We start from the raw sequence: 144,179 nt of genomic DNA on the forward strand, positions 1-144,179 counted from the left end.
CAGCTTTCCCTTGATTTCATGTCAACTATGAGATGGCCAGATGAAGATAAAAGTTAAGCACGTGGGTTTTGTGATCGTACAGGCCCAAGTTCCAAACTTAATTCCACCACTTACTGGTGGTACGATCATGGAGAGTTACCTAAACTTTCTCTGTATTCCAGTTTCATCATCTGTAAAATAGGTCAGACTTGGTTTGGAAGCCCCGTCCCACCAATTATTAAATGTGTATCTTGGTTTAGGTTAATAATCCCTCTGAGCTTCAGGCTCCATAACTATAAAATAAGGCTAACTATTAAAGGCTAATAGTATCTACCTATCTATCCTCTCTCTCTCTCTCTCTCTGTCTCTCTCTCTCGGTTATTAGGAAGACTAAATGAATATAGTCTTCCTAATAACCATAATATGTATATTATCATCACACATTATATATGTTAAATGAATATATGTATATATTTGCTTATAAACACATGAAAAGGTGTTCAACCCATGTAGAGTAAAACAATAAAAGCAAATTAAAGCAATAGTGTGACGTTATTTTCTACCAGAATATCAAAGACAAAAAATCGACTAATGTACGTTGTTGGTAAAATGTAGAGAAAGAGGTATTGTTATACACTGTTGGTGGGCACACAAAATGGTGAAATATCTTTGACAATATCTAAGAATATTGGAACGCACATACAATTGGACCTAGGAATTCGGCTTCTAGAGTTTTGACCTATAGGTATAATCATACACATTCACAAAGATGTGTGCACAAGGGTAGCGATACAGCATGGTGATAACAAACTGCTGGAAACAAAAAAGTTCAGCAGGAGGACCCATCAAAAAATCGTGAAACTGATAAATATTACATGGTTGTTAAAATGTACTGATAGGGAATTATCTCTCAGATACACTACTTGATGAAAAAGGAATGTAAAAAGCAATATTAATTGTGTAAAAAAAGACCACTTATGCATGTATCCAGTTGTTTGAATGGGCAAAAAATACTTTTGAAAGTTGTGGTTGTTCTTACTCCTATTATTACATCTTAAAGTTGGGTTGCCAGAGAGATCCCTGGGCTCCTCCACCATGGAAAATACAGGAGTTCAGAGTGGCAGGATGGCTACCATGGGATGAGTTCAACAGAGGGAGAGGACATGCTGCCCCACAGGTGGCAGTGGAGAGACAGAGAAGCCCCGAAATTCTGGCAGACAGCCTAATCAAGCAACTGGGCAATGGGTATTAGGGATGGGCAGTGGCATATTGAGTCCTCATAACCACTTCAAAAATAAGTATTACTTCCATTTAATAGATGAGTGTATAGAAGTTGAGTAGCGTGCCCAAGGTCACACACTCACCAGTGTGAAGCCAATATCACACTGTGGGAGTCTCAGTCTAGAGACCACAAGTTTAAGCACACTTACATATATTGTCTCTATATAGTGTTTAGGGATCCTAGTGCTATTTTGATTCAGTCTTAAAGTCCTGATACTTCTGACTGATACCCTTGCTCAAGTAAGCACTCTTTATTAGAAATGCAGGTCTACTCTGTGCCAACGATTGCACTTGAAGCTGTTTTTGGTAATTTTTGGAAGCTCCTTTATTCCACATTTGCAGTCTCCCCAGTTTCAGTTTGCTCTGGAGAAAACACTGCTTGATGGAATCCAGACTTCATGAGCCCTCCTACTGATCTGCAGCCATCAACGTTTTCATTCAGGAAGGTCAGCTCAGAGAAGAAACACATCTCTAGACCTTTTAGTCGTGGAACTACAGAAACAATAAACATTGTTTTACCTTAAGGGGTACTCTTACTTTGCTGATCAGTGTAGTTAGAAAATTACCAAATGCTGTCAGATCTGCCTGTGCCCCCAGTGAATATATTTTGGCAGTTTCTTTGAACTGATGGAGAAAGTAGGGTTAAAGCTGATATTCAATCAAATGTCACCCAGATCCAAGTACTGTATAACCTGGAAAATTTTTGAAGAAACTGCTACCTCCTAGCAATGCTCTCCATTCCAGTATACTCTGAAGTATAAGAACTTTGGAAAAGAGTTTGGTAGTAATTAATTTGTCCAACTGGGGACAATCAGCTGGCAAATTGATATTTTTCTTTTGAAATTATATTTTAATAAAGGTATTTAAAGACTTGAGATTTTTAAAAATCATTCCACTGCAATATAATGGTTAATTCTGGGAACTCTATGAGTTTGATTTGTATTTAAGATTTTTACAATCTATATATAGGTTGGCCTTTAATAACCATTTATACATTGCTTCTTTTTATATAGGTCATGTATTCTCCTGGGAGAGTAACAAGATTAGAAATAACAAATACAGTACAGAATAAATTAAAGTGCTTCAAACTGCATTACATAATTTCAGAAAATTGGTTTCACACTGAAACGTTTAAATAAGAAAACCAAATGATCTCAGTAAAAAAAAAAAACAAAAAAACAAAAAAAAAAACCTCATATATGCATTTGAATTGCTATTGTTTAACAAATTTTATCCTCAACAGTGTGGTACTGGTATCTTTTCACAGTGTTCCAGTAATGTGGCAGTTCGTTTGGGTCAAAATGGATAAAGTTATTATCATCTTTCTTTATTTCTGGTTGTTTAAAAAGTTGGTTTCATTCTCCTTGAAGATGAATAGCATTTATTAGTCAAAACATCAAAGGACTATCATAAAAGTAATTGTATTTTTATATATAATTCTCCAAACTCTTGTATACAAAATGTTCTTATTACACTTGGTGCAATAAATTCAGAGGCTGTTACGGGATGGGAGATAGCAAAATTGGGACCAATACTTTTCTAATTACTTAGGAAAATAAAAAGTGGGGCTTGGTTTTCCTTTCACAACTAAGTGATGGAGACACGGCGCTCCAGAGAGTCTATTATTCTGGCTGGTTTTGTTTGTTTCTGTGAAGTTTAGCATCACTCTTCTTGTACCGAGTCCTCAGGCCTTTTTCAATTTTTCTATTCGTGCATTAAAGGCCTCTTCCTGTATTTGCAGTTTTTCGTTTATCTCGGTCTGTGAAGACAATCATAAAAAATGTGGTTATGATGGAGCTATCTTTTGCTGCACATTGTCTTTGTGGTTTTGACATACTATAGTGCCTAAAGACAGACATTATCCCTCACACACCTTCCTGTTTTGCAGACATAGCTGTGTTTCAGCCTGTAGTGATGTGATAACACTTTATCATATTTCTCTGCACATTTCCAATGTATAGCATGTCTGCTATGAACAGGAAGTGGTATTTGGACAGCCATTTTTCACATAGCCTTGTGTTGGAAGATAGGATAATTTATCTGTATTTTCACACAGACTTTACCAATAAGCACCGAATCAGAATAACTGCTTTGGGCTCAGTTATTGCAGTGTTGTGGGTCCCTCCACCCATCTGCAATGGATGTCTGTGTCTCCTGTGTAATACATTCTAAATGAGATCCCAGGAAGCTTCTGTTGTGAAATAACAGCACAAATAATCTTACAATTAGAACAATTCCCATAATTAAGAGTATTCATCATACATTAGAACTCTTGGAATGATGCCACTTTGTGATATATTTTTGGTAAAAAAAGTAAGCAATTGCTCTCAGGTTTTGTGATTGCTGAGGTGGTGATAGCATTTTGCCTCTGGCAGTGATCTTCTGCGGACTCACATTGCTACCTGCACAATTCCATAAATACGTTCACATTATCTGGACATTAGTAGCCCTGGAAATGTCTTCCCTTTTTCACAAGGGATAATACAATTACCTACAGAAAAACCAGTGGTGGTTGACGTGGCAAAATTGATGTTTTTGTTCTTGTTTAGGTGATGTTTAAAATGTCTACCACTGTATAAGGAGTAGCTTATACACATACGTGTTAATAAATTCAAAGTTTAGATTTCTAATAGCTATAACATTATTTGAGGGCTTCAGGGTAACTGTACTTTGCAAACCTTTTATTATTTTAATTTAGATAGAAGACATTTAAAAAAATCAAATACTGTTTTAAGCCCAGATATAATTTTTCATATTTATTTACGAGAGTGTAACTATAACAGATAGTTGTGACATGTCCATGCTGCCTTATCTGATGAGATTTGATTTCACCTCACAGTAAGATTTGATATTTCTGGAAAGATCGTATGTGTGCCAACAATTCTGGGTTCAGAATTCACATAAGTATCAATCTCTTCTGGTTCAAGCTTTAGTAAACTTTGGGATCAAGCTCTGGCCTCTGGTTTCTTATCTTTTCCTTTCTTGGTGGTTGGGTGGAGGAGGCAAAGAGGGATGGAGCGGTCCTCCAGGTCACAGAGGAACTCTTCCTTTAGGATGCACTGACTCTAAAGAAATCATCATCTATGCATGATTTTAGGTAGGGTCGAAAGGAGCACTGGTCTTGGACTGGGAAGATCTAGGTACTAGTTCAGCTACGTCACCTTAGGTAAGTCATTTCACCACCTGGATTTTAGCTCTTATCTTAAAAATTAAGTGGGGGAATAGGATTATGTTAACATCACACTTTAGTTTTTGAATTCATAATTCAACTTCCAATTTTGTGATATACTTTACCAATGTTATCTTTCATTGTTATGATGTCATGAAATAATTAAAAATCTGTTACTCCTGCCTTATTAAAATAAATTTATGGCATACAACATATTGGACCACATAGGGATTAAAATGGTTTGAAATAATTTTACCACAATTTCAAAGGATTGGGAAGAATTGCTCCACTCAAACAATCAATTCTTCCCACTTTCTATTAATGTCCCTCTATGCCCACCAGTAATCTCATTTCTTTTCAGCTAAGGATTGATGTGCTTATCATCTACCAGTTTCTGTTTCACTACCACATAGGGATTTTACATTCACTTGGAGGCCTTTCTGGTATTTTACTGAGACAGAATTTATCAAAACAAGTGTAGGCCTTGGGAAAAGGTTCATGAAGGTGCACCTAAGAGAGTGGCATACTGACAGAGGTGAGTAATGTCTCAGATCTCCAGGCCTTAGGCTTAGTACTTTAGTTCAGTCACAACCAGCAGAGTTTGGATCTAAAGGCTCCACGTCTAGTCAAGAACAGGCTGTCATTAGCCGTGTTTCCTTGTCATTCTTCAGAACCTTGCTGAACAGACAAGCAATCCTGCAAATACTATGGTTGAGCCTGGTTCTATTTTTCTTTTTTTAAGGAAAAAAAAATAGGTTCAGTAGTCTCTCATTGACCACTTCTTTGAGATGATGTCATGCTCAGCTTTTCTAACCTGGAAAATTCAAGTTGACCTAAAAACATCTAGGGTCCCAAGATGGCAAACTTCCCTCAAAGTTTTTACATTACCCTATTGCTTAGACAGGGCCAACAGCCAACATGTAATGTAAGAATTTAGTGTTAGCATTCGTATTTCTCTGAAATGTAATTCTTTAAATATATTTAAGTTTGCTCCATTGGGTATAATTTTTATTACACAACTCAGGGCCAAAATAATTTCATTTTGAATGTATCTTTAAAATTAAAATGCCTAAACTATACAGGCTTAAAATTTTTGCTCTATTCAGTATAATTTTAATTAACATCTCAGGGCCAAGATAACTTCATTCTTAATAAATCTCTAAAACCATAAAGTGAGTCAATGGGAAAATAAGTGAATTAACATAAAAAACTTATGGATTCACACTACATTTTCAGAAATTTCTGTATTAGAGAAGGTAAAATATGCCTGAGACCACATAGAAAAGGAGTTTTGAAAAAAACTGTACTTAGAACATGAATTATTCACTGCCTTTTTTTTGCAAAAATTGTAATAACAGTATGACTTTTAAACAAAGTAGGAGAAAAAAATCTGTGAGAAAATGTAAAACATCTTACGAGTAGTGATTCATTAAATGTTCCTACAGCAGGTCAGTGTGTTCAAATGGCTTATATACACTGACCACTGACACATAGCTACCTTTGAAAAGGGATATGGCAGTTCTTAGAGCCAGGAACACTGGAAGGCAGGTTTTAGAAGTGGAAAATAACCTACACATCTAAAATAGGAGGAGGAATTTAGGTAAGCAGAGAGTAATTACCCAACTTGGAATTTGACCAAGACACAAGGGTAAACATGGAAAAAGTGCCATACCACGGGAGTATTAAAATCCAAAGTGGTCTGCTTGTGATATTAGAAGTTATGTGGTTTTTGTGGATAACGCTGGAATTAGAACTAGAACCCAGGTCACAGCTCCCATTCAGGGTCTTTTATCAGTTGTCAACCCTGGGAACTCTGGACAAATAACTTAAGTCTTTCTGTGTCCCATTTTTTCAATTTATCAGGGGAAGTGCCTGCCTAACTCACATGGAGTTTACTAGGATTACTGACAGAAAATACATAAAGGGGTTTGCCATCTTGAGCCATTGTATAAATCCACATCATCATTGAATATTTCATTGAAAAATTGGCAGTAATTTGGCCCAGGCTGATGTCTACAAATCCACTTACTGTGGAAATGATTGTGGCACCTAGCGATTCTGCATCCCTGTCCTCTGGTCCACATCCTCTCCATGCCTAATTACATTTAGGTGAGCAAGCTATTGAACTTCCAGGATGGCTTCAGGCCAATGGGAAGATAACATATAGACACACAGCTATCATATAGAATAGCGGTATAAATGCTGCAGACTGTAATTTTAAAATCATTTCAATGAATAGTTAAAATGTACGGTTCACTGCATGGAACACAGCTTTGGTAAAGACGTTTTCAATTTTTTGGGCCTGCAAACAATTCAGTTACTGTCTAGTAGTTCCTCGGCAATAATTTCAGAGCTGTAGGATTGCAAAGGAGCCCAGAGCCATGATTATACATAAACTATATTTAGATGAAATGTTATCAAATCTAAAAAGGAGATATGTTCTGAACTCAGCTTAATTCAACTGCTCTCTGCCCTTCTACACAATAACCAGTTATTACATTCATGGAGTTGTTAACAATAAAGCTTTGTGTAAAACGTGTTCTTCCACTATTTCTGGTAAACACTAAACACCCCTTATTAAGCTGAGGACTTTGGCTGAGTCTGTTGGCACCAAATCATTAAATGTTCGTGTAAATAGTGCAATAACATTTGATGATTAAACAAGTAACAAGGTATGCTTATGCCAAGCTAATCTTTTGCTCTTTTTAAATTAGTTGTTAATACAGTGGGCTTTTAATATATGATCTCATGTTCAGAAGACAACTAAATCTTCTCCTGAGATGCATTAATATTTTAAATATGCACTAGGTTGCCCTCCTGATTTATAGCCATTTCTAAAGAAATTGCAAATGTACTCAAAATATACATTTTACTTATTTAATCATTTGGCCTGAAAAATTATGTGAATTCCTATAAGTCTTTGAGTTGAGGTAGAAATGGCTGTTTGTTTTTTGAACAGAATGAGATGAGAAAGAGTTAAGCATAAACCTAAGCCAGTTAATAAATCATTGGCAGCTGCTATTCATACGGCTGCTGCCATCACCATGTCCATGTAGTTATTGGTGTAAACTGCTTAGCCATTAATGATAGGTCAAAAGGAACAAACTGTCTGAGAGGCAGTTCAAAGATCTGAAAGCCTTTAGAAATTTGGTGAGAAGACTTAGCTGAGGATTAAGGTTTGATCTTCAGTGTTTACCGTTTAGAAATGCATTCCAATTCCTTTTGCATAAGCAACGTTTACAGTTTGACAAGACATGAAGCCTTTACCATGTTATTTTTTGGGTTTTGTTGTTGATTTTTTTAACTGATAACATGCACCACACTAGATGCTGTTGGAAAATCTATTTTGTGATCTTACTGAATCTCTGATGACTCAACTGAGAATTATGTGAAGCTGTTAAATTGAACTTCGTCATAAGCATCACTCATGCTGGCAGTGTGGGGAGTGTTTATAGACATTAAAGTTAAGGTTGGCTAATTAACCAGTAATAAAGTAAGTGAGCATACTATCAATACTGAGTACCTGAATGCCGATTAAAATGTCATCTGTGACTTGATCCAGCACTGATTTTACATCTTCAATGGTGAAACCAACTAAAGGATCCATGTTTGAGGTGTCAGTTTCTGGCTGAGACTCCTCAGGGCCTTGTTCTTGATCCAACCTCTAGAATATTGAAAGTAAATAGCACTCAGGTGATTTCTAGAGCATTCGGTGATTTATATGGAACCTAAAACTTCTTGTTTTAAATTTATTTCATTTTACTTTAAGTTCCAGGATACAAGTGCAAAATGTGTAGGTTTGTTACATAGGTATACATGTGCCATGGTGGCTTTCTGCACCTATCAACCTGTCATCTAGGTTTTAAGGCCCGCAATTAGCTATTTGTGCTGATGTTCTCCCTTCTCTTCCTTGCCCACCCTCCAAACGGCCCAGATGTGTGTTGCTCTCCTCCCTGTGTCCATGTGTTCTCATTGGAACCTCAAATTTCTATTGGATACTTTTCTAGCAGAAACAATATCAATCTGGGGGGAGATTTTGATTTGATGTTACTCTGTATTTATATACCTATTCATGAGGGTTATGACAGATCAAGTCATGGTACCAATGTGGTGCCCAGGGGAAAGTGAAGGTGGAGATTAGGGAGGGTAGGGTGGAAAAGATTAAAATTGCTGAACTACCATCAGCGGACTCATCTTTGAATCGACAGTTAGAGAAATATTTGTATTTGGTTGGGAAAAATTAGAGGCAAAGAAAATGAAGAAAACATTTAGTTCGTTTCCTCCCACCCCAAGAGAATATAATGATGAGGTAGGGTGAATGAAAAGACAAAAAGAAATATACCTTCATTTCTGTATCCAATATTGTGGGGGGCTCTATGAATGTTGAATATATATCAAATGAGATTCCTTCTTCCAGAGGATTTGGGAAAGGGCCATATGCAGACTTCACAACCTCTATCACTTGCTGATGGGAAGAAAAAAGTTGAATTATGACAGAGCCTTTGGTGAGCAACCACAGTTTCAGTCAGTTCCGTTATATATGTACCATAGTTCCAAGTCTGTTATCTTTCAAGTGCCACATCCTTTGAATTTTTGATGCCATTGCCCTTTTTGTCCTCTAGTGCTTTTTGAGCTCAATTTCTCAAAATTAACACTTTGTTTTCCCACTGTCTCATTTCCTTTCTATACTCTGTGGTTTAGGATTTCATGTAGTATCTCCTCCTTCTTAACTGTTTTGTGCTTCAGTATTCCCTTTCTCCTGACTACAAGCCCTCTGTAGGTGGAGAACCAAGTTTTAGATGCTCTATGTATCTTCTCTAGTTCTGGCAGAGGATTAGGTGTTTAATACACTTAATGTCATCCTGATGGGGACTGCTATTACTCGGCAGAATGTAGCTGTTTAAGTGGCCATCAAGAACTTGGTGATGAAGACAATAAGGGCTGCAAAGATTAATATATGAAGGCAGTAGATCAGGAAGGAGATTTGTCAAAAACACAGAGGGCAAGGGAAGACTTCACTATGAGTATTTAACAATTCTTTAGCAACAGCGTGCCACTCAGAAGGAGGCTGATGGTTGGTTACCACTGGAAATGAAGGAAAAGGAGAGTCAAGGAAGCCAACTTTGGCAGTGCTCATCTCACTCTGACTCAGGGGAGGGAAAGGGGAGATGAGGGTATTAATAACATTAAACATTTGATTCATTTAATTAGCTGTTCTAATTCCATGTCTAATAAGCAACATTTGATTATAATTTGAATTCCCATCCCAATTGATCTGTAGAGACGTGCCCACTTGAGGGTTCTCGTTTTCATGCCTACTACATGCCTCATTGTAAACTGATAAATTGTTTTGCTTTATAGGAGCTTGTTATTGTGGCCCAGAGATGAAGCCACCCACAGTATGCTGACAAAGTCAGGCCCTGAGATTAGAGCTTCAAACATAAGTTTGAAGACAAAATTTTGAAAATGCATAAATTCACGAAATAATTATCATACTGTGAAGCCTGAAAAAACACCCAATAAAATAATAATGCATTCATTTTTAATGTCTCCACAATATTTCAAATAAATATTTATGTTACATGTCATCATTTAAATATTAATGTTTTTGATTTAGATAGGTTTTGAAATGCACTGGAAGCTAAGTTTTGTTTTTGGTCTTACAAATGCTTACGTGTTTTGCATTGAATTAATATTATTAATTTTAACTTGATTTTATACAAAGTTGTTGCTTAGTGTAACTATATAGAAGCCCCAACGTGTCCTAACTTTATAGGCAAAAAGATTTGGAAACCAAGAGGTTAAATGATTGGCCTAAGGTCAAATAATTACTTCTTGACAGGGCTGGGAGTTAAAGCCTGGTGTGCTGACTTCTTGTCCTTTGTGGTTTTCAGTAAACTGTAATACGTCATTAAGTTGCCATATTTGGAAATTATTGCTATTATCAAGCACTTAATTTTTATTCTGTTAGGTGACATCATTCCAGATTGTTTATCTTAAGTCAACTAAATGTTAATCAAAATAGAATATTGAGAAAACGTATCAGAACAGTTCTTTTCTCTTATGCACTTCCACGAGCCATTGCATTTTTCCTAAATGAGGCATACAATAATTTCATCTTCTCACGAAATGATTTGTACCTTTTTTTCAGCACTCTTGTTTTTCATCCTTCCCTTACCTTCTATTGCTCTTTATTTTACCAACCTAGGAAAAGGAGACGGCTAAACATATTTAGTGGCCTCTGAAACATTATAGGTAAAATAAGTAAGCTGCACATGGGAATCAGAGACAAGGGAAGATGATGAAGTATTTACTTAGTGGTATAGACTTTAATATACACTGAGGAACAGGAAGTTTGGAGTGGGGGTGGTGGGGATGAGTGAGACGTTGAAAAGAAGAGAGAAAGGAATTGAATGGAGTTTACTGAATTTACTGCAGGCACTGAGATAATCTGCAAGGTAAAAGTGCTGTTTTTAATGCAGTAGAATTTTTTCTGGTCTACTGTCACCATATTTGTCTTGTTGCTGAGCTTGGCCATACACAGGTTAGGTCTTCCTGCTCACTTGCCCTCACCCACTGCGGAAGTTCTCAACAGGTTGCCTCTCTAGCCTGGTAGTAGCAGATTCTACCACTGGCCCTTTTCTACTTGTACCCATTTCCCATCACATCATACACTTAAATGTAAGCAGGTATTTGTGTCCAATTCTTTCATTTCTTTCCCTCACATCCCTGTCCTCTGGATTTCTTTATAAGACTCATCTGAATGACTCAACAACTACCCAGTTTCCTGGTCTTTGGCACTGTGTGTGTGTGTGTGTGTGTGTGTGTGTGTGTACTGGGCACACACTTGGAAACTTGGAACTTCCCAGCTTCCACATCATCATTTCTTTGGTGGAGTGAAACTCCCAAGAACCCGAAGTTCTGACTGAGAGCTGAGCTTTTCTTTGCCTTGATTTTTATGAGTGTAGCCCATATAACTATTAATTTGATTTAATTGGTGCACAAAAACTGGGGGGTGAGAATTTCTTTTCTTCAGGGTGTTTTGCATACTATTAGTGAACCAAACCCTAGCTCTGTTTTTCTCTTTTATGAAGAATTACGTTTAGCTGTGTTAGTGAGATACTGCAAGGGAAAGAAATGTCCCAATTTCAGATGAGGGTAAATATAAAGTCTTTTCATTAATAATAATAAAGTACATTATCAAATATATGGTTTGAAATAAACTTAATGCCCAGAAGCATCGCAGTGATTTTTTTCACATTAAAAATGGTAGCCTTTCTAAAAAGCAAGTTTAAGGAAAATTAGAATCAATAATTGTGGTGAGAGCCCAGAGCCAGAAAATATGTTTAAATGAAACCGTCTGATGCAATAGTTTCTTTAAAAAATACAATTAGGCCTTTGTATTTTTTTTTTTAACAAAACCTCATGTTTTACAACATCGCTGGTTCTGTAATAAAATCTATTTAAAAACAGAGAGACATGGTCAGCTTTATTAAGTTAGATTTTCTGAAAGAACTTTATAATTTCCTCAAGTCTATGAATAGTTGAAGCAAATTAAATAAAGCTAGTTTTATAACTATTTTTATACATTCCTGTAGAATTGTAATTGTCTCATTTTTTTCCCTCAAAAGTCTAATATGTTACCTCTTAAATCTGGAAAAATAAAAACAGAAAAGGATCAAGAATGTTTATTAAAAAAACACTCCTATTTGGTACCCTGATTTAGCAACCTCCCTTTTTCTATATGAGAATAGCACCCATAATCTTCAGTTCAGGAAACAAAGGGAAGGCCTTTAAGTGAGTTGCCTGAGGCCTAATGCTGAGATTAAAAATCAGGAGTTTCTGATTATACACATACATCCATTTGGCCAAATGATTGGTTTTGCTTGACTTTCAAATACCCCCTAAATATTACTTTGAATGTAAAGCAATAAATGTGTTTCTCTTGCCATTTTTGAATGCTTGAACACAAATGGATATAATAAAAACAATCATGTTGTTCCATGTGAATGCCATTTATATTTTTTCTGATAATGAGCAGACCATTTGAACTAAGGTGAGTACATTAAAAGCTCTAATAAAGAAGAGAATAGATTTCTAAACAGAATAATGGACTGTTAAGTGAACATACAATAAATAACATCTACAGATGTGATTGCTAGAAAATTAGTTTTGCATAACTTGCCAATATACATTTCCCCCAGATGTTATCTGTTACATGAAAATTAAGTTAGTTATATTGTTCATTATGTGCACATTGCATTAGTGTTATTTAAGATGGTTTACATCTTTACTTGACTTGTGCTACAGTATTTAAAGTTGAATTGTGCTTAAAGTTGAATTGTGCTTTAAGTTGAATTGTGCTATGGCATTTGAAGAATATCAAGTAAATGGCTTTTTGGCATAATTTAATACTCGTAAGTATAAAATTTCATTGCTAAACATTATGTATCTTAAAAAATCAAGGTCGTTATTTACATGGCAAATAAAATCGTAAGAAATCTTTTAAAAATTTGCATATTCAAGATGAAATGGACATCTGCCATGGGAATAAATACTAAGAATTTTGAACTCTCTTGGAACCAAGTACAGAGTCAGTATGGATCTAAAAACATGCTTATAGGAATTAGACTCTGCTTCTAGATCTTACTATGTCTGAGAAGTGGTATAAAGATTTTATCTGAAAATTTTATCACTTCATGCTTTCTTTTTTCTATTTTCCATGTGAACATTATCAATAGTATGAGCTCTGATGTATTGTTTTACTTTAGTAATGCTTGTTTGGAGAAAGTATAGTGATTTGTGTGTAGTGTTTGTGCCACTAAAATCTATGACTAAGGGAATCATTATTAAATTATTAAAATCTATTATTAAATTTTTTGAGATATTAAATATGCAGTTGAGATTACAACTTTCCAATATTTTGAATAGCAGAAAGCAAGATAAATCTGCTCAAGCTTTTCTGAGCCACAGGCACATAGACGAAGTACTGGTTTGCTTTGTAAAGACATTTGTTTGGAATTGTCAGATGATGACTTCATATGTAAATCAGAACTTACTATAAAATGTCAAAGTTTCAAAAAGTAAACTTTATTGCAAACTTTCCTGACTATTAACTAAGGGAAAAAAGGCGCAGAAATTCCTGTAATGTTTTAACTATTTTCCCCCCTTGAAGAAAGGAATTACTCATTTGCAAGTCTAATTAAGAAGTACTTGTGTGGTTCTGGAAATTTTTAACAAAAACTTGCAACCCATTGCCCACAATATACGGCACATAAAGTAACAACATATGAATGCCACCTGCGAAATGCAATAAACTCTAGTAATGTCATACTGAGGCCATAAATTTTAAATGAAAAGAGGAAATTCAAAAGCCAACATTATCAGAGAAACTAATTAATCCATTTTTAAAGTATTTTTCTTTTGTGATAGGGCCATTATAAACTTCTTAATATACTCTGTAAATGTAGAATATCAATTCTGCTAACAACAGTCCTCCTCCTCCTTTGCATTTTTGACTTGGAAATAAATTTGCAAATGCAGCACATTAATTTTCTTTCCTATGCTTAATATGCAGTATTTACATTTTGAAAAGGTTCAAAATGTTGCCAGGCTTCTGCAGAGTATGAATAGACATCTAATAGCAAGTTCTATTTTTATCCACAGTATACTGGTAGTTTGAACATTTATAACTTAATAGAGCTTTGAGACCATCAGATCCACACATGCTAATCACCTAAACAGTGAACGGTAACACAGTACAACAAGTTAGGTCAGGAAATGAAGATTACCCATTCCAGCTGAAGCTGCAAGGAGAAATTTAAGTTGGCAGGCCACGGTCAACCAATTTGCAATCTGGCTAGGACACTCCAGTTAACACCTTGTGCCCATTTTTATTTATCTCTTTATTTGATCTTGTTTCGCTTGGGTTTCAAATAATCATTTTTTAAAAAGTTAGATGATTAAAGTAACTGATTCCAGAGTATTTTAGATGTCTTTTGACTTTTTAAGTGTACTCCTGCTTAAGGCCAATACTACAATTTGGAAAGAAATCTAAGTATTCCTATTTTAATACCTCAGACAATAAAATCCTCTCTAATGAATCAGAAAAGGAGCACCTTCTTGTAGTGTAAATGCAATTTAAAAGGAAAAGATGTTTTGATCTGGCCGTGGTGCAAACATTTCCTGAGGGATAGAGCAGTCCTTCAGATACCCAGATATTTTCTAAAGATGCAATAATCTGGAAGATATATCACTGAATTATAGGCTTTAGACTTGGCTCTATTCCTAACTGTGGGATGCTAAGAAAATCCCTAGGCCTCAGTTTATTTATCTGTAAAAGGAAGATAATGATAATTGCTACCTGGCTACTTCATCGAATTGTTTCAAGCACAAACTAGATAATGTGGATGAAAATGCTGGGAGTTCTTCAAAGGGAAAGTATTATTAAACCTCAAGGTGTATTATTATTATTACTTATAATTACTGTTATTATTGAAAGGATCATCTTTCTAATGCCATCATTGAAAGACAGACTAGAGTAGCCATATTGAGGATGCTGGTCCATGCTATTTTTATATGTAATTGTTAACATTGCTCAAGCAGCCCAATTAACTGGGAAGAATTTGTTAATGAGGACATGCCATCACTCTGTTTCCATATAGTGACAGTCTTTAAAATATCAAACATATATTCAGTATCACGTTATTTGAAGAGTTCCTTGGTCCCAAACAACTTCTCTTTTGAGACCTAGATAGAATGACATAATGAGGTAGATATGTAGCATAATCAGGATTAGGGCAAGCCACCTATATAGAAAAGGAGAGTGTTTACACCTAACTTTCCAATTAGAAAATCTGCCTCTCCCCTTCCCCCACCCAATTTATCACTCTCTTTATCTTTTGTTTTTCAGCTTCAAATATGGCCTGCGGTTGCCCTGATTGCATTCATTTTTAAAAGATTCCCTTAACAAATTTTGTCAAAAGTAGAGTCAGGGCTTACAGGGCAAACTTTCAACATGTCTCTCTTGTGAAAATGAAATACCGGAGCTCTTCAACTACTAAATTCAGCATTGTACTTTTGATTCTTAAATTGACCTTACCTTGCAACTTCCTCAGGGTGAGAGATGGAAAAGTATGGTTCCATTATAAATAGTTAAAAAAACTGAATGCTTTTCAAAATATTTTTTACAAGCCACTCAGAGTATATTTGTTTAGCTTACTAGGTTATACTCTAAACAGCATACCCTTGAACTCAGTATAAAATATTTCAAACAATTCTAATCATAGATTTTTGGTTGGTTTCTTCTAGAGCATTCTATTTAAAATTGAGGTTTTTAATATTTAAAAATTTTATTTTATGGACATTGCATTTTCATTACATATTATGACAGCTTATATGAAGATGAAGCTATTTCATGGGTCTCATATTAGAGAATACTCTTTTTGAATAAGTACCTATAATTTGCAGAAATCATATGAGATAATAAATTATAATGGTTAGAACAGAAAGAAACTGCAATGGAAGAACTCTAGGTCCTTGGTTCAAGTCTTTCTTTTTTTCATGCACTTCCTGTTGACAGTTGAAACTACCTGAATAGGAGGAGGCTGAAACTATTTGGATAAAGCTATCATGTAATTTACTTAACTTCAAAGCATACTGATTGAACTGCACTTCAGTCCCGAAGTCCACAATTGAAAGGTGGGGGTGAAACTTCTTAAAACCATATTCGTTTAGAAATAAAAAGCTTTTGGTGCTAAATTAGAATGCTTGTAAAGTGCTATGAAATCTTTAGAGAAGTCAACCTAATATTATTATTTCTGACCTCTTAGAGCCAAGATGTCTATTTTAAGTAATCTGACATTAAAAATGTGCTGACAAATATAGATTTAAAAAACAACACAGGAAGTTGTAAATCAGTTGGTAACCCTTAGCATCGAGGAAATAAGAGACCATGAAAATGTAGTCATTTACTTTAGTCAACCTCAGCCTTAATTTTTAACTAAAGAAAATTTGCAGAAAGCATGATGTTTACGTTTAGATATTTTATTCATAGTTTGTGTGTTTCCCTTTTCTCCAGTAGGCTCATAAATTATTACCAGGAAACATGTTGTTACAGTTATAAATATTTCCCTGTCTGCTTAGCTCTCCCTAGCCCCTACCCTTTTTTTTTCCTTTTTTATAAAAAAGTCTCACTTACTGATTCTTTAACCGTATTAGGCACTTTTCTCTGGTCAGCAGGCAGGATTTTCTTGCTTTGGAGGAAACTACTGCCAATTAGTCATATGTGCTTGGCATTCCAGAAACAGGACACTTTCAGTGAGCACCCAAGCCCTTCCACCTAGGCAAGGCAGCCTTTTATTCCATATATGGCAGATGTCATTATTTCAATGACCTAAAGAAGCATGTCTTCCCTTATACAGAATGGGTCTAGGTACTCTAAGTTTCCCTGGCTTTTCTTGAAATCTGAAATCTTAGAAATTAACTACAAAACTGATTTTGTGGACAAAGGTGTACATAGCAATACATGTTCTCAAAAGAGACCTTTCACCTACAGTCTCCGAATCACGCTAGTTTAGTTAAAAATAAACAAACTGAAATAGCAGCAGCTCTGAAAAATCTAGGTGGTATCTTGATTCCAGATTTGAATGTTCTAAAAATGTAGATTTTTTTCCCCCTTAAATGTGTAGTCAGAGTTCTGGATTGGCTCTGCTGCTCAGTTGAGAGTAGGTCTGAGATGTGGTTTCTTTGTTTGTAAAATTAGGGAGTTGGACTAGGTCATCTCTAGTCCAGCTACAGATGTTATATCTTATGTTACTAAATTTCAAGTGGCTTTTTCTCTATTTATACAAAACTCAAAGTTGCTTGCCTGTGTAGATCCCCAGATTCAGTATTTTTCTGTCATGATGTAGAAGAACATTTGGATTACACATTTAGTGCTTACTGGAATCATTGACAGGCTGAAGCTTGTCCATTTATTTTTCCTTAATTACCTTCTCCAAACCTGCTCCTCCTCCAATTCCTTTGTCTTTTGGTGGCATCACCAGCTTCTCAGTTACTGGACTCAAAGCCTTGCAGCTGTCTTCAGTTATTCCCTCTCCCTTGTCCCTAACATTAAGTCAGCCATAAAACTCATTGGGGGCACCTACTGATGCCTGTCCCACCTGTGCTCTTCTATTTTTTGAAGGATTCAACTCCATGTTCTTGCCTTCACAAATTTCGAGCTCCAGCTGTACTAGACTACTCACTCTTTCCCTGCTTGCCCAGTGCCTGCAGCAGAGTGGGTGCTCCATAATTGTTATATGGAAAAAAAAAAAAAAAAAAAAGAGAGAGCAAGGCAAAGCAAAGCAGAGCGAAGCAAAGCAAGGGGTGGAGGAAGCTGTGGTCTCAGCCCTGTCTTGCCTGTGCTGCTCCCTCTGCTGGGGGCGCTTTTCCCTGCATCCTGCCAGCCCATCTCATCCACCTGGACTTTCCACCCAGCTCAATCAACTCTGCGAAGTTTCTCCTCATCGCCCTTGTGCTCCCAGAGTATCTTGCTTATTCAACTTCATAGTATTTGTCACATTGGCCTTGAGTGACAGCCAGGTAGAGTGATCTCTCGCCATTGTGTGGAAACAACTTGAGGACATGGGGCACGTCATATTCATCTTAAGGACCCCTAGCTCAGGCCTTTATACACGGGGGGCATTCATTGGATGTTGAGTATTTCATCAGAGTATCTATCCATTCATTTAAAAATCTTCAGGGCTGCCTAGTTTGTTAGACCAGCTACAAGTCAGTTTAAATATTTTTCTTGAAAAATGGTAACACTTGGAGAAGCAAACCTAGTCATTGTATTGTTGCATCAGTGCAACTATCTGTATTTCGTATCAATGGAGCCCTAGAGTATTTGTTTGATTAGCAGAATGCCAAACAACCAGAGAGATTCTCACTTATTTGACTTCATTGATAGTTACTATTTTTTTGTGAGACATAGTCTTGCTCTGTTGCCCAGGCTGGAGTCCAGTGGCACGATCTCGGCTCACTGCAACCTCTGCCTCCCAGGTTCAAGCAATTCTCCTGCCTCAGCCTCCCAAATAGCTGGGATTACAGGCACCCGCCACCACGCTAGGCTAATTTTTGTATTTTTAGTAGAGACAGTGCTTCACCATGTTGGCCAGGCTGGTCTTGAACTCCTGACCTCAGGTGATCACCTGCCTCGGCATCCAAAGTGCTAGGATAACAGGCATGAGCCAATGCACCTGGCCCAATAGTTATTTTTAACTGACTTATCATTAAACTCTTTTATAGACACAGTGTAGTTTAAAACCATAAAGAGTTCCTCAGAGATACCACACCCCTCACCTAGCTCCTGATGAAAGTAACATCAAGAAGCAAATTTCTAGGAGGGCTGATAAGTTGCCTGACTCTAGGGGCCATGATTCACATTGCTTTCCATGAGCCTCCTCTGGTCCCCCACTCACAGTACAATGTGAAAGGTACCCACTGGAGTTGTTCAATGGGGAGGCCCTAAGGTCAGTGCTGGCCACCATTTGGGAATATAAACTGTGATGATGAAAAAAAAAAAGCAGCTCTCATTTATTGAGAACTTACTCTGTGTTTGGCATTGGGCTAGTTAGAAAGCACGTTATAAATAGTAGGTCCTTCAAGTCATACTGCACTGGGAGGAAAGGTTTTATTGACTCCATTTTTTGAGAAAGAGCCAAAAGCTCAAAGAGATTAAATAACTCAGCCAATGCCCCACAACTAGAAAATGGAGAATTCTATCAGAAATAGAACCCGGATCTATCTGACTCTGAAACCCATGCACCTAACTTTAGGGGAAGGTGCACTGTCACTAGTAGTTCATTATGGATTCCAAAAAATGTTTATCTCTAGTTTATATGTGAGGAAATACAGGTTCAGAAAAGTAAAATGACATGTGTATACTAGAGTTGTGAAAGCAGGCATTCTCTGATAAATTCAGAAAGAGAATTTGTTCACTGGTTCTACATCGTGTTGGCACTAACTACAGTGCATTGTTCCAAAATAAGTCAATGAAAGTCAGGAATGAAAGGTTGAATAGTTTTTAAAGATGGTAAGATATAAAAAGCATTGCGTGCATAAAGAAATCTGAGAACATGCTTAATTCATTTGTGTAAACAGGAAAGGGTAGGGGCATCAGTTTGCTTTTGGCCACTAAAACTGCATGTTCCTGCTCAAACAGCAATTTGTCCTATTTGTTATAATTGTAATTACTGTTTTCATTGGAATCATAGTTTTCTCTAGGAACAGGCATGAAGAAAAACAACCAATAACCTAGACAGTTAAAAAATACATAGAGGAATGAGGATGGTCGTGTGACCAAAGCTCCTGTGATTATTCTTCCACTGTGGGCTGTAATGTGCTTTAAATCCATTTCCATATTTTTAATTAACACTTACTTCCAAAAAACTTTCTGGAGGCCATTTAAATCACAAATGGGGAAAAAATAAATTTACTTTTATCAGAAAATTGACTATAGACTATTTTGGTGGCTTTTATTATTTTTACATATTAATGATTAAAATTAAATATAGCCCGATTGTTCACCACAGAAGGCAGTGAAATAATTTTCATGGCTGATATAATTTTAAAGTCAAACCTGGGTGAATAAGATATTAGTTCTGTTGTGGATGAGTCTCATTGTCCATCCCATGGCTCTGATTCCTGATCAGACCCATCTGTTTCATAAAAGGAATTACACAGCTGTATCAAGTTACTCTTCTAACAGAGACCCAGGGTTGCATTGGCTTTTTCTCAACAGTGGTCCCACAGGGCCTAGAGTGCTGCTTCTGCCCTGTGGATTTTAGGCACCTATTTTCATGGTTTGAATAATTTATTTTTTTGAGTGGGAAACAGAGAATGCGATCTTACTGCACGAATACTATTTTAAAACTCTAACACCAAAAAAGCTGTATCATCTGCTAGGTAAAAACACTGTCATTGTCACTAGTCAAAGGCATAACTGCAGCTCTCTGAGGATTCATGTTCATTCACAGTTCTGCAGCAAGGGTCACAGTTTCCTTGTCTAGAAAATGGCCATAACAGTGGTTATCCACTGCGTGTTTTCTTCAGAGGACTAAATCAGTATGTGGAAGGTACTCACACAGTGCCTGGCATGTAGAAAAAGCTTAAAAGTGTGAGGCTTTTTGTTTTTTAAATTTCCATGTCACATATTTATGTCTACAACAATGCTAAACAAAGCTCTCTGAGGGTAAGGACTTGGTCTGTTTTGTTCCCAACTTCACTGCCTGGCAGGTAGCTAAGATATAGTGGGAAAATAATAAATATTTACTACAGAATTAAATGCAGGAAATAATTGTAGTTTTATATGGTCAGTAAGTCACTATATATTGCTATTTTCCCCTGTTATATAGTCTCTTGATTAATAGTGCCAAATTTTAGGGTTTTTTTTTCCTGTATCTCCCCCTCTTCATCTCCCCAGTACAACCTATACATCAGGCTGCTCCTCATCTGGGTGTCCAATCCTGCTCCTTGGCTTTTCCATATTCCTCCTATGCTAATGGTCTTCCAAAAAGTGTCCATGCTAGATGAAGTTATGTAGAATGAATTGATTGTGGTGGTAAAACTGGAATATTAGGATGAGTATAGCCTATTATCTGATGAGAGAATTATTCTGGCCAAGAAAACTTTTGAAGGGTCGTTCTGGTTTTCACACTTGTATGAAGACAGCCTTGATATGAGGGTTTGCTAATGAAGCTAGTGAATCTGGCCCAGTATGTTAATTTACTTGATTCAGGGAACTTCCCAGTATTTATAAATTAACTCTGTACATTAGGCAACTAATATTTAGATAAGAAAATCAGAAAACAGCACATTCTGCAACATAGAACTTCAGCAGATTGAAGTATCAATCGACTCTAGCAAAGCTAACATGGTTTAAGTAATCAAAACCAAGCAAGGACAATGAGCTACTGTTGGGAAATTCTGCTAGAAACAAGAAACCAGGGCTAAAAACATTCAAATAATAAAGGAACATTGCAAAACCAAACCATAGCATTAATTGGCTTAATCTAATTATACAATCTACAATTAAGCCTTAACATATTTCAGATTGCTAGTATCATTGGAAATACCAACCAACTGATTATCGTCATTGCCCCAGGAAAAGATGAAGGTTGTATCTTTGAAAGATCTGGTGTGCAAGGTATGTTTTGAAGAACAGATAGACTATCAAAATGTTATGAAATGACACATTCTATTTCTTTAGCTTCTGTTTGTGTTAGAAGCTTTTTATTCTCATTCTGCTCAACAATGCTGCGTAAATGCTATGAAATGACTGGGAAGGTAATATTACCACACCAATTCTTTATCTAAAAAATACCAGTTTCCTTGCAGTGTATTTTGTTATAATTGGTATATTTATCTACTTATTGGTGAATAATTTCAGTTTGGTTTTAGACACAGAAATACAACATTATAACTAATTTATTCTTTTGTCAGATCGATTTTCTATTGGTAGAGCATAAGACATTTTATTATTTTAACAAGATTTTTTAAAAGTGTTTGCTGTTATATCTCTGAACTTCACCATCTTACTAGCATCTGTCAGATTTAATCACCTACAGAACTACCTTATAAAGATTACCTTATGAGAAAAAGTGTCATCTTGTGAGCTTAGGTGTGAGAATTGCAAAATAAAGCTGAGCTACACTAACAACTGCTGTGCTAATTTATTGTAAATTATGTTTTTTTTGTTTGCAGAGATAAGACATGAGAAGTGTTTCTATTTAAATTCATTTCCTATTATTCCAACATATACAAAACAGCTTTGCAAAAAACAGTGAGAACATAGAATATTCCTTAAATAGGCTCTAGTGACAGTGAAATTTATTTTCTAAGCTATTAGTACCAGTCATGTCACACCATTCTAGGTGCAGAATCAGACAGAGCCATTAAGACAAAACATGGATGCTTAGAACACAAGATGGAAATTACTGATTGTTGTGTGAAGAGTGATGATTTATATGATATGAACTGGAAATAATTGTGTAGCAAGCTGATATGCAACAAAGCTTTAATTCACTGGGCTGACACTGTAAACTCATAATCTGCACACCAAGCACCAGCCATGATAGGTTACAGCCATTCAGAATATATAAGAATGTTTTTTTCATAAACATTCTGGGAATCATAGTTCAGATGACCCCAGTAAAAACAACTGCAGTTTTTTACCAAGCTGGTTCTCTAAGAAATGTAAAAATCATAATGAGTCATTATATTATTAAAGTTCAGAACTAGGTGGCAATGAATCACATGAAGTTATCACCTTTAAATCACCAAGGAGAGCATAAATTGTGTCCTATAAAGCACTATGATTCTCAGTGCATTTTAAACAAGATGAACCTCTTATATAAACATGATTTTATTAATATATTTATTGTGATTGTTATTAAAACTAGAGTAAAATTAGTGCATATAAAAGTGAAGGGCTAATGTTGCCAGCCAGAGCCAGAAAGAGCATAGGCCTATATTTTGTAGACTCCTTTGTGTAACTCAGCCAATATATGTTGACCTATTCTGGTTCTTATGAGTACATGACAAACATGGGAATTTGTGTGATCCTTAAAAAAATGCATTAGCAGATAGGGTTTGTGGTAAGAGTCCCTCAAATCCATCTTGGTTTTTAATTCAAACTAAGATTTGAACTCTAGTCTCAGAGAACCAGTTGTAGGTCAACCCAACTATTTCATCTCCTCCTTTTTAAAGAACACTTTGGGTCTTTCAAAGAAAATGGAGTTGAAATACATCTGAGAAAAAAGTGAAAAGCCATCTTGCTGGATTTGCTGTGACCCTCTGCCAGTAAGCTTTATGCTGCAGCACATCACACGTTTAAAAGAAGAGTCTCTTGTGTTTTGCGTAAGATTCAGATTTTGGTTCAATTCAACTGATCTGTGTGCGTTCCATGTGCAAAACATGGCATAGGCAGGATTTCTGCCTCAAAAGAGTTACAGTCTGAAGGTGGAGTAAGAAGGCAGGGATACAAATGCCTGTACAGTTCATTTGTAACACTACATAAAAACGGCTACAGTTGGGCCATAGGGGTAGAGAACTGTTGGGTGAGTCCCTGATTTTAGCTGACAACAAAACAATGTACCTGTTAGGCATAGGCCAGACAAAGAGAAGAGCAAGGACAGGGAGGGCATAGTGGGGTTTGTAGGTGGACCTTGTCAGCTAGCTATGCCTCATAATAGTTACCCAAAGCCAGAGGAATAAGTGGCATTAAGTGACCTGGAATATAAAAATATGTCAAAATAAACTTGGCTCTGGAAGAATTTGAGCATAATTGTTAACTTCTGATAAATATTACTTTGATTATAAAGAAGAACAGAAGAAATACTGTTGTTGGTCAATGGTTATTTTTACTTAAAACGTTTATAGTTAGATGGATACAAATAGACCTCTGGTCATAGACTATGAAAAACACATTTGATAGCTAGATATAAAAATCCCAGTATTAATAACTACTGACATTTATGTAGTCCTTTCCTCCCAAAGCTCTTGACAAACATTACTGACTGTATACACAGAGGAATAGCACTGAAATGCTGCTACCCTTTCAAAAGACTAGACATTAATTCAACAAAAAAGTAGCAAATGGAAATATAGGTCTGCAGAATACAGTGTGCATTTGGAAACGAACTCATACATTTCACCTTGCTTGCAAAGTGTTTGCCATATTTTATTTTAATTTTATTGAATTGCTGGTGTTATTTAACTTAATTCTCTTACTAAGACCTCTATGGTGTTTGCCATTTTTCTTAGGTAGCACCTAAGCTGATTTATGATACAGTAGGGCAGTAAGTACCAGGGCTGATGTTGTCTCTTTTCTGAGGACAATAGGTCTGACTCTCTAGCACCTCCTAGTGTGAGAAGGGCTGATATGCCAGCACAACATAGGAGTGCCATGTACTGGAAGACTAGTTTTATTTCATCACAAACTGAGATGGTATGTGGTTATTTGAGAACTACCACCTGGCTCAAACAAGTTTAATGATATATTAGGTCAAATGGGTTGCTGCTGAGCTGCTTGATGACCCTGATTAAAATGATGCTATGTTTGTTCATTTGCTTGAACAAAGTGTAAATTACATGGTAGTAATCATTTTTAAAAGCCAGGAAACACAAAATGTTTAATGTACATGTTTAGAGCCCTCACTATAAAATATGAACAATTTTACTGCATCCTCAAAGTATAACTGAAATGATAGAAATATAAATTAAGATTATCTACATTTCCTGTAATAATGTTATACTTTGGAAATTTCAATTCAATTCAAGGTTTATTTCAAATCACTTGTTTTAGATTTTAACATTCCTCCTGCCCTCCTCTATAAATCCTGTGTATCGTCAAAAGTTAAGTTAAACTCTTAGCAATTACTTAAAGCTTTCATATTTTTTCAGAAAACAAGGAACTTTATATTTTATAAACTCTCATTTATATGATCATTTTCACCTTCACTGAACATGCACTCCAAGCCAAGTACTGTACTAGGTCATGGGGATTCAGAGACAAACAACACAAAGGCTCCGACTTTTAAGGAGGTCTCAGTCTATTGTGTGGGTGGTGGGGGCACTTGGTAGGAATAACAATTTGAAGAATGAAACAATTATTAGAAGTATATGTAGAATGTTCTAGAAACATAGAAGAAGGATTGCCAATTGATTTTTGGTGGGAGGGAAGAGAAGAAGGGATTCAGAGAAAGCTTAAAAAGGGAGATGGTGCTTGGGTTGAATCTCAAAGGAGAAATAGGAGTTAGCATGCAGATGGGGTTGGATAGGGAGGGAAAATACCAGATAGACAGACAGAGGAAGTGGCATGTACAAATGAATAGATACATAAGGAGAACATTCTAGAACAAAAGATGTGTGTGACACTGGTGAAAAGCTAGGGTCAAACAGGCCTGGGTTTAGCCCCAGCTTTGGTATTTTGTAACTACAAGACCTCTGGGCAAATCATCTCATCTCCTACAAGCCTTGGGTTTTCCATCCGTTAAATGGGACAAATGACCTGCTGATTGATAGTAAAAAATTGGTAGAGTCAATTTTCTTAGACACATATATAAAAATGCAAAAATTAGAAAAATGGAAAGGGAAATTAAAGTGAAATTTAGTCGAGTGCTAATGTTTTAAATATTGAAATGTAAACGTTTTAAATTTAAAATGTGATTTACAATCTTTCACAGAGTAAGTCATGTCTAGAAGTAAGTATATGTTTGTCTTTTGCTATGGCTACATTGAAAGATGGAGAAAAAAATAAAAAAGAAATCAAGGGATTTATTTTCCGTATGTCCAAGTAATATCCAGCAATTTAAAAAACAAGTTTAGCAAAAGTTAGGACAACATATTTCCCTCATCATTTGTTGAGAGGAAGCCTGCTTGATTAATATAATTAAAGGGTTGCTTGTAACTCAAGACTCAATTAAAAAAATAAATTTGGCCTTATTACTTTACTTCCAACTGGTGGTTTTCCTAGTGTGATTTTTGAGCTAAAATCTGCGGCTGCTTTGTTCATGACACATGAATTGTTTTAGCACATCCTTTCCCCTGCTGTGCATATGATTAAGAAAGCAGAGGTTAAATAGTGCAGTAAAGAATTGGGTAAATTCATTCTATTTTTGCTCACAGTGCCTTTTAGTCCCCCACCTTTTCAGGACTAGAAGAGTACAGAAACCTATTATCTTCTCCTGAAATTATTTAAGATATGTTCTTATGCTGAAAAAAAAACTTCTCTCTCAACATTTTCTAGTACACTGATTTTGTGATGTCTGTGCTATAGATATTGTCTATATTGGCAGGAAAACCAAATGCAAGTACATCCCACCATTTATTGAGTGCTAATGTATGCTGGGCACTGTAATAAGCATTTTGCACACATTGTTTTATTTTTACTTTGTGATAATCCTATAAGACAGGGATAATCATTCTCATTTTTAGACGAGGAACAAGAAGCTCTGAGAGGTGATGTTACTGTTCCAAGGCCCCACAATTAGCAGGTGACAGAACTAAGGTGCTAAGTCTGGTCTATCTCATTCCAAATCTGGGCTCTTATCCACTTGCCTTTTTTTTTCTTTGTAGTTTGAGTTTGAGTCAAAGGATTTGAATCTAGTTTCTGGTGGAGCATCTTGCATATAGTTCGTGCAACACATGTTAAATTCAATTGAATAGAAATCTTATGTCATGAGAGTAAAAAGCAGTCAGTTCTTGCCCTCTTTGAGTTTATAGTCTAATGTGGGTGGCACTATAAAGTACAATACAATAGGCAGCATGGTGAAAACATGACAAACTTAATGTCCCTGGCAAAGAAGCTTTTTTTCTTCACTTAGCCCTGTCTCCCCCCAAGTCTTGCAGCTACTCAAACTAAATCCTGGAAGGCATTCTTAATTCCTCCCTTTCGCTCATTCTTTGCACCCAATTTTTCAGCAAGTCCTGTTATATATGCTCTGAAATAAAATTGAAATCGACTTCTCTCTACCTTCCATGCCACTATCCTGTTCCATGTGACTCAGACCACAGCCATTACCTTCTATTTGGTCTCCCTGCTTCCCCACATTTGGTAAGAACCATGTACAAACAGCAGCCAGAGAAGATTTTGTGAAGCCTGAAGCTAAATCAGGACACAAAATTAGGTACAGAAGTGAATCTATAGAATTCACAAATGTAGGTATACAGAATAATAAAAGAACAACAAATTACTTTTATTAAAAAGCTAACAAATTCCAAAAATAGCACAAAATTAAAAATTAAATTTAAAAATTAAGTGCTTAACCTATCTCAACAATACACTTAACCCTACTTTTTTGGGCTTCATATTCTAATCAGCCCTTCAGGTACAACAACATTAGAATATTATTTTCCATAGAAAAAATAGAAAAATTAGTCAGTCTTTTTTCTAGCTTGGTTAATGGATGTGTTTTTAAATTATTAATAGTTTAGGAAAGCTTCAGCCTCACAACTTATTATTGGTAACATCATGTAGATTTTAGCATTAATGTCCAATTTCAGAAAACATTTAGCAAGTTTTCTTCATACATTAGCTACAAGATTTAAGCTTCTTTTCAGGTTATTTTATGCAGGAAACAATTTAAAATACTCTTTACTCCTTAAATAGGTGGCACTCATTCACCAAGTTGTGTTGATGCCCTCCTTGGAAAGGCATATTATACAATTTATGCCACCTTCATCAATATTAGTTTTTTTTTGTAAAAATGCAAGAAGCTTAAATCTATTTTTAATGTTGTCATATGATTCACTTCTATTAATTGGGTTGGCAATTAATAATAAGCAATGTAGAAACGTATTCATTGCTTCCATTTAAAATGTATTTCTTCCTCTTATTGGATTTTAAAATTTATTTATTTATTTTTATTATTTTATTTTTCTTCTTTGAGATGGAGTCTCACTCCTGTCATCCAGGCTGGAGCACAATGGTGCGATCTTGGCTCATTGCAACCTCTGCCTCCTGGGTTCAAGCGATTCTCCTGCCTCAGCCTCCCGAGTAGCTGGGATTACAGGTGCACACCACACTCAGCTAATTTTTGTATTTTTAGTAGAGATGGGGTTTCATCATGTTGGTCAGGCTGGTCTCGAACTCCTGACCTCAAATGATCCTCCCACCTCAGCCTCCCAAAGTGTTGGGATTACAGCATGAGCCACTGCGCCTGACCCTCTTATTGGATTCCTACTTTAGTTATGACCTCAATTTTGGGGGGTTATGGTTTACTTCTTCATGTTAAATTAATTTCTATTGATTTTATTGCTCATTTATATTGTTCGTTTCACATTCCACTATATTTTAAATTTTTTTCTCAGTTCTCAGTAAATAAGTCAATGTAAAGATGACAAAAGAAGGTACACTGCATATAATTCCAAATCAGAAGTTGTAATTTCTCACTTGTTGAACTAAAACATTCCAAAAGTCTGCCCAAATTGCAGTTAAAATGGTATATTCAAAATTTACTGAATAAAATGTTTGCATTTCATTTGCACTTTGGTTTTTATTCCAAGTCTTCAAAAATATATTTTAGAGTTCTTAAAATGTCACTTAAATCATGGCAAGACTTGAATAGCTTTTTACACAGCTGATGTTTAGATGAATATCCCGTAGACTTGCTGCTAGCTCCATACATTTCAAACCTGGTTTCTCCTCCATTACTCACACATGTCCAGAGCCTGCCCACAAAGGACACACAGACAGGACCTATCATCCTTCTATCATGATGTCACAGTGGATGGTACAGGAAGCTGTATCTATACAAAGATGGCTATAGATTATTATACAAGAGTTCCCTCCCCCAGTTGAGGCAATGACCTTTTCTAATGTACATATCCAGTCCTATCTGTTTGTTGGAAGTTTATGTTTTGTCATTCCAATATCACATTAAACTTAATGTATTTAAAACTAAATTTATATTCACATCTCTTATTATTATTATGAAACATTGGCTTTGAATTATGTTAATGGCACAACTTCTCTTTTAGATCCTCTTGTTCAAATGTGTGCAAATTTTGGTTTGTCTTAACTTCTCAGGTCTTTTATATCCAAGTAGTTACCAACTTCTATGTTAAATTTCCTTTATAATTTTTTTTGAGACGGAGTCTCCCTCTGTTGCCCAGGCTGGAGTGCAGTGGCGTGATCTCTGCTCACTGCAACCTCTGGCTTCTGGGTTCAAGTGATTCTCCTGCCTCAGCCTCCTGAGTAGCTGGAACTACAGGCACGTGCCATCATGCCTGGCTAAAGTTTTGTATTTTTAGTAGAGACAGGGTTTCACCGTGTTAGCCAAGATGGTCTCGATCTCCTGACCTCATGCTTCAGCCTCCCAAGGTGCTGGGATTACAGGCATGAGCCACCGCACCCAGCCAATATTTTTTACATAAGTCCATTCCTTTCCATTACCGTTGCTATATGCTAGCACTAAAAAAAAACTTAGCAATTTCCTAATTTTCCAATTAATCTCTCTGTCCCTAATCACTTTTCATTTCAAAATGTTGTTATAACATTGCCAAGTTACTTTGCTCAAAATACTGCTGTTATCATACCAGTCTCATGCTTAAAACTTGCAATCTAAATTGCTGTTTATAACATTTACATGAGAACTTTTACCAAAGATAGAATTTAAAAAATGAACTCAAATTTCTGAAGAATTAAAGCTACTTCCATATCTAGTAAATACTTTTAATTTGGATGAATTCGGGGGAAAGCTAGTCTAAATTTGAGAGCAGTCTGAATTATAGAATATTTCTAAATAAAACTTCACTGTCAAGTGGTAGTAATTCTCAACCTCTCAAGCAAGATTCCTAGAGAATTTATCCCTCATGGCCAAGGCATCCACTTTTGTAATGAGTTAATTTCTCTCCTATGCATCTAGAATCTTACTAGCTATGCAACTATCCTTGAGAAAATTCAGAAAATAGTCATTTAATTGTTTTCTGTAGAATGTAGTTCTCTTGCAGATCCCTATTAAAAAAGACTGGTATAGTAACTGACAGTGCTAATAAAAGGTTACAAGTTGAGATTCTGGATATACCTTAATGACTTAAGAAAAAAAAACTCACTTATAATTAGCAATGTCCATTTGCATATAAACAACAAATGCTGCCAAATTCAAACTGTTCTGCTTAAGAGAGCAAGAGCTGGTTTATAAACAGCCTCTATGTAATATTCTCTAAATTATGAGTGTCTTTGTTTTTTTATAGACCAAAATTTACTATTAGTGCAGGCCAAGTTGATACATTTGAAATTCAAAGTTATTTGGGCTTGATTTAATATAGTTTTTACTGTGCATAATTTGCAAGAAGGTTCAAGCCACTACAACATTTATTATACAATTTTTAAGACATAATGTAGACTACAATAATATTTAGTTACAATTATAAGACAACTTTTTTTTGAGAAGACAAAATATGTTATAATAGAGGTGATTCTGGACTTATCATTAAGAAGTTTTGAATTTAAATATTTAAAAATTAAAGGTGGCTAATTTTTGTTTACTAGCAATATAATATTTGTTTACTAGCAAAAATATATTTGTTTACCAGCAATATAAAGTAGTGATATTGGTATATTTAGATGGTATTATATGTAGCTGTTAAAGTGACAGAAAATCCAAAATTCCAGCAGCTTTGACATGAGAATATTTTATCTTGCCTTCACATAAAAATCCAGAAATAGGCAGTACCAAGCTGTATGGTGGCTCTGCTTTTCACAAAATCTTATGGGATCTAGGCTCCTGCTACCTTTCTGCTCCTGTAACTGGCCTCCATTCCTGTCTCTTTGGGGGAGTAGATGGTAGATGAACGTATGCTGGCAAATTATACACAGTCGCAGCAAAATTTAATTTGCTGGTTTTCAGCCACTGGTTGTGCGTCAGAATCACCATGTGGCGTTTAAAAACTAGAGATGCCAAGCCCTACCCCAGACCTATTGAATTAGAATAGTGGTGGGGGAGGTGTCTTTTTTTTTTTTTTTTAAGGAAGACATTTATTTTTTTTTGTATACTCTTTAATTGGTAAGCAAAGATATTTTCCACATTTTCCCCGGATATCATTTAAAAAAAATTTTTATTTTAGGTTTGGGGGTACATGTGGAGGTTTGTTACATAGGTAAACATGTGTCACAGGGGTTTGTTGTACATATTATTACATCACCCAGGTACTTAACTCAGTACCCAATAGTTATCTTTTCTGTTCCTCTCCCTCCTCCCACCCTGCCCCTTCAAGTAGACTCCAGTGTCTGTTGTTTCCTTCTTCGTGTTCATAAATTCTTACCATTTAGCTCTCACTTATAAGTGAGAACATGTGGTATTTGGTTTTCTGTTCCTGTGTTAGTTTGCTAAAGATCATAGCCTTTGGCTCCGACCACATTCCTGCAAAAGGCATGATCTTGTGCTTTTTTATGGCTGCATAATATTCCATGGTGTATATGTACCACATTTCCTTTATCCAGTCTGTCATTGATGAGCATTTAGGTTGATTCCATGTCTTTGCTATTGTGAATAGTGCTGCAACGAAAATTTGCGTGAATGTGTCTTTATGGTAGAATGCTTTATATTCCTCTGGGTATATACCCAGTAATGGGATTGCTGGGTCAAATGGTTACCAGTTCTGCTTTTAGCTTTTTGGGAAATCACCACACTGCTTTCCACAGTGATTGAACTAATTTACACTCCCACCAACAGTGTAGAGGGGGTTCCCTTTTCTTTGCAACCTCACTAGCATCTGTTATTTTTTGACTTTTTAATAATAGCCATTCTGACTGGTGTGAGACGCTATCTCATTGTGGTTTTGATTTGCATTTCTCTAATAATCAGTGATATTGAGCTTTTTTTCATATGCTTGTTGGTCGCATGTATGTCTTCTTTGGAGCAATCAGGCAAGAGAAAGAAATTAAGGGCATCCAAATAGGAAGAGAGGAAGCCAAATTATCTCTGTTTGCATATGACATGATAATTCTCTATCTATAAAACCCCATAGTCTTGGTGCAAAAGCTCCTTCAGCTGATAATCAACTTCAGCAAAGTTGCAGAATACAAAATCAGTGTACAAAACACTAGTATTCCTACACACCAGCAACAACCAAACTGAGAGGCAAATCAGAAAGGCAATCCCATTCACAACAGCCATAAAAAAAAAAAATACCTAGGTAAACAGCTAATGAGGGAGGTGAAAGATCTCTGCAATGAGAATTACAAAACACTGCTCAAAGAAATCAAAGAAGACACAAATAAATGGAAAAACATCCCATGCTCATGGATAAGAAGAATCAATATCATTAAAATGGCTATATTGCCCAAAGTAATGTACAGATTTAATTCTATTCCTATCAAACTACCAATGACATTCTTCACAGAACTAGAAAAAATTATTTTGAAATTTACATGGACCCATGAAAGAGCCCAAATAGCCAAGGCAATCCTAAGCAAAAAGAACAAATCTGGAGGAATCATGTTACCCAACTTGAAACTATACTACATAGCTACAGCAACCAAAACAGCATGGTATTGATACAAAAGCAGGCACGTAGATCAAAGGAACAGAATAGAGAGCCCAGAAATAAGGCTGCACATCTATGACCATCTGATCTTTCATGAAGCTGACAAAAACAGCAATGAGGAAAAGATTCCCTATTAAATAAATGGTGCTGGGATAACTGGCTAGCCATATGCAGAAGATTGAGGCTGGAACCCTTTCTTACACCATATATAAAAGTCAACTCAAGATGGATTAAAGACTTAAATGTAAAACCCAAAACTATAGGAATCCTGGAAGACAATCTAGGCAATACCATCCTGGACCTAGGAATGACAAAGACACCACAAACAATCTCAACAAAAGCAACAATTGAAAATGGGATATAATTAAACTTAAGAGCTTCTGCACAGCAAAAGAAACTATCAGAGTAAACATACGATCTACAGAATGTGAGAAAATATTTGCAAACTATACATCTGACAAATGTCTAATATTCAGCATCTATAAGGAACTTAGATTTCCAAGAGAAAAATAAATAACCCCATTAACAAGTGGGCAAAGGACATGAACAGATACCTCTCAAAAGAAGGCATACTTTCGGCCAACAAGCATGTGAAAAAAAGCTCAATATCACTGATAATTGAGAAGCGTAGTTTGTTTTTAAAGCTCTGCAAGTGATTCAGCTACATGGTTGGGGTTCTGAACCACATTACTTCAAAACTGCTATGGGAAGGAATTATAGGAAAGATTGAGTGAGAATTGTGAGCACCTCTTCAAACCTCCCTTTCTTTCCCTCACTCATCTGACTTGGTTACATATTCTTCTCTTCTCCAACTCTCATCAAGCCTTTGGAGCAATTTTTGCCATGGCTCATGTGACAGAAGACATACAGAGAGAAATGTAATTTAGGATTAAAACAAAAACATTTCTAAAATAAACTTAGGTGATAGATAAAATCTAACATTCACATCTGTAAGGTGAACTCCTTGAAGGCAAGGCCCTCATCTTTTTCAGCAAGACCTCCATAGGACAACAGAAGCTCCAGAGGGGTTGGTGGGGGAATAAGCTATATTGGTACCAGACTGTAGCTCTCCGTCTAACTGTGGTTGCTCCAGGGTGGGAAACTAGGACTGAAGATTTAAGGGTTATAGCTACCTCGTCTTAGATGATTTCACCTCAATGACTTTATCTGATTTTATTGATAGAAAACTGCTCTCAGACTTGTGTGGAGTCTAGGAAACCAAGTACTTGATGATACTAAATTAGATTTCTGGAGAGGATGTGTTCTGAGCCCCACACGTTCTCTTTTGACTTTGAGCCCTGTGATGCTTACTTACTTTATAAATGGCTTTTGGGGGTTCATCCTGGATCATTTTGAGGGAAATTTTCTAGCTGGCTCCCAATTTTATTCTCTTGAGACTATTCTAAAGAGGCATCTTAGATATCACCTTCGCTCATTAATGGAACTTTATGTATTCCTGGCCTTGGAAAAATCTCATTCTTCTAAATTCTCTTTTGAACACAGGACAACAAGAATGCGCAGTACTAAGCATATTTTATTTAACATTTTAAGGTTACTTTTAGGTTAGGCTGAATTTCTCAGTTATGTTTCTTATCTAATCTGGTCTCACAAATTAAGCCATTTTTTACTAAAGGAAATGAACACCATCTTCCACCCTGTTCTGCATTTTCTCATCCTATTTTTGTTCTTGTTTTAAAATTTTATCCAACACTTCTAGTTTGGATGAGCTCACTCACAATCTCTTTGATCATGGCCATTCCTACAGAAAGCGCTCCACTTACTTCTTTAGTTATGAACGTTGCCAGTTAGCTAATGGTCTGTAATTACAGACATTTAAACTTTGAAAAACCAATGTTTTCTCCTTCCCATTTTCAGGAGACAGATTTAAAAAGATTTATGTGAAGAGACAAAAATCCATTGTGTTTCTTGTTGACATAAAATGCTGCATATAACTTTCTGGTTTTTTCTCTTAAGTCTTTTTAGTGTTTTTTTTTTTCCCCTTCCTACTTCTTGAATAAAGTCTTAATTAGGTTCTATGATTCTTAACACCTGTTTAATATCCCATTGAAGAGTGAAGGTGGGCTTCAGGTTTTCAGTAGTTAACAGGCACCCCTGGCAGTCGCAAATTAGAAAAGCTTGGGTGGTGGAGCATTGGGCTGGGGAGGAAAAGAGGAAATGCAAAAGGAAATACTTAATCCATCGATCTGAGAATTTTGTAGACACTGAAACTTGATTTTAAAGGTGTACAAATGACAAATGTGTAAAGAAGTCTCAGGGCATATATGAGGGTGCACGTGCCACATACGATAAAATTCACATTTTCATACCCTTGAAACTAAGGGTAAAAAGAGGTTTAGGGTGGAGAGAAAAAACAAATGAACCAAATTATTTTGAAATAAATACCTAATAAGTAGCACTAATTTATCTTCAGAAAAAAGGTTAACTCTTCAACTAGGGGTAAGCTGCGGGAAGCATAACAGTTTGAAAAAGAATCACTGCACATTTTTTGATGAATATAAATGAGTGTATAGTCTAAACTTTTGCTGTTATTTTTTCTTTTGCAATTCTACAATATTATATTCTTTATGCTTTTAACAAGAAAACTCTTTTTATTACAGAAATCTGTAAATATCTTAGCTGAAGAATTTATCTTCCTAGTTCAGGAACTGATTATGCTCTCTCCTCTTTAATATTCAACTATTTAAGTAAAAATTGAGGTAAAATCCACTAAAATAAAATAAGAAACGTAGATAAAATGCTGACAAGTCTCAGTTTGTATTTTGAACTGCAAATCTTCTGAACTGTGAATGTTTCTCATATTTTAAAAGTAATTTAATGTCTAGTTGCAAAGGAAAAAAATGACAAAACTATATTGAACTTTGGCAATTTTGAATGTGATGACTTTGTCACTTAGTTTGAAAATCATTCTCATGGGCACAAAAATGAAGTTTTAACCAAACCTCCACAGGAGGGCACTATAGTGTGACTCTGGTGTAAGTTGCAGCCATAGCAATTCATTCTGTCCTTCTCCAGCTCTTGATTAAACACCTTAAATAGTGAGTCCTGCTCCTGGATTAGAAAATTCTGGATTTCAAAACTCAAGCTAGGTAGACTTCATAAATGGTAAATATTTTTTCTTTGCTAAATTAGGTAGGTAATTTAATCTTTCTTTTGAGGCATGTATTTAACATAAAATCTTATCTCAAAATACAGCAAAAAACGGCAGGATACATGTTCTGAATGAAATAAACTATAAATAGGTTAAAATTATATAATGCTTTAAAATAACAGAGATAGTTTAGAACATTTGGTTAAGCAATCAAAACCAAAAGACATTACAACAGATAAATGCATGTATTACATATAAATGATACTATTTATAAAAAGCACATATAAATGGTATCAGTTAAACATGGTATATACTACTTGCAATGGTACATCTAGCTAAGTAGATGGTAGATAGTTACATAAATCTTAGTAAATGTAGAAACAGAATCCAAACATAAATATCAAAGCATTTCCAAACTGGTTCACTTGATCCCAATAAAAGCTCTAAAAACATTCACTGTAATGATAAAGATGGAGATTTGGCCAAGATTAAGATTTAATAAGTGTTTCTCATCCTAACTTTCAATTTCACTAGTTTATTTTCAAGTTGTTCTCCAGGAGATAACATATTTTGATATTTTACTAGAGTTTTTAAAATCAATATAAAAGTAATTGTAATCTTGGCAATTGCCATCTGTCTTTGTGAGCCTTGCCTTATTATTTTGAGGACTAACAGAGCCTTGCAAATCCAAGAAAGCTGTATGGAATAGACAGTTTTATTAAATTTGAAAAGTTGCAGGAGCAGTAGGTATAGATACAGATTATATGGTTCTAATAACTGTTTACATAGCAAATCTATTTCCAGTAAGGAAACTTTTCATTTTTCAGTTTTGCCAAAAGGATTTAGATAAATCCAAGGCTGGTAAAAAGTTAAAGTGGGCTGTATCAGCAGGGCTTAACTTTTGGGTGGTAGTTGTTGTCTTTACAGTCGACTATTGATAGATTTAATGTTCTGGGAATTTACAATTGAAACAAAATAATGTAACCACAGTACAAATCTGACAGCTTTTTGAACCTGCATTCTAGATTAGACATTGATGGCATCATATTTTCCTAGAAATGAAAAGTACTTGCTTAAAGCAAAGGAGTTCTCTAAATTTTTGATGGTTCGCACCTGGATTGAATAATTAAATTTGTTAGTAATTAAAATGCTAGTTCATCACTCCCCTGGGGAATCCAGGCAGACTGTATTAATTTAAATATCTTTTCTTTCAGCTCATACAGATCTTTATGCCAATAAAGAATTCAAAAAGTAGATTTAAAGAAAGACTTGGGTAATCTGCTTTCACATAATAAAATTACGTTTAAATATTGTTATATAAAACTGGCAAATTTTATACAGTCAAACAAACAATAGAACCATATATATTCAAAATTTTCTTTTGCTTTAAAATCTGGAATCTAGTTAATCAGAACATTTTAATTATGAGATTCTTCATTGTTTAGAAATTTTAGAACAGGTAAATTGTAGTCAAATGGCTTGATATCAATCACTCAAAATAATGCAACTTCTGGCAACTATATTAAGGGTGAAGCAATTTCTCCTGGATTTTATATGACTTTGAGGTACTAAAAGATCACCCTTTAAAAAACAAACTTTCCCCTCCATCCTTCCCTCCCTCCCTCTCTCCTCCCTCCCTTCCTCCCTCCCTTCCATTTTTAATGTTTTTCCAGTTAGAAAACTGTGCCAACAGATTTTTCATAAAATATCACGTCAAAAGCAAATTTTAGTTAAGCAAAATGCTCCATTAAGCACTAATCAAAATTTTGCTGCAAAAGTGTTTAATTTCCAAGTTTGACTCCTTAGAAGTATTTTGAGAGGCAACTGTTACATTTATCTTAATACAAAAAAAATGAGAAGGTGAAATATGAGATTTGGTAAATACTGAAAACCTCTACAGTGCAAGGGAGATAAGAGGAAGATCCTGGATTTTATGTGGGTTTCATCTTCAGGTGAAGGACTGAAAGAACCATGCCTCCTCGGAGGATTAGGTAACAAAACCCAACGAAAACAAGAGCCAGTATGTGTGGAAGCAGCTTCTCCTGATAGCTCAGATGACCATTCCTAGAATTCCCATGACCTCGGGAATTCTGTTTGTTTTACTTTTTTTTGGGAAATAACTTCAAATTTACATATAGTTAGAGAAATAATACATAGTGCTCCCATATAACTATTGAACATAAATTGCAGCCTAATGCTGCATCCCTTGTCATACTTCAATGTGCATTTCTTAAGTACAATGACACTCTCCTACATAACCAGAAAACAGCTATTAAAATTAACTTTGATCTAATATTGCCATATGATCCCTCTACTCCAATAAAATTTACCAGTTATCCCAAGAATGTTGTTTATAAGTCCAATATCCAATTTAGGAGCATATGTTGTATTTAAATATTCCTTTAGTCTCTTTCGATTTACAAGAGTTCCTCAGCCTTTCCTTATTTTTCTTGACCTTGACATTTTTAAAGAGCCTACAACAGTTACTTTTTAGAATCTCCCTCTTTGGGGAGATTGATGTTTCTTCATGATTTATGCATTTTTGACAGGAATATCACAGAATTCATGTTGTTTTTCTCAATGCAGTATATGAGGAAGAAACAATAATAATTTGCACTATTACTTGTATTATGAATGTTTATTACTTAGATCAAATGATATCTGCCAAGTTTCTCAACTGTGAAATTAATTATTCAGTACATTATATTTATTACTTAATAAACAATTAATAATAATTTTATGGGAAGATACATTGGCACTCTTTAAATATTTCTTTACCAAACTTACACCTACCAAGTTCAGCACTCTTTGATCATTCATTCCTAAATCAATTATTGGGATGGTTAGTAAATGACAATATTCGAACTCTATTGTTTCTTGTGGATTTATTAGTTGTCATTCTACTGATGTTCTTCCTTCCTCTTCATGTATCTATTTTTTTCATTCACCTGTTTGTAACTGTAGTGCTTCATGGATATGTATTTTGCTCAAATAGTTACAATCTGTTCCTATCATAATTTACTTGGATGTTTACATTGGCTATTAGGAGACCCTTCAAGCTGGATCCTGTGTCTTTTGAGCAAGATCCCATCATTCTTTTTTAATTTTTGTGATGATAACATATTCCAGACCATCTAATTTTTTCCTTTCCCAAACCCAAAGTCAGGCATTTCTTAAGAAGCCCTAGTTTTTTTTTTATTGGACAATGGTATTTAGAAACCAAGAGCTGGGTGCTAAGAGTGCTCATTGTTTGTTTTGGGTGGCATATTTTACTTTTAGTGGTGAGAACGCAACATGAGATCTATCTTCTTAACAAATTTTTAAGTCTAAAATACATCATTATTGACTATAGGTACAATGTTGCACAGGAGATCTCTAGAGCTTATTCATTTTACTTGACTGAAACCTTATGTCCATTGATCAGTAACTCCCCATATTCCTCTCCCTGCTGGCCTCTATTTTAGATAACTGATATAAGTGAAATCATACAGAATTTGCCTTTCTGTAACTGACTTATTTCACTTAGCACGATGTCCTCAAGGTTTATCCATGCTGTCCATATTGCAGAATTGCCTTCTTTTTAAAGGCTGAGTAATATTCCATTGTATGTATACACCACATTCTAAAATCCATTATCTGTTGATGGGCATTTAGGGTTTTCCACATCTTGGCTATTGGGAATAGTGCTGTGGTGAACATAGGAGTGCTAAAATCTCTTTGGGATCTTGATTTAAATTCTTTTTGATAAATACTAAGAAGTGGGATTGCTGGATCATATATGGCAGTTATATTTTTAATTTCTGAGGAACCTCCATACTGTTTTCCACAGTGGCTGGAAATTTTGCATGCCCACCAACAGTGTAGCAGGGTACCAATTTCTCCACATCTTCACCTTGTCTTTTGTTTGTTTTTGATAATAGCCATCCTGACGAGTGTGAGGTGATTATCTCATTGTGGTTTTAATTTGCATTTCCCTGATGATTGGTGACATTGAGCATTTTTTTCCTCATATACCTATTGGCTATTTGTCTGTCTTCATTGTAGAAATGTCTTAAACTGGATTTATGATTCAATGAAAGCACAACAACAATTACTAGAAAATGAAATAGTTCATCATATACAACCATAGATTATAGTAATCAGAATCTCAAAGTGAATCATAATCCTTAAGTTTGCTCATTGTTAATGAGGTATTGTTCCGGCCCTCTTAGAAGTCAAAGTTAGAAAAAATATTATATTATGTCTTATTATACTTATCTATTTGTCTTAAAACTCTTAGTTCACACTGATACGTGTAACCACATGGTTTATTCTAGTCTTCCCCCTTACCACAGATATAACTCCCTTCTACAGTCACAAAGCTCATTTTTTTGATATATTTACTTTTTTGCCCAGTTCCCCCCACATGTAACCACATTTCAAAGCTGTGCTATGAAAATCTTGACTGTAGACATGCGCTGGCATTCCCCTCTCTCCAGTGCCCCAGCCATGACTTCAAGAAGGAGAATGGAAATGGGATGAAGAAAGGAGGAAGAAGGAAAGGCTTAGGAATCTTGGCTCTGGCTATAGTAGTCCCCTACACTGCTGCCAGTTGTGTTGACTCAAAGGTGGCTCGTGGATGGATAAGCTCCATCTTGCTAGCCTCCTTCTGGTTGTGCTGGCAGAAGCTTAGCTTGGTCAAAATTTCTGAAAATTCAAATTCTGAAGTAATCTTTTGGGATCTATTTAATATTAATTGAAACAAATTGCTTATGTATGTGTATTTTAAAAACTAGTAATTCCTCTTAATCTCAAGGGTTCAATACATTTTTCACCTTTAAGGAAGATATAAATGTGAAGAGATAATACAAATTATTATTTCTTTGTAATTGTCAAGAAGAATTCTATTGAATTCACTTATGAGGATTGATATGTTTTTGCCCAGAGATCTGCAGGGGCTGGGTGATATTTGGTGCTGCTTTGCAAAGACTGACAGGCCAATTGTAATGCTGGCAGCTCTGTCTCCACAATTCCATACTTCAGGAAAGGTATTTTATTACCAAATATTGCAGAACTGACATGTCAAGTGTTAAAGGCCTTGTACATAAACATAGGTAAGAACTGACTTTATACATTTAAGGGAAAACAAACAAAAAAATAGAGAAACCAACAATACACAAGAAGACTTACAGATCTAAAAGAAGCTAAAGAAATCAGAAAGAAAGATACAAAAAACCAGAAAGATAAAATACCCATGTCTTTATATGCTTTCAAAAGCATGTGGAAACAAAGGTTCAAAAATGGGTTTAGTCCTTTGAAATTATATCTAAAAATACTGATGTGTGTAACCCACAGGTTTTAAGGGTCTAGAAATAAAATTTAAAACCAATTCTGTAACAGATGCTAATGTAAATGATGCTTACAGGCATTGATAAAACACTTTGCCTTCCTTCTACTAACATATTCCATAATTATACTGTGACTTAAATAGTTTATATATAGAGGGATGAATGTGGAACAGGAGAAAAGTATTCATACATTAGCATTCAGAGTAAGTAATTCAAATATCTAATTGTTCCAGCTCAAGGAATATTTAAAAATATTACCAGTTAGGTGTTCAAAATTATTTTGATTTATTTTTTATTGAGTCATGCTGATAATTTGCAAAATTATAAAATGTTCCCAATCAACATAAATACACACTACAGAAAATACAGAAAAGGAATAGAATGACAATTATCAGGAAAATATTTCTGCTTTTCTTTTATCCCTGAAACATGCAAAAATCTTTTTTTAATTTTTTTCTTAACCAAGCTTCTGCTATTTGAAGAGAGTTATGGACGAAAACAGACATTTCTAGTTTTTTCTTCTTTTACAGGAGAGAAATTCTGTGTATAAAGGGTTTGATTATACATTCTTTGAACTCCAGAGCTCTTTCAGATGTGTTTTAATTAACTTAAAACAATTCAAATCTTTCTTCAATATTCTGAGAATATCAGTGAAAATCTTATTAATGTAAAACTATTCTTGAGATTTATGAAATGAACAATTTATACATCTTTCTCTTTGTAACTAGATAAATTTGAAATTTTAAGATAATTGAAAATTCCAGTTTTATTAGTGTAGGTATAGAGATTATGATTTTTTTTTTGTTGGTTGTAGAAGTGTAATTGGTTCAATTCAATAAATATTTACTGAGTACTTCCCCGTGTTAAGATCTATGGGAGTCTAAAAAATAAGAAATAATCCTACCTTCAAGAAGTTTATAATCTAATAGAAGGTTATAGCTCTAAGATCACATTTTATCTCTTATTATTATAACTTTTTTTGTGTGTGTGGCAGGGTCTCACTGTGTCGCCCAGGCTGGAGTGCAGTGGCACAGTCTTGGCTCACCGCAACGTATGACTCTCAGGCTCAAGCAATTCTTGTGTCTCAGTCTCCCTAGAGCTGGAATTACAGGTGTGCGCCACTATACTTGGTACTTTTTTTTTTTTTTTTTTTTTGGAGAGACGGGGTTTTGCCATGTTGGCCAGGCTGGTCTCGAACTCCTGACCTCAGGTGATCCACCCCCTTCGCCTCCCAAAGTGCTGGGATTACAGAAGTGAGCCACTGTGCCTGGCCTTATTATTATAATTTATACAAGTGCCATAAATGAAGGCTGTAGGAGTAAAAAGGAGGTCATCCAGTTCTGGGCCATCATATATGATTCCATGAATAATAATATTTTCTAACTATTATGAATGCACAAAGTAACCCCTCTTACAATATTTTCCCCACCAGATAAAGGGGCTTTATTGCTTTTTATTCATAAAAATAAACAGAATCATTGTAAAAGAGTTCAAGCAATACAAGTAGTAAAAATATTTTAAAAAAACTAAAAATCACTCCAAATCTCATTGTAAATAATTGGATAAACATTTTTTCCAGATATTTTGCTCTGTAATCAAGTAAAAATATAGCCCACATTTTTATATTGTGACACTTAATATTATATATATATTTATTTTAATAAATAAGGTAGTATGACACAGGTATTTTGTAATTTTGTTATGTCAATCTCCTGTGAATATGCACAAGTTTATAATTTTTAATTGGTATGTAGCCTTATATTGGATGCATGTACAAATGTGTGCTTAATCGATTTCTTATTGAGAAACGCTATTTTCCAAATTTTCATGATTGTAATAAATAACACTAGAACAGAAATCTTCATGGACATATTGTTACACATATTGAATTAACTTCTTGGAACAAAGCTTTGAAATTAAAATTGCTATGTCAAGGGGTATGCCTGCCTAAAATTTTGATAGATTTTAAAAAATCGCACTGTAGTGGAATCCCAATTTAAGATTCCACAAACAGTATGAGAGTTTCTCTCACACAAGGATCACATACAAAGTTGCCTATCTGATAAAGGGGGAACAGTGTCATATTATCTTGTTCATATCCCTTTTATTATTAGCAAGCCTGAATAACTTTTTCTTTCTTTTTTTTTCTTGGTATAAGTGTTTATTTTTATAAAAATTAACCACATTATACATAGTGTTTCATGACTCACTTCATCCACTCGACATTGTAGATATCTATCCATGTCAATACATGCAGAGATATATTTTTATTATTTATTTATTTTATTTTATTTTTTGTTATACTTTAAGTTCTAGGGTACATGTTCACAATGTGCAGGTTTGTTACATATGTATACATGTGCCATGTTGGTGTGCTGCACCCATTAACTCATCATTTACATTAGGTATATCTCCTAATGCTATCCCCCCCACCTCCCCCTACCCCACAACAGGTCCCATTGTGTGATGTTCCCCATCCTGTGTTCAAGTGTTCTCATTGTTCAATTCACACATGAGAACATGCGGTGTTTGGTTTTCTGTCCTTCTGATAGTTTGCTCAGAATGATGGTTTCTAGCTTCATCCATGTTCCTGAAAAAGACAAGAACTCATACTTTTTTATGGCTGCATAGTATTCCTTGGTGTGTATGTGCCACATTTTCTTAACCCAGTCTATCATTGGCGGACATTTGGGTTGGTTCCAAGTTTTTGCTACTGTGAATAGTGCTGCAGTAAACATATGTGTGCATGTGTCTTTATAGCAGCATGATTTATAATCCTTTGAGTATGTACCCAGTAATGGGATGGCTGGGTCAAATCGTATTTCTGGTTCTAGATCTTTGAGGAATTGCCACACTGTCTTCCACAATGGTTGAACTAGTTTACAGTCCCACCAACAGTGTAAAAGTGTTCCTATTTCTCCACATCCTCTCCAGCACCTGTTGTTTCCTGACTTTTTAATGACCGCCAATAAGAGAAAGGAAAACACTACAACAGTAAAATAAACAACATGAACAGGCATTTCCTAAAAGAAGAAAGAAAATGTCCACTAATATAAGAAAAAGATATTCGGTAAGATGAACTGTTTTATTATACTTTAAGTTCTAGGGTATATGTGCACAACATGCAGGTTTGTTACATATGTATACATGTGCCATGTTGGTGTGCTGCACCTGTTAACTCGTCATTTACATTAGGTATATCTCCTAATGCTATCCCTCCCCCCTACTGTTGTGGTGTTTTCCTTTCTCTTATTGATGTATGAGATGCTGAAGATATTAACCCTTTAACATGTGTTACAAATAATATTTCTTTTTTAAAAAAGTTCAAGCTTGTTTTTGGTGCCTGATTCAATTAAAAATATAATTTTGATGTTTTACAATTATCCATCTTTTCCTTTGTGGCTGATGAGACATTTTCAAAGGCCTTCCCATCTAAAACTATAAACAAATTATGAATGTTCACTCATATAAAATCTACTTCTGGTATCTAAGTTTTAGATATGGGAGTGTTTTCCCATTTTCCATATTTCAATCATTAATTTGAATGCCATGTTTATCAGATATTAAGATAAAGAAAAGGCTCACAGCTATTTCTAAACTCTTTATTGTGCTACAAAGATCTGTTGGTCTTTTCCATATCTTGTATCATTGTATATGGTATAGTCAGTTTTTCTTTACATCATATGTTTATTTCTCCAGATGAAAGAATAATTTTGCAATATTCTCTATTCTCAGTCTACATATCCTGAATGGGGATACTCCAGTCACAAATTTTGTTAGGGTTTTGATTGGCATCACATTGGATTTAAACATTAAGAAAGGGCTTGAATTTGTACAATATTGAGTATTTCTATCAATGAAGAAAGTATGCTTCTTTTGTTAAAGTCTTCCTTTATTTTCAGGAAACTTTATAGTTTGATCATTTGGGTCACTCTTTTGGGATTTTCATAGCTATCTAAAACTTTTCTTACTTTTGTGAATGGACTTTTTATTCTGCTATATTTTGTAATTATATTGCTTAAACATAAAAATGCTACTGACTTTTGTGTTTTGGTTTTTAAAGCCAGCATACTGAATGCTACTTTTTTTTGCTCAGAATTTTCAATTGATTCTCTGGGCTATTTCAGATAAATAGTTATACAGTTTAAAGATCATCATAATTTTACCTTCTTTCCAGTATTAATACTTTTTGCCATGATCAGTTGTGTTCCCTCCAGCCTCAATTTATATGTTGAAGCCTTAACCTCCAACGTTACTGCATTTAGTGTAAGGAAGTAATCAAGATTAAATGAGTCCTAAGGGTGGGGTCCTGATCTGATAGAATTAGTGTCCTTATTAAAAGAGACACTAGAGAGCTAGCTCTTCCTCTTTGCCCTGTGAGGACCCAGTGAGAAGGTGGCCATCTGCAAACCTCAAACAGACCCCTTACCAAAAGCTAAGCATGCTGGCCCCTGGTCTTGGGCTTCCAGACTCCACAAATGTGAGGAAACAAATTTCTATTGTTTCCATCATCTAGCCTGTGGTGCTTGGCTACGGCAATCTGAGCACACTAATACACTGCCTGTTTCATTCTCTTATTACATTGACTAGTAAAAGCCAGTCATGTAAATGTTAAATAATGTAGGACCTTGTCTTAGCATCATTCTTACTGGGAATGCTTCTAGTATTTCATATTTTCACTTTTGATTTGGGTAATGTATACTATAAAAATGTTAAATATTCTTATATTCTTTAGTAAAAGCCCCTATCAGCAATGTGTGAGAATATTAAATTGTATCAAGCCTTTTTTAGTGTTTATCAAGAAGATATCAAAATTGTAACAGTTTTTTCTTCTTGTCTACTAAGTGGTGACTTATGTCAATGAGCCATCCTTGCCGTCCTGCAATAACTCCACTTGATCATGGCGTGTTATTCTTTTAAAGTGTTGCTGAATTCTACTTGCCAACATTTTATTTAGGTCATTTGTACCAATATTCAGAAGTGAATTGCTTGTAATTTTCCTTTTAGCATACTTTTGACAGAATTTGAGTCATTATTTTTCATTTATAAAAAATGTGAGCAGCTTTTCTACTTTCTCTAGCCTTGTTAAATACGTGTCAATTATCAATTATTTGAAGCTTTAAAAATTCCCCTCTGAAGACTTCTTTGTTTTCAGTTTTTCTCCCATAGGTATTGGTTGATTTAGGCTTTCAATATAATCTAGTGTCTATTTTGATAATTTTTACTTCTCCTTCAACCACATTACTCTGCGGTGATCTATGGCCATTGCTGCTTTCTAATTTACGTATTTTTTTTGTATTGGTGCTTATCCTTTAATTTTCTTTTTAAAATTTAGGCGAGCTAGTATTTTACCTAGTTTTTTTTTTTTTTTAGAAGAAGCAATTCTTGAATTTATGAGTTCTACCACTTTTCTTTAAAAAATTCATTTATTTAAAAAAATTCATTTATTTCTGCTGTGATCGTTAATGACTTTCTTCTGATTTCTTTGCTGTTAACTTTTTAAATAAACTCTTGAGTAAATGCTTTATTCTTTTTTTTATTGTTTCACATTAAAACAATTTTAAGGACCTGAGTACAGCTCTGGTTACGTGTCATAGGTTTGGCAATTAATTTGTAGATTATTATTTTTCTAGCAATTTTCATTAGATTTACTTTTTGGCTAAAGAGTTGTTCCAGTAAATTTAAAAATTTGCAACATCTGTTGTATTGTTTCTTTATACATATGTTTTGCATTCCTAACTTTAATGCATCATTGTCAGACAGTTTATTATGTACTATTTCTAATATAGGAATTTATTGAGGTTTACTTTGTGGACAAAATATTACATTTAAAAATTTGTGATGGCTGCTTAAAATAATGTTTTCTCTGTAGGTAAAAAAAGGAAATATAGATATAGTTTGTGTGTATGTATGTGTCACATGTTAATGCCCACCAGAGACCATTCACCACGGAAGAACTAAACAAACAAGTAGACAAAGAGACTCATCCAATTGACAACAAATATCTTTGGCCATCAGCCTTTTTCAGGGTTGTCATGATGGACACATGGCTGAGCATTTTGGCCCTCTGCGGAAGATTTTTATTGATAATCCTTACGTCAGAGCTCCCCTGTGGACTGGCTGAGGTTCTGTAGTTCATTGTCTGCATAATTACGTTCAGCAGCTTTCTCTGTCCAATCCTGCTTCTTCCCCCTTCTCTTCACAGGTGTTGATTCCTAATAAAGATTTTGCACCCAAAATCTGTCGTAGCATTTGATAATGGGAAACCTGGCTTGTGACACTGAATTCTATGGAATGCATCACTCCTCAGTCTTCTGCTTCCAGCCGGATTTGGTGAAAGGGAACCACAAGCAGGAAGTAAAATGGTGGGAGGAAAGAGAACTTAGGGTATTATGGCTCCACGTCCGACTGCTTCATCATGGCTGTGGCCTGTGCTGTACTCTGTGACTTCAGTTCCTCTTTTGTGGCTCCTCTTCCATGATCCCATCCCTTATTAGACTCTACTAATACTTTGCCCTTCCCTTTCCTCTTCAGGCTTAGGAGTAGTATACTAGTGAGGAAAGGTTAGATTTGCTACTATAAAATTACTCCCAAATATCAATGACTTACAACTATTGTTCGTGGTACATATCCATCACGGGTTGGTTGTGGTGCTTCTTCCTGATGTCTAGCTGGGGATTCACGTGACGGAGAAGCACAAACCGGCTTCAGAAGCTTCTTCCCATCTGTTTCATGACATTTCAGCTCACATGTTATTCAGGTAAATGGGCAAGTCTAACTTTAAGTGGGGCAGGGAAGTATAAGACTCCACTAGAAAAAGCAGAGGTGGGGCCGGGCACAGTGGCTCACGCCTGTAATCCCAGCACTTTGGGAGGCCGAGGCGGGCGGATCACGAGGTTAGGAGATCGAGACCATCCTGGCTAACACAGTGAAACTCCGTCTCTACTAAAAATACAGAAAATTAGCCGGGCGTGGTGGCGGGCGCCTGTAGTCCCAGCTACTCGGGAGGCTGAGGCAGGAGAATGACGTGAACCTGGGAGGCGGAGTTTGCAGTGAACCGAGATCGCGCCACCGCACTCCAGCCTGGGTGACACAGTGAGACTCTGTCTCAAAAAAAAAAAAAAAAAAAAAAAAAAGAAAAAGCAGAGATGGGTGACCAGCAATACAATCTAACAAGAATATTATGCTTTCCTACTACTGTTTGTACATGGGTGCTTACCAGCCCATGGAGGTTCACCGCTATATAGACTGTTCTTTAAGTCTTTTTGAAGATGCTATTTCATGCCCAGAATCCTGATAGATACTGTGGTATTCTCTGAAGGTTTTCTCCTCATTACCTGCCCCCTCCACCACATGATGTAGTGTTTCTTTCAAGAATTAGAAACATTATACTGTTTTACACTAATTAGTTGTTTGGCCTTAATTTTATGTTCAACTGAATTCAATAATCCCCTACCATTTCTCATCCTGTGACTTTCCCATTCCTGTCGTTTTTATTTGGATTAATCTGTATATTGGCTAGATTGTGACAAGTAGATTTTTTAAAAACATTACCTGGATATGTGGGAGATATACTTCCTCAGACTTTGTACATTTGAGATAATTTCCTATCATCTGGACATTTAAATGCCAGTTTGACTGAGTATATAATTCAAATCTCTTTTCTTCCAAAATCCTGTTGACAATGTTCCACAGTTTTTTTGCATGTAAAGCTGCTAACATGAATTTGTAAGTCAGTGTTTTTTTATTTTTATTTTTTATTTTTTACCTCTTCCTTTGTTGGTGACACATTTTTATTGCTTGCATACTTAAAAAAAATTGAAGTTCAATAACTTCGTGAGACCACATCTCAGTGTGTCATTCTTTATCTTTGTCTTTTAGAACAGTGGTTCCTGTTGTTCTTCAGATCCTGTGTTTCTTCCTTGCCCAAATGTTATTTCAATGATGTCTTTGAATGATTTTTTATTCCATTTGTTCTACTGTTTCCTTCAGAGACGGCAGTCCTATGCATGTTGAATCTTTCTTGGCTCTCTGGCAATCCTTGTTTCTATGTCCATTCCCTCACAGTTTTTGTGTGATTTTCTTTTCTTTTTTCTTTGTCTTTTTTTTTTTTTTTTGAGATGGAGTCTCACTCTGCTGCCCAGGGTGGAGTGCAGTGGTGCAATCTCAGCTCATTGAAACCTCTGACTCCTGAGTTCAAGTGATTCTCCTACCTCAGCCTCCAGAGTAGCTTGGATTACAGATGCCCGCCACCACACCCAGCTAATTTTTTGTATTTCTGTTAGAAACGGGGTTTCACCATGTTGGCCAGGTTGGTCTCGAACTCCTGACCTCAGGTGATCCACACACCTCAGCCTCCCAAAGTGGTGGGATTACAGGCATGAGCCACTGCACTTGCCTGATGACACCACTCTTAATGAAAAGAACAGGTCAAACATAACAAGATGCTGTTTTGAAAAGTCATTTCCCATCTTGCTCATCAGCAGTGCAAGTGTAGACCCTATGCTGAGTATTTTCTGTGTTTTTCAAAGCTAACCAAAAAAATGTGTGTGTGTGGAGGGTGTGGGGGTGAGAATCTAGATTTTTTTTTTTAATCATGTGTAACCTGTAACTATATTGTGTTCATTAACTGGAGAGATTAGGTTAAACTAGCAACTCAATGTGTACTCTCAATATTGTCTAAATAAATTGCACCTAATAATTGCTCTTTGGAGTTTATAAAGTAGGCCTAGCCTTTCTTAGTTTAAGTTGGAAATCAAACAAAACAGTTTTGTAACCATGCCCTTATGTCATTACCTTTCCAAGAAGTCCATCATAACTTTCATAATTTGTTTTTCTAAGACTCAAGAAAGCAATGATCAAACTAAATGTTTGGTTTAAGATACAGGAAGCAGGGCCTTATTAATACCTTCCTGAAACTCTGAGGCATTCAGAAGCAAATGATATATTGGAATTATTTTATTCCATTAGTAAATGTACCCAAAAAGTGATTTATGCAATCTAATGACTTTCTGTAAAATTAACAAGGTGTTTTCAAAGCACGTTTATAAAATGAAAAGTAATTGATGAAAGCTTTTCATTTGACATTTTTACTGGACTTTTTATTATGAATTGGAAATCAATTTCTAAGCACCTAGAAGATATAGGTATTGGGTAGAAATGAACACCTTTTTGTGAGAAATATGTCCCCTCAGTTTAATCAAATTTATTTATATAATAGAGTGACAAGCTGTTAGATGTGGTAAAATAATAGATATATTAATACCTTTCATTAGATAAACTTAAGGTGACTTCTCATAATGAATTGGTAAATATTTTATTTTAAACTTAATTGCTTGAACTTTTTCCAGTGAACTGTCTACTTTGTAGACAAGGACAAAGACCAAAATGACAACTTGATTGGTTGCCTTGGCCCCTTGCAGTCCTAATCTGCCTCCTAACCCCCATTTAGGAAATTAAAACACAAATACACATGCATATAAACACACTCAAATTCTGACCTTTGCTTCATGTTTAAAGAATAATACCTTTAGGGAAAATTATGCATATGCAAAATTATTCATACCTTTTTAAAACAAACTGTGGTTGCTTTTTACAAACAATTCATAACTATTTTAATTTACACTTAGTTGATTGAGCATTTTCCAGTGAATTGACTACTTTTTGGACTGAAACAAACAACTTGATTGGTTGTCATGACATCGTAGCCCTAATCTGCCTCCTGACCCTGACTTTGGAAATTAAAACACCTACACACATCATAATGTTCACGGACACAAATACACACCCAAACTCTGACCTTTGCTTCATGTCAAAAATAATAATCTCTTTATGGAAAATCATACCGATTTTATGGAAAACAAGTAGGAAGATTTCATTCCAACTACGCTTTGGGAGGAACTTTCCTATGTCAAAACACAGTAAAGGTTCCGTTAGTATATTAAATACTCTCGCAGACAGGGATGAAAACGGCCTCAGGTTGTTTTTATTGTATCAAGCCTGAACCACGCGGACCAGCATCCATTCAGAGCTTGTCATAATCTACCTTACCCATTAGATTCTATTTTCCAGTAATCTCAAATACATAACCCTGCTCAAGATGAGTTGTCTCTTCCCTGCTATTGGGTTAAAATATTACAATCATTCTTGTCTCTATGCCCTTGCTTGTGCAGTTACTAATTTTCACCTTCTCAAATCTGGAATATTCTTTGCTAACCTTTCTAAATTCTGCCCTTCTCTGAAGGCCCACCTCAATTCCCAACACTTCCAACAAAACTTTATTTTGCTGTTATATTCCGAAGTGATTCCTCCCTTTCTTGACCTCTATCTTGTTTTTTAAACTAAAGCTTTCCTGTTAATTTCCTAAATATTTAATTTTATCTTTTCAAATAGATTGCATAATTCTCTGATGTCTGGTACCGTATTACCCTCCTTTTTTGTTTTTCCACCATTATAAAGCATAGTACTGAACATGCAATACTTTTTGGTTGTTAAATAAAAGTATCAGAAATTTGTTTAATTTTGTCTCATTGTAGTTGTGGATCTCTAGGTACAGCACACTTTTTAAAAATTAAGTCATCATTAGGCTTTTCTTTTCCTGGTGGTTAAAGATGTTAACATTATATTAAAAATGAAGGTAATTTAAAGACCTTAAAGTTCCAATCACCAGAAAATTGATGTATTTATTTTCAAAAATAAGAATTCATAAAATAGTACTCCATTAAATATGAAAAGAATAGATTAAGTCAGAGGAAAAGTGCCCTTTATTCCAAAGTTCTTTCCTGTGTATGTTCTTAGAAGCCGGCTTCCCTCACCGTGTAGCCAACTTACGTCAGAATTTCAGATGTTTTGGAGCTCTTCAGGTCTATAGGATAATTTTTTTTGCCTCTTTTGTTTCCTTTGTTTTGCATTCCTTGGTAATTTTTTCCTTTTCTTCAAAACCTTGCAGGATGTTAGGAGGATGAAGTTTTTAGAATTGTGCCTGACACATAGTTAAGAATTCAGTAGTGTTCGCCATTACACTATTTTCTTTTTCTTTTCTTTTTTTCTCCCCAACTTGAGTCTGGTAAAATACACACAACTATTATTTAGTTTCATTTTTGCCTATCTGTATTTAAATATATATGATTGGTATACAGAAGAAAGCCGCAAGCCAAACAATCTCAGAAATACCTAGTATTGACCTATTAGAAAGTTTGGATTTTATTACAATCTTCACTTATTAAATGTTTATCAAGCATCTCATATTTGCAAAGCAGTTTGAGAGAGGTATTATTCAGAAATGAATCTTGACAATTTTCTACAATATGAATTTCTTATTTCAGTAACTAGAAATAAATGTTATTTAAAATGTAGAGGATATAAGACTTACATAAATAATTCAAGATTGAAAGTTAAAAGTGCCCCAAGAAAGGTAGAGATAAAAATGAGAGTTCACAGGGGAAAATGGAAGAGCTATTTTCAGTTTAGGGGTTAATAATTCATACGAGAGAGGATTTGAAATGAACTTTGGTGATAGAGCTGGTTTTGGACAAGCATAAATTTGAGAGAGGTGGGAAGATGTGATGAATTGTGGGTGCCTGCAAATTCCCTGTCACTCCCCCCATTGAAAGGTGGGGTTTATTTCTGCTCCCCTTGCGTCCTAGCTGACTCTGTGACTGCTTTAACCAATGCAACAAGACTGAAGTGTCTAAGAGGACTGGCAGCTTCTGCTTCCTCCCTGTTGCAACCCTCACCTTTAGGATATCCTAAAACTTACTTTGTGTGTCAATAATGAAGATATGTCAGTAATTTTCTTTTCTTACAATGAATGTCCTTGTCATGTTTTGGCATTATAGGAAATATAGAAAAAAATATATTGAATATTAAAAAATTATACGAAAACCTCTTATAATTTTATATCATCTTAAATATGAAGCAATTTAGGCTGGGAAATTTGCTTGTGGAAAATATTTTTAAATATTACAATTTGATTCCATTTATTTTAATTCCACAAAGATACTCCTCAAGAAAAGCAACCCCAAGAAACATAATTGTCAGATTCACCAAGGTTGAAATGAAGGAAAAAATGTTAAGGGCAGCCAGAGAGAAGGGTCGAGTTACCCACAAAGGCAAGTCCATCAGACTAACAGCGGATCTCTTGGCAGAAACCCTACAAGCCAGAAGAGAGTGGGGGCCAATATTCAACATTCTTAAAGAAAAGAATTTTCAACCCAGAATTTCATATCCAGCCAAACTAAGCTTCATAAAGTGAAGGAGAAATAAAATCCTTTACAGAGAAGAAAATGCTGAGAGATTTTGTCACCACCAGGCCTGCCTTACAAGAGCTCCTGAAGGAAGCACTAAACATGGAAAGAAACAACTGGTACCAGCCACTGCAAAAACATGCCAAATTGTAAAGACCATCGATGCTATGAAGAAACTGCATCAATTAACGGGCAAAATAACCAACTAATATCATAATGACAGGATCAAATTCACACATAACAATACTAACCTTAAATGTAAATGGGCTAAATGCCCCAATTAAAAGACACAGACTGGCAAATTGGATAAAGAGTCAAGACCCATCAGTGTGCTGTATTCAGGAGATGCATCTCACGTGCAAAGATGCACATAGGCTCAAAATAAAGAGATGGAGGAAGATCTACCAAGCAAATGGGAAGCAAAAAAAGCAGGGTTGCAAGCCTAATCTCTGATAAAACAGATTTTAAACCAACAAAGATTAAAAGAGACAAAGAAGGCCATTACCTAATGGTAAAGGGATCAATTCAACAAGGAGAGCTAACTATCCTAAATATATATGCACCCAATACAGGAGCACCCAGATTCATAAAGCAAGTCCTTAGAGACCTACAAAGAGACTTGGACTCCCACACAATAATAATGGGACACTTTAACACCCCACTGTCAATATTAGACAGATCAATGAGGCAGAAGGTTTACAAGGATATCCAGGACTTCAACTCAGCTCTGCACCAAGCAGACCTAATAGACATCTACAGAACTCTCCACCCCAAATCAACAGAATATACATTCTTCTCAGCACCATATCACACTTATTCTAAAATTGACCACATAATTGGAAGTAAAGCACTCCTCAGCAAATGTAAAAGAACAGAAATCACAACAAACTGTCTCTCAGACCACAGTGCAATCAAATTAGAACTTAGGATTAGGAAACTCACTCAAAAGCACACAACTACATGGAAACTGAACAACTTGCTCCTGAATGACTACAGGGTAAATAACGAAATGAAGGCAGAAATAAAGATGTTCTTTGAAACCAATGAGAACAAAGACACAACATACCAGAATCTCTAGGACACATTTAAAGCAGTATATAGAGGGAAATTTATAGCACTAAACGCCCAGAAGAGAAAGCAGGAAAGATCTAAAATCGACACCCTAACATCACAATTGAAATAACTGGAGAAGCAAGAACAAACAAATTCAAAAGCTAGCAGAAGGCAAGAAATAACTAAGATCGGAGCAGGACTGAAAGAAATAGAGACACAAAAAAACCCTTCAAAAAATCAACGAATCCAGGAGCTGGTTTTTTGAAAAGATCAACAAAATTGACAGACCACTAGCAAGACTAATAAAGAATAAAAGAGAGAAGAATCAAATAGACACAATAAAAAATGATGAAGGGGATATCACTACCAATCCCACAGAAATACAAACTACCATCAGAGAATACTATAAACACCTCTATGCAAATAAACTAGAAAATCTACAAGAAATGGATAAATTCCTGGACAAATAGACCCTCCCAAGACTAAACCAGGAAGAAGTTGAATCTCTGAATAGACCAATAATAGGCTCTGAAATTGAGGCAATAATTAGTAGCCTACCAATAAAAAAAAGTCCAGGACAAGATGGATTCACAGCCAAATTCTAACAAAGGTACTAAGAGGAGCTGGTACTATTCCTTCTGAAACTATTCCAATCAATAGAAAAAGAGGGAATCCTCCCTAACTCATTTTATGAGGCCAATATCATCGTGATACCAAAGCCTGTCAGAGACACAACAAAAAAAGAGAATTGTAGACCAATATCCCTGATGAACAATGATGCAAAAATCCTCTTATATAAAATACTGGCAAACCGAGTCCAGCAGCACATCAAAAAGCTTATCCACCATGATCAGGTTGGCTTCATCCCTGGGATGCAAGGCTGGTTCCACATATGCAAATCAATAAATGTAATCCATCACATAAACAGAACCAAAGACAAAAACCACATGGTTATCTCAATAGATGCAGAAAAGGCCTTCGACAAAATTCAACAGCCCTCATGCTAAAAACTCTTAATAAACTAGGTATTGATGGAAAGTATCTCAAAATAATAAGAGCTATTTATGACAAACCCACAGCCAATATCATACTGAATGGGCAACAACTGGAAGCATTCCCTTTGAAAACCAGCACAAGACAAGGATGCCCTCTCTCACCATTCCTATTCAACGTAGTGTTGGAAATTCTGGCCAGGGCAATCAGGCAAGAGAAAGAAATAAAGGGTATTCAATTAGGAAAAGAGGAAGTCAAATTGTCCCTGTTTGCAGTTGACATGATTGTTATTTAGAGAACCCCATTGTCTCAGCCCAAAATCTACCTAAGGTGATAAGCAACTTCAGCAAAGTCTCAGGATACAAAATCAATGTGCAAAAATCAATCACAAGCATTCTTATACACGAATAACAGACAGAGAGCCAAATCATGAGTGAACTCCCATTCGCAATTGCTACAAAGAGAATAAAATACCTAGGAATCCAACTTACAAGGGATGTGAAGGACCTCTTCAAGGAGAACTACAAACCACTGCTCAACGAAATAAAAGAGGATACCAACAAATGGAAGAACATTCCATGCTCATGGATAGGAGGAATCAATATCGTGAAAATGGCCATACTGCCCAAGGTAATTTATAGATTCAATGCCATCCCCATCAAGCTACCAATGACTTTCTTCACAGAATTGGAAAAAGCTACTTTAAAGTTCATATGGAACCAAAAAAGAGCCCGCATTGCCAAGGCAATCCTAAGCAAAAAGAACAAAGCTGAAGGCATCATGCTACCTGACTTCAAACTATACTACAAGGCTACAGTAACCAAAACAGCATGGTACTGTTACGAAAACAGAGATATAGATCAATGGAACAGAACAGAGGCCTCAGAAATAACACCACACATCGACAACCGTCGGATCTTTGACAAACCTGACAAAAACAAGAAATGGGGAAAGAATTCCCTATTTAATAAATGGTGCTGGGAAAACTGGCTAGCCATAAGTAGAAAGCTGAAACTCAATCCCTTAATTACACCTTATACAAAAATTAATTCAAGATGGATTAAAAACTTAAATGTTAGATCTAAAACCATAAAAACCTTAGACGAAAACCTAGGCAATACCATTCAGGACATAGGCATGGGCAAGGACTTCATGACTAAAACACCAAAAGCAATGGCAACAAAAGACAAAATAGACAAATGGGATCTAATTAAACTAAAGAGCTACTGCATGGCAAAAGAAACTACTGTCAGAGTGAACAGGCAACCTACAGAATGGGAGAAAATTTTTGTAATCTACCCATCTGCCAAAGGGCTAATATCCAGAATCTACAAAGAACTCAAACAAATTTACAAGAAAAAAACAACCCCATCAAAAACTGGGCAAAGGATATGAACAGACACTTCTCAAAAGAAGACATCTATGCAGCCAACAGATACGTGAAAAAATGCTCATCGTCACTGGTCATCAGAGAAATGCAAATCAAAACCACGATGAGAAACCATCTCACGCCAGTTAGAATGGTAATCATTAAAAAGTCAGGAAACAACAGATGCTGTGGAGGATGTGGAGAAATAGGAATGCTTTTACACTGTTGGTGGGAGTGTAAATTAGTTCAACCATTGTGGAAGACAGTGTGGCGATTCCTCAAGGATCTAGAACCAGAAATATCATTTGACCCAGCAATCCCATTACTAGGTATATAACCAAAGGATTATAGATCATGCATACATATGTTTATTGCAGCACTATTCACAATAGCACAAATTTTGATATTTTGTGCTTTCATTTTCACCCCATTCAAAATGCTTTTTAAATTCCTTTTTTATTTCTTCTTTTATCCATGGGTTATGGAGAACTGTGTATTTAGTCTGTACATATCTGGGAGTTTCTGTTACTGACTTCTAAAATTCAATTTTGATCAGAAAGCATACTTTGTATGATTTGAATCTTTTGAAATTAATTTAGACTTGTTTTATGGTCTAGAATATGAACTAACTTGTAAATATTTTTTGTGCAATTAAAATGAATGTTTTCTGTTGTTCTCCTTATATAAATGTCAATGATGTCAAACTATTTGATAGTCTTGTTCAAATTGTCTATATTTTTACTAACTTTGTCTTTATCAATTGCTAAAAGAGTGTTGACATTTACCATTATAAGAGTAAATATTTCTACTTTCCTTGTAGGTTTATTGGCCTTTGCTTCATATATTTTCAATCTCTGTTAAGTATATAAACATTTAAGATTGTTATGTCCTCTTGATGATTTGATGCCCTTTTTATTAGGAAATCACCTTCTTTCTCACTGGTCATATTCTTTGCTCTGACAGCTATTGAGTCTGATACTTATAAAACCAATCCTGCTTTTTATGATTGCTGTTAACATGGTATACATATTTTCCATAATTTCCCCACTTGCAAACTGTTTATGTCCTTATTCTTGTAGGGATTATATAGTGGGTGATATAGTTGGCAATCTGATCATCTTTACCTTTTTTCTTTTCACAAGAGGTGTTATGTTTAATGTGATAATTTATATGGTTAGGTATATATTTCTTTTTAGTGTGATAACTGATTTAGTTTGGTTTAAATCTACCATCTTGACTATTTGTTTCTATTTATCCCATAACGCCTTTGTTCTCTTTTTCTGCCTTCTTTTGTATTCAGTACTTTTGTATTTAATGTTATCCCTTCTGCTTGATTTTTAGCTACAAGTTTTTGTTTGTTTTTGGTGATTGATTTGGGGTTTGTAGTATACATTTGGGTCATTTGACCACCATGGCTTAAGAATCAGCAAATCCCTGGAGTGAAAAGCTGTCACACAGTATCAGGTTCACTTCTGTGTACCCATCTTCTTCCTGTAATCTTGTCCTCTTGATCCTGGCCACCTTGACATGCTCATATTCAGAGTTTTGATTCCCCTAGAGGAAGAGCAACACAAATATTGGGTTCACTTCAAAAATCTTTGCTTCTCTCTAGGATTGTGGCCTCTTAAATCCGGACTACCTTGGAAAACCTCCAATGCCTTCAAACTTACTTTTAAAAAAAGTATCCATTTTTCTATGTATTCTTGATTAGAGCATGGTTTCTTACAAGATAGTCCATCAGAGCTGAAACCAGGTGGACCAGCATCATTAGTTTTTGGATGAAGCGTTTTTCATATTTGAAAGATAAAATTATTTGTAAATTTTATGCCTTATTGTTAACATATTTCCACTTTTTTAAAAAGTGGAATATTTTTGTGTTTACAGAATATTTGGAGAATATAAATAGCATCACAACTACTTTAGGATTCAAACTGTGTTCAATGAAACTTAGGGTTCCTCCAGTTAACTCTAAGAGCTCCCTAAAGAAGCTATTATAATGATGTCTCCATCATTATCTCTATATTTATATCTCTCCCCCCCCTCCCCCCCCCACACAACATTAATTCAGCATGTCAAGTCTTCGGTCACAAAACTGTATGTGGAAATGAGAATCTGTGGCACAGAATAAAAATTTTCCATCAGTGATATACTCACAAAAAACTCACTGGAAAAATAATTTAAAATAATTTTTATCAGTAATCAGGCAAATTTCTTCTTGTTTTTGGCAAATAAATGCATTATGTTTATAAATCATTCTGCCTACATTTTGAGGTAACAAAAATTTAAATTTACAAATTATGTAAAGTGTTTATTTTTATGAAGTCACTCATGCTTTAATTCAAGTCGTTCCCCCTCTTAATTCATTTTATAGTTTTCGAATGGCAAGTAGAGCTAATGTTACCACAAACATTTCCATTAATCTGAAAAATGTGTTTTTTGAAAAGCTGCTCAGCACAAATAAGGCTATAAATAGAGCTTCTTTTGCTAAATAAGTTTAAATTAGTTACATTTCAAATAGTGATACAGTGTTGGAACCCTACGAAAAATGAGAGAAATGAGGGGAAGCAGGATTGAGTTGCTGTTGATATATATACATTTTTTTTTTTAATTTGAAGGGGACAAGTAAGTCAGGCCAATAGCGATTTAAATGACTTTAAAAAAATTTCCACTTTTTTGCCTTTTAGTTTTAGTGATTTAGTGGTTATTGGCATTTCCTTTAGTATGAAAAACGAATTTGTTTAAAGGCACTGATTTTGTGAATTTGTGTGAAGGCACTAGGCACTAACTGAAATTTTAACAGAGTTTTTATGGCTATGGCATAAAGCTAATAAAACAATCCAAACATGGTAGCCATAATTTAATGAAAGGTGACTCTCTTAAACTGACTTAGTTCCAAATGTCTGGTCTTATTTTAATTTAATGGCTCTGTTTCTAAGCAATAATCTAATTTTAAGCTTTTTGTTTATTCCAAGCAAAGTCAAACAATATGTACATTTGTTAGGAATAATCTTTGGGTGACACTTGAGTTGATGTATCCCATTAAAAAGGATTTGGGGAGCCTCTTTTGAGGAACCTGTCCAAACTGTTTCTTCTTATGGTTTGTAGAAATAGAAGGGATAAAATCAACTACATATCTCTCTTATTCAAAATTAACTGTTGAATGTTAAATATTTTCCACATCTATTCATTTTGGATTTATTGAAATAACTTTCAGAAGTAGGACTTCTTCCAAATTCTTACAGCATTTTAACCATAAAAGGCATAAAAATATTTTGCAATCCCATGGGCAGTAATCTGATATTTGGGAGGTTTTTTTAAAGAAATGAACAGTGTATAAACTTTCCAAATTAGAAGTTTATGCGTGGTCCATCATGTACAACATTTATTTCAGTGTCTATAATGTGCTGAGTCCTTGAAATACAAATTGGACAAAAGAAAGGAAAATAAAATTTATGGAGTACGCCCTATTTTGTAGGTATTTAAACTGTTATTTAATTTATTTCACAGCACTCCTACTAGGGTAGTAGATTGCTATGGTTTGAATGTTCCCATCTCCCCAACATTGATATGTTGAAACTTAGTCCCCAACGTATGGTGTTAAGAGGGGTGGCCTTTGGGAGGCAATTAGGTCATGATGGCTCCACCCTCATAAAGGGGATTAATGCCCTATGAAAGAAGCCAAAGGGAGTTTGTTCACCCTGTCCACCAAGTGAGGACACAGTAAGAGGGCACTCCTTATAAAGCAGAGAGCAAGTCTTCTCTAGACACTAGGAATCTGCTGGTGCCTTATCTTGGATTTACCAGTCTCTAGAACTGTAAGAAATAAATTCTTGTTGCTTATGAGCCATCCAGTTTATGTTATTTTTGTTATAGCAGCCTGAATGGACAAAAGAGAGATGTCATCTTAATTTTAATGAGGAGGAACCTACCATAAACCTGCAGTTAAGTAAATTGTCCTTGACTATAAAGGCAACAAATGAAGAGGTGAAATGTAAACACCAATAGAGGGAAGGAAAGAAAGGTACACCTTAAAGTAACCACTTCCATTGCATCCTCACAACAACACATTCATGAATTCATTCAATCACTCTCACTAGTTAGGATCTGGTATGTGTCTGTCTATGTGCTGGGCATGAGGGATGTAAAATAAGTAGTTGTGGAGCCTGACCTCAAGGTTACAGTATAAGATGTAGTAATAGATTGCAAATGCCAATGAGAGAGGAATGCCCAAGGCAAACTTACTTTGCCCTGTTAGTTAAGATGCTGTCCTATGCCAGGCCCTGTCTTGTTTATCTGCACAACAATGGGAGACAGCTATTAGTCCCCTTATTTTGTAGATGAAGAATCGAACTTCATAGAGATTAAGAAAATCGTTAATGGTAATCCAACTACTTGTGGTGGGGGGCTTACTTTTGAACCAAGCTCATGTATCAGCTTCTGTTTTTACCTTGTGCAAAACTTGAAATAATTCTCCACACTTTTTTGTGTTAATTATACAGAGTACATTCATTCAAGGTTAGTGAGCAGTGTATATTTTCAGGAGATTTCTTTAAAAAAAGTTCCATTGCAACACGTTTTTCTCACTAATACTGAAGATTCATTTAGTGATTAAAAACACATAAGCTTGTCATTAGAATGGTGAGTGTGGACTGTTCCCTTTAGCACGCTCTTCATCCCAAACATTGTTCAAAGCATCTCATGCCTCTGATTAGAAGTCAGCCTACTGAGAATAGCCACTACTGGGGTGGTCAGTGATGATGAAAACCTCCCCAATAAGGGATTCTCGAATGCCCAGATAAGAGGAGTGTACCCTCTGGACATTCACAGGTGATAAGTAGAAAAAGGCTAAACAGATAGTACATTATTTCATCTCCCTGAACTATCAGAATCCTTTCTTTTCTTTGCATCCTGCCAGGGAAGTTCTGCCACAACAACCTAATTGACTGTATGGCAAGCCTAGCAGCCTAGCAGACTCTTAGTGCCACTCCTGGGTGCTGGACCCCCATTCTCAAATCCCAAATCCTGAGTGCATACACATCAGCACATTCGCCTGCCTAACTTGCTATTTAATTATCTTCTGTTGGCTATCCTTATAGTCAATGCTCAGTCATGTTCCTCAGTGTTGCATCCCAATTTCTCCCTACACCTACTCCTGCCCAGTAAGTTTTCTGGACACCACGCACATACGTGAACAACCCAATTGGAATCTCATTTGAGGGTCAGTTTCCTGAGGCCACTCCTGGTATCAATTACTATAGAGTTAGGGTTCTAAGAGAAAATAGTGCACTGAAAATGGGTCATTGAGGAGGGTTTAATAAAAGGACTTCATACAAAGGTGCAGGCTGGTTTGAGGGAAAGTAACGGGGATGGCATAGCACCCTATCTCCGTTATTATCCCTTGGATGATTGGGAAAGAGGAAGGAACAGTTTCCAGAATACAGGGAGAAGAGCTGCATAGACAGGACAGAAACTATAACCTGTGAAGGATGCACCCAACATGTAGTGATTCAATGGGGAGGGAGCTGGGAATGAAACCACCCCAGCCTCACGCTTTCTCCCACCCAGGCACCCTGCCAGCATAGGTAGAAGCCCAGGAAGCAAGGGAGCCTCTGGATGGTTTCCATAACATTAGCATTCTGAGGCACAATGTAGGGTAGAAAAAGGGGTCTGGAGAGGCAAATACAAGATATCCAAGCAGCGGGCCAAATATTTAACATAGGACTGTTTATGTTATTTAAAATGCATTTGGGAAGCAGCTATGTTCAATTATAATTGTTTTTCCCTAGATAGCTAATTATGTTGAATAGGTGACTGCATTCATTTTGTGAAAGCGGAACAATTAAATATTCAGAATTCAGCCAAAGAGTTTATCTTAAGGAACATTTCAAGTTTTGAAAAATTTACATTTATATCAGAGTTATGCTCATTTGCATTTAATGATCATATTATTTCAAAAACATTCATTATTTAACAAAGAATAATGAACTGCGTTCCCCTCTCTTTTCTCAATTTTGGCTGTAATTTAATACATGGTACAGTGTTCGTTTTCATAAACTGCACATAAACTGAAACATATATATTTGGTTAGCAGTATTTATTACATAAAAAGAACACCATGGGGTTCTTGGGTAGAAAGTATAAAGAAATGGAAAGGGTTGTAAAAGAATAATTTAAAATAACTTCGTTACACTACTATTTATATCATCCTTTATTCTTTTGGAGTGTATGTTTAGAAGGTAATAATTCAAACTATGTTCTATTTTGTTTGGGTTTTAACTGTTGAAACTTCTATAGGTAATCAATATCACATGGTGCTTAACTGAAAAATGATCTAAACAGTCTCTTTCATTCATGGTTGTCTTTGATACTTTTAAGGATTAACTGAAGTCTTTGCAGAGGAAGCTTCAGACAGTAGTTAAGCTTGTGGACGTTAGTCATAGATTTCATGTTTTAAAAATATGGTTGAAGAGGTGTTCACCCTCTACGGTTGTTGTGAAGATTATGTGTGTGTAATATTTAAAGTGCTTAGTGCCTAGCATACAGTAAATGCTCAACTAACTCCACTTCCCTTTGCCCTACACGTTTGCCTAGTTAACATGTTATGCCTAGATCTCTTCACAAAGATAACTAACTCAGAGGAGCCTTCCTTGATCCACTGATTATAAGAAGTTCTCTAATATACCTCTTTAGAGTAACCTCTATTTTTCCTTTACAGTACTTGGTTTGTAATTATATGCCTGCGGGTTTACTAAATTAATGTCTGTTTCTCTTGCTAGGCTCTGAGCATTTTGAAACTGTGTTTGTTTTGCTAGCCAGTGTCACACGATAGCAGTAAAAGTAATATTTGTACAGAAACTTACTGACTGACAGAAAGTCTCCAGAGTACTGGGAATGCTGGTAGGCATACTGCATTTGTTCAATAAATACCTTGATAATCAGGTGGCAACAGACACTGACCTGGAAATGCATTTAGAAGACAATGATCTTCAACCCAGAATTGTTCCTGAGTGGAAAGTACTTGCTGAGCTTTAACTGTACAGCAGCTTTGATCATGTGAAATTAAAATGTATGCTTCTTCCTGTTCCAGAAGCCAAAGAGTACAGGGAGTCCAGTGTCTGTCTGGCTGAAGTACCAGATAAGGTTTTAGAGTTACCAGTAGCAAGTCTTGCTCACAAAAGACTTAGCTTCAAACACTGAAGCACCTCTCTCCATAACTTTAGTCTCAATTGTTAAGAAAATATTTTTCAAATGAATAAATTTCGTTTGCACAAATCAAAAGAATTTGAAGTTTGCTTATACTATGAACAGATATTTATTAAGCACCTATTATGTACAATGGTTTGGGAGACAAGCCATTCATGGAGGAGAACTGTTTTTTTTTTTTTAACCAGAAATCCAAGGGGGCTCTTCTGAGATTGAAGAGCAATAACAGGAGGCTAGAGTGGGTTGTGCAAGAAGCAGCCAGACACAGTGGGGGAGAAAATTAAAAAAAAAAAAAAAGGAGTAAGCATTTTGGGGATGATTGAAATATGGGGCAAAAGAGAGAGATTTCAGCTGCTGTTATGAATGGGAAATGTATTAGTTATCTATTGCTATGTAACAAATTACCCCAAGCCTGGGCGCTTAAAACAGCAAATATTTAGAAATACATAATTCTGTGGGTCAGGGATCTGAGCACAGTTTAGCTATGTGGTACTTGCTCAGGGTCTTTCATGATATTTCACTGAAGCTGTCAATCAGGCCTGCATTCATCTCAGGGATCAATTAGAGGAGGATCTACTTCCAAGCTCACTTAGGCATCTGTAGGTGGGCCTCAGTCTCTGGCCTGGTGGGCCGCTCCAGATGCTGCCAAGTGTCCTTATAGCATAGCAATCGGCATCACCAGTGCAAGATTGAGATCAAGAAAGGAATCGAGATGGAAGCCACAGGTTTTTTATAGCCTCATCTTAGAAGTGGTATTCCGCCATTTCTGCCATATTGTATTCACCAGAAGAAAGGCACTAAGCCCAGCCCACTTTCAAGGGGAAAGAAATTAAGTTCTAGAATATTTGGAAGAATTTGGGCATATATATATATATATTTTTAGATAGGGTTTCACTCTGTCACCCAGGCTGGAAGGCAGTGGCACTATCTCGGCTCCCTGCAACCTCCACCTCCCAGGTTCAAGCGATTCTCCTGACTCAGCCTCCTGAGTAGCTGGGATTGCAGGTGCCTGCCACCAAGCCCAGCTAATTTTTTTTTTTTTTTTTGTATTTTTAATAGAGACGGGAGTTTCACCATGTCGGCCAGGCTGGTCTCGAACTACTGGCCTCAAGTGTTCTATCTGCCCACCTCGGCCTCCCAAAGTGCTGGGATTACAGGCGTGAGCCACTGCGCCTGACCCTTGCACATATTTTTAAAACCCACAGAAAACTTAGGAGACTCTCCAGGTCTCTGTGTGATGCCCTATGTATCATCTTTGGGCTGAGCTTTTAAAGAAAGCTAAAGATATATAGTAAGAAGTCACCATTTCCCTGAAGCTCCTAGGAATCAACTGTGTGTAGGGGGCAGCAGGAGTTTATGTGCATGCATGTGTGTGTGTGTGTGTGTGTGTGTGTGTGTGAGAGAGAGAGAGAGAGAGAGAGAGAAAGAGAAAGTAGAGGCAGGCTTGAAGGCAGCCCAGCTGAAGTCAGATTACATATAAACTGATACCAAAAAGCACAGTGCCTTAGTTCAAATCAATGGTGGTCTACAGGAGGGAGGATTCAGCATGGTCTACAGAAGTCAGAAAAGTCTTCATAGAAGAAACATGAGTTGCTCCAGGTCATGAATATTAGTATGTTATATTTATTTAATGTATTTTGCTTATTATTGAGGAAAAGATCATTCAAGTCAGATTTCCGCTCTTTAAATGAAGCAAAATAACTGGGTTCATTTGTTAGCTTATATTATGTCTTTTTTTCCCATCTAAAATACTTTATCTTTTTATATGAAAGTCCCTTATTATTTAAGTTACTGTGTATTGAATAGGGGCGAAAAAAATTCCTTGAATAATGGATGATCTACCTCTTTGGTGCTCCTGCTGTTTAGAGTGTGCGTGTGTGTGTGTGTGTGTGTGTGTGTGTCTCCTCACAAGCCTTGTACATTTATATGATACTGTAGGTACCAGGCATGCAAATCTTGAAATAAGGGAAAGTAGGTTGCATCTCCCATCTAAATTCTTGTTAGTCCAAAGTCAGTGCTCTGGGAGCTATGAAACTCCATATTCATCAGTTAAACTTGCTACTTCTGCTGTAGTCATTAGTGGTTCAGGCAAATAGAAGAAAAAGTAACTTCTTTCTACCACATCTCCCTTTATATTATTTCCTTGATCGAGTACAGAACTATTTTGCCACAGAGAACTTTGTTGTTTTTTTTTTCCTGTTTTTTTTTCTTCTCCTCTTCACTCCTATAATGTCAATGGTGCTGATGCAGCTGCATAATTTGCATAGAAAGTTTCTCAATTCTGTAGTCAGAATACCAATCAGGTGGCCTCTTTCTAAGCATGTTTATTCTTTCTTAATTGACTCTTCACTTGCGTGCTTTCATGCACAATGCATATCTGCTTGTATATTCTCAGCCATCTGTCAAACACTCACCAAGCCTAAAGAGTGGCCTCATAAGCCAACTTGAACACTATGAAAACATTGGTATGTGGCCCAATATTATAGAAATGTGATCAAAATCTTCTTTTTTAAAAAAAGCGATCAATAAAAATATATAACCCTAGAGTCTTGGTTGACTTACATTGATTATATTTATTAACATGTAAGTCTGCACTCACCAAGATAAAGCCAGCTATATATTTATGTTAAGTGACCTTTTAGTTATAAACAACTGCATTTATCCACTCCAACTGTAAGCAATCCTACATGATTTCCAGCCCATAGAAAGGAATCCACTTTGTCATTCTATTAGTAATTGCTACCCAGAGTAAGACTGGCTGATCATAAATTTTGGACTTTACTAATGAGAAGAACATTTGGAAATACACCCATGGGAAGAATAGGACAAAATAGTTTTAATTGAAAGTCCTAAAAAATCCTAGAAAAATCTGGGTTTGATGGTCACATACTCATAGATCATCTAGTTCAATTTCCCTTCTAGTGCTTTAAACAACTTCAGAAAATATCACTCAACAAAAGCCATATTGCTAAACTTGAAATATATTCAATGAAGATGTAACCTATTATCTCTCAATTCGTTCCATAAAACTTAAAGTGCCATCTGTCTGCCAGGACCTGTGCTGAGAGTTGGTAGTATAAAACTGAGGAAGGCCTGAGCCTCTGCCCTCCCACATCTCATCCCTTCCATTTCTAGCTACTTCTATATTTAGAAAGTGATTGCATTTATCTAGTAAAAATCCTCCCTAGAAGATCCAACGATCTTTGGTTTGCCATCTGGGAGTTATGCAGACAAGACAAATCTCTTCTTTATCTTGCTAGTCCTTTAGATTTGAAGACAGTTATATCCACTCTGAATCTTTTCTTTTTCAGAGGCCTCTGGTCTTGGAAAATCCAGGTTATTTTTCTTTGAAAACATTTTGATTTGAAAATGTCCACTTTCAAATGTGGGTTGCTGAACCTCATACAGTTTACTTTAGGCATGCATATCTGGACATTCTAGAAAAGACTGAAAAGAACACTTTAAGCCAGAAGTGTGGATTATTAATGGATTCTGCGGGTTTGTAATCATAGAATGGAAACATGATGATTTTTCTTAGCCTGCATTCATTCCCCCAAGTCCTGCCATCTATTGGCCAGATAGTATCATAAATAGCAGAGTAAATCCCCTTAGCTAAAGCCCTTGTTTTCTAGGTCATATTGTTATCACCCTGGACATTTTTTATGACTTATATAACTCATGAATAATAACATACTCATCCTCAAGTAATAATTAAATCTTCATTTGCAATAGAACCTTTTGCTTTAGGGAAAAAGAACACTGCCTAATCACATAAACATGAAATGCATCTGTTCAAAATAAAACAGACATTTTTATAATGTTATGCATTTTTTAAAAGTTAAATAAGCAAGGAAAAAAGAAATAATGCTGAGTAAGGAAAATAAAAGGGAACAGAGTAAAACTTTGGTAGTTTAAACTGTTACTTTTTAAAAATGAGAACATGTATATATGCTATAATACATGCTGATTGCAAAAAATAATTTCAGAAAAATAATTTCATAAAGACAAGTATAAAGGAAAGAGAAAGCGAAGATTATCTGGTATACCATTAACATCAAATGATTTTCATCATTTTCTTGACAACCCAGGACTACTGCTAACAATTTGATGTATGTCCTTCAGGACCCGTTCTCTCTCTCTCTGTGTATGTATATGTATACATGTATCTATACGTATACATATACATACACAGATGTGGATGTAAAACTATAAACTGCAGTCACAATGGACACATTTAGTAGCTTGTTATCAAATAATTAACAGTGTGAATAACTTTCCATCGTAAGTACAACACTATATGAATACTCTTAATGATGATAGAATTATATAGAGGCATCAGAAGAATTTTAAACTTCTTCTAATAACAGACATTTGGCTACTCTACAGTTTTTCCCATTATAATCAAATATATGCACCCATATTTCTGCCCATTGTCTGATTATCTACTTGGGATAAACCAGTGAAGGAAAATCCTTGGCTCAAAAGGTAAATACAGATAAAAAATTTGATGTATCTTGCCAAACCACTCTCTGGAAAGTTTAACAATCTACATTCTTCCCAGCGGTATATGAGAATGCCATTCATCACATTCTCACAAGCCAATGGTTTCATTTTAATTTTTGAGAATTTGATTTTTGTTGAATCTACATTGCTTTGAGTACTGTAAAGGGTGAAAATCTTTGCATAAGTTTATTGGCTATTTATATTTTCTCTTGTAAATATGCTTTGTTAATTTTCCCATTAGTGTGGTAACCTTTTTCTTATTGATTATATAGAATATTAAGACTATTATGCCTTTTCTGTCATTTATACTGGAAATTTTATTTTTAGAGTTTGATTTTTAAATTTGTTTATGATGTTTCCCTCCCCTAGAATAGAAATTTTTAAATTTTGATATAGTCAATAATATTAGTGGCCTCTGGTATCTTACAGTCTTGACAACAGTTAGCCATTTCCCAAGGTGGTCCATATAAGGCAGTTTCTCTATAACAGAAAACATGACTAATATAAACATGTGTTATTCTATTACCAGCTTTTAATTTCCTGGTCATGGGCTTAAAGATTAATAATTTAAGAGATTGATTTAGGTTTTTCAGTCTACATACCAAAATAATATTTTCCAAATGTAACTTTGTGTAATTAATCAATAAAATAAAACTTTCCTCCTTTACATTAATTGATTTAGTAAACAATTATTGAACACTAGGTGAATGTATGTAACTCCTATACTCAGAAAAACAGGAGAAACAATAATGTCAGTTACCCAGATCTCATGGAATTATAGATAGTAATAGGTTGCTTGAGATATCACTTTATAATTAGAAGTCAATTTCTAGGACAGTGGATGCTGACAGTATTTTTGAACAAGACATTTAATGTTGGGGAAATAACAAGTAAAAGGTAATGTAAGAGAAAGTACTTTTTATTCCTTCCTTCTTCTCTCACTTTTTTTTTTTTTCTGTAAGAAAAGTGTCTCTCAGACGAAGCTATGAGGGGATAGTAGGCATGGGTTGGTAGCAAAATGTTAGAGAACTTTTCAGGCAGTAAGAACAGCCTCATACTGCAAGGCAGAGGGAAATGAGAAAGCTGTAATCACGAAAAGGCCAACCTAGCTCAATCAGAGAACTGGTCACAGAGGAGCTGAGATTGATGCTCGTGGGGCAACAGATGGAAAGACTTGGGTGACAGACTCAAGAGTTGAGACATCATGTGATCTGTGATGGAAATCATCTTTAAATTATGCTTCTGCCATTTATCAATTATTTTGCTGGAGACAGATTCCTTGAATTTCTCTTAAAAGATTTATATTTAGAGAGGGATGATTATTTTTCTGTGCTTCAGAGAAAAAGGACTGGAGTGAAGTTTGATAAATTGTATATCCAAGCATCAACCATTTTCTTTAAATGATAGATTCTAAAGTCAGTTAGTCACACATGCCAGGTAGAGCAGATAGAGTTATTTTAACACAACAATTTCTGATTGATTTTCTTTAGCAACACCCAATGTGAGTAGGTCAAACTACAAATTATGCCCTGTATGATTTTCCCTTCCAGCAGTTTGCTAATAGGATCATCCAACAAGAAAAAAGCCTTTTTCAAGATTAAAAACATCATCTGGATAAGTTTAGATTATTTTGATAGGTACATCTCAAGGGTAAACTGAAGAGGAAAAAAGATAGCTTTATAGCTATGCTTCAGTTGCCTTCCTCCTTTCCAAAATATGATCTAATGTGCAATGCTGTTTTGGTCTTTTTTTTTCTTAAAAGGGTGGATGTTTACATAAGTCTCATATTTTGTTTATTCAGGACACTATAACTTTATAGTTTAAAGAAAGAAAATAAAATTTATGTTTTTATATGGTTATTTTCTTCCACAAAGCTAACAATGTTTAAGTATAGTGTCATTAACACCCACAATCTGTGTGGGTTTTGAAATAAGGAAGGGAAAAGTGTTTTATTTTGTTTTTGCTATAGGAATAAGTGCTCAGAACATGAAATTATATACAGTTGATGTTCACTGACTTTAGAGAGGTCCTGCATTTATTGACCTTAAGTGGTATTATTTTGGGTTATGAAAGGCTGCCAAAATGTGACTCTAGTCAAGGTAACCACTTAGGCATGTTTATGATTTTCTTTAAATATCTTTCTAAGTATATCATATTTATTATAATCAGATTCTGCTACAGAACCGCTTTCAAAAACAGGGCCTCCACCAATGGCTGCACGATCTGTACAATGCACAACTCCATTAAACACATGGACTGCAATGTGAATGGTGCCCCTGGAGTTGTGCAATGGGGCTTATGTGAAAATGCCCATGCTGCAAAATAAAATCTTGAAACAGATTGAATTGGCTTAAATGATTACAAATAAAGCTATACCTATCTATCACATTTTGTGAGTTAGAGAAATTATTAAAGCAGACTTAATCTTATGTTTTTATATCCAAACACAAATGTGTATATATGTGTGTGTATGTTGAAATGCATACATAGGATATAACCTTTGAAAATACAAATGATCTAAGATTTGATGTGTTACCACTTTGGTGAAATTAAGCTGAATAAATATTTTTACAATATGAGAAATATGCATAATTCATGATAGAAATTTTATTTTCTTGGGGAAAATTTGGGATGTTATAGCACCACACCAGATTTTTACTCTATAAATGACTTTTTAGTAAACCTAGTTTATATTGAAATTTTAAATATAGTAGCAACACACTTGTAAAGCACTTAATTTTATGGATTGAGAGTTCAAGTATTTTTTCCTATGCAGCCTTTCATCTTGTAAAAACCCAGATGAAGTCACTCTGTCTATCAATATGTTAGTATACAAGCTTGTTTATATGCTGCACTTAATTTACGAAATGTGCCTTAGTATTATACTTCTTGGGAATGAACTAGGGAACAATTTTATTATTGTACAAAAATATGTGAAGACATTCACATTGTAAAAGACTAACATTAAATCTGAAATACACAGAATAAAATGTCCCTTTTCACATCCTATTCCATTCCTATTTCCACCCAACTACCCAAAAGTAAGCCATATTAATTGTTAGTATAAATTCTTTTGGTTTTTATACAATCACTTACATGCATATACATGTCTACATATTTTCATGTTTATTTGCTTTTAAAAATAAATGGGAACACTATTCATATTGTTCTACTTCTACACTTTTTAAATTAAGAATGTATTTTAGAGATATTAACATAACCATACATAGGAATCTACTACATTCATTCTAAAGACTTGATAGTTTTTTATAGTGTGACTATACTTCATTTTATTTAAATGAATGTACACAAGAAGTATTTATTGAGTACTTCATTTAAATAAAGTATTTCCCTTCCGATTTACCTTCTGCAATTTTTAGCTGTAATAAACCATGCTTTGATGAATATTCAGGTATGAAAAGCTTTATATAATATGAGTACATATGTCTACAGAGAAGATATTTAGGGAAGAAAGATATTCACATTCACAAGAACTTTATAGATTTTGCCAATCTGCTCTCCACAGTGGCTTTACAAATTTAACCTTGCACCAACTAAATACAGCTATGTTTTCTTGCATCCTCATTAACAAGCTATTAATCCATCTTTTTACTATTAGCTAATCTTATATTTAAGAAATACATATTTTTTGCAGGTCCTTGATAACTATTAAGGTTGGATATCTTTATATCTGTTTATTGGTAAAGTATGTTATCTGTTCATATTCTTTGCCCATTTTTCCGTTGCCTTGTTTGCCTTTTTCTTATTTTATCAAAGATAAAATATTTGTGTATAAAATATTTTTATAAAATTTGTGTATAAAATATTTTTGGGCTGGAATCGGTGGCTCACACCTGTAATCCCAGCACTTCAGGGGGCTGAAGCTGAAGGATCACTTGAGGACAGGACTTCAAGATCAGCCTGGGCAACAAAGTGAGACCCCCATCTCAACCAAAAAAACAAAAATAAAAAATTAGCGGGGTATGAGGGTGTGTGTCTGTAGTGCCAGCTACATGGGAGGCTGAGGTCGAAGGATCACTTGAACCCAGGAGTTCAAAGCTGCAGTGAGCTATAATCACATGACTGCATTCCGGCCTGAGCAACAGAATGAGACCCTATCTCTAAAATGATAAAAAAAAGAATTGACCTTCATATGTTAATTTGCAAATGTTTTCTCCCAGTGACTTAAAAAATTTTATTCACAGTATTTTTTATCACATCTTAAAAAAATGTATATGGCCAATTCCACAATTAAAAATATTTTCCTTCATATTTTTCTCATATTTATTACTATAGTTTTGCATTTTAAATTTAGTACTTCAGCTGATTTTATTGTTCCATCTTCCTCCTCTCTTAGCTTAGCATTATCATTTATTCAATGCTTCCCCCAAGGATATAATATGCATCCTTGACTTATTAAATATTTATAAGTGAGTACTTTTACTTTCCTCAAACAATGGGAAGGGCTTAGAAAACTAACCCACTTACCTTGCTGTGAACTTATATGCTATTGTCATTGTGTATTTTAAACCTCACAAAACATTTTGTATAACACATTTTATATTTATTTAGATTCATCGATGGATTTATCCACCCATCCATCCATCCTAATCTGTCCCATTTCACTTGCTCTTCATTCCTTTCTATTTCTCTCACTTTCTGTTTGGAATCATTTTCTTTATGCCCAGAGAGCACCTGTTAGTACTTCCTTTAGTGTGTTTCTGTTTGTAATAATTGTTCTTTTTTTAATCTAAAAATCTATTAAAATCCTCATATTGTCTGTTCATATTCTTTGCCCATGTTTCTGTTGCCTTCTTTGCCTTTTTCTTATTTTATCACAGAAAGTGTTTTTTCTCGGAATGAAGTTCTAGATTGACAGTTATTTTCTTAGGACAATTTGAAATTACTTCATGGTCTTCTGGCTCTCGTTATTACTATTGAGAAGTTGGCTGTCAGTCTTATTGTTACTTCTTTGAAGGACATACGTCTTTTGTTTTCTATGGCTGGGTTTCAGATTGTCTTCATCTTTCATTTTTAGAAATTTTACTATAATATGCTTAGGTATGGATTTACATGTATTTGGGGTTCAAGTAATATGCTTTGGTGTAGATTTACATGTATTTGGGGTTCTAGTAAATCCTAAATCTATGTCCTAATGGTGTTGGTTAGTTCTGGAAAATTAACGCTTCACATGTGACTTCTATCTTCTCATTCTAGAATTGACTTTTGTACTCTCGTTATACCTTTTACTATATCCATACTCTCTTACCCAGTTTCTGTGTTTATCATGCTTTTGCATCCCCATGCTTTTGCATCCCCATGCTTTATTTTAGATTTTTTCTTTTGATTTATCTTCCACTTTACCAATTTTTCTCTTCAGTTATGGACTAACTCGTTAAACACATCTATTTGGTTTTTAATTTTTATTGTATTTTTCTATTACAGAACATCCATTTAATATTGTAATCATTTTTATCTGCTAAAATTTATATATTTTATATTTTTTTATTTCTTAAGGATAATTATTTTCAAGTACATGACTAATTACTCCATCATCTGGAGCACTTGTGGTCTATTTTTGTTTTCTGTGTGATTTTTATTATGTGGCAAACACTGGTTATGAAAAACTGTTGATACAATCTGGAGTGTAGCATGATTTTATTTTACAGAGGAAGTTAACAACACTATACACAGCTAACCTAAATCCACCAGAAATGGAGAACATTTGGAATTGAAGTTCAGTCCATGGTAGCTAGGGCTGATCTCCTAAAATGTGGTCGTGTGCAGACCCAATATGCTACCTGTAAAATTTGCTATATTCTCTTCCTCCTCCAATTTTTGTTCTCCTAGCTCCACGTGTCTACCAAAGCTTCACTTCTCAGCTTTTAAGTCTCTTAGCCACCTTTTCCAAACTTGTAGATGCCTATAGGGAGAAAGCATTCCCGAGTGTCAGGCTCATAATCTTTTTTGAGCTTTGCTAGCTGAGCTTTCAAACATTTAAGTCTTAAAAAAACTTGTCCAATTTTTCTAGTTGTTCTCTGTGGAAGTGTTGACCAAATTATAGTTTGCCATTATGGAATATGTCTTCCATTATGGGAAATGAATCTGTTAATAAATTGGATTCATTTTTAAGTTGGGTATAAGGTAAAAATCTAATTTCTTTTTAACAAACACATAGCAAATTATCCCAAGTAATTTTACATGCCAATTTACTAAATATTTGTATATGCCACATACTAAAGATCCACGTATGCACAGGTTTATTTTTAAATTTCATATTTAAGAAAAACGAATAATAATAATTAAGCATTAAAAAGAACTATGAGAAGGTATTGCCATACTAGATAACAAGACAGCTGATAAAGTTGTGGCCTCTTCCTCCATCTTCCAGGCCAACAGGTGACATCTTCAAATCTCCCTTTTTCTGACTCTGATCCTCCTGCCTTCCTCTTTCTCTTATATGGAGATTACATTGATCCCACTTCAGTAATCTAGAATAATCGCTCCATCTCAAATTCATTAACTTAATCAAATCTGTGAAGTCCCTTTTACCACGTAAAGTAATACACTAACAAGTTTCAGGAATTAGTAACAGTCATCATCAACTATGCAGCCAATATTCATATGCCCCAATTATCTCATAACTGTTTGGTGTTTGTGGTTTTGTCTGTCTATCTGTCTGTCTGAAGTAGGATCCAAATAAGATACCTACATTGAATTTGATTCAGTCATTTTTTAATCTATAGGTTCACCTGTTTTTTTTTTTATTTCTTTGCAATTTATTTCTTGAATATTCCATGTCTTCTGCCCTATAGAATCTCCTATACCCTGGTTTGCTAATTGCCTTTTTGTGATATCCTTAAAATATTCCTTTATCTTCCATATTTCCAGCAAATGAGAAGTTAGTGTTAGAAGACTGACCAAAAGACTAGCCAGTTCAAATTGCAAGAGCAATACATATGGGGTTTTGTATAATTTTATTAAAAAGCAACGATGTCTGGTTTTCCTTTTGTGATGTCAGGAGCCACTCATCATCATTGCCTAGATCTATTTTTTTATTAAAGGTTGACAAATGGTGATATTCTATTTCATCATTCTTTTCTCACTTACGAAATGGACACTTCTATGATTAGAGGGGATTTGTGTTTTTTTCTCATCTACCACAATTAAAGAAACTAAATTTCATCAGTGTTATCTAACTTGAATGCTTGCCTAAGAGTTAAATTTCAAACATTCATGTGTTTGTCTTGTGGCCATTATTTGGTCCCAGAGCCCTGAGATCAGCATGAATAATCACATTACTGGGGCAGGCCCCTACCTCCTCCATGAAAGGTTGTTAATTAAAAAACAGGTATTTGTACCAAGGGTTAGCAAACACTTCTAAAATGTCATAAAATACGTTCACTAATCCTTTAAACTGCCATGAGTGGCCTAATTCTTGAAGACCCAATATCATTCTCTTAAAGATTTTTTTTTTATTGCTCTGGTCAGCTTGGGGAAAATACAAATGACAATGGAAAATAAAGCAGCCAAACCTGTCTACTTTCTCCACTTTATCTTTCCATAGCATAAATGTCACCTAAATATATCCTTACAATATAGAAGAAAGGCATGATTGTGTAATTAACAAAGGAAAAGGGAGTTCTTTCTGAAATTTTTTCTTGATCACTCTAAATATCTACTTATGCTGTTACTGAAGCCACTATCATTTTCCCAAAGTTTTGCTTGAATAGATGAGATAGGATTATATTCCAAACTGATAATTATTGCAAGGGCTGTCACACGATATGATGTAATTCTGAAATGGAAACGTTTTTCAGTGAAACTTTGTCAAGTGACACCTAATTTAAGCTACAGTATGAGGAGACTGCAAAGAAGTAATTTTTATGAAAGTCAGAAGCAAAAAGGATTCCTTGTTTTCTGGCAGTTCACTTTTAAAAGTCTAGCATTAGAACAAGTACCCAAATGAAGAGTGAGTAATGGTGACTGAGGTGTTTATGAAGCAAGTAATTTATAAATTCCAGAATAACAATACCCAGGAAGTCAGAATAGCTGGCATGTTCCATGTGGTTCTTAATATCAGGAAAATTACAAAGATAATGTGAATATCCTGTTACTCACTGTTTATTTCTGATTATGGCCACTCCTGCCCCTGGTACTTCTAGGAGGCAATAAAGCCCCTTAAAATAATTGTGGACCTACAGAAGCACTATTTTTTAATGGCATCTTTAGTCTTCTTAAAATGATTTCCTGGAATCGACAAGGAACTTAAACAAATTTACAAGAAAAAAACAAGCAACCCCATCAAAAAGTGGGAAAAGGATATGAACAGACACTTCTCAAAAGAAGACATTTATGTGGCCAACAAACATATGAAAAGAAGCTCATCATCACTGGTCATTAGAGGAATGCAAATCAAAACCACAATGAGATACAATCTCACACTAGTTAAAATGGTGATCATTAAAAAGTCAGGAAACAACAGATCCTGGAGAGGATGTGGAGAAATAGGAACGCTTTCACATTGTTTCTGGGAGTGTAAATTAGTTCAACCATTGTGGAAGACAGTGTAGCGATTCCTCAAGGATCTTGAACCAGAAATACTATTTGACCCAGCCATCCCATTACTGGGTATATACCCAAAGGATTATAAATCATTCTACTATAAAGACACATGCACATATATGTTTATTGCAGCAGTATTCACAATAGCAAAGACTTGAAACCAACCCAAATGCCCATCAATGATAGATTGGATAAAGAAAATGTGGCACATATACACCATGGAATACTATGCAGCCATAAAAAAGGATGAGTTCATGTCCTTTGCAGGGACATGGATGAAGCTGGAAACCATCATTCTCAGCAAACTAACACAGAAACAGAAAACCAAACACCGCATGTTCTCACTCATAAGTGGGAGTTGAACAATGAGAACACATGGACACAGGGAGGGGAACATCACACACTGGGGCTTGTTGGGGAGTGGGGGGCAAGGGGAGGGATAGTATTAGGAGAAATATGTAATGTAGATGGTGGGTTGATGGGTGAAGCAAACCGCCATGACATGTGTATACCTATGTAACAAACCTGCACGTTCTGCACATGTATCCCAGAACTTAAAGTGTAATAAAAAATAAAATAAAACAAAATAAAGTAAAAACATGTTTTCCTACTCAGAATTCATTCCTAGGAATTATAAATATGTTTTTATAAGTAAGTCTGTTTGAAAGTGTCTCCAGATAGACCTTTCATTGTAGAACTGCTGTCCTATGCATTGAATTGTTTATGTAGTATTAATTGAGGGGTTACTGTATCCTACATTATATTATATGCTGTAGTAGAAAAGCAGCAGATATCCTTGTCTTCAAGAAAATTACTGTTCAGTTGTACTGACTATATCAATCCACAGGAAACAATTAGGAAACCATATAACACAGTGAATATTGATATGCTTATTGGTGCAACAGTAGCCCAAATTCAGCAATAAGAGATCAGTTGGAACACAATAATAGGATTGATTAGAGAGTTTGTCTAAACCTTTTGTTTGAGATTATGATGCAATTAAGGTAGGTTTGATCCACTGAGGAAGTGGGATTTAAATTAGGTCTTAAACAATAAGTAGAACGAAAAAAAATGTGAAATTAGAAGGGAATTCACTGAGTTATCATTACATTTACTTTATGTAATTATTCTTTTTTGCAAATTCCTAGTTGGTTTTTTCTGATTTTATTTGTATGAAGACGTATGTACCTTATCCAATTGAACTTTGTCAAATAATCCATAAATACACAAAGTATAAATGATTAACAATGCTTTTAATGCCAAAAGACAGCTTATTTTCCTAATCCAAAGATCACTTTATATAATTATTCTTTTTGCAAACTACAAGTTGATTATATTAACACTTGAATAATCTTGACAAGAAGTTGCTTTAAGCAGTTAAAGATCCAGATGCTGATCAGCATGCATTAAGTGATTCTGCTTAATTGGTTCCATCTAGATAAATTACTTACCTCAGTTCCTATCACAATTTCTTCCCTGGCAGAGTAGAACATAAACTCGTATAGCTTGTAGTGTTGAAATAAGCTGAAATATAAAATAAATGTGCACTCTGATAAGTTGATTTCAGGAAAACACAATATGTAAAGACATTTATTAAAGGAAACTTCATATTGACCAAGATAATGCTATCAAACACTAAAATAGTCTTAGCATCCTCCTTTATTCCAAAAGAAATTTTCCAGAAATGCTAAGAAATTAAGAGTTTTATTCTTTAAGGAAATATAAATGGATATTATATATTGGACAATATAAATGGACAATATAACACAGTACCTAGAATAATATCAGTAAATCCGTCTGTAATGAGTGGGTAAGTTAGGAGTAAGGGAGAAATTACACGGCATCTTGACTTTTCCTAGCTTAAAAGCAAATAACGCACCATTCCTAAATAACATGAAACTTTACATTATTTGCTGTTTTGCTGCAAACAGGAGTCAATTTCCTCTGGTACAAATGGCACTGAATTATATAATCTACCTCTATATCAATTACTTCTCACATTCTTAAACTGTTTCAAGATTAAATTAATCTATAATAATACCTGAAAAATGGTGTATGAACTAAAATCCATTTAGAAAATGTCCGAGTTTTCTGCAGAATATTCGGTCACACATGAAAGGGAAAAATTAATTTAAGAAAGATCATTTCTTCAGTTCTTACCCTAAAGACTAGGTGGTCAGCATACAAAAACTATAAAGAACCAAAGGATAGGAGGTCCTTAAAACAAGTATTCTAGTAAGTTTAAGGAGCAATGCATTATTAAGAGTTAAAAATTTACTGAAGGGCTGACTTCTAATATCCTGTTTGTGATAATATTTGAATTTTTCTAGTTCTCTTCCTGCTGGTTGAGAAAATTAATAGACTCATAATACAGCAAAATGCCCAAGAACAAAAAATTGTCGTAGTGGTTTCTCTTTCACTCTGGTGCCTTTTGCTATTTAAGGAAATTGATTTTAATATAACTGAGAAATTAACATTTGCAAAATGTAGCTACAGAGCATGTATAATAATGGCTTCTCCTGGATGTTGTAATGGATCAAAGTTTCAATTCATTTGAAATCAATGAAGAAATCCTCAGGCAGCTGAGTCTCTCTGAGTTATATTAGCAGTTGATCTCACTACTAACACAATCCATTAAAAAGTGATGGGTGTGCAGAGTCTGTCATGGTATTTTGGGGGAAAAAAACCTCTTGTACATTCAAATTACTCATCAACATTCAGAAAAGTAACTTAGCTTTTGACATTACTTTGATTTGTTGGCTAGAAAAATACATCAAGATTAGTGAAGTTTGATAATTCAATGACGCAAAATAAATTCAAACTCTCCCTAATTTACACTGGTTATCTAGAGAAAGCCTTAAGATCAAAAATATTAGACTGGCAATAACTGATTTTAAGTAGAAAAATTAAAGAGTATAGAGTATTTTGGAAATAGCTTGGCTTCCTCTCAGTGAACCAGCATAAAATTTCTCTTTCTCCTTCTTGTGTCACAAGGGAACTTAATTCATAGATCTTCTTTCCTGAAATTTCATAATCTTTCAGCCTTATTCTTTTCATTGCATAGAGGAATTAGGATGTCCCATGCCAAGAGGGAAATTCACTTCTTAACACTGAAAATAAAATGCATGATTTGGATGCGGTGGTCAAAGCTGCAGGCTTGGGGGCAAGGCCAGGACTAGGGCCTTGTCCAGCTTTACCAGGAGCGATTAGGTGGTGTTGCATGGGAAGAAAGTGACACTTCAGCTGCGAGAATGCATTTTCTTCCACTTCTGACTGACTCAACTTCCTAGATTATTTTGTCAAACATTTAGTCTTAGTCCTAAATTGAAGAGAGATGAAGTGAAAATAATTCAAGATGTCTGGCTCGATGCCTGGAAGTGCAATACCCTGTGGTTTACAGAGGGGCAGGGTTGATTTTCTTATTTTGGGTATATGCCTCTTATATTGAGTGTACACCTGAGATTACTATCGCCTAATTCCCAAAAATAGGTAGAATCCACAACGACAGACATGTATTTGGGCCATATATATGTAAATGATGTTTTATACTAAAAAGCTGCAGAAGTATTTATATTTGTATACATGATACAATACACTGTAAAAATGTACAACTAGATTTGCCAGTACTTACAGTCATGTGGGGGAGGAAATTTGGTATTAGATTTTTTCAAATCCCAGACACATGACAGAGTGTGTTAAGGGCATCAAATGAAATTTCCATTTTATTGTCAGTTAAGTTTCATGTGGTATGGGTCATGTTCTAAAAACTGCTCTCCCTAAATTGACTAGGGCTTTTAGTGGTTGGGTAAACTTAATATCGGGTTAAATTCAAACACTTATACTTTTGATAACTGGGTTACCTTCATATTTATAAAACTGCTTTGTAGTCATCAAAATGAAAAATATTGTATGATTTCATTCATTAAACTGTTTTCCTTCAACTTTTAACTTTGAGGGTACATGTGCAGGATGTGTAGGTTTAAACGGGTGCCATGATGGTTTGCTGCAGAGATCAACCTATCATTTAGGTATTAAGCCCAGCATCTATTAGCTATTCTTCTTGATGCTGCCCCTCCTCCCAGTTCCCCCTAAACTTTCATTTGTGGACCTTTGACGGCTTCTGAACAGGTGTTGTAGAGAAGCATATTTTCTTTTATACAACTGCAGAATCAATTCCAGATATCCTACTAACTGATATTTTATAGTTCTGTAATAGGGACATTTAAATTGCATAATTTCTTTGAAATAACAATATGAAGACTTAACAGCATCAACAATTGCTGTGATTTACTTTGACTAATTTCTTAAATACTGCTTTTTGTTTTATTTTTAGTGAAGTAATAATATTAGGGATTTATAATATGTGAAATTACCCTGGTTAGGATCTAAAGATGACTAACATAGACACTCCCTCTTAACTTAATTGTTTTCTGAAGGACAATGTCTAGAAATATGTAGATGAACATTTGCCCAGAGAGACGAGATGAAGGGGAAAAGAGCGGCCATCCTTCACCTTCCAGAAGGGGTCATTGCGGCACCTGCATAGGTTTCGTGGCCCTGGTTAACTGTCAGTCCCTGTGCCCATTAGAAACCTCCTGGGCTTAGAGCTCAGTTGTGAAAATGTGTTCTGCAAGAGAAACTGGGACTGTTCAAATAGAGAAGGAAAATAAGGATGCTAATACAATGTGCAAAGTAGAATTCCTCTGCCCAGTGATTCTCCAACCCTGATGGGTAGAAAGACCTTGAGGAATAGTCTCTCCTCCAATTCCGGATTACCATTGTCTCCCCCAACACAAGGACCTTGCTTTACTTTAATTGACATGAAAACTACTCTGGCTTTTATTGAGAGATACCCCTTAGGAGCTATGTTTTAATATTAAGAAACCACATTATATTAAATGTTATTATGTAAAAACCATATTATATCATATGACATTATTAATTCATACCACAAACCAATATATAAACTTTATCATATTAAACACACTAGTATTTAAAAAGCTTTCTAGATTTCAGCTAGAATCCTTGCCAAGCAAATCATGAGCATGTCTAGGATATCAGTCAGCACTCTTATTTTAGAATTTTAAATTTTAAAGTTGAAAAACACTGGAGTATATAGTATAAGAGGAACAAAAATATTATGCAGGAGCTTTCAGCTTGACAAAAGATTTTAACCCACTGTTGTTTGAATATTTGCAAACTCTAAAAATGTCCCTTTAGAGAGATGCATGACTCCACTGCAGATCTCGGACAGATTATATAAAAAGAAAAATTTCTCAGTTCACCAATGAAGAATCACTGCAATAAAAATACTTTCCTTCCACACAGCTTCATTTTCTAAGCAGTAAGAAAGACTTAATGAGTTTAATTGGTCAATACTACAAGATATTTCAGGGTATGTAGTAAATTTGAGGAAGTATATTCATAAATCTCTTCAATTTCTAATACAAACCATTCAAAATAAATATATAAATAGCAATGAATGTTGCTCTTCAAAATGTAGAATTAGGTAGTTGGAAAGATCAACTACCTAAAACATAGAGTCTATTGTAATTGCAGATGATTAATGTGAATCATCCTATTAATAAATATTCATTAAAGATGCAAAGAAAAATGAAATTCTTAATTTATTTTAATTCTAGATAAAATTATATTTATCAAACGCAAATCTTTTTTTTTGGGAATGCAAAGTTAGCCAAACTGTTCACTGCTCTGACTTTTAGTTATTAGGTGAAAGATTTGAACACCTAATTTAAAGAAGATTTAAGTACCTAATTATTGGTTGGGCTAATTATGGCATAAATTCTGTAAATATCTGAATTTGCTAAAAACTGAATTGCTTTTTACTTAATAGACATTTTCTAGAAGACGTGAAATGAAAAATAAATGTTACTGAAAATAATCCATACCTGATTTTTAAGTAATCAATGATAGCATTGGCTTGTTTTACATCAAAGATATTCCAGTCCTCACTTTTTTGCAAATGTGTTGGTCCTATTTCAGCCATAACTTCTCCAAGCCATTTTATGCTTTCCTCTAAGGACATATGTAGTGCTGAAATAAAATCCAGAGAAATCTTAATTGTTATTTTGATAGATGTTTTCAGAATAAGATAATCCAAGATGTTTTTAATGTGCCAAAATTTACTTTAAGTATTTGTGAGGATAAATGGTAAAACTCTTGTTTCTTCCTAATAAATTTATACATTTTATGCAAAAGAATAGCAGCTGGCTGGGCATGGTGGCTCAAGCCTCTAATCCCAGCACTTTAGGAGGCCAAGGTGGGTGGATCACTTGAGCCCATGAGTTAGAGACCAGCCAAGGCAACATGGCGAAACCCTGTCTCTACAAAAAAATCCAAAAATTAGCCAGGCATGGTGGTACACGCCTGTGGTCCCAGCTACTTGGGGGGCTGAGTTGGAAGGATGGCTTGAGCCTGGAAGGCAGAGGTTGCAGTGAACTGGGATGGTGCCACTGCACTCCAGCCTGGGTAACACAGTGAGACTGTCTCAGGAATAGCAGCTGACCCTGCCCCAATATTTGTAAATTACTATAATGCTACACAATTGTCTGCAGAGTTTATGTTTCCCTTTTAGGATGAAAAAAAAAGAAAAAAATTCAAAATGTACTTTAAAATCTTTCTTTAAAATGAAAAGGGTTTGTTTTTTCTTTTTTCTACAATCTCAGAATAAAAGCACGAAAACTGCAAAAAAAGATGTTTGACAGCTGGTGAGGAATGGAAGACTTAGATGGGAGGTTCAGTTACTAGACAGCAGAGCTGAACTTAGAGCTGAAAATGTAAATGAATGGAGTCAATCAACACTGGGCTTTAGCCAATTGTTTCCATGTGTAAATCTGGGTCTGAAGATTTTCAGTGGAAGTCAGAAATATGGATTTTTATGTAAAACATCAAGATTTTTTTTTCTTTTCCACAGCCACTGACTTATAACTCATGTAAGCTGTTTCTCAAATATCTGCCCAGTGGTGCTGGCGAGAGCCCGATGAAAATGCACAAAGAGTGACACAACCTGGCCACCACTACCAGAAGTAAACAGCTCAGTGATTCTCGTCTATTCTCTCACAGCTACACACCAATGAAAACAAACACCCGAAACCGTCTTCTGTGGCATTGCATTTGTCCAGTTGAAAAAGAACACCTTAGACTTAACTTTTAAAATGTCTGTAATAAAAATATAATTCCATTTTCTTTTCTCGTTTGGTTCCGTTATGCTCAGTGTTACTTGTGACAGATAAAATATTATTTACAACCCACACACACACTATCCACCCTTCCCCTGGAAAGATGGAGTCAGGTAAGTGGACTGGAAAGAGTGTCCTCTGTTTGCGGAAAAGCGATGGGTGTGTGGACATAAAACAGAGGATGCTGGAGGTGGAGGGGAGAAAGATACTAAAGCCAGGCTGGACTGGCCGCTTGGGGGAGATGAATGTCAGTGGGGGGCCTGAATGTGGGATCTGGGGGAATTGTGCTGCTCAATGTGGACCCCACCAACCAAATCTCTGTCTCTCTCTGAAACCATCAGTCAACATTACACTTGTTGTAATGTTGATTTGGAAGGGAGTGGGTGGAGATTAAAAAAAGTTATGAGAACATAGGCTGATTGCTGGACCAAGTATTTCTGGATTACACAGCTACTCTTTCCCACTGGTGTGTAAGTGCTCTACCCTAAATACCAAAATTACTAATAAGGTGAAAGTAAAGTAATTAAAAATGTTAGGAAGACACTATAAACACAAACTTGTAATTTGTTTAGTATAGCTTCTTATCTACTTATAGGAATTAGAAAGAAGCATAAAACTACATAAAACAATTAAAATCTGGTTTAATGAATTACAATTGGTTAATTTCCCATTGCCTCCCTCCAGATCATCTTTTATGTATGTCAGATACACTGAATTATTTCTGGATAACTAGGTTTTCCTATATCATTCTAAGTGGAATTCAATTATTATTGTGCATTTCTCTCTCCATGATAAACTTCTTTTGATAATAGTGGAAGTAGCTTCAGAAATGAAAAATCTGTTGGATAAAAGCAATTCATAAATGAATGGAAAATCGGAATTATTTTATTAATAAAATGATATTAATTAGAGATGCAGAGAAAAGAGAAATTCTTAGATAATTGATTATAATTCTAGATGAAATTATACTTATCAAACAAAAATACATTTATATGACTATTTCCTTCTGAAAATAGTTGAATCTTTAAAACTGTTTTTCTATGTCTAATGTCTTTCTGTAGATAATTGCTTTAAAAATTAGGGAAGTTATAATTTCACTTATCTAACTGAAATATTTGCTCCTTTAAAAATCACATTTACTGATGTGATTAAAATATAAAAGATTAAGCCACTCAAATAGTAAAAGCTTCTAGAAATAAAATGTATTCTTGAAAATTTAGAGTAATGAAAGAACATACTAGACTTATAATTAATTGGAAAATGTAGGATGATACCTTATAACTGACCTTTACTATTAGTAGTTAGGTGACCTGAGTCTCTTTTTATTTATTTATTTTTGGAGACAGCATCTTGCTGTGTTGCCCAGGCTGGAATGCAGTGATGCAATCATGGGTCACTGCAGACTCAGCCTCCTGGGCTCAAGTGATTCTCCCACTTCAGCATCCCAAGTAGCTGAGACCACAGATGTGGGCCACAATACTCGGTTAATTATCCAATTTTTTTTTAGATACAGGGTTTCTCCATGTTGCCCAGGCTGGTCTTGGACTCCTGGCCTCAAATGCTCCCCTTGCCTTGGCCTCCTAAAGTGCTGGGATTACAGGTATGAGCCACTACACCTGGCCTCATTCTCTTTCTATGTAAAATGAGAAAACTGCAATACCTATTTTCAAAATTATAGTGCTGTTGGGAGGATTAAATAAGGAATTCATGGCCGGGCACAGTGGCTAATGCCTGTAATCCTAGCACTTCGGGAAGCTGAGGTGGGCAGATCACCTGAGCTCAGGAGTTCGAGACCAGCCAGGCCAACATGGCGAAACCCCATCTGTACTAAAAATACAAAAATTAGCTGGGCGTGGTAGCGCGTGCCTGTAGTCCCAGCTATTCGGGAGGCTGAGGCAGGAGAATCGCTTGAACCCAGGAGGCGGAGGTTGCAGTGAGAAAAGATCACACCACTGCACTCCAGCCTGGCCAAGCGGCAGAGGGACAATCCGTCTTAAAAAAAAAAAAAAATTCATGTGGAACTAACTCCTGGTACTATTACCTGTGTATAGTGCTTTCTAGATTTAGCCCAAAGCCAGGACATTTGATGTCATATTCAAGAGGATGGGCCCTCACTTGCTAGTGTAGACCCTGTGTGTCCTTGAGGAGTCACTGAACCCCTCTGACCCTTATCAATTTCTCTCATAAGCTGGCATGTGAATTAAATACGACAATATTTTTAATGCAAATAGCACTGTGACTGGCATAAGTTAATCTACAGAAATGTTACCTGAATTTGCTATTCCTATTGAGGGGAAAACCAATTTAGAATCATAAGAAATAAAAAATATTCTACAGTTACTTGCTAACATTCACATCATACACCAGGGGAGTCCATCTAGGCCTATGGACCTGGCTACGTGCTCAGGACTCTACTGCTACCTAGTTGAAGTGTAAACATACCTTACCTTTTTCCTTGGCACATTTGGTTAAAATTGCATTCTTTCCTAATGATGACTATAAGTTTGTTCAGTTTAAAAGTGTGGAGGGTTTTTTTTTTTAAATTTTTTCTGCCAGAAGGAAAAACTAGATTCCTTGCTTTTTTTCTGCTTAGGTTCTACATATGTACTTTCTCTCTCATGGTTTATGAGGAGCTGGATGGATCCTGCTCAGGTTTTAGAAATTCATGTTTGCAATAATACCAACAATATAAAGTTTCACATAGAAGAAATGTTATTGAGTCAGTTGTAAGTTACAGGAAAAGTTTAAAAAAGAAATATCTTCTCAAATTTGGGATGTGAGGTCCATGAAAATTTTTACTTTCCTTTATTCTATTTCTAGTGTGTGAATACTCAGCTCAGAAGTCGCCAAAGCTTAGGACTGTCCATGTTACATATTCTCTTTTAAAATTTAAGTTTTGCATAAGTGATGTATTCATATTTCAAAAATACATACGAATAAATCTTGTGAAAAGACTTCCTCCAATATCTGTTGCCCACATACCCAGTTCTTACTACCATTCACCCCAGGGAATTTGGATTATTATTTTTTTCTCTATCTTCCAGCATTTCTTTGTGTATACACCAATAAAAATATGGATAGATTCTTATTTTTGCTTCTTTTATAAATAAAAGCATGTAGTTCTGCACCTTGCTTTACTTGATAACTATATATTGTTTCCCATACAGTACACAGAAAGTTTCTTCATTTTCTCCTTGTTATAGCTGCCTGGTATTCTATTCTAGAGATAGCTAATAGTTACTGATAAACTTTTAATTTCAGTGTAGTTTTAAATTTACAAGAAGGTCACAAGAATATCACAGAGTCCTCAGATATTTAGAGGGTGGATGGCACTGATACAACTTTAAAATGAAATTAACATATCTTTGGCAAATTGGCTATTAAGAAAACTGTAGCCTTTGTTAAGTATTACTTGAGGTTTTATAACTCAATGGAGATATGAACTATATATTTGTTATACTCAGGAAAAACTCGTATTTTTCATTAAAGGAATTACAATAAAATCTGTAACTTTTGCTTAAGAACCTCAATTTATATGGTAAATTAAATTTGTTTTACTTCAAAGAAAAATAGTATACTTACTTTTAAGATTTTGAAGTAACATAGCTAGTAAAGTCATAAATTTTGAATATTGAATAATAGAAAAATCCATTCCTCTAGCCCACAAAAATCCAGATACATAATAATCTAGCAGAATGGCATCCTTTAAACAAGTTTCAAGGTTTTTGAAATTCAAAAATGTTCCCAGTTTTCTGTAAAATAAAAGAAAAATCCACACATTAATTCAGATTAGATATTGAACCATTTCTTTCCTAAGTTTTGAAAATAGGTCTTTTTCTTTAATGAAAATTCTATGATTCCCATAATCTGAAAATATTCTGTTACGTCAAACTTCATAAGACCAAAATGACATTCAAAAAAGAAACAGAGAGAGAGAGAGAATGAGGAGGGGGGAGCAAACTCTATTTTTGGTCTCCTTCCTCCTCTTTCTCTTTATTTTCTGTTTCTCCTCCTTCTCTCCCCTTCCTCTTCTTTCTTCCCTGTTTATGTATAGCAATTTTACTAGTATATTTTTCTCTGAAATTCAATGTCTTTTTTCATTTATAAAATTAAGTTTCTTTTATTTCTGAAAATGTTCTGGAACTAAATTGTTAAATATATATTTAATATATATATTTAATATATATATTATATATATTTAATATATATTATTATATATTATATATATTAAATATATAATATATATTATATATACTAATATATAAATAATATATATATAATATATATAATATATTTAATATATATATTTAATATATATATTTAATATATATAATATATTTAATATATATATTTAATATATATAATATATTTAATATATATATATATTTTTTTTTGAGACAGGGCCTTGCTCCATCGGCCAGGCTGAGTGCAGTTGTGTGATCTTGGCTCACTGCAACCGCTGCCTCTCCAGTTCAAGCGATTCTTCTGCCTCAGCCTCCAGGGTAACTAGAATTACAGGCACCCACCACCATGCCCGACTAATTTTTTGTATTTTTAGTAGAGACGGGGTTTCACCACGTTGGCAAGGCTGGTCTCGAACTCCTGATCTCAAGTGATCTGCCCGCCTTGGCCTCTCAAAGTGCTGGGATTACAGGCGTGAAACTCGCACCCAGTTCATTCTGCTATATTTTAAAAAGCATTCCAATTATGTACATTTTACTCATTTTTTCTAGAGTTATAATTTTTTCTTCAACCTTAAAAATTTTTTCAAGTCTATTTTCTTTTCATTTTGGATACTGTTTTATAATCTTTTCTTTCTTTATCTCTTCCTTGAGCTTTTATATCTCTGTTGTATGCTTTCTGTAGTTGCTTCATATGTTTTAAAATTCATGATAAAATAGTTGATTATATTTTTTGTCTGCTCATGGTTATATCTTTCTGGTGTGTTTGATTTGCTATTTCTCTTTCCTGTTCCTCTTCTGTTTTTTCTTGCAGTGTCCTGGAATGCATATTCTTTGTTTACACCTTATCTTTGGATGAAGGGAGTTTTTGTCCTTGAATACCTACTTTCGAGAAATACACTGGAGGTGGAGACCTAGCCAAGTTACAAACTAGCAGACATTTTCTGTATGAAGTAACTTTGTGTCAATTATTCTAGCATTTATTTATTTTTTTAATTGGTAAGGAAAAAGAAAGAAAAGAATGAATAGATTCTCTTTATTATCATATAAACAGTCAATTTCCTGTGCTACAGAAAGGATCTGCTCCAAGCCTGCACACCCTGGTCCTGCTATTGCAGACAAGGGTTCCTAGAATGGTACTCTAAGGTTTCTCCTCCTGGGAGATTAAGCAGATAGATAGGTAGACAGATAGATATAGATATAGATATAGATATAGATATAGATATAGATATAGATATAGATATAAGCTCATTCTAAGCTCTGTGACTACGAGCATCCTTCCTTATATTTTCTCCTGCCCTTCTGGTTGATTTATAATGACAGTGGCCATCATCTTTATATTTTGTGGTTTGGACCATTAGCATTCTCTTGGTTTTGACAAAGATGAAGGTAGTATTTCCTTGTTGCTTTTATGTGATTTTGAGAGGGGTGATATGTGTGTGACAACTTTTTACTGCCATCTTCAAAAATGGAAGTCCTTATTATTCTTAACATCAAAATAAGTGATATAATCAGATTAATAAATACAGCAAGATTGAACAAGTTTGGGAACAAATAAAGCTGATGTCGAGATGGGTCTATTTCTTCAACATGCATTTCATCTATAGTGGTGTCAGGGTAGACCTCAAACCCAAAAGTGAGTTCTGATTATTCTAAGCTAATCATACTAATTTCACCCCCTTGCCATAATGCCATTTGGTATATGGCATGTCTCAATATAATTATTGTCCTATGATGGGCTTGCTCCTAAATTATTCTAAATAATTCATAACAGAGGATGAAGTTTCTTTTTTTCTGTTGAATAAAAATAAGAAAGAGTGAATAAGTGGCTTTAGTTGCTACCGCCAGTTATCTTGTAACCCTAAGAAAAATGGGTTCTAAGAGTAAGCCTCAGTTTTTGATGATACTATTTAGACCTTGACTCAATTAACTTTGAAGTTAATCTATCTATGAATTTCCTGTTATGTCATATATATGTACATATATGTATATATGTGAACACTGTGTATTTTTAATTTTTAGGTCAATATGGTCAGTTTTTTATGTTGCATGTCACTATACATTTTGACACATTTTTTCAGGCATTCACCTCAACTGGCAGATATAGACATCCTGATGATGGTGGTGGTAGGATTTTACTCTATTAGCCAGGGATCTTTAATTTGCACTGGACATCATTTGGCAAGATTTATTTCTCAATGTTTAATGTACAGTATCGTTCACTCTTAAGTGAAAGTCAGTAAGAAAACTTCTACAATAATGAAAACTTGTGGTATTGTTATAGGATAAATAAGTAGGCCAGTGGAATATGCAGAAAGTCCAGAAACAGACCCAATATATGTGGGAGCCTGGTATATGGCAGAGGTATTATTTCGAATCAGTAGAGGAAGTATAAATTCTTCAAAAATGGTGCTGGGAGAACTGGTTATCCAAATGGAAAATAAAATAAAATACCATCCCACATAATACATTAAAATAAAATCCAGGTGGGTTAAAGATTTAAATGGCAATAGCAAACATTACAAACTTTAAATAAAAAAATATATTTCTGACATTTGGATAGGTCAAAATTTCTTAAAAGTGACACCAAAAAGATACAAACCATAAAGAAAAAGACTAATGAATTCGTCCTTGTTAAACAGACGAAACAATTCTGGAGAACCAGAGACAATCTAACTACATTGAAAAGACAAGCTGCAAGGACAAAAAAACAAAAAACAAAAAACCAAACACTGCATGTTCTCACTCATAGCTGGGAATTGAACAAAGAGAACACATGGACACGGGAAGGGGAACATCACACACTAGGGCCTGTTGTGGGGTGGGGGGAGGGGGGAGGGCTAGCATTAGGAGATAGACCTAATGTTAAATGATGAGTTAATGGGTGCAGCACACCAACATGGCACATGTATACATATGTAACAATCCTGCACGTTGTGCACATGTACCCTAAAACTTAAAAGTATAATAAAAAAAAGAAAAAGAAAAGACAAGCTGCAGACTGGGAAAAAAAATGGTAATGAACATAACTGAAAAAGGATTAGTATTTGGTAAGGAAGGAGAAATAGGAAGCCTTCATACATTCTTAAGTCTTATCAGTAGGAGAGAGATTTAAATACAGTTAATAATAGATCAGAAATATGTATTCCCACATGGGCTTTGATGTCCTCCATTGGTTAAGAATCTAAAGTAAAGAGAAATGATCAATTAAGATCTTTCCGAAACTCCAATTATCTTTTGCAATAAATTCCTAAAATTGGGACCGCTGGGTTATATTGGCCATGCTGAGATATGCTGCTAAACTTCCCTCCAGAAAGGCAGTGCCAAGTAAGTCTTTTATCAAGACCACACAGAAAGGTCCACTTCTCTATACTCCAATGTACTTTGGATTTTGTCCATAATCTTAACATCTACTAATCTAACAGAAAAAATTATTATTATTATTATTATTATTATTATTTTTTGAGATGGAGTCTCACTCTTTTCGCCCAGGCTGGAGTGCAGTGGTGCCATCCCGGCTCACTGCAAGCTCTGCCTCCCGGGTTCATGCCATTCTCCTGTCTCAGCCTCCTGAGTAGCTGGGACTACAGGCACCTGCCACCACACTCGGCTAATTTTTTTTGTATTTTTAGTAGAGATGGGTTTCACCGTGTTAGCCAGGACGGTCTCGATCTCCTGACCTCGTGATCTGCCCACCTCAGCCTCCCGAAGTGCTGGGTTTAAAGGTGTGAGCCACCACGCCTGGCCAACAATTACTATCTTATATATTTATTTGCTTATTCATTAGATTGGATTTCTTTTTAATGTCCTCTATTGGTTACTTTTTCTTATAAGTTTATAAAAGTTTTTCACATACTTAGGGATATTAACCCTTTACATTTATGATACAAGTTTTTAAAAGCATTTTGTTATGAGCCATTTCTTAAAGCAATTTTCTTGTGATTATGTGATTTTTGTAACACTAATCCTGAAGTATTTGCAATCACTTTCAATTTTAAATAGCATTACTACAAATAGGGGTCATCTGCTTCAATTCAATTTTATTTTGGTGAGAAAAGGAAATTCAATTACTTTTTTTCTCATGTGCTTGCCTATTTTTGTTGATATTCTAGAATAATTGTTTCAGTCTATTATTACCATATTGGATTTAATTTTAATTTTAAATGATCCATACTTACTGCCAGGCTTCTTATATCACAATTTCTCATTGGCAGTTTTTGTTGTTTAAAATTCACCAATGAACTGATTTATTTTTCAGCTGGGTTATGAAGTAAATTTTTCAATAAGACCACATGAATACTGTATTTTCTGAGTTGTTCTCTATATTGCAATGTCTTGTTGCCACTATAACTAAACATCAGACAAAGTTAGTATTTTATTTTGCAATCATATTCTTTTGACTTCCTACATTTTGGTTACTTGTTGCACCACTGATTTTTGCAGACTAACCTTGCTAAGGAAAAGTCTGAGACCTGTTATTTTCCTGTTTAGGTGACTTGCTTTAAATTTATCCTGCAAAAATTTAGCAGGTTTTATTCTATTAAAATATTAAAATCAAAGTTTTATGAAGGGTAGATTAATTTTTTCTGATTCACTATGTTGAATGTATATTCTAACTTCTTCGAATAATTGCTTTAATCTACACTTTATGTAAGTTTTCCTAAATTTGTCTTCCACATTACTGACTTGATTTTCAGCAACGTAAGTTCTACATTGGTTTTACTCTTAGCCTTAGTTCCTTGCCTTAGTTCTAAAAGCTTCTTCTTTATATATTTTACCATGGTTTTTTTTTTTTTGGTCTCTTGTTTTGCGAAATTGATGCCCTCTTTAATTATTAGCTTTAACCTGACATTTTCTTCTGTTTCTAGCAGTTAGTTTTCCTTCTAAGTGTACTCATCATCTGCCATCTGCACACTACATATTTTTAATTAAATATTTGCCCTGAATATTTGCATATGTTCTTTGCTTTTTATTTTTACTTTTCAATGTTTAGTTGTGTTTGAATGACAGTAACTACTTGCCAAAGAATATTTTGGTGAAATCTCTTTGACCTTTTTCACCTTTGCTGTCCCCCACAATTCCTCCACCACTTTACCTAATACCATTTGTCTCTTCCCTTTTAACTTGAACCACAGGGCTAAGGATTTATCATTTCCATTCTTTGCTCAGTCATTTTACTCCAAAGGAGATTATGTAGGGAGGCATCTGGAGCAAGATATTGCTATGGTTTGAATGCAAAGTTTCCAGTATTTTACTGGCAAATACGTAAACTTTTTCTCTGGGAATAAGGGGAGCCGGAACAGGGGAGAGGGGAGAGATGGCTATGGCTGTAGCATGAGAGAACGTAGGGAAAGAGAAAGATGATTCACTGTGTTTTAGGAAGTTTGGTATAGTGATGATAGGTGATACACCTATCTATTTTGTCTCACCAAGAATTTGGGTAAAAATATTACATTATTCTTGCATGTTCTTGACAATGGGGTGCGTTTTAATTCTTAAATATGACATGCAGAAATAAACCTCAAGGCAAGAGCTAAATAGCTCATGGAGGCCCAGTTACCGAAAGGTTATTAAAAATGTCTCAGTGTTATTTTTGTGCTTATATAGTTACTTTCATTTTAGTCCTTATTCTTTTTTTTAAAAAAATTGAGATGGATCTATAAATAAAGTCAAGGTTACATTGAAATATTTATGATTGATAGCAGCTAAGGGATCATGAGAAATGTACCCAGACATTTAACTGCTTAAAGTGAATTTCAGAAATATGTTTTAATGATACTTTAATGTTTCATTTGGTTGGCAGCTTTCATGGAGAGCAATTTTTAATTTTAAGAGGTAGGGAAATGTGCTGATTTCTTCTAACTTATTTAAATAGGCTTATAACTTTGTAGACTCTATGATTTTCTGTCACTTGGTGATAGGATACTTAAACTATATTTCCGTCATTTTGAAAGCATATAACCCCCATTTATAATAATGCTATTTTAAATTGAAAGTGAGTAACTGATTGCAAATATTTCAGGATTACTATTACAAAAATCATGTAAAGAATCTCAAGAAAATCATTTTACAAAGAAATGGCTCCTAATATAATACTGATGTTATTTATCCAAAGATGATGTCATAAAATTTGAGGTCACTTCAGGTGATTTCTACATTAATGAGACAGTCTAAAAAGGTCAACTTGCTATTGAGCCTGGCTGTTTTTATATTGCTAACTTCTGCATCACCTTCTGTATCACTTACTGTATCCTAGGCCTTACCACCTAAAGATTAAAAATATGTTCAGAATTTAGATATTTAACAACAAAGAGAGCCAATAATTTTTAAAAAATCGTCACACAAAGTATGATACACAGCACAATTTACAACGTGGGAAGAAATAATTCTAAAAAGCACTTATATGCAACACCTTTTATTTAATATTAATTGTATTTAATATAATATCTTTTACTTGACATTTAATATAAATAAATTATGAACTGTATAAAATGTCTGCTATTCGCATTGTGCTATTTTGCCTAGTATCAAATACCTATTGTTTTGCATTGCAATGATCAATAACATTTGGGGTTACCTGGAAATGGAAAATAACATTTTTCATTAAGACATGATCAGCGGTATTGTGGATCAATTCTTACATTAAGAAACAGAATTCCTAACGAACCTTAATTTCTATAAAAATGGTAAAATCATCAGGAGATACTTGCTTAAAAATCTGTGAAATTTTAACTTCACTCATACTTGTAGAGATGCAGATAGTAAGTGGAATGGCTGATCACAGATCATCAATTTTCAGCAGAGGTTGCCAGCGCTAGAGTTGAACAGCTCGGGAAAAGGCCTGTCAGTGTTATTCACCGGTTCTTGATAAACCTTCCCTTCTCGGATTTTTCTTCCAGCCAGGACATCTGTCATATTCCCTTCTCAGTACAGAGTCATCTTTATGCTATAACATTTGTAAGATTTGTCAGTGATAACCACTGACAGAGTCATTTTCTATTTGTCCATTATGGTCCATGACACCCTGTTTGTGTCCCAAGGACTGGCCTGCAGAGACCTGATACCAAGATGCTAGCACATGACATCATCCCCACTCTCTACATACGATGGCCAATTAGGCTTCCATTCTAAAGTGGGATGATTTTTTAAGTGGGTGATTACTAAAAACACCTTTTAGGATATTATGTTGTTGGATGTATCTGACAAAAGTTCTAAATAGATGATCTACTATAGAAATAAATGGCCTAAAGAGTGAGATGTACATATATTGGAATTACTGCCTATAAATTCCATTGTATTCACATTTTTAAGTAACATGTACACAATCAGAGTACTTAGTATAGCATTATTTCTGATGAGAATCACAGGTGGATGGCAAATACTCAAGATTTCCAAAATAATAAAATGCATTGACCACTATAATTACAGAAAACACAACTTACTCTTCTTACAATGAGGGAGAACATCCTTTAAGTTAATGTGCATATTGACAGTTTTATGAACGAAAGAGAAAAGAAGACAGCATATACTAGAGCCTGCTTCTATCAACAAACCTCTGCTCTTGGTAAATATTACTAAGTTGGTTTGCAATGTATTTTCTTTATAAAGGAGACTGTTGAGTAGTGCCAAAAGTCACTTATTTGAGAATTTTTGTGTTTTGAAGTCCAGATATATTTCAGTGCATAATATCACAACAAATATTGTGAAAAAAGCTTAAATATGTAATCACAATCGTTTACAGAGGCAGAACTCGAACCGTTCTTCTACATGTGATTGTAATAGTGAAATGCTTACTCTTGAACTCCATCGATGTCCTCCGTTAACAAATCAGTGATTTGGGCAACTGAAAGAAAATCCGGAGACAGAATCTTTTCATGCTCCTGGAATTCAGCGTCTCTCTACCAAAACACAACGTGGAGTGAGTTATTTTAATTGTACGTTTCATATATTAAACACGATAGTAACAAAGTTGGTTCTTCTTGTAGTCTAGTTGCTGTCAGGAAAAACATTTAAAAACAACAATCTTCGAGATGGTATCTTTTCTTTTCCATATTATGCAATGGTACCTTTCACCTGAAAAGTCAAATGGCTAGTCAATCTGTCTTTGGGGCATATGTACAACTGGGTGATGGTTTTCAATTCAACAAATATTTATTATCTGCACATTCCTCATTGAATCTGGGGCTTATGAGGAGGCAAATACAAACAAGAAAGATGTGCTAATCTCAAGAAGCTTAACATCTAGTGAGAGAAACAAGCCTAGGTTGATGTTAAAAGAAGAAAAGAACACAAGTAAGCCATAATACATGCGGCATTCAGTCTAAAAGAAAGGACAAGTATAGGCACAAGACAAGGAAACTCTATAGACAGGAATTCCAGGAATAGGATTTGGAAGGTTGGGTGTGGCCAATGCCCCATGTGAATGAACCAGCAACACCAAGGTTATGAAGATAGGATAGCTAGGAATGAGTTCTGTAAATATCAGCGGTTCACAATGTTACCAAGGTTACATGAGGGTGACTAGTTGGACTTAGGTGGAAGTGGGCATTGGAAAGGTATGGTGGGCAATCTTAAATTTAATGATTCAACAAATATGTACTGAGTGTTCACAAGGTACAGGACATTGTGCAAGGCATCATCAATATTTTAGACCCTGGCTGGTTGAAGAATGGTAGTCTGAGAAGTTTGTTTCTAGTAATACAGACAGTGCTCAGAACCATGAAGGTTCTGAGCAGGTAAATGACAAGACAAAACTGTGCTTTAAGGAAGGGTAATCTACTGGAAGGTGAAGGAAAGACAGGAGCAGAGGAAGAGTTAAACAAAGAGGCTATTTAAACAGTGCAGGGATGAAGCATTGGGCTGCTCCGGTCTCCTTGGCAGTGTGGATGAAAAGAAGGTGGTGAATGTAGTCATGTTATGGGAGCCTAAAAGAGGGGAGAAAGAATGGAGATTCTGAGTTTCTGAAATAGGTGAGTTGGAGGAAATGGTGGTGATACTAATAATACATATGCCACCTTTGTGTGAGTTAGACAAAGATATCCTCTTTGGGTGGAGGAAGTGCTAAAAAGATTTCCCTAATGCTGACACAGCTCTGTGTCCAAGCGTATTGCCTGTGAATAGAGTCTAGTTTTAGCCCCCACTCACCCCTCAGCCAAGTGCTTTTGCTCAGAGCACAACCTGCATAACTGTACATGTCAAACCTTTTTTTTTTTTTTTTTTTGAGACGGAGCTTCACTCTGTCACCCAGACTGAAGTGTAGTGGCTGATCTCGGCTCACTGCAAACTCCGCCTCCCAGGTTCACACCATTCTCCTGTCTCAGCCTCCCGAGTAGCTGGGACTACAGGCGCCTGCCACCACGCCCGGCTAAATTTTTGTATTTTTAGTACAGACGTGGTTTCACTGTGTTTGCTAGGATGATCTCGACCTCCTGACCTCGTGATCTGCCTGCCTCAGCCTCCCAAAGTGATGGGATTACAGGCGTGGGCCACGGTGCCCAGGCAACCCTTTTTATACTGACAGAAATAGAGTGTTGGAAGATGATGCTAGTTTTTAAAGAGCAAGATGATGAGTTGATTTCAGTGGCTGAGTTTAAGGTGGAATACTAATAGCGAGAAAGAAATGTTTAGAGTTTAGTTAGAAATGCTGGAGTCACAAAGGTCAAGTTTACAGACATTGGTTTAGGAGTCAACTGCAACTGTGACAATGGATGAGACTGCTCAAAGCCAGGGCATGAAGAGAAGAGCTGTGAAGGGGAGATGGAAGAGGAGACTGGGAAATAGAGGCAAGACAGCAGCAGCTACACAAAAATAAAAAATTATGAGACTTTGGGGGGAAAGAGGGCAAATGTTTTTCAGTGCAACAAATAGTTATTGAGCCTTCCGTGCGATTGAGTCACAAAAGATAAGGGCAGCAAAAAAAAACTGCCTTGCGGTACTTTACCAGATAACATACCAAATTCTTTTTCTTTTTCAAAAGTGGAAAAATCTCAAACCTACCACTTATTGGTAATGGTAATTGGCTTAATGTTTGTAATTTAATATTAGGTTATTGTGCTACATTTTTATCTTTGAAAATCTAATTTAGAAATAAAATATGCTACATTATTAGCCACTTTTTTTGTAAGCTACGGCAGGCCAATTAATCTAAACTAGGTCATATAATTAGATTATAAACTCATTAAGAAAAAAGTATTTTAGTATGCTGCATCTAGTAGGTACTCAGGTATTTACAAATTGAATTAAATGCACCCAGTTTTTGTTTAAGATACTGTTTTGATCTATAATATATGGTTATATATTTGTTTAAATGATTTTCATTATATATATTTTTATTAGTGGTAAAGTATAATTATTCCTATAGTGTCAATCCCATTAGATTGTAAATTCCTCAGGGACAGTCATTCAATCTTTTATTTCTTTTTAGAATTCCGCAGTTCTTGATATGTCAACATACGTTGCTAACTGACTGTCTAAATTCATCTTCATCATCTGATGACATTGTTAGAGAGTGGAGCATGATGAAAAGCAGGACTTAGAGGAACTCCAGATCTCATGATAGTTTGACTACTGATTAATTTTATGACTTAAGGCAAGTCATTTGAACCTAAATTTGAATTCATATTAAATATCATTTTTATGTGTTTTAATACACACAAGATTACTGTCATATTAATAATGAATAAAGATATACATGAAAAGTGAATTATACAGACATTTAGATCAATTTATCTGATTTGAAAAATCTCTGGGTAGGAGAAAAGTAGGTCACACAAGAACTATATGAAAGAGAATCCAATAATCTTAACCTTTTGGACAGTACTAATTCTAGCTAAGATGCCTAATATTAGAGCCTCATTCTTTTACTAAAATTTGCAGGCTTAATATAACCATCTTTTAGGGGAGTTTGCCTCTGGGTTTTTCTTCTGTTTTAAATTACATTCCTGGACCTATTTTAAACCAGACTGCTTTTTTTGTTTGTTTATACAGTACCTTGCATGAGAAGGCTATCAGATGGCTAAAAATGTTTAATCTTTCAACACATACATTCTGCTTTGTAAAAATTAAAGATATAATAGAAAATTCATAAATAAGCTAAAATATGTGGATATGTAATTGTGGCTTTCTCTGTAAAATTACATCTCCAACTAGGAAAATATGTAAGCTAAATGGCACTGTTAATTCATTTTACTCCACCACCTGGTGGATTTTAAGAGTTATTCCAAGAGCAATAAAGCTGTAAGCCTGATATTATCTGCCAGATAATGTTTTTCTCTAATTTTTTTCCCTCTCTAATATGAACTAAACTTTTCACATTTGTATATATTTTTTCTTTCTAGAATGTAAACTTTTAGGGACATCTTTGTATCCATCACTGGTAGTGCTTTATATAAAAAAGATTTTTAATAAGTATTCACCAAAAGGAAGATAACAGATTTCACCAAAGATTACTAAAGAGAAGTTTCCTAGTCACAGAGGACATAGACTGGTCTGCAAATTCTAGACTTGGAAGGTGTTTTTTTTTTTTTTTTTTCCAAGCCTGAAAATAAATGAACCAAGGAGCAGGAGCAGTGCTGTGCTAAGCCATATTGGAGCTGAAGCAAAAGGAAAAATCAGTAATACAGATCTGGTCTTTATTGAAAATTTTAATCCATCAGGGATTTTTGGGAGCATTAGTTTTGATTTTTTTAAAGTATTGCATTAAAATAGAACTTATCTTGATTACTGAGTTTTTTGGCACTTCCTTCAATTCTGTGCCCAAGGAGAGTGCCTCGTTCACCTTACCATAGTCTTGCTATGAAGCTAAAAAGCCAGTATTTAAAAAAATAATGAAAAAGTGAAAGAAAAATAAGTAAAAGCAAGAGGTAATTCCTTAGAATAGTTAATAAAATAGGCAAATATTTGGCAAATGTGACAAAAACATAAAGAAAACAAATTTGTGTCACATTCAGGGGCAATACATTAGAAAATTTTAAGAAAATGGGTGATTTCCTGGGAAAATGTAAGTTCTCAAAATTGATCAAGGTTAGATGAGAAAATTGATCTGATCAAAGATGAACTAAACCGGAAGTCTGCTTTCCAAAAAGTCACCATGCCCAGATGGTTTTACACTTGTAGTTTTACTTATTAATCATATAAAACATAAATTCTATGTTAGTCTAATATTTACAGACTATAAAGAGTTCATTTTTAAGAGGCCAGCATAGTTTACACACAAAACCCTGAACTAACAAAAAAGGAAATTATAAACCAAAATCACAAATCAATGCAGATGTAAAAATTATAATTAAAATACATCTTAGAAAATTAAATCTTAAAATATACTAAAACAATTACAAGCTATACCTATGACCAAATAAGATTAATTTTAGAGATCCAAGGTTGGATCATCATTAACAGGTCTAATATAATTTTTATGTCAAACTAAATGGTACAAATTATATGATTATTTAAATATATAATAAACAGGAACTTACTAAGATTCACCAGCAAAACTCCCAGTAAAATATGAAAAGAACAAAATGCTAAACACGAAAAAGACTATTTGCCAAAATCATATTGCAAGCATCATATTGAATAGTGAAATCCTAAGTCATTCTTATGAAAACAAGGAACTAAAAAAAGGTTATGGATGCCAACATTATTGTAATTCAACACACTATAGAGGTTCTAACTAATACAATAAGAAAACTAAATATGTAACTTAAATAGCAGAAATGAGGAAATTTGAAACTCCTTTTTTGAGGATTACAAGGTTGCATATCTAAGAAAGCAGACATTGTACTAACAAAAAAGGTATTACTAATAAAAAATTTGGCAAGATGATTCTATATAACATAAATATATAAAAGCCAGTTTTTTCCTATATAAGAAGCTAATTAGAAACAGAAATGGTAAAAACTTGATTGAATTATACTTGGTTATAAATATGAGAAAGGTATAATATCTATATAAATTATAAAACTATAAAAATTTCAAGAACAAGACTTGATAAAAGAGATTTATTAAAAACTTTCAAATTCAAAGAACTAAGTCCTTCCTACATTATAAATGTAATGTAATGACAGTCTCAAACCCCAATGAGATTATTCTGGAACTTTACAAAATAACTTTTTAGTTCCTATGGAAGAAGACATACTTGTCAAAAAAAAAATAGAGTGAACTTTCCAAAATAGATTTTAAAGATGAATGTAAAACGACATGATATTGACACAGTAATGGACAAACTAGTGCGTGGAAAAGCATAATGAATCCAAAAATTTATTTTGTATAGATAAATATGTGTATATGTATGCATATATAAAATTTTTTAAATAAAAATGTATATAATAAAATATATAATTTATAAGTATATATATAATATGTAAAATGTTTATATAACATATAATTATATTTATATATGAAATGTATATATAATATATAATTATATTTATATATAATATATGAAATTTATATATAATATATAATATACACACATAGTTTTGGATTTGCTCTTCTCTTCTGCTGCCTATTTTGTCCATTCATGTATACGTATAATGGGATAGCAACAGTCAGTCTGTTCTCAATGGGAAGAGACAAAATAGTTTATTTAGTAAATGAAGCTGACATAATCGGTAATGCACTTCTAGAAGGAAATAAAATTAGGTCCTCATTTCAAATATAAAAAAATTCTAGACTTGCTAAAGACCAAACTTTATAGTAAAATAAAACTTTAAATATTAGAAAAATTTTGAAGATTATTTGTGCCATCTAGGGAGGAAGACAGAAGGGAGAGGAGGAGCAGGACTTCTTAAATAAGACGGTAACCCCAAACACCGACAGTAAGAATGACAAGCCTAAGTGTTTGTCAATATCTCCATGCTACAGCCAGAATTTGCTACAGGTTGTAAGTGTCTGATAAATACAGCTACCATGTACTCACATTTTGAGGTCCATTAGTACTGTTTTCTCAATAATATTTTAAGTGACGTTTTTGGCATTGTCCCCATAGCATGCATAGGTTGATCTGTACTGTGTGATTACAATGTGTTCAATTACATTGAATTTTTCATAATTTCAAGAAATACTTCTTGAATGACACTGATGTTGCAGGAAACTGATAATTTTGCTGCTCAATTGAGCCCTGAGTTTTCTCTGTAACGATGGTGGGGTCCGTTTTCTGAAGTCTTTAGGGACCACCCAATGTAGAGAGAGTTGTCTATGGCCCGCTTCAGGACATGTTGATGATCTCCTAGACAGGTTACATCATCTTATCCCTCAAAATTATGTAAGCATCCTGTCCTGATAAAGCCATGAATGCACTGAGTAATTGTCACCTATTGGGTGATGTGGTAACACTTTAAGAGACATTACTCAGAAGAAGCAGTTGGGAAATAATCATTTGTGTTTTCTTTTAGGTCTCTGATGTAAGTTGAAGTATATTCCTTGTAAGTGTACTACTTATGATTCTATTCCCTAGATATTTTTGAAGATATTAAGAAAGTCAGTATATGAAAAAATTATTGATATAAAATCGATCACTGAATTCCAAGTACACATTTATAAACTCCTTTCACTTACTGGTCTATGCATAACAAATATTTATTTTCAGATTTTTGTCATTTTTTCTGTTGTGCATTCATACAGATATCTGCCAAAAGTTTAGTTTTACCATGTAAAGGGAGGCATTTCCTCCAATATTATTAAAGAACTCAGGATGTTGAATTCAGAAGGTTGGCAAGCAGGACTTATTCAGTGTCACAGAAAAAATTATTTCCCTGGATCTGCATCTCATATCTGCTTGTTCACAGTAACTCATAGAGTAACTCATAGACAACTACCTTTCCTGGCATGCCTCAGACCATCCATGATTTTAATTAGTCATCATAATTTATTGAGTGCCTACTATGTGATTGGGATAATTACTTCTATTCTAGGTATTGGCCACAAACAACAAATGGGAAACATCAGACTACTGAAAGTCTATGATTTATTTCTGATAGACTTGGCAAGAAAGGAAATAATTCAGAACTGCTTGGCTCAGTTGACTACATGGGCTACTAGCTAAGTCATTTTGGATACAGAATTTATTTGTTTATTTATTTATTTTATTTTATTTTATTTTATTATTATTACACTTTAAGTTTTAGGGTACATGTGCACAATGTGCAGGTTAGTTACATATGTATACATGTGCCATGCTGGTGTGCTGCACCCATTAACTTGTCATTTAGCATTAGGTATATCTCCTAATGCTATCCTTCCCCCTTCCCCCCACCCCACAACAGTCCCCAGAGTGTGATGTTCCCCTTCCTGTGTCCATGTGTTCTCATTGTTCAATTCCCACCTATGAGTAAGAACATGTGGTGTTTGGTTTTCTGTCCTTGCGACAGTTTACTGAGAATGATGATTTCCAATTTCATCCATGTCCCTACAAAGGACATGAACTCATCATTTTTTATGGCTGCATAGTATTCCATGGTGTATATGTGCCACATTTTCTTAATCCAGTCTATCGTTGTTGGACATTTGGGTTGGTTCCAAGTCTTTGCTATTGTGAATAGTGCTGCAATAAACATATGTGTGCGTGTGTCTTTATAGCAGCATGATTTATTAGAAATGACACCATAAGTGATTAGCTGTTGGGGGATCAACATTGTAAAGAATCTGATCTGAGAAGAACCTTTCGGTATTTACCTAAAAAGTGGTGGCCTTGGGAACAGACCACAAGAGAGAATCTTGCCATTTTTCTATCTAACATACGACACCCCCAATCAGCACAAATGGGTGGCAGGCAGGACTTGTTTTAATGAGTGACACAGCTCTATGCATCAACTATATTCCCCATGAACTACAGAAACTCTGCTTTCATTAAAACGGAAAATGGAGTTTCCACCAAGCAGCGAATTAGCGTGTTATCTTAGTAAATGAGCACTGCTAATTGAGTCACTGTTACAACTTGATTTCTTCTGTTTGTTACTAAGTGATTGAGCACATCCTGAATTGCATGTCATGAGAATACCTGGCCCTCCAAGAAGTTGACAAATGTGCAAGCTGACAATCCTAAGAGGGTAGATAATCACCTAAAGTCTATAACTAGCTCATTCATCTGACTCAACCATTATAAAATGATTTCTTTTTTCCTGAAGCATAGCACTTCTTTACATCTTTTAAAAAATTATGTATTTTTTTAAAGTCCAGATTCATTAAAACTCCCAAATGATCAGTCTTTTTGGAAAGGACATGATCTACGTGGGTGAGCATGTGTACGTGTACACTGATAATTGTGCATTGTCTTAAGCTTGGTATATATTTAAATAACACAATTTAATTGGAAAATTTCCTGTGCTACTTTTGAAATTGTATTACTTACATTAGCGATCACAGGCTTAGTAACCAGTTTATCACGTTAAAATGTACTTTTAATGTCTGCTAATTTCAAAAGGCTCATATGAGAGTCCGCATGCCTTAGTGGTCTGCATTTAGTATTGGTAGGAATCTCGACTGGGAACAGCTTACATATCTCTGAGCAAGGCATGGAATTATTGGCTCTGTGTTTCCTCATTTATAAAATTGCAGCTAACACTTATCTTCTGCACAAAGAATGTTGTTTAGACCAACGAATAAGGAAGTCAAGCAAAGCAATGTTAATTAAGACATGATTATTCACCTTGAGAGCCTTAACAAAACGGAGGAAAAAAAACTTCCTAGGAACAATCATAACAGACTCCGTGTGCAAAGATTTAAACATTTTTTTGTAATATCTGGCGCGGCAGGTGTGTTCTTAAAATCTCAGGATATTAAGTTTATGAGTAAAGTTACTTAAAACCCATTTACTATGGAGAGCTGGTGATGGGAGGGGCCTAAAGATCAACCTTTTGTCACACAGGAAGCCACCGGTGTCCAAGGAGATTAAATAACTTTCCTAAAGTCAAGCTGATGAGCAACTAAAGCCATAACCAGAGAAGATTTTCCAGCCAGTGTCCTTTGACCTGTATTTATTTTAGAAAAATGGCAAAATAATGGAAACACCAATCTTCTAATATTAATCAGTCCAACACCAGTAAACAGCTATTATTTCATGACACCTTTTGAGCAATCGCAACACTGTAATCATTACAGAATTAGTAGCAACTTCCAAAAGAGACTGGCCCATTTAAAAATCTGAGATCACTTATTTTACCTAGAATTAAAAAAAAACAACAACGAAAAACCAAAAAACAAAACCTGCGGTAGAAGCGCGTGGTTATGAGGGCGTTGGGCACGGAGCCGTCCAATGGAAGAATTCATACACTTAGACCCGCTGGCACCGTGCACGGCGCGCCGGGGCCGGCTGGGGGGCGCCGGGCGGCAGAGGGTTTCGGCGACCACAGCGCAGCTCCCAGCCCCGCCGCCCTCCCGGGCCGCTCACCAGCCGGGGCCAGACGTGTGGCGCCTCTTCGGAGACCGGATTTGGCTCGGCCGCGGACTTCGCGGACTGGGAATGAGCGCTCGGAGGTCGCTGGTACCGGCACCGGTACCGGGAAGGGAAAGGGGCGGCGTACCTCCGATTCGGGCGTGGTTCCCGCCGGGGTCTGCCCTGCCGGGGTCGGCCCGCAAGGAGTCGTCCCCCAAGGAGTCGTCCCCTGCGACATTGCCGCGATCTCGGCCGAGAGAAGCGGCCCCTTGTCACCTAGGCAACTGGGGTGGGGCCGGCGTCCCTGGGCCTGGGAACAGATCCCAGCGGAAGGCGGCGCCGGGCCCGAGCATGGGCCCGCCGGGTACAGGGTTGGGGAACGCGCCGAGGAGCAGGAGGCCGGGAGGGAGGCGGACAGCAGCCCGCTACGGAGGCCCTGAATCCTCTGGGAGAGACAGTCTTTCCTGTTAGTAGGAGTGAAAGTGGGGAAAAGGCAATTCAAGTAGCAGTAATTTAAATGAAATGATATATGTCAAAGTACCTAATAATGCTAGCACATTGCAAGTTTCAACAAATATTAAAGTAAGATATATTATTAGAACTTCAACCACTGATTGATGTTTGATACTAAGCAATCATTGTAAATTTTAAAGTATCATGATGGTATTGTGGTCATGTTTGGAAGGAAAAATATGTCTTTATCTTTTAGAGATACATACCGAACAATTTAGTGATGATGAAATGATAGAAAATATGGGATTTATTTCAAAATAATGAGGGAGGGGCACAGGAAATGAGTGGTGGTATAGCAGATGAATCTAGATTAGGCATGTGAATGGAACGGGTTCGATCTTTAACAGTACACTTAATAGTACACTAGAAAGAAAGTGTACTATTCTACTTTTGTATATGTTTGAAGTGTTCCACAACAAAATCATTTAAAAACAATAAGAAATATTACATAGCAGCATGAGTATTCTTGACTTCTTTGGATGATCAATGCCTGCTTTGAAAATGAAATGTACTTGGCTTGTATTTATCTGCATGGAGGTTGCTATGCAGGACACTTCCTGTGAAAATCAGATATCATTTAAGTGCTTCAGTTTCCTTATCTGTTAAATGAAATAACAGTATTGGCCTCAAATCATGACTGTGAGGATTTGACAGATTTATATATATATGAAAATGTTTATATCAGCCTTGACACCTAGTAGTGGTCTGTGTTTTGATATTATTAGTGTTAGTATTAATATTGTGCTTCTCGTGATGTTAGTCCATATTGTACACAGCTGCCAGGATAATATTTCATCATGAACCGCTCCTTTATATTAGCCCATTGTCTTTTAGACCAAATGTAACACATTAGCTTTATATAACCTCATGATAATTGTGCCTTTCCTTCAAATTGTCTCATAGTTCAAAGTATACAGTTTGTACTGTCAACTTGTGTTTATGAGTTGTCTCTAGTCTTGTAAATGTATGGCCCATCTTTTCAAGTGGGTTTTACTGTTTCCCTTGATATTTTCACTTCTGAAGGAGCTAGTTTAGTTCTCAGTACAAAGAATGCATGCAACAATAAGTTTATGACTTACAACCCCATTTCAATAGGACTGCATTAAAATTTCTTCAGTTGGTGAAAATATAGTCACTTTTTAGTGATTGCTAGAGTTAGTACAAAAGCCACCACTCATTACAGTGCTTAATCTTTTTCATTGCTTCCTTCTGATCGCCACTCCAAAGAAATTGAAAATAGCTGGTCACCTTCTTCAAGGTAAGGACTCTACCATATTCCTTGAATTTAGTGTTTGATAAAATGATAAAGCATTTATTTCTCTAACGTGGAGTTCCAGTTTTCTCAAAGATTTGGTTTACTTTTCAGGCCTTTAATTTTGCTGCCATTTCTTTGACAGTTTTTAGGTTTTCTTCTCCTGTTTTTGGTTTTGGACCCCAGAACTAGATGCAAAACTCCATTAAAGATGGAATCAATTCTAACAGTAATAGGAGGGTTACCTCAGGGAGAGGGGAATTGCTTTGTAGGAATTACAATTTTACTTTAAAAAATTTAATGTTGTAATTTGTTAGAGAAGTCAGTTTTGAGGAGGTAATTTAATTTTATGGGACACAAATGTTTTGCTCAGTAAGAAGTGATGTTGAAAACCCATTAGCCTGAATGTACTTTTAATTTGCACAAGTTGAAGCTGATTTTAGCCTCCCATTTCTTTTGTAGGTAGGTGCCAACAAGAAAGACAGATCTCAGTAGGTGATATACTTTCTTACATGGAAAGGTCAGTTAAGTCTTCCTTCCTAGGTCTCTTTTGAAGATAAAGGCCTCTAACCGAAGCTTGCAAAATTCCATTTGTTATCTTAGTCTATTGTTTTAGGATTGGAAGAGAAGAGGAAGCATATGGGTCTAGTTCACAGTTGTTTTTTTAAAAGACCACTGACTTTTACATCACATTGAAATGTGGGATAGCTTGATATTACTTGATCAATTAAATTCAGTTTCCTGTTCTAAAGAAAGTTTTCCAATCAACATATCCATAAACCTGTGAGTAGCACAACACTTTATAAATAAAATCAGGTTCTCTTGAAGCGGGGCATTTTCACAATTTTACCAGTTTAACCAAGTATTGGATGTTTAAAATAAAGCATACTTTTAAGTGCCAGGAAAACACTCAAGAGGGGGCTAGATAATTTTATAATGGATATTGACAGTCTGGTGTGGCAATATTTGGCAATGAATACTGACAGATTTTAACTGTGTTCTTAGGGTGGGTAAACATTTCTACTCCATTCTTCATGGTTCCTGTGTCTCTGGCTCATTTTAAATATGATGAGGTTCTTCAACAATGAACAAAATAATGCCATTAATGAGATTAATGACATGTTAGTAGTTCAAACACTGTGATTCCTGAGGTCTTCAATCTATTAAGTGATAGATAATGATAATCTTAAGAAGATCAGGCAGGAAACAATTCAGTATGCCCCTAAATGGTAATGAGAGATCTCATCATTTTAGAGATTGAGTTTAGACAGCGCATTGTTTCTTGCCTTGAGATCCATGAAACTTGATAGATATAGAATGAAAAAAAGACTGAAAGCAATTTAATTTGTAAGTAATTGCCTTCACTTTTGGCTACATATTTTATTTTTAGCAAAGAAAGTATTCCAATAGTTAACCAATTTTGAAATGTATTTAAAGTTTTCTTAACCTTTACCTAATCCTTAAATCTGATCTTCTCATTTCAACCAAGTACTATAGTCTGTTCAGGTCATATGTGAGAACATTGTGAAGTCTTACCTTAATAAAACACACTTAGGACATGATATAGTAAACATACCATAGTATACATTCTAAGAGTGAGTAATTATTGTGGGGTGGGATAATGATTTCCAGAAAACAGTTGGTATAATACTATTTTGAGAATATTTATGTAACACTAATACTTGTCTTCAAAACTGTCCTTTTCCATTTTGGGTCCGTATGTTTGTCCTTCCTTCTCTAGTCACTCCCTTTAAAATGGATCCTTCTGCTCTTCAGATGAAACTTAAGTCCTTTTTCCAAACCGGACAATACTATCTTTTCCTACTACAGAGATCTCTTTAAGATAGTTTTGTGATATTTCCCTTTCCTTCCTGATCAAAATATTGAAAAAGTAGTCCCTCTCTTATCCTCTCTCCTTACCCACTCCAGCTCTGTAATCAGTCTCTCATCTCCTTAGCTCTCCTAAGCCGACCTCCCAAAAATTGCCACTGGTTCCTGTCTTTCTTAGTATGTGGACACTTTTCGCTTGCTCTTCATATCCACTCTCTCCCCGTCTCCGCTTGGTCTCGTGCCAACCTTTATGGGCCTCATCAGCTCATTTTGCCACATTCCTTGCCCTCTGACTTGTGGTTGGGTTTTGCCAACGGGAGTATCACCACGGGGTTGGAAGGTGGAAGAGTGAATCAGGGTATTTATTCTCCCAGTCCCCTCTCTGCAGGATTACAGATTAGAAGTAGCTGGATACCTGCACCAAAAGCCCTGAAGGCCACCTTCTGTCCTTGAGCCCCTTCCACAGCTAGAGCCGTCTTGGGGTTTTGGTAATCATCCTTCCCCTCGCCTCTTCAGGCCTAGAGGTGGTAATGGCTTCCTCCTGCTGCTGTTGATTTTACTTATGGCTGCCTACCTGTTTGTGAACAGTTCCTTTAACAAGCTCTCCTCAGTTACCATATTTGTGCTGTTTCCTGCTTGGATTTTGACTGATTTTAGCAAAAACTAACTCCAAAACATTTGATAAGGAAGATGTCTGGCTTGTTCAACACCGTTGTTATTGCCCGTTGGTTAGTTGCTGTGCAGCAAGCAGTATTGTCTGTAAGTGACTCAGGGTACTTATTGTGGATTTCTTGCACAATTGTCTAGGTAGGGCTGCACCCCAGCCAACCCCTTTCTCCAGCTGGAGGGGCTGCACCCAATTACCCTCAGGACTGATGGCAGACAGTGGGGACTGTAACTACCCAGGGGACCTGTGTTATCCCTGTCTTAGACAGCTGGCTGTCTCAGACAACTTGTGTAGATTGGTGGTTCCCCACATCTTAACTTTCCAATGTCAAGCGACTGTGTAGTATAGTCCCCCTGTTGACAAGACTCATTTAAAATTTGTGCTATAAAAAGTCAAAAGAACAGCTCCTGGGCCCTGGCAAGCCTTTCCATAGACGCTGGGGTGTGTTTGGGAAACAATAGTGCCTTCCTTTTTCGTTCTTGCTGATCCTGGCCTTGAAGCTTTGACATTTCCCAATAAAACCTATCCCATGTCATAGGAAGTTGTGAATTTGGAAACTACGAGGAGTATACCTGGCAGGGGGTGCTGCTTGTGAGAATGCGTGTCGTTCACACATTCACTTGTCCCAGCACATTTAGATTCATAAACTATATTTGCACTTGAGTCTTATTAATTATTTCCATTTACAGATTGTTCTTTATGGCAGTATTTACGTTAGTATTTTCATCACTCCTTTTATGCTTCAGTGAACCACTTTTAGGTCACTGATCCATGTTTGCGAACTGGTAGTTTAATGCAAAAAACAAGTTAACAATCCTAAGCAGGGACATACGTATTATGTGAAAATACTTCAGCTGAGAAAACACTGCACCTTGTTTCCAGAATGTTAGCCGAGGTAGACTGACCCAAATTCCTAAAGCAAAGGCAGGATTTTTAAACAGATGATTTGAGCTAGCCATAAAGAATTTTTGTAAAAATCAAAATTCATCCTGCACTTTAAATTTGCAAAATATCTATGATCAAACAGTTTCACAGACTTTTTATTTTTTCCTTCTGAAACTGCCTAAAAGTCACTGGGTGCCACTTAATTAATGGCAGGGGACTCCATTACTCTTTGAAGACGTTTTTGAAGAAACCTCTTCTAGGAGATTCTGGGAAGTGCCTCGACTGAACAACTATTGCCCTCTTCTCTGCACCACTTTTCACCCCCCCAACTTTGAAAAATAGCAATTCTAGTTTTACTTGTTTTACATAACAGCTTCTTATAAATTTTGTTAGAAGGAAGGATTTTGAGCTTTAAGAAGTTTAAAAGCCACTAGATAATCTCTAAGGAAGCTTCATCTCTGAAAATTCTATTGTGATATAATTTCCCAAAGAATTCATTGCCTGAGACATTCACCTTGGTAAATACAAAGCATTACTGCTATTAAACATTTCTGGTGTATTTGCACATTTATAATTCCAGGGAAATGAAACAACATGCATTATTTCATGTAATCAGCAGACTTGCACTAAGAGGTAGATAGTATTATTTTTGTTTTGCAGACGAGAACACTGAGGTTCAGAGGGCCAAGGTAACTGACCTAATGTCTCATGGCTAAGTATGTGGCAGGCAGGCACAGGTATTAACTAGTTTCTATGATTCTGCAGCCTGCCCACTCTGCTCACTATGCCACGCTACCTCAGCTGTGTGGTGTGCTCAAGACCCTGGCCGGGTCTATGAAATTTATCTCTGGAGTCTTTCCATTTCTCCTTCAATGCCTCTCCTCTCACCCCCTACTCCCCACTTCCCCAAGGCCTTCACAATAATTGCTAATCCTTTAGTGTGTTTCTCTTGTAGGTTATCAACCCAGGTATGTAGTCATAACTAAAGTATGAGATGATATGGCTTAGCACTTATCAGGAGGCATCTGTTTTGTTTTGTACTAGGAGACTCTTGAAGATGGAAAATTCTTTTGCAGCTCAAATGAACGAGGTTTTAATAGAGGATTGCCAACTTGTGGGGCTTATATTTTCAAAACAGAAGGTCTTTTCTGGTGCCTTCAAAGACTTCACCTGAGAGACAGCTTTATTCCACTTACTAGTGTCAGAAGCTGTTATGATGATTTCTTCTACCCTCCACAGAATGTTACAGTGCTTTGCTAAGCATCCAATAAATGGTAGAGCATGATGATGAAAAAAGTAAATTAATCAGTAGAAAATATTCTTGTAGCTGTGGTTAATCTTGATTCTAGTACACTACATGGATTATTATTATTTTTTTTTTGAGACAGGATCTCACTCTGTTGCCCAAGCTGGAGTACAGTGGTTCATTCTTGGCTCACTGCAGCCTCCGCCTCCTAGGTTCAAGTGATTCTCCCACCTCAGCCTCCTGAATAGCTATGACTACAGGTGCACACCACCTGTTAGCTTGGCTGACTTTTGTCATTTTTAATAGAGGTTTCACCTATTTAAAAGGGGTTTCACCATATTGGTCAGGCTAGTCTCAAACTCCTGACCTCAAGTAATCTGGCCGCCTTGGCCTCCCAAAATGCTGGAATTATATGCATGAGCCACTGCGACCAGCAGGAAAAATTTAAATATTATTTTTCTACATAGCTAAAAGGTCCATGTGCCTTCTTTTTAATGAAATGCATTTCATGTGCCTCAAAGCTAGGTTAAGCATTTACATGAGAGAAATTCAGGGTGCCATTGTGCAGCTTTCAGAAGATTGTAACAAATGATCGCAGGATTTACTAGCCATTTTCTATTTTATTTTATCTTATAATAATAGAAGTCATTAATTTTGGGAGGAAATAGACCATTTGCCTATGTGTGCTGGAAATGTAGGTCTGTAAAGAGCACGAGAAGATTATATATGATATTTCTGAAACTAGAAATCATAGCCTCTTGGTGGTTAATGGTTGGTCTCCAGCCTGTTATTTTGATGATAGTCTCATTATGCCCCTTATAGTGCCACTCATGGTCACTGGTACACAGATAGGCGTAGCTTTGGTGCAATTTAGAATAGTGAAGGTTGAGGGATATTTTTGACCAGCTGAGAAACCTTAGGAAAAATTACTCTATCTCTGTGTAACATTGATGATTCTTCTCAGAAAATTTTTAAACAGTTCCTTATGCTAAGGAATACAAACTTAGAATGTTTGCACAGAAAAACAAAAGTAGACAATTGGAAAAGAGAAAAGAAGGGAAGGTGGATGGCAGAACAGAAGTGATGTTCAGACTTTGGACAGAGAAAATGGAGTCAAATGGAACATCTGAGTCAAAACCACCATGACATGAGATCGCACAGCTGTCATCAGGAGTCATATGAGATTGGGTGTCAGAATTCCAGTAGATTCTGCTTTGCTCAGGAATCACCCTTGTAATTACTAGGAAGGTCACTAGGACAATGCCCTTTTTGGGACCTACATCCTCTACACAAATGAGACTCTGAAATGAGACTTTTTTTCCCATTTGAACATTAGACTTAAATTGATGCCATGGCCATAAATGCAAAGCTGACCGATGCAACTTGATTGCAGTTCAGCAGATGAATTAGGCAGTGGAGATATGTTTCAACTACAGATTCTTAAAGGCTTGGTGGGTTGCTCTTGCCTGGGCAGTCTTCTCCTGAATGTCTGGCCATTCTTGATGTGGCAGCCTTCCCATCAAATCTTGGGCCATACTCAAGAAGAGTCAGACTACTCGATGGACTCCATAAGTGGGAGACTCCAGTGGTCACTGGTACAGGGTCCAAGGACAGCTTAAGACAGCAGAGCAGAATATGCTTCTGATTTCGTTTTGCTATTGCATCCTCTAAAAACCGTTGGCAAAATTGCTGTTCCTTCCTTGACTGGACAAAGAAGGGCCCATTTTTCTTGTGGACACATAATGTTGCAATAATTTTTCTCTGGCAGCAGCATATGCTAGATGAAACATTGTAGACTTTAGCTTCTGTCTTTGCCCAGAGAGCTGTCCCTTTCTTCCTTATGCAAACCGTAAATCCTGGGGGACACCAATGAAGCTGGCTTGGGTTGTATCCATACATGGAGAGTCAAACTCCTTATTAAGGCCTGGTTTCTAACTCCACCTTTAGTGATTAGTGCTTAATGATACTATTACACTGAGAATCAGGAACAAAAAAATGGAGTAAAGAATTTTTTTCCACAATTTAAGACCAGGTAAAATTGCTGAAAATGCACACTGAGACATTTTCCTATTATCATGCATTCATCCAACAAATATTTATGGACTATTGTATAGGTATCAGGTACTATTCTAAGCATCGTCAGCAAAAGAGGCAAAAACTCTGTCCTCTCAGAAATTCTATTCTGATGAGTTGAAAAATCTATATTCTATCTGAAGATTTATGAACTTGCTAATTATTATTTTGGAAGGCATCCTGTCTTTGTGACTCTGAGAAGTTAAGATCTACAAAGAGCCTAATTATATGTGATTTTTTAAAACTGGAAATCCTATGGGCTGATGGTTAATGGTTTGTTTAGCAAGTGGGAAAAATTGGGCAGATTGAGGAGATCAGAAGTGTGGGGTTAAGAAAATCAAGGTATGTTGCAGTCTTGAATAGGACAATCAGGATAGGCCTTAGACAAAAGATGAGAATTGAGCAAAGTGTATCATCGCTATTATCATAAGTAGCATTCTGGCTAAGTGCCGTTTGTATGTTTCTTTCTTAAACCTTGCAACAGATGTGGACACCCAGGCTTAAAGAAGTTAATTATCTACCCAGTATTACACAGCTATTTAGTAGAGACAATAGAATTTTAACTCAGGACTATCTGATCAAGAACCCAAGTTACATACACTGTACTGTCTCAAAGCAGTAGCTTACAAACTGTATTTGTATTTATAAATACAGATCACCAGGATATTATTTATTAGCTTTTAAAGCATCTATTATTAACCATATTTTCATACTAAAAAGCACATACTTAAATATATTATAGTCCACATATTAACATATTGGAGGGACCCAGCTTACTAAACTATGTTAGGTAGATACTTGTTGCAGATGTGCAAACTTTTTTTGTCTCTATGCATTTGAACAGTATGTAAATGTTTCCTTGGCTAAGGGTGTTTTAATTTTTCATAATGTAAAAAAAATCAGGCCTTAGCATGCCTGTTTACATAAAATTGCTTAACAGCTCAAGTATAGCATGGAGTAGAATCAAGTATGTCTGGTGGTTATATGTTCACATCGTAGTGGAATCATTGGCAACTCATTAACGACGGAACCTATAACAAATTATATAGTGTGATATTAAAGGTATTTCTAGTGTTACTAGGTTTAGGTGCTTTTTGCCTGCCTTATTTTGAGAAAAGCTGGGATACAATTAGTGATTAAACCTTGATTTTATTTTAAGGTCTGAATTACCTAATTGAAGTGTATCCTGAGACAACTAGGGAAGGTTTTCGTTTTTTTTCAAACTATCATTTGTAATTACTTATGTAGTTCAGAAATTCATTTTAGTATTATGAAACCAAGTCAGAATATTGAAATAAATTTGACGTTGAGACTGATGTAGCTGGAAGAGTCTCATTACGCTAGCTTTTATAATGATAAACAAATGTATGTTACAATAAGTAAATGTATGTTTATAGTTATAATAAATACATTAAAATATACTGTGGACAATAATTTATATAAATAATATAACACATTCATTTATTTACCTTTGAAGTTTAGTTTTTTAAACATTAGCAAGGGAGATGAATGGGGTAAAATCCAGTGATGTAAACGTGGACATGGATTTCTAAAATGGCAACCACAGTAATCCCCCCTTTTCCATGGTTTTGCTCTTCATACATGTGGTGCAGTGCAATAAGATATTTGGTGTGGCGTGAGGGGAAAGAGAGAGACTACTTTTATGTAACTTTTATTACAGTATATTGTCATAGTTGTTCCATTTTGTAGTCATTGTTACTTTCTTATTGTGAGTAATTTTTAAATTAAACTTCATCATAGGTATGTATATGTAGGAAAAAACAGTATTTATAGAGTTCAATACTACTTGCAATTTCAGGCATCCACTGGGAGTCTTGGAATGTATCCCTGAAAATGAGGGGTGTCTACTGTTCAAAAGGAAATAGAAAACATAGATTGTGCACATACTTGTTTTAACTGAAGCTAAGGAATATTGCACGTTTTGTGAAAATAAATAGTCCAATGACCAAAATAATCTGTTTTCCCAGCCGGGCGCAGTGGCTCACGCCTGTAATCCCAGCACTTTGAGAGGCTGAGGTGGGCAGATCACCTGAGGTTGGGAGTTCGAGACCAGCCTGACTAACATGGATAAAACCTGGCTCTACTAAAAATACAAAATTAGCCAGGCGTGGTGGCCCATGCCTGTAATCCCAGCTACTCCAGAGGCTGAGGCAGGAGAATCACTTGAACCTGGGAGATGGAAGTTGCGGTGAGCCGAGATTGCCCATTGCACTCCAGCCTGGGCAACAAGAGTGAAACTCCGTCTCAAAAAAAAAAAAAAAAAGAAAAAAAAGAAAAAAATTGTTTTCTCTCACCTGTTTTAATCTGTATAATTGTACCATTAAAGGATAATATGAAAACCTTCACAATTTCATTTCTCAGATAGATGACTAAACTTGGATAGGGATAATTGCTGGAATGGTGGGGGTAAAGGAAAATTCACTTGAGTTTAAGATTGCCACTGCTATGTACACAGACCCTGTCCCTTCCATTCACTTGCAGACCTACAACTAAGGTCTTTCTGTAGAGTTTTTTATTAGTTTTCTTTGCTTGCTTGTTAGTTTCTCTGTTTTTTTTTTCAATCAGTGTTAAGTTGTCATAAGTTTAAAATAATAGGTTACAAGATGTTATTTGCAAGCCTCATGGTAACCTCAAATCAAAAAGCCTAGAACAGATACAGAAGAAATAAAAAGCAAGAAATTAAAACATACAACCCAAGAAAATCACCTTCACAAAAAGGAAGACAAGAAAGAAAGAATGAAGAAAGAGAAGACCACAGAACAACCAGAAAACAAATAAAATGGCAAGAATAAGTCCTTATTTATCAATAACAACATTGAATGTACATGGACTAAATTCTCCAATCAAAAAATGTAGAGTTGTTGAATGGATTAAAAAAAAAAGACCCAATGATCTGTTCTTGCAAAAAATATACTTCATCTGTGAAGTTACAAATATACTTGAAAATAAAGGGATGGAAAAAGATGTTCCACGCAAATGGAAACCAAAAAAGAGCAGTAATTGCTATACTTATGTCAGACAAAATGGATTTCAAGACAAAAAATATAACAAGAGACAAATAAGGTCATTATATAATGAGTTAAGGGATCAATTCATCAAAAGAGTATAACAATTGTAAATATATATGCACCCCACACTGCAGCACCCAGAAGTACAAAGCAAATATTAGAACTAAAGGACAGATGATTGTATAGACCCCAATACAATAATAGCTGGAGGCCTCAACACCAACTTTCAGCATTGAACAGATCATCCAGACACAAAATCAACAAAGAAACATTGGACTTAGTATGCACTATAGACCAAGTGGACCTAATACATGTTGACAGGACATTTCATTTGATGACTGCAGACTACATATTATTCTCCTCAGCACACAAGTCATTCTCAAGGTTAGCCCATATGTTAGGCCACAAAACAAGTCTTAAAAAATTCAGAAACATTGAAATTATATTAAGGATCTTCTCTGACTACAGTGGAGAGAAATCCATAAAACTGGAAATCAATTACAAGAGGAATTTTGGAGACTATACAAACACATGTAAATTAAACAATATGCTTCCTAATGACTAGTGGGCCAGTGAAGAAATTAAGAAGAAAATGTAAACATTTCTTGAAACAAATGAAAATGAAAACACAACATACCAAAATTTATGTAATATAGGAAAAGCAGTACTAAAAGGAAAGTTACAGCAGTAAGCACCTACATCAAAAAAGGAGAAAAACTTCAAATAAACAACCCGCTATGCATCTTAAAGAACTAGAAAAGCAAGAACAAACCATAATAAAATTACCAGAAGAAAGAAATAGCAAATATTAGAGCAGAAATAAATGAAATTGAAACAAAGAAAACAGTAAAAATCATGAACAAACAGAAGTTGGTTTTTTTAATAGATGAAAAAATTGACAAATCTTTAACCAGACTAAGAAAAAACAGGGAAGACCCAAATAAATAAAACCAGAGATGACAAAGGAGACATTACAATTGATACCACAGAAATTCAAAGGATCTTTAGAGGCTACTATGAGCCAGTATATGCCAATAAGTTGGAAAACCTAGAAGAAATGGATAAATTCCTAGACACATGCAATCTATTAAGATTAAACCATGAAGAAACCCAAAACCTGAAGACAAATAACAAGTAATTAGATTGAAACCGTAATAAAAAGTCTACCAGCAAAAAAAGCCTGAGACCCGATGACTTAACTGCTGAATATGACCAAACATTCAAAGAACTAATACAGATCCTAATGAAACTATTCCAAAAAACAGAGGAGGAGGGAACTCTTCCAAACTCATTCTATGAGGCCAGTATTGCCCTGATACCAAAGCCAGACAATTATGACATATCAAAAAAAGAAAACTACAGGCCAACATTCCTGATGAACATTGATGCAAAATCCTCAACAAAATACTAGCAAACCAAATTCAACAACATATTAAAAAGATAATTAATCATGACCAAGTTGGATTTATCCCAGGGATGCAAAGATGGTTCAACATATACAAATCAATATGATACATCATATCAAAAGAATGAAGGACAAAAACCATATGATCATTTCAATTGATCATATGAAAAAGATGGGATAAAATTCAACATCACTTCATGATAAAAACCCTAAAAAACCGGGTATAAAAGAAACATACCACCAGACCATGAAAGCCATATATGACAGACCCACAGCTAGTATCATACTGAAAACTGAGAAAAACTGAGAAAAACTGAGAGCATTTTCTCTAAGATCTGGAACAAGAAAAAGAGGCCCATGTTCACTATTGTTATTCAGCATAGAATGTGAATCCTAACTACAGCAACAAGAGAAAGAAATACAGGGCATACAATTTGGAAAGGAAGAAGTCAAATTATCCTTGTTTGCATGATATAATCTTATATTTGGAAAAACCTAACTTTCCACCAAAAGAGTATTAGAGCTGATGGAAAAAATTCAGTAAAGTTGCAGGATACAAAATCAACATAGAAAAATCAGTGGCATTTCTATATGCCAACAGGGAGCAAACTGAAAAAAGAAATCAAGAAAGTAATCCCATTTGCGATAGGTACAAATAAAACAAGATGCCCAGGCATAAACTTAACCAAAGAAATGAAAGTTTTCTATAATGAAAACTATAAAACATTGATGCAAGAAATTGAAAAGGACACAAAGGAAAAGATATTCCATGTTCATAGATTCAAAGAATCAATATTGTTAGAATGTCCGTACTACCCAAAGCAATCTACAGATTCAATGCAATCCCTGTCAAAACACCAATCACATTCTTCACAGAAATAGAAATAATAATTCTAAAATTTACATGAAATTGCAAAAGACCCAGAATAGCCACAGCCATCCTGAACAAAAGCAACAAAACTGGAGGAATCACATTACCTGACTTCAAATACAGAGCTATAGTAACCAAAACAGCATGCTACTGACATAAAAATAGACAGATAGACAAATGGAACAGAATAGAGAACCCAGAAATAAATCCATACATCTACAGTGAACTCATTTTAATAAAGGTGCCAAGAACACACGGGGAAAGGACAGTCTCTTCAAGAAATGGTACTGGAGAAAACTGAGTATCCATTTGCAGAAGAATGAAACTAGACCCCCATCTCTCACCATATACAAAAATCAAATCAAAATGGATTAAATACTTAAGTCTAAGACATCAAACTATGAAGCTACTAAAAGAAAACATTAGGGAAGCTCTCCAGGACATTGGTCTAGGCAAAGATTTCTTGAGTAATACCCCACAAGCATAGACATCCAAAGTAGACAAATGGGATCATGTCAAGTTAAAAAGCTTCTGCAAGCAAAGGAAACAATCAACAACGTGAAGACTCAACCCACAGAATGGGGAAAATATTTGCAAATTGTCCATCTGACAAGGGTTTAATAACCAGGATATATAAGGAGCTCAATTAACTTAAGGGGAAAAAAATCTAATAATCCAACTTAAAAATGGACAAAAGTTCAGCCGGGTGTGGTGGCTCACACCTGTAATCCCAGCACTTTGGGAGGCCAAGATGGGTGGATCATGAGGTCAGGATGGAGACCATCCTGGCTAACATGGTGAAACCCGTCTCTACTAAAAGTACAAAAAAAAAAACCCCAAAAACCCGGGTGTGGTGGCAAGCGCCTGTAGTCCCAGCTACTTGGGAGGCTGAGGCAGGAGAATGGCATGAACCTGGGAGGCAGAGCTTGCAGTGAGCTGAGATCGTGCCACTGCACTCCAGCCTGGGTGACAGAGCAAGAATGTGTCTCGAAAAAAAAAAAAAAAAAAAGACTAAAGTTCTGAGTAGACATTTCTCAGAAGAAGACATACAAATGGCAAACAGGTATATAAAAAAGTGCTCAACATCGATTGTCAGAGAAATGCAAATCAAAACTACAATGAGCTGTCATCATATTCTAGTTAGAAAGGCTTTTATCCAAAAGACAGGCAATAACAAATGCTGGTAAGAATGTTGAGAAAAAGGGAACCCTTTACACTGTTGGTGGAAATGTAAATTAGTATAGCCACTATGGAGAACAGTATGTAGGCTCCTCAAAAAACTAAAAATAGAACTACCATATGATCCAGCAATCCCATTGCTAGGTATATACCCAGAAAGAAAGGAAATTAATATATCAAACAGATATCTGCCCTCCCATGTTTATTGCAGCACTGTTCACAATAGCCAAGATTGGAAGCAACCTAAGTGTCCATTAACAGATGAATGTATAAAGAAGATGTGGTATATACACGTAATGGAACATTGTTCTGCCATAAAAAGAATGAAATTCTGTCATTTGTAACAACATGGATGGAACTGGAGGTCATTATATTAAGCGAAATAAACCAGGCACAGAAAGACAGACTTCACATGTTCTTACTCATTTGTGGGAGTTTAAAAGTTAAAACAATTGAACTCATGGAGATAGAGAGTGGAATGATAATTACCAGAGGCTGGGAAGGGTGGGGAACAGGGGGGAGGGGGAAAGTGAGGATTGTAATTGGGTGCAAAAATATAGTTAAATAGATTAAATAAGATACAGTATTTGATAGCACAATAGGGTGATTACAGTCAACAATAATTTACAGTACATTTTAGAATAACTAAAGGAATGCAATTGGAATATTTTTCGCACAAAGAAATGATAAATGCTTGAGGTGATGGATATTCCATTTACCTAGGTGTGATTATTACACATTGTATGCCTGTATCAAGATATCTCAGGTAACCCATAAATACATACACCTGCCATGTACCCATACAAATTAAAAATTGTAAAAAGTCCACTTACATAGGTGGAAAGTAGTTGTTTTTTGTCAGTGATACAAGGGGTGAGCATTCATAATATTATTTCCATAATTATTACTTTGGCCACTACAGAGAATTGTCTTCAGTGGCCAATTAATATATTTAGCATGGTTTCACTTGTATGGAAATCATGTCTTTTTATTTTTTTAATTGAGACAGGGTCTTGCTGTGTTGCTCAGGCTGAAGGACAGTGGCGTGATCATGATTTACTGAAGCCTTGAACACCTGGGCTCAAGTGATCCTTCTGCCTCAGCATCCTAAGTAGCAGGGACTACAGGCACATGCCACCACACTTGGCTAATTTTTAAATATTTTGTGGAGACAGGGTCTTACTATGTTGACCATGCTGGTCTTGAACTTCTGGCCTCAAGTGATCTTCCTTCTTTGGCTTCCCAAAGCGTGGGATTATAGGCATAAGCCACTGCACCTGTCTGGAAATCATGTCTTGATATGGGGCAATTAAGGCATAAAAATTTAACCAATTTTTATATTGCATTAGTGGAATTATTGAAATAAGTATGAGGTAATAAGAAAAAGACAAATCTCCTACCCCCATAGAAAAATAAGTAAGAATGTAAGTGAGTGTATCTCAAAAGAAAAAAATAATGAAAAGAAAAACATGAAAAGTGTTCAACTTCACGAATTTTGAAAGAAGTGCAAGCTAAAACAATCATAGCTCCTCTTGCCCGTCAACATTAGCAAGCATGGGGGCAGGACAGTCTCATGCACTTTTTGTGGGCATGTGCATTCGTAATATTTCTGGATGTTCGTATGACAATATGCATAAAAATTTATGCATACGCCTTGACAATATGCACAAATTTTTGCATACCCCTTGACTTGGAAATTATATTTCTAGAAATGTGTCTTAAGGACATAATCATAAATGTCTGCAAATACACCTATAATTTTTAGTCTAACATTGTTTATAATTGTAGGGGATAAGGGAGAAATAAGGTAATGTCCAGTAATGGGGTAATGATAAAATAAATCAAGTCAGACTCATAAAATGAAATTTTAGATGGTTACAAAGTATCACGTTTGAGAGGTTGTTAATGATAAATTAGGAGAATACATTACAAAGTAAGATATATACAACATGATACTCATTTGTGTATCTATCTGTATAATTATAATAATATATGTTTATTTAATGGAAGAACTAGAGGAATGTCTAAAATATTAAATGTCTTTGGGTGATTTTTTTCTTGTTTATTTGTACTTTGCAAGTTTTCTACAATATATATGCAATGTTATTTTTTACTTCTTAAGAGAAATTTACAAACTTACACAAGAATAGAGAGAGTAGTATAATGAACTTCTGTGTAGCTATTCCTCCCATTTCAACAATTATCTACTACACTTCTTTAAAAAGAAAAAGGAAAATATTTTTTAAAAGTTCAGTTATGCAGAAACCATTGTGCTCAAACCTCCTGGAGCAACTTATTATTAATTGTAATTCTTCATAAAGAATTTGTTATATTTTCCCTTGAAAAATGTTGTGTTTCCACTGCCCAAGTCCTGGTTTTCAAAGCTTTGGCCTACTCACCAACAATGTTTGTATGAGAAAGCTAAAAGCATTTCAGTGTTGTTAATGAAAATAGTAAATCAATAATGTGATTTCTTATTTTTTTATCCCAGTAAAAAACACATAGCTTTTCTGGCAGTTTATTACTGTTTCTTTGAACACATAAACAAGAAACTTAAGAATAATAAGATCTAAAAGGTGATGTAGCCAGTCGTGTGTGTGTGTTTGCCATCTCTTTTCATCTAATTTAGGGATCAGAGCAGAACTTGGTAAAACACATTTCAGTAAAAGGGCTGTCTCTCTGTGCTCTGCAATCAGTTTTGGGAGCACTTTCATTCTTCAGTTCAGAATTCGAAATATAGTCTGTGCTGTGCAAGCAGATGTTTATAAGGAGCTTCTAGAAAAAGGTAAGAACCATGGGTGCTCCAAAGGATTATGTGCCTGCATGCCAAAAACAGACTCCTGTGAGTTTAAGTATTTTCCCCATTGAAGCATAAAAGACACAAAGAGGTGCATCAACCACCATTTAGTATATTTCCAAATAAAAACCTCACCTCTAGACTCGTGTGTTTCTACTGAGCTTTAAAGGCACATTTTTCACAGTGTGTGTTAGTGGGAGTGTGTGCATTTTGATGGACTAACTCCTCTGGTGAACTTTAATGTGTGCTATTTTAAAAAATCCTGGATAACTTACTTTTGGAAAGTGGAAATTGTTTATTTCTTCGATTTCTGCGAGGCCCAATGCTGTGGTTCCAATACACTGGGTATAACTGGACCATAAAAATAATAAATGCATGACAACATGAGCATAAACATAATAAATGTCATGCATTCACATGGCAAATTGTCAATATCTATTGACATTTGTTCTTATGACATCTATTAAGGCCACACTATATTTATTAACTTTGGTTTGATTACACCGCTCCATTAACTTGGTAATTTCATTATAGTTTAAGAGGGATTTTAGCTGCCAGATTTAGTTTAAATTTTATGCAAAAGCCCAGAAGTCCTTGGGCAGTGAACACATTTTATATAAATCAAATAAATAATTAATGAATGAGAGTTATTTCAGAGAAGCAGAAAACAACAGAACCAGGATCAGATAACTTTTTAATAACACATACTGAGAAACTGTTCATAGAGATTAGAGTCCTAAAGCTGTGTCAGGTATATTCATATACTTGTTAGTGAAATATTGTCATGTAGAAATACCCATGTCAGAGGGAAACATCACTTCAGTCACAGAATTGGTCTTAAGCTCACATAGACAGTGTGAACAACAAAGAGAGATGCTTGCATGGGGCAATAGGATGAGGAAATTTGCTTGTTTCTGAACTAATTTTAAACATGATATGGCAGATTTTTGATGAGAAAAATGCTTCCCTGATTAAAAAGAAAATCCTATAAAAGTTGCCAAAAGAACTGGTTAAGAGTGAAAATATTGGGTAAGGGCCTCTTTAGCATGAGTTAGTCTCATCTGTAAAATATAAAGATGTCATTCTGTGTGATTTTAGTTACTATCTATTGACAAATCATAGATTACACCTAGGTTTGACCTTTCTGTTCTCAGCCCACTTATTTGTTTAATTTATTGTTCTCTTTGAAAGCCCTTAGAACCAAAAAAAATGTTTTCAAAGCCTTGAAAACAAATGAGTAAACACATGTTCTACTTATCATTTGTCAGACTGAACAAAGCTCTTTGGATGTGCTCAACAGCTTTTGGAGGAAGACAAACACTATCAGTGAAATAAATGAACAATTTCATTGGGATCAGAAAGTTTCAACAGAAGCTATTAATTTTTATGAGCATTAAGTCTGACAAAAATCTATGTATCTGTAGGCTCCCCCCACCATATTAACATCAAGAATAAAGAATCAGGCAATTCAGATGAAAATTGTAGCATATGGTAGGGTCTTTACAATGGTGGGAAGATAGGCCAAAAATTATGTTTGTAAATTTCTGAAATGATTTCCAGAAACGCATTACAGGCTAAGTGCTTTATACAGTATGTATTGTTAGCAGGTGTTGTGAGCACTTTATTTCTTACACACAATGCTGACATTTTACTCCTTTATACTCTTTAAGGGAACAAGCAGCATAATTGGAATTCCTTTGAGAATGATTTGTTAGTTATTTTGGACCTTTACAGGGAGTAAATGGTAAATAAGAGCTGAGTTTTTGGACATTAGTATCTATTGGTTGAGCAGATTACACTGTAAATTTTAAAAAGGAAGGGCAATTTAGGCAATGATACTAACAGCTGCACGGTTATTGTGTAATAGTGGCCCACCTGGGCTGAATTGTGAATTGCAAAACAAAGCTGAATGCTTTCAATTCCATGATGTATTATGCTACAAGGGAAGCTCTCAGCTAAGCAAAATGTAGAGCTACTGTCAGACCATTCCTCTGCCAAATTACTACTGCACTGAAAAATGACTACAGTGATATCACTTGGTGAGATCATCACAGTCTACTTCTCTTAATGTTTCCATCATTTCCGATCCCAATTTTACATCTCAGTAATTTATTTTCGGTAATGAAGTGTTTTCTCCTCCTTCACTTTGGTAGAGCATATAATGCATTAAAAAAAAAAACAAAACTTATTCAGTTCTTTGAGAATGAAAACACATGCAGTTTCCTCCCTCCATCATGAGCAGTGTAATAAGTGAACAATGTCTAGGTAATGAGTTACTTGTTATGATTTATATGTGTAATGTGCAATTATTTTAAACATAGAGGAATGTTCTTATAAGTGGGTTAAATGCAGCGAACATAAGCCTTCTTGTACTTAAGTATTTACTACCAAATGATGTGACTGATTAGCTTTGTTCAAGTTTACTTACAAAGAAAAAGAAAAAAGATTCCTACATCTCCATCAAGATCGTAACTTTGCATTTCTCTAATTTTCCTCCATGCTCTATAGTGTTGAAGAGAATAATGGAGGCTTCTCGAAACATGAATTCGTAGAAAAGGAAGGAGTTGAGACATAGGCAAACCATGTGGTCTTGCTGTGAATCATTACAGATATGAGCCAAAGAAAAGTTGGGCATGATATCAAGCATTGTTTTCTTTCCAGGTTTTGCTAAATCTGGCCGAGTTTTACAAACACTTCAGGGGAAGTTCAGAGTTCTGCTTTTTATTCCTAGATCTTTCATATGACCCTGAGAAGTCACTTAAGCCTACAGATGTGTGTGAGATGGATTTTAAGCCACCTTTCAAAATCGATCTGTAATAAAAGATATTCATTTGGATGCTTTCTCTTTGTACACACTCAGACGAATGCATGGAAACAGTGATATTGTATTTTGATGCAAAGAATAATTCAATTTTTAACAAAGCAAATGGCTGCCTGCATAAATCTGTTAATCAGTTTTCTCTTTACTTGTTTTCTTCCAGTAATGTGGTTTCCATTATACATTTCAATTCTGCTTCATTGCTGGTAAGCATCTGTTTTAAAATACAGTTAAAAATTGGTACTCTTGGTCCAATTCCAAGGGGCAAAATCAGCAGGAATAAGTAATCCCACAGCCTTAAGAAGAACCTTCTTAACCATGGAAAGAAAAGCAATAAGTACTAAACTTTGAATAAAAGAGCCATAAATGAGTCTGGAAGCCTCATTTACATTGTAATGTGCATACCAGCATGATGTCATTATCAATTAGTGTGAGTATTTTCTAACAGCCATCTATTCGGAGTATGTAGTCATTTAGTTTATGGTTATGATTGTGGTATGTGTGTGTTGGTATCAGAGAGAGAACACTAAAGCAGCAATGTCCATGGAAAGTAGTAATACTGAAAAAATTTATGCCGGTCATGAATCAGTCTTCTTTCATTTAATATTATTTATTGATACGAGGTAGGTAGAGTACCTCAATAATCCATGTGTGTTGAATAGAATAATAAAATCTAGATGTAATTTAATCTTTCTACTGTATGAGTTAAAGCAATAAATAAATATATGTATATTCTTTTTTTGTCAGTCCTATCACAGTATAATTTTTTTTTTCTTTGGGATTTTGGAATGCTACAGTTATTGTTGAGACTAATATTTCATTCTCTGTGTTTTGTCTTGCTCAATCAATTTCATTATGTTTCAAGACTACTGGTGCATGGATTAGTGTAGTCTGAGGTGTGAGGTGAGACTGTTCTCTTGAGTTTCGGGTTTATTCTTTATAACTCTGTGAGAATAAAGGGCATATGCGTGGACATTCATGTAGAGGTGTGCAGCGATTTTGATGAAGCAACTATGCATCCTAGGCCTGGTTTCTTGCTTTTAGACTGTCTTTTAAAATTAAATTTCCTTTATTTCTACTTCCTTCTGTACATACGCTCTGAAATATTCCATAGATTTTTTTAAAAACCTGTTCTTGGTTGCATTTCCACATATAAACTCATCCCAACGGTTATGAAATATTTTCTGATTTATGAATTCAGAATACAAATATGATGGCTGACACGAGTGAAAGGTACCCAGGTTGTTCATATACTTGTGGATAGTATTTCTCAATGATATTATTGAAAAATATAGTGGGGTTATCTGAGAAATGTACATGTTGCTTAAGAAAAAAAAAACGCTAGAAAATGGTGCTTGGTTTACCTGTACAGTAAAGGACAAAATAGTAAACAAACAAAACAAAGCAAAACAAAAAAGCAGCAACACCTTGTTTCTGGATTCTGCCGTAACCAGTCTTTTTTACCTGAAAGGCTGTTTTTTTTTCTGGACAGCGGTATCTATCGGTCTCTGGGCTGACAGGCTGGGGCTATGGTGCTTTGCTGTGAGCACGCTGCAGTTTGGTGATCTGTGTAATGTTCTGTGTCTTTGTTAATCACACAATGGAAGGATTGAACTTACTGAATCATTTGCTTTATTACAACTCCAGAAGAGCACTGTAACTGCCTCAAGAGCACTGTAACTGCCTCATGGGAACTTTCTTGGAGGGAGTTATTCTGGTTGCAGTCACTATGTAAATACATCTCTTCAGTTCCTATAAAATGGCACCGAGACATTCTGCTACAACTGAGTTAAAAAGCAAAATAACCCTTTTGATAAGCTTTCCTAGTGGAAGTTTTTTATGCTGCATTTAATACTTCATGGTGTTAGCATGCTAAATTGCTAGGGTGGTAATTGAATAAGATAATGTATGTAAGCTCGCATCAGTACAGTGCCTGGGAGATGGTGAGCGCTCAACACATGCTAAATATCCCACAATGATGCTGGCTATCCACTGTATTCACAGTGCATATTAGGTTTCAAATGGACATCCACCTAACTGCTTTGTTTGAAAATTTAGATGTGCTCTAGTTTTTCCCAGCACACGAATGTGTATTTTTAAAAAAGCTTATAAACTGTTCCACCTGATTGCATTCTCTCTTTCCTACACTTTACCCATCAGAATCCTAACTTGTGTCCTATCCATCTCTCTTGCTCCACCGTCCTCTTTTGTGCATCTTATTATAAACACTCTCATGTTTCCCTCCAAGCCCTGCTCATAAAATCCTTCTTGATCCAGCCTTCTCTTTAAGCAATTAACTTAGGTTTATTCATTCTTTCCTAGCCAAACTTCTCAAAAGAGCTGATTCCTTGATGTCACCTCCCAACTCCAGTATAATTCGAAAATAACCAGTGATATGGCAGAGTTAATATAAAGATACAAAGTGGTCTGTGTAGCATTTAGTGATTAATTGCAAATTGAGTGTGAATGAGGAAAAAGAAGATGCTGCCTCTCTAAGTCATCCTCCCAGTATTTACATTGTGAGCTGGGATGGTTAGTCATTGTCTTACATACTGTGGAGCATGCTGAGAGAGGCAAGGCATGGTGTCTATCTCCAAGCTGCTTATGAACTGCTTGCAGAGAGGACCCCACACATAGCAAGAAAATTGAGAATGAAAAGCAGTGTCAGGTGGGGGATCCAGGCAATGTACGTTATGGAGTCAAGTGAAACAGGCTCCTTAGTGCTTATTGGAGGCACATTTGAAACTGAGGCAAGCGAGTATCATGAAGACAATGACTCCTGAGGTTAAAAGGCAAACAGATACCCCTTGTTTTGGAGGGGGATAGTGGCAATATTGGAGCTAGGTTTAAAGGTTGGGTCCTTTAAATGTGACAAGGTTGAGGATACAGTTCCAGGTGAGGGAATAGTATGTAAATATGGTGAATGATTTAATACAGTTAAATGTTTTCAGTAGTCAGAGGGGAACAATCTGGTTAAGAAAGAAAATTCTCATGGGAGGGCAGTGCAAGTCAACACAAAATTAGTACCTAATGCTCACATATTCAATAAATACGTTCCTGGAAAGTGAAATAAAATAAGGATTAATGTATTTTGTTCTTTTAGAAATAATGACAACTGGCTCTCTTGCCAATGAGTGAATGCTAAATCACTAGGTTGTCATTGTGGCCAGTCTTACCTTTACATAAATTAAGCAATTGCATTAACTCTTTCAGATTTTGTGGGACTCTATCATTTGCTATGTGAATAATTAACAAATGCCAGTTAATACACTTGCTGTATTAATAATGGATGCTACCTACAATAGAGAGTGTTATTGACTTCCTGGATGTTATTTCAATAAATATTTGAATGTGATTAATGTCAGTCCATTTTTTAGTATTAAGTATCTCAAGAAGTTATTGAGTTATATGGTACTCTGTGGGGTAAATTTAGGAAGGAATTATATTATGCTTATTAATTACCAGATATTTCACAGGTCCTGAGTCATTTTTAAATTCCACTAAGTTCATTACGTTCATAAGAATAGGGCTGAAAGGGCTCAATTAGCCCCACATTTCCCAGAATGTAACTTACTCCTCAAAGCAAGATTTTACACGGCCAGAGGTTCAATTAATAAAAAACTTTTTCTGTTAATTAGAAATGACCCAAGATACCTGACATTGTTCTTGCGGCTTCCAGTCACCCACAGACTTAGTGAGCTTATTTATTGCTTAATGGCAATATTTTATTGATATCTATATGTCAGTTTGTTAGATTGGGTTATTCTGTGTAATGTTGCAAAATATTCCTTATTTTCTTTTCCTTCTGAAAGTTTGTGTTCCTCTAAAGAGGTTCTGTAGAATAACGTTCCATTAGTAATTTTGAGGGGTGCTGCCGGTGGTGTCTAGAGCTATGAGAAGTAGAAGTTGTAAACAGAATGCATTTGCTTGTTTATATACAACCTGGTGGATGTCTAAAGAAAATTGAGTATTACTATGATTGAAAACATTAAATCAAGTCATCAAAGGAATTAAATCAGGTCACAAAAGGAATATCTACTTAATTATCTCATACCGTAGAAGATTTTACTCTCCTATTCAAAGACTACACCTGTAACCTCACATAGGGTTGCTGTGAAATCTTCCTTCAACAAGGCTCACCGGACACTAAGAGCTGACAGAGAATTTAAGTATTGTTCAGTTCAAATGCTCAACATGACTAATCATCAGGGTTTTAGTCCAATTAAAACCACAGTAAGGACAGGTGCGGTGGCTCACGACTGTAATCCCAGCATTTTGGGAGGCTGAGGTGGGCGGATCACGAGGTCAGGAGATCGAGACCATCCTGGCTAACACGATGAAACCCCGTCTCTACTAAAAATAAAAAAATTAGCTGGGCGTGGTGGCGGGCGCCTGTAGTCCCAGCTACTCGGGAGTCTGAGGCAGGAGAATGGCATGAACCCGGGAGGCGGAGCTTGCAGTGAGCCGAGATCGTGCCACTGCACTCCAGCCTGGGTGACAGAGTGAGACTCTGTCACAGAAAAAAAAAAAAAAAAAAAAAAAAAAAACCACAGTGAGATATCAACTCATACCTTTTAGAATGGCTTTTATCAGAATGACAAAAGATAACCAGTGTTGGTGAGGATGTGGAGAAAAGAGGCCCCTTGCACACTGTTGGGGGGAATGTTGTACAGACATTGTGGAAAACACCATGAAGGTTGCTCAAAAAATTAAAGATAGGACTACCATATGATCCAGCAGTCCCTCTACTGGATACATATCCAAAGAAAATGAAATCAGTATCTCAAAAAGATACCTGCACTTCTGTGTTCATTGCAGCATTATTCATAATAGTCAAGATATGGAATCAACCTAAGTGTCCACCAATGAATGAATGGATAAAGAAAATGTGGTATATGTACACAGTGGAATACTATTTGTCCTTTCAAACAATGAAATTCAGTCATTTGTGAAACATGGATAAACCTGGAGGACATTATATTAACTGAAATAAGCCAGGCATGGAAAGATAAATATCACATTATCTCACTTATATGTAAAATCTAAAAAAATTAAACTCATAGAAACAATGAGTAGAATGGTGGTGGGTGGTGAGGAACTGGGGAGACATTGGTCAAAGGATACCAACTTTCAGTTAGACAAGAAAAATAACTTCAAGAGCTCTATTGTACAACACAGTGACTGTAGTCAATAACAATGTATTGCATGCTTGAAAATAGCTAAGAGAGTAGATTTTAAATGTTCTTACCACAAAATAAATTTTTGGTAAGAAAGTGTGGTATGTGAAGTGAAGCATATGGCAATTAGTTTGATTTAGCCATTCTACAATGTATATATATTTTAAAACATCACATTATACAACATAAATATGTACAACTTCTATTTATCAATTAAAAGATAAATTAGTAAAAAAAAAAAAAAAAACCAAAAAAGAATTATTTAGTTTGCCAGGCTATTTGCCAGTGAGGAGCCTGAGGCCCAGAAGGTAGCTGAATTACCCAGCTTCTTGCATCTAGACCATATCTCTTCCTTGTACCACTCTGCCACTTACATGAGGGCCCTGGATTCTGAAAGTTCTCTGAGATTCTATGGTTCATTATTTTGTTGTGCTTTGGAATCATATGGTTCTTCATTTTTCTTGTGAGTGTAGGATATATTTCCATAGTAATACAAACTACTTTTTGTAGTTTAGTAAATGAAAAGTATTTACATGCCTGGGTACGGTGGCTCACGCCTGTAATCCTAGCACTTTGGGAGGCCAAGGCAGGTGGATCACCTGAGGTCAGAAGTTCGGGACCAGCCTGGCCAACATGGCGAAACCCCATCTTTACTAAAAATAAAAAATTAGCCAGGTGTGGTGGCACATGCCTGTAATCCCAGCTACTTGGGAAGCTGAGGAAGGAGAATCTCTTGAACTCGGGAGATGGAGGTTGCAGTGAGCCAAGATTGTGCCACTGCACTCCAGCCTGTGTGATGGGAGCGAGACTCCATCTCAAAGAAAAAAAAAAAAAAAAAAACAGAAAAAAGAAAAGTATTGACATACATGGAGGATGTAGTAAAATTACTTTTCATTTACTAAGGTTTGGATACATGGTGGATTCAGAGGCTGAGCTTTGCTGTCTCACCGGCATGGATCCAAGTACTGACCCTGCCACTTCTTCAGTGACATTTGATAAGTTACTTAACCTAAACCTTAGTTTCTTCATGAGCAAAATAGCATTTGTTTAGTTGTATGAGCATAGTGAGTAGTCAATAAATATTGCCCTCATTATCATTCAATAAATACTTATTGATTAGTTGAATCTGGAAACAAAATTCAAGGGCTTCACTACCTTTAAAAATGTTTCTCATTCCATATTTTTTAAAAAAGTGATAGTGATAGTATTTAGAGACAAAATTTGTGAATTTGTTCAAGTATGTTCCTTATTGGTGATATTTCCAGATTTATGGACTTCATGACCTATGTGTGCTGAACTTGTCTGAATGACACAGAACAAAAACAACCCAAAAGGTAATTTATTGACTTACTGGTGAGTCAGAGGTAGGTCAGAATTCAGGCCAGGTTTGATCCAGAAATTGAAACCATGTTACCAAAGAACCCATTTACTTTCTGACTATCCTCTTTGCCTGCCAAAGTGTCTACTTCATCCAAGAAAGGCTCAGTTTCTGGGAACTTAATCCTTCCTAATTGAAATTAAGCAGTGAAAGAGAGAAAATCTCTTTTGGTAGCTCTCAAAGAAAAGTATAGAAATTTATTTTTTAAATAAACTCTCAGCAAAGATCTTCTTGTGTTTCATTGACCCCCACTAGGATCTTGTCGTTATGTCAGAGATTGAATATGTTAATTGGTTAGCCAGAATCCATTTCTGGTGTGGAGAATGGAGTCAGCTTTTCCTGCACTAAATACTATGTTGGAGAAGCAAGGACACTCAAAAGGAAATTAGAGAATGCTTACTAAGAGAGAAGGACAATGGATAAAAGTAGGCCAAAATATGCACTACATATTCCCAAAGCTACTGGTGTGTTCCGAATTTGAGGTCTAGTGTTAGAAGTGACCTCAGCTCTCTATTTTATATAACATCGAATTCTTTGCCTGTACACTGATTAAAATAGTCATTATGAACATAGTATATTAGCATGGAGGTATTTAAAGAATTACATCTATTTGTACTCAAACTTTCTCAATCTCTTCCCAAAGCAGTGACCCACAGAAGAGTTTGCTATTCTTGGACAGGAGGTCTAGATTAATTACAATAAATATAGCACATTCTGAGCAATTCTGAATCTGGAGTGTGGTATTTGAAGCTTTGAAACTAAAGAGAAATTACTGGCATTATTTTGTATTATCATGTAACTGAATTTTCATCTTCAGAAAAACGTCTTATTAAGCAAGATAGAAATGAGACTGGAATGGATTCATTGGAATCATTTTGGCCAAAAACACATTTTCTACTTTTAGCAAATTACAGCATTATCAACATGTAATCCTTCTTATTTTCCCACATATTATTTAACAAAATATTAGTCAAGTTGGAAATTATTTTTTTGTTGCTATCAAGGAAATGTCTGCTCTCAATTCTGGCATCCTTCAAGCATTTACAGATGATACTTCACAAATGTCTGAGGATACAGTGTTTATCCAAGCTGCAGTAGACTAAAAATAATTATGGCTCCAAAGTGGTTCGCATCCGCATGGAGAATATATACCTCACTGACAGGAAAATAATCACAGAACCAAATGATACCAAGTACAACAAAGTGATGCAACCATAAACTCTCAGAACTTTCAGAATACAAAATTATTTTGGACTTTGTGGTTTTTGAGTGCACCAATGAGTCTCATGATAGTGACTGAGTTCCCTAGAAGAATGCAGTATTTTGGACAGTCTGTTAGTACTTGGAGCCATGGATTTTTTTGAGTCAGATGAAAGACACAAATGCTCATACCAGAAAACTGCTTTTCCACCCCAAATTTTATACAGGGTTTTGGGGGTTCATGTACTCCCTGAAGCTCATTTTTAGACCTAAGTAAATAGAAACCATTTTTTATCAGAATGCAAAATGCAGCTCGCCTTCCTTGAATTTTAAAATTTAATATCTGGCTTCTTACTGGCAAAGATGTGATTTGAAAGGCCGGAGTTCGGTGTTCCCCAAAATATATTTCTAGTAGTTTAATCTAACAGGAATAAGAATCTAAGAAGGAGTAAGAAAAATGTAGCATCAATGGATTCTTCTAATGCCTTACACATAGTAGGTACAATGAATCTTATATAAATTAATGAAAAGTCAGCCTTAAAATTATGCAGAGCTAGCAGCTCAATTCCAATGTTATAAAAGTAATAATGGGCAAGTACTTATTAAATGATTCCCAGTTATTTTTGTCATACACAAACTACTTCATTATTCTACAATTTTTAGGCTTCTAAATAAGGTTTTCTTAATATGTGAATTCATTAGAATACACAAAGTAGTTAAAGTGCCTGGCTACTTTCCTTCAATTTTTTTGCCTTTATAACTTCAGCGAAATGTTATTTTTTTAAATAAATAATATATTATGTTTATGCTGGTACACAAATAATTCCATGAAGATATTTCTTACATTCTATATTTTGGAGTTGATTTTACATCTGTCTTTTGATTTTTATAATTGCTAATAAGCTGAGTGTTTTCTAAAATCAGTGTTCTCACTGGAGACATCCGAAACATCGACTCAAATGACTGAAAAAACACGACTGGTCCTAACACTGAGCAAAACTATGTGGAAAATTTGTAATGATTTGTAAACATTTCACACTTATTATGATTCAGATATGGACTGTGGCCCAGAAAAGATTTGGATTTATTTTGATTGTCCCTGTAATTAGCTCAGCAATGTTTTTCTAAGTTATGATTTCATGCCGACTATTAGAAGTTGCACATTGTTGAGATGCCACATGCAAAGAAGGTATGGGATTATATGGCAATAATTAAACACACTATAAGGTAAATTAAACAGGACTGCAAACCAAGAAAACATGAAGTAAATGTAACATAAATAGACAAGAAAGCAAACTGATATCTTGTCTTATGTTTTAGATAAAATTCTAAGCACATAGCCCAATTCAATTTTGTACAAGCAGAGAAAAACTACAGTACTAATGAGAAATATGGACTTTACTACTATATTGTTACCATCAGTGTGGAGATCAAGGGAACATGTGTTGGCCCACATGCTATACCACTGATATCTTTTATTCTGAGATGAGTGACAACAGGACTGGCTACTAATTTGCGGGGCCCAGTGAAAAATGGAAATGCAAGAGCCCTTGATCACCATTCATTAAGGATTTCAAGATGGCGACCAAAAGTTTTAGACCCAGCATGGGGTTCCACATGACGACCTGTCCTGGTCATAAGAGAAGAAGGGAGTTAGAGAGGTGCTTCTGAATTCCATCTGTCCCTCTCTCCCACTCCTCCTGGGCTCTGTGGAGGTGTTCAGACCAAGACCAAGGAAAGAGCCAGCTCTCTGTTTGGTACAAGTTTTGAAGGCAAGTAAGATGACAAGGGCTGCTCCTTTCTAAAATCTATCCTCAAGATAGGTTGTGAGGATTAATGAGTTAATATCAGAAATTGCTACAGGGTAAATCTTCACTTGCCTAAAAGAGCATAAAATTTTTATTTTGTCTTTTATGCTTTCTGACAATCCCTTCAGTCTGCCACTAGGCTTTTAGTGGAGAGTGTGGAGAATTTAGGACAAGATGATGAATCTTACTCAAGGGCATCTTGATAGCTTTGCAAACTTAATGCAATAATGTAGGTCTTGGGCCCTGTGTCATGAAGTAAACAAAGACAGCTGAAATTTCAGATAAAAGAGGCTATAGCTCATCTATTGTCATTATTTAGGAGACAAATTACGGTGATGAGTATTTTTTTCCCTTAAAATCCCTTTTATTATTGCATGTCTACTTAATTTTATTTTGAGCAACTAGAAAGCTACAAAGATACTCCGTTGAATGTTTAAAGCTGTAATTTATTTTAAACAGTGCTTACAGAATATATTTTGGCCTTGAAAAGTTAAAAAAAAAAAAAGATAGGTTGTACAACTTGGAAGTTGGGTAAAGCCCCAAATGAAGGCTGTTGGAAGAGCTAGGACAGAAGGAAAGTGGCAATCTTCTTAGGTTTTGCACAAATGTGAGAGTCCAGAGTCCACATAGGCTCCTGCTCTGTTGCCACAGCCTGAGCTGTGCCTTTGGTCTTAGGAGCCACTTGAGGGCATCTACTGTTCTGAGTCACTAAAAAAAAAAGTGCTAATGAGGCATTTAACACTTGTACTGCACTGAGCTAAGAAAGAGGCTGTCTATAAGCAGGGAAAATAGCCAGAGGCAGCCAAAGGTAAGAAGGGAAGGGCAGGGACGCCAGCATGCATCTAACAGTTTAGGACAGTAACTGGTTCAACTTTATTTATTTATTTATTTATTTCTGAGATGGACTCTCTCTCTGTTGCCCTGGCTGGAGTGCAGTGGCTCGATCTCAGCTCACTGCAACCTCTGCCTCCTGGGTTCAAGCGATTCTCCTGCCTCAGCCTCCCTAGTAGCTGGGACTACAGGCACATGCCACCACGCCCAGCTAATTTTTGTATTTATTTTTATTTTTATTTTTTTAGTAGAGACCGGGTTTCATCATGTTGGCCAGGCTGGTCTCAAACTCCTGACCTCAAGTGATCTGCCTGCCTTGGCCTTCCAAAGTGCTGGGATTACAGGTGTGAGCCACCGCGCCTGGCCTGGTTCAACATTTAGACTTGGAGGCTTCTTTTTCTTTTGTCCAGTGCCTGCAAACCAGTTCCTGCCTTCAAGGAGCTTTCAGACTTGCAGTGGAGATCAGGTTATCAGTAAGTGTGGAAAATACTGATAACTTTGTGAAGGATTTGAAGAGGATAAGAGAAAGAGAGAGAAAAAGAAAACTTTACTAAGGAAGGTGCTTGCAGGAGTCAAACCTTGAGGACTATTGGTGGGGAAAATGGGCAGAAATGGGAAGGCAACAGGGACTGTACTCTGAAGAGAATATTATGGAATACCTACTGTGCCTGGATGGAGCAGAACACTTTTCATATATCTGTCTCCTGCAGTCTTCACAATAGCGCCATGAGACCAACTGCTTATTAGCTTGTTTTCAAGACAAAAAAGGCCTTTATTTCATTAGAGACCCACCCCTGCCTCCCAAAATGGAGCACGATTAAGATCTTTAGAATAGCTAAACACCAAAAAGATTACGGTAATCCCTCCTATATAATTCAAAATAAGAATAATTCATAACACAATACATTCATGTGTATGCTAGAATTAAAACATTAGCTTATGTTCTGAGTTTTTCTCATGGCTAAGTCCTGGGTGAATTAATTGAGTATGGGCCTGCATCAGGTTTGAGTAGCTCTTCAGCTGCTGCACCTTGGTGAGGTGCTCCAAGCTAGCTTACTGTCTGAAACAATACTGCACCCAAGGGTGACAGAGCCAGTAAGTGGCAGAGGAAGGATTCAAACTTAGGTCTATCTGACTTTTAATAATATGGCTTTTAATAACATGGCTTTCCCAGTGAGCCATGCCTGGGGTGAGTCTAACTCCTGTGTGTCTGCTCACCTCAGGGGGACCTGCTCATCAGTTAGGAGCAGACAAAGAGGTCTTAACAGAACATCTATGAAGAGGTAAAAGGCTTCCTGGGACTCTCTGTAAAACTTTGTCAAAGGGTTTTTCAGTGACATAAACTTCCTCTTATCTATGTTGTATTATTACGTGAGAAAAGCATGCTGCAGAGAAGTATATATATATATAGCAGGACCCCATTTTCTCCTAACAAAATGCTCCTATATCTACATTTATAGATGCTGTCATGTTTGTGGGGTTACCTTAGGTACTTGGGGGAGAAAAGGATAAAAAAGCTGGAGAAAAATGATAGGTTTCTAGTGTGATGTAAACGGAACATATGCAATATATCACAGTCAGGCCTCCAACATTGCCACAAATAGGTCATCTTTGAATGTTCCTATGAACATGGTTTCAAGGTAATGTGGTTAAAAGAGAGCACTGGGCTGGGTGCAGTAGCTCACACCTATAATCCCAGCACTTTGGGAGGCCAAGGTGGGTGGATCACCTGAGGTCAGGGGTTCGAGACCAGCCTGACCAATGTGGTGAAACCCCCATCTCTACTAAAAATACAAAAATTAACCCAGTGTGGTGGCGCACACTTGTAATCCCAGCTACTCAGGAGGCTGAGGCAGGAGAATTGCTTGAATCTGGGAGGTGGAGGTTGCATTTGTGCCATTGCATTCTAGCCTGGGTGACAAGAGTGAAACTCCTTCTCAAAAAAAAAAAAAAAAAAAAAAAGCACTGCTTTGTTTAGATGATGGGGCTATGGGCAGTTTTGGTCTTGGATTTCCTTGGTTATTTGAGTTTAGTTTTTTCCCTAAGATAAAATAACAAAACAAAGAAAAAAAGAACTCCCCAAATCTGTGAACACTTAGTTGTGCCTGTAGGTGTACAGCCAGCAATGACGCACCTTGTAACATGAGAGGCAACTTCACCAGGCCTCTCGACTCTTCTCTGTGCTTCTGTATACCCTTTTTTTTTGTTTATTTTATATATAACTTTTTTAAAGACTGGGTCTCACTATGTTGTCCGACTGGCCTTGAACTCCTGGGCTCAAATGATCCTCCGGCCTCAGTCTCCCTCCCAGCAAGTAACTAGAGCTACATGTGCACACCACTGCACCCCGCTCCCCTCTGTGCTTCTAAAGGGGGGCTACCCACTCTGTTCTCATGGGCCACATGCTGGCAGTGACTGAAAGTCCCTAACCATGCACTCCTCCCTGCAGTCAACAGTAACAAACATAGAGGGAGCCCTCTGGGAAGACGGTAAACAGCAACGCGCATGACCTGTCTAAAGGGTCAGGTGAGACTCCCCTCTTGGAGGCTGTTGCCTTTCAGGATGGTGAGCCCAGTATCTTCAGATCTTCCAGTTCTTCTCAAAAAGTACAAAATTCAAATTAGAGGTGAGCACTCTTTGTTTTTAATGAGTGGCACTGAATCGGATCTGACAAGATGCTACGCAAGCCAAATTGGATACATTTGCAATCGCATGCCATTGTGCCTTGAAGGGGAAAGGGCCTAGTTCAATCCTTTAACAAGAGCTCGGGAAAGTTCAAGTGTATGGCTTTTGGATGGGGTGCCATATAATGTGGGTGACGTGGTGGAGTGTGGTCGTTAGATTTGGGAAAACAGAGCATATATAAGAGATTTCACAAAGTCACACATTGGGGAAGAAGGGTAGCCGTAGTCCCATAAAAAGACATTGTTGATTCTTTTTGCTGATTTTTCAATTTTGCTAAGTATCTATCTTTTTCCAATTATCTTCTCTGTCTTAGACCAACTGTGAAAGTTGAACTCTGGAGCTCAAACTCTAAGAGTGTCATGCTACTTCCATAAGGAGGGAAGACATTCTCTCTCCAATACACACACACACACACACACACACACACACACACACAGAGCTCACACAGCCCACACAGCCCAAGCATGAAGAAACGTGAAATGTTGTTTTTCTCTTTTGATTACTTAAGAGTCAGGGGTAGGAAAGAACTGAAGTAAATACTATAATGCGTCATCGCATGTTCTGAATTCCAGCATAATTCAGACACCTCCCACTAAGATTTGTCATTCTGCCTCTAGGCAGGACTGTTCTTAAATTGTGCTTGACGTATTTAAATTGTCCTTGACCTGTGGTATTCATTAAGCCCTCCTGGGAATCAACTGTCCTTAGAAATTCTCAGAAAGTATCTCTCTAGAAAATGAAATTCTCTATCTCCATCAAAAAGATAAAGGTATTTCCTTCACTCTGCTGTATCTTAAAGGGGAAAAAATGTAGGTTATCATGTAGACAGTAGAATTAAGTCAGTGCCAGCAAGTATTCAAGAGGTATGCCTTATATAGCTCATGACTTAATATCGGCAAAAGCCTCCTCCCCAGCCTGTCTTCAGAAAGGAGGCACAAGAATTCTAGAACATCATACTCTATTAATTTTTAAACAGTGCTGGAAAACTACTGCTTTTAAAACATGGAAATATTAAGAATTGTTCTGTGCCCAAAACAGATATTCTTATTTTAGAAAGTGCTTCTTCACCAACTATCATAACATTCTTTTGCAAAGAGCTAGTTAAAAAGGAGTAAAATTTTTTCTGCATTGCAAGTCTGTCTTCTCTGTTCTGTTTCAAGCCAATAACTCATTTTATGCAGGCACAAACCAAGAATTTTGAAATTTCTGAGTCATCATCAGAATAGCATATTCTCCATGATCCTGAAGACACGTTTCTTGATAACACTTTGATTACTGTATCCCTAGATGGATATCTCTGGTACATTGTCTGTCTAGCAGTCATATATTCCCACCTATTTGTCTTGGTAATTTCAGGCTCCAGAAGAACATATGGGCCATATTCACAACTTCTACCATTTTCAGTGTTTATCTTTATTCCGTCAAATTTCCTAAGAGTTCTTTCCATTTCCCTTCTGTCTCTCTGTTCTCTTCATTTTTTTTTTTTTTGAGTGAACTGATCAGTAATTCATTTTTGTAGAGCTCCAGTTTAAAAGTTTGTGGGATAGGGAAGTTCAGTGTTAAGAAAATGGCAAATCCATAGGCTAAGGTTTTAGTCCTTGCTCTGTCATTGTTTAACATTAATAATTCTTATAGGTCATTTAGCACTCGTATGTCTTAGATTCACCACTTACCAAATGCAGTGACAGCAGTTTCCTCCTACCAGCTTAGCAGGACTATAGTGGCAATGAATAAAGTACATGAATTACTTCAAGATTCTTTAGAAAAATCTTGAGTTCTTGACCTCACTCTGCCAACAACTCTGTTTGCAGCCTGTGGAAGTTGCTTTGACTGTTCTTTGCTTTGGTTTCTCCATCTGAACAATCTGAGTGATAATTACTTAATCTACTTTACAGAGATGCCTGAGTCTCCATAGGCAATTGTGATACTTTGAAAATAATTTAAGGCAGTATGACCTAGCTTCTGGAATAGAAAGAGTAGTGCACTATGGCTATCAATGGCCTGTTATGTGTAGACACTTGCACTTTATGTTAATTACATGATCTCTCATGACCTTTTACCATCTCTGCCACGTGTTTATAATAATCTCTATTTTTCATGCAGATGAGAAAACAGGCTTGGTATGTGAAAAACTAGTCCAAAGCCACAAAACCTAGTAAGAGGCATAACCAGAATTTGAATCTAGTTTGTTTCATTTTTGAGTGTTTTTCAACTTATATAAGTTATGGCTGGTATATTTTTATTAATTTTTGGTTTTTGAGACAGAGTTTTGCTCTTGTTGCCCAGGCTGGAGTGCAATGGTGCAATCTTGGCTCACTGCAACCTCTGCCTCCCGGTTTCAAGCAATTCTCTTGCCTCAGCCTCCCGAATAGCTGGGACTATAGGCATGCGCCACCACACCTGGCTAATTTTATATTTTTAGTAGAGATGGGGTTTCTCCATGTTGGTCAGGCTGGTCTCGAACTCCCAACTTCAGGTGATCTGTCCACCTTGGCCTCCCATAGTGCAGGGATTACAGGCGTGAGCCACTGCACTTGGCCTATTTTTATTAATTTATATACACATTGGCATAATTAGCCTTTATTATAAAAATTTTGGAATATATAGAATTTTGATCTAAACTTCTGAATGTCACCTGTTCCTGCATCAAAGACAATGGCAACTTTAGAAATGATTTTTGGGACAAAGTAGCTGAGTATGATTTCTAATAAGAGTTTAACTACAGATGTCACAAGGAAGTACATACTGCATTAAATCTATAATGACAGAAAGTAGATCATTTATTGCCAGAGAACAGGGTTGGTGGGAGGCAACTTTGGAAACGGAAGAAGGGAACCCTCTGGGTTGATGAAAATAGTCTATATTTTAATTGTGTTTACACAGGTGCATAGATTTGTCAAAACCTGTTTGTCTTCACACTTAAAATGAGAACATCTTACTGTCAATAAATTATATTGACAACTCTTCAATAGAGTTGATTTATAAATTACAGATATTATCATTCGGTTGCCATCTGATCAGGCAAGTGACTTAACTGTTCTGTTTCATAGTCCCTCTGTGTACACAGGGATACTGACTGTACCCACCTCAAAAGTTGGGGGAAGTATTCAATAAGGTGATCCATCTAGAGAGCTTACCCTCGTATTTGTCCATATCAGGCACTCAACACATGCTTATTCAGCAAAAATATGTACCAGACACTATTATCAGCAGTAAATAAGACAAAATTCCTGCCCTCACTGGGCTTATATTCTAGACTGGGGGAGGCAGACAGTAAGCAGCAGGGAGACAAAGAAATGACCAAGATACCATCAAACAGCAGTGAGGGCTGTGAAACCAGGCAAGCGGGGATGCAATAATGCCTGAGGATGGTGACCATTTCTCTGAGTGGTCCTTGTGAGGAAGTGTCTTTTCCAATGAGACCCACATAGTATCAAGGAGATAGCCACAGGGAAATCAGGCTAGCGTTCCAGGCAGAGGGAACAGAATGTGGAAAGGACCCAAGGTAGGAGCCAGGCTCTGTTCAAGGAACCAAGCACCAGAAGTAAGAGGAGTAAGAAGTGAGTTTCGAAAACACAGCAGCAGGACAACTCAGCTCATCTATGCGATGGAGATCTGATGGGAAGTAGTGAATCTAAGACATAAGTGTGTTAAATGACCTATAAGAATTATTAACCTTAATGGGAAGGATGTGATCTGATTTACATTTAAATGAATTTCTTTGGCTGCTGCATAAGGTATGGATTCTAAAAGTGTGAGAGAAGAAGCCGGGCTACAAGGAAAGAAATAATGCCGCATGGCCTAGGGTAGTAGGAATAGAGACGGTGAGACGTGGCCAGATTTGGAATCTATTTTGAAGTAGAGAAAATAGGAATGCCAACAGTTTTGATGTGGCAAAGGATAAGGAATTTTTTTTTTTGGCTTGAACAACTAGGTATAATATTGTTGCTGTTTACTGGCTTGACATTCACTGATTATATTTTAATAATTTTTACTGAAAAGCCATTTAGTGAGCTATTAGGCATTATATCATAATGTGTTTCTGGGCTAACTACTGATATAAAGTGTGTGTGTGCTAAGTATTATTTTGGGGCCAAACCCTTAGCTTTAGATTTTAAGCTCCCTATTTGTAAACCAAATGGTTGTGCTGGAACTATTTCTGAAATCAGAAGGGCAATTGTGATTGTATGTGAGTGTGCATGTGTAAGTGTGAATGTGTATGTATGTGCAGTGTGTTATCGAGGCTCCAGAGTTCTGCTTTCAAGAGTGACATTAGAAGGTAGAGCCTAGAATTGCTTACCAATAGGGGTTTTGAAGTTACCCCTTGCTCACTTCACTTGTACTTTTCTACAACTCTGCATAATCTTTATGGAGCTAAGATTTTGCCCAACTGTGGTTCTCTCATTATTGCTGTATGTTTCTAAAGCAATGAGAATTCTACCAGTCATCCCCAATATCTCTGGAGTGACAAGTGGGCAAATGTCTAGGAGATTCCCCTAGTTTTCTGTCCTAGCTTAGAGATCTGTGGTTGAAACTTAATTGTAGCACTTTGGTGGACAGGTTCCAAGACAACATCACAGTAGTTGATGAGTACAGCTTTCCCTCACACCTTTACTTTCTTCCTCACAGATTATTCTTTTTGCTTCCCTCTGCTTGGGTCTCCCCTTGAAAAGCCACTGGAAGTTTTACTCAGTGTGAAGGACTACTCTGGGATAAATCATTGAACCATGTTTCCCAGGGGAAAACTGATAGCAGGTGGAAGCTTTAATTCAATAATAATAATAATTAATAATAAGTAAACAGTCGTTGCAGGCTGTTGAGCACATTCTACCTGCCAGTACTTTACAGGAATTCTCTTTCTTAATCCTTCTAGCAAACTCAAAATTTCTCTTGTGCAAACTTGTAAAGCATTTTTTTTTCCTACTTCTAATAGTGGGTTACACAGGCACAGAGAGT

General features: G+C 35.7%; 1 protein-coding gene across 9 annotated transcripts; it reads right to left on the reverse strand.

Annotated features, from left to right (window-relative positions):
• Positions 1 to 2,624: 2,624 nt before the first annotated feature.
• Positions 2,625 to 105,861, reverse strand: CABCOCO1 (ciliary associated calcium binding coiled-coil 1). Of its 9 annotated transcripts, none has more exons than XM_002820915.6 (8): positions 105,728 to 105,861; positions 96,003 to 96,106; positions 87,610 to 87,779; positions 82,738 to 82,882; positions 78,280 to 78,352; positions 8,772 to 8,894; positions 7,953 to 8,093; positions 2,625 to 3,019 (listed from the first exon to the last, which is right to left on the reverse strand). In XM_002820915.6, exons 1-8 carry the CDS (start codon positions 105,815 to 105,817, stop codon positions 2,945 to 2,947), a joined length of 921 nt encoding a protein of 306 aa, XP_002820961.4. In that variant the 5' UTR covers positions 105,818 to 105,861; the 3' UTR covers positions 2,625 to 2,944. The 9 variants fall into 9 exon arrangements, with proteins under 9 accessions (XP_002820961.4, XP_024109610.1, XP_054378528.1 ...); XM_024253842.3 differs by having other exon boundaries at positions 105,411 to 105,833; XM_054522550.2 differs by lacking the exons at positions 2,625 to 3,019; positions 7,953 to 8,093; positions 8,772 to 8,894 and adding exons at positions 51,613 to 51,838; positions 58,038 to 58,111.
• Between the last annotated feature and the right edge of the window lie 38,318 nt (positions 105,862 to 144,179).

Source organism: Pongo abelii, chromosome 8, assembly GCF_028885655.2.
Source record: "Pongo abelii isolate AG06213 chromosome 8, NHGRI_mPonAbe1-v2.0_pri, whole genome shotgun sequence".
NCBI classification, from domain to species: domain Eukaryota; kingdom Metazoa; phylum Chordata; class Mammalia; order Primates; family Hominidae; genus Pongo; species Pongo abelii.

Excerpts from the sequence above, each read along its gene's own strand:
- CABCOCO1 (XM_002820915.6), bottom strand. The coding sequence starts at position 105,817 with ATGTCGCAGGGGACGACTCCTTGGGGGACGACTCCTTGCGGGCCGACC. Across the intron at positions 96,107-105,727 it reads GAACCACGCCCGAATCGGAG|AGAGACGCTGAATTCCAGGA; the intron begins GTACGCCGCCCC and ends GTGTTTTGGTAG. Across the intron at positions 8,094-8,771 it reads TATTGGATACAGAAATGAAG|AGGTTGGATCAAGAACAAGG; the intron begins GTATATTTCTTT and ends TCAATATTCTAG.